General features: G+C 34.9%; 1 long non-coding RNA gene and 1 pseudogene across 1 annotated transcript; both read left to right on the forward strand.

Moving 5' to 3' along the window:
* The first annotated feature begins 12,338 nt into the window (after window positions 1–12,338).
* LOC101088605 lies at window positions 12,339–13,714 on the forward strand (annotated as a pseudogene).
* Window positions 13,715–34,231: 20,517 nt separating this feature from the next.
* LOC123379895 lies at window positions 34,232–116,607 on the forward strand. The gene is made up of 5 exons (XR_006584913.1): window positions 34,232–36,023; window positions 51,444–51,496; window positions 94,534–94,682; window positions 108,657–108,720; window positions 116,319–116,607. It is a non-coding gene; the product is annotated as an uncharacterized LOC123379895 (long non-coding RNA).
* Window positions 116,608–144,179: the final 27,572 nt, after the last annotated feature.

Raw genomic sequence — 144,179 nt, forward strand, 5'->3', positions numbered from 1 at the left:
AACATAGGCAAAAAGAATAATTGTACTTTGTCCTTGCTCAGTATACGAGTTAGGTCTTCCTAATAAAAATTTAAATAAAAAATGATTTGAGGGGCGCCTGGGTGGCTCAGTTGGTTAAACGTCCGACTCCTGGTTTCAGCTCAGGTCCTGATCTCACGGTTCATGAATTTGAGCCCCACGTCGGGCTCTGTGTAAGATCTCCATGCTTACAGCATGGAGCCTGCTTGGGGATTCTCAATCTCTCCCTCCTTCTCTGCCCCTCCCCCCACTTGTGCACGCTCTCTCTCTCTCTCTCTTTCAAAATAAATAAACTTAAAAAATAATTCAAATAAAAATATATGATTTAATGAGTAAGCAGGATATAAGAGGAGGAGATAGTAAGGGACCTTTAGAAAACTGTGTATTACTGTTCAAGGCTACATTGCCATCTGCCTGTGAAGATCCTTCCTTCATCAGGAAGAGTGACGGACATAATGACTCACCCTTGTGTAGTATCATATACATCTAATTTCTCAAGAAATTATTTAAGTATGTTACATCAATGGGCAGGAAAAATTCATGAGGTTTTTTTTTTTTAGTTTTCATATCTAATTCTATATTATGAGAAGTTTTGCATGCTTGCTATTTATAAAGGTTTTGATTGCAGAAATAAAAGAGACTGATTATCAGAGCTCTGAAAAAGAAAATAAGTAATGCTATGGATGAAATCCTAGTGTCAGTCATGTCAGGTATGGAGAAGTACAGCTGTTCAGTGGGCCTGAGGCTAGACAGTAATAGGCAATGTCTTCTGTACTTGACTGTGAATGAACCTCTCTGGGGGTGTGTCTTTAAAGACTAGGAGGTGGTAGAATTACTGAGCGAGGAAGAGCTCCTTCACTGCTAATATTTCTGGGAAAAAAAAAGAATCCAAGGAAAGTTATTTAAAGAGCAGAAGGCTAAGAAATTATGGTGGCTAATATCACATAGCTATCTTAAATATAAAATAAAAAGACCCTGTTTCCTATTACTTAACTCTTTGGAGTAGCATCTCTCTTAGCAACTGAAATTATCATTCACTGATCCATGAGAGGAGACAATTTTCATTAGTGCATGACAAGGAAAAGGGTGTTTCCTTAGACTTATGGCAAAAAAACAAAACCATCTGAAGAAGAGAATTTCTAGGGGGAGAATTTCTAGGTGAGACTGACTCTAGGGTACTTAGAAAAGAAAATTTGGGGCAGTGATGACTCCACCAAAACTGAGACCAGAGTTTGACAGATAAATAAGTAAGCAAGTTTTCTCTTCTTCTTTTTTGCCCTCCCGCAAAGAAGTCTGTTTCTTCTCTCCCCCTCTCCATTTCTCTTTCGCTCTCTCTCTCTCAGAAAGACTCTGGAAATAGATAGATAGATAGATAGATAGATAGATAGATAGATAGATAGATAGATAATAGAGAGACAGATAGAGATAGATATAGAAAGAAATAGAAATATCTAGTCATTGTAAAAGGAAATGGAAGAAAGAAAGATATGAATTATGAAAAAGTAATGAGGAAAACATTTATAAAACCTTTAAAACTAAGTGCCAAAGGAGATATAATGTCCTTTGAATGTTGCTAGAATTTCTTTCATTTTTCCCTTCTCTACCTCCCAAGCTACCCAAGGGAGTTTCTCTCATCCCAGTAAAATTCTAGCAACATAAAATGTAAGCAGTATACATACTTCAGAGGAAAAGTCATCCGCCATTCTCCAAGCAGTTCAGGGATTTCAGCAGCATGAAGTGTGCTCAGATTCGTGTGGTTTCCACAAGGATGTTGGAGGATTCTCCAGAAGAACACATACGGTATACGCATGTGAAGAATACTGTGAGGATGTAACTCAATACCCTACCAACAAAATCATTTCTTTTTGGTACATGGTCCATTCTTGTTGGAGAAAATGGTCCATTCTTGTTGGAGACAATGGATAGAGAAATAAGGCTCAAATGAAGCAGTTGTTCCCAACCTTCCACAACCTTCTCACATGGTTTAATGTAAATGGCTACCTAAGATCTAGTTCCCACACACAAAAAAATAAAAATAAAAAAATAAATGAGTTTTATTATTTTAATAAATGTACAGTAAATAAGAAACATGTAACAGCACTCACTCCATTAACCAATTTTCCCACCTTTTTTCATGAAGGAAGCATCACTTACAACCTATGCATTTTTCCTGTGATGCTGACTGATGACTGGATAGAAGCAGTTGCCAGGGGGCTGGAAGTGGGGGACACAGGGAAAGGTTGGAAAAGGGTACCAGCTTTCAGTTGTAAGATAAATAAGGTCTGAGGCTCTAGTGTAGAACAAGGCTATTCTAGCTAATAAGGCTGTATTGTATAATTGAAATTTGCTAAAAGAGTAGAGCTTGAATGTTCTTAATCAAAAAAAAAAAAAGAGGGGGTAAATATATGAGGTCATGGATGCATTAATTATCCAGATGAGAGGAATCCTTTCAGAATGTATGCATTTATCATATCACCACCTCGTGCACTTTTAAGTTTCTTAATCATATTTCTCAGCTTCAATAAAGCTGAAAACAAGAATAGCAGGCTGGCAATTGGCAAGTCTTACTGACTTCTCTCAGAACATGATTTGGATGTTCATTGGCTTCCATTTTCAGGTATTCATTCTTTAATAAAGTCTTAAAGCATCTTTAGAACCCAGGGACTGCATACCAAAGCAGGGCAGCGTGTGAAGAAACAGATTCCCCTTTCAGCGATTCCACTTCTGTTCTTATAATCTGATTTGGGAGGCCAGGCAACCTGTTCATCACCCACAGCGTTATTACCTCAGAAGCACAGACCACATGAGATTTACCTGTGAACCTTTCTCAGTTGAAATTAGGGCTTCATTCGTTTTGCCTCAACTGCTTTAGTTTTCTGAACAAGAAAGTGTTTAGTAACACCAGCGGCTGAGGAAAATCTTGAGGGAATTACTTGCTAACCAGTTGAAGCATGTTACTTTCACTCTCTCATGACAGTGCCCTTAAATTCACAAACTGGATACTCATTTTCCATTTGTAATCACCAAAGATAGAACTTTCACAGACATACAATTTTTTCAGAAATCTTCACTGAGGGTGACATGTGAGAATTGATTAGACTCCGACTATACCCACGTAAGATTGGAATGAAAGTGGAAAAGTATAATCTTTATTATTTTAAAAACTCACACTTAATTTAGTCAATTAATGCTAGTCAATTTACTCAATTAATATTAATGACAATTTATAAATTTCTTTGACAGGTTTGGATTTCTTATTTATTAAAAAGCACTGCCACCTAATTCCTGACTGACTTTAATAAATTTACATATCCAGGGAGAGTATAATGTGGGCAAAAGTGACTGCTTTCATTTTTTCAGAAATTGTCTTTCATCTTTGAAAATGTTCTTTAAGTTTATTCTTGAGAGAGGAGAAAGAGAATACTTGAGTGAGGGAGAGGCAGACAGAGAGAGAGAGAGAGAGAGGGAGAGGGAGAGGGAGAGAGAATCCCAAGCAGGCTTCACGCTGTCAGAATCAGAGCCCAACACAGAGCTTGAACCCGTGAACCATGAGATCATGACCTGAGCAGAAATCCAGAGTCAGCCACTTATCTGACTGAGCCACCCAGGCACCCCTGAGGCTATTTTAATAAATGAAACCACAGAATAAAAAATAAACTTGATTTTCAAAATGAATTTCATTCTAATTAAAATTTTCACTTTATTTTTTTAATTAGAGAATACTGACTGGGAGCTCTTTGAGATTCTTTTAATGATGAGGGGGAAGAATGTCCAGTGCACCAAATAGCTGAGGCCAAACAAATGGTTTTTTCTAACTTTTAATGTTTTTTAACATTTTTTTCTTGAATAGACCTCAATTACACAGGAGAGAATTAAGTATAATCTTTACTTTATGACATCCCGTCATTCCTGGCTCCAAACATAGCCCTCTGTTACTTACCTGTTGGTTAGTTCATTTATTGTTACTTATGTAATGACCCACATATGAACGCACTATTCAATAAAAACACTGACAACTTAAGTAGGACAGACATTATGGTTTTGCCAAGATACTCAACTATAACTCAACCAACAAGTGGCCATGCAGTGCTGGATTTAGTATTTTGAGGATGGAAACATTAAAAGAAAGCAGGGATAATTTTAGTTGGAGACAGATGACTCACAGGTAATTTGCAAGAATTCCATGCACTCCTGGTTTGTCCCCACAGATAATCTGCATTTTGGGTGGGAATGCAAAAGTTCCAGAAGAATCTTGCCTCAGAACAATGGACTATGATAACAGCCTGTGACTTCCACATGCTTTCCAGAACAACAATAATACAAAAAAGCAAAACAGTGACTTGAGGGGTGTTCTGTGGATTTCAAGACTGTGGGAGGAGTGTGATGAGCATCCCTGACAGTTTTTCCTTTCTCAGGTAATAGGTTGAGTCCATGTCCCTTCCTTATCTTCTCTGCAAAAGATTGCTTATAATTTGAATAATTACTGCTGCCAGAGGGTAATACACAAACACACACACACACACACACACACACACACACACACAATCAGCAAAATATACTTCTATATATTAATAATATATATTAATAACATATAATATATTAATAATAAAATACATTGATATATATACAGTTCCAAACTTATATAACATTTACTTGACCACTACCATAGCCCTATCTTTTTGTAAGTGCTGCTGTTACTTTATAATGATAATGTCTTACTATTTCCACACTTTCTATTGGGAGTCCCCAAAAATGGTGAAGTTTTTGTTCCAGTTCTTGGCACTAGCCTTAAGAGGAAAAAAAAGGAATGAAAGCTTAATTTTAATTATATTTAAACACAATATAGAACAATACAGAAAGTTTAGGAGGCTCTGAAAAGAAAAAAAAAATCATCCAATATAGCAGCTGGCGTGAGACTTAGACATATGTCATATCATTTCACTTTTCTTCTCAAGCACTTCGATGTTTTCTCATTTCTCAGACAACCAACTCTCAGTTCTAACAATGGCTTAAGAGGCCCACGATGATCTGTCCTTGCTTCTCTTATATCTCTGACCCCAGCCCTGTGACTCCCCAGTTCACTCATTCTCCACCAGCCACACTGGGCTCTTGCTGTTCTGGCATGCACCAGGTGGGATCTCAGAGCAGAGCCTCTGTTGCCACCGCTCCCTCCCCAGGCATGTTCTGCTCTCAGGACATTTGCCAAGTGCTGCTGCCTTGGCCTGTTCCACTGTATTTCCAGAAACCTGGCCACTTTGCTTGCTCTGTGTTACCTTATCAAGGAGGCCACGCCTACAGCTCTGTTGAAAATTCCAATCCTATCCCTAAGCCCCACAAATGCAAATCATCTGGCTATTTTCTTTGTCTACTTCAATTGTCTTCTGAAATGCACTCTCTTCTGACAAAGCATAACTGACTTAGTTGTTTTGTTGATGGTCTGTGATCTTCCACCTGAGTGTGAGAAGCCAGGACTTGGATGCATCTCCAATGTTAGAGGGAGCCCTGCCATGTAGTTTCTACTCAATAAACATGCAACTCACACTGTTTTTTATTTTATTTTAATTTGCTTTATTTTATTTTATTTTATTTTATTTTATTTTATTTTATTTTATTTTATCTTATCATCTTATCTTATTACTATTATCTTCTGTGTTTTTTTTCCTGCCACGTGCATGGTTATTTCTTATCTTCCAGTGAGTTGTGTGTCTTCCAGCTCTCCATTAAGCTGTCCCCAGCCCTCCTCTCTGTACCAGATAGGAGCACAAGTCAGATTTGGCACGGTTTTAATAGCCTTTATCTATTTAGTAAGGAGGCATTTGGAAGTCTGATGTCTCTCTATGCCTGTGGGCTCATTGTCTGACAACTTTTCTCAGCATTTGGCAGCATTAAGAGCAACAGTTTCATAACTGACACCACTCTTAATCACTCACTCATCATAACTAACGTTGTGAGGTCTTTCTGCCTGTCTGCTCCTTGGGCTTTGGCATTACACAGAGTTGTCTCTCCTGATTTTCTGGCCTGTAAGGGAAATCAATCCAGTGTCTGCCTGCTTGGTTGAGCCACACATCCCATGCAGACTTTCTTTTGGTGCTTCCCCTGAAGCCTGATGATGGTGCACACATTCACCTGGTTCTAGCCTAACTACACATCTGAAACTATTACAACATTTACTGCTCCAGTCCTAAAGATCATCTCTTTCAACTTACGTTTTTATCTAAAATCAGTGCTGTGAATGTTTTGAAATACACTATGTTGTTAACATGATTTTTTTAAATGAAAGCAAAAGAAAAATATATGTGATTTTGGTAGAATTTAAGTTTGCATCAATTATGGATAAAGTCTTGCCAAGACTTTTTGCCTCTTATTTGGAAAGATATGAGTTTCTGGGGCCAACTCAGGGCTGTGAAATGGACTGTGAATATGTCCGCAAAGCAAGACTATACAGGTAGCATCAAAAAGACAACAGTGTTTTCCCCAGACGGAACCATAAACTGCCAAAAGGGAAATTGTCACAGCTGCATTAATCTTGTTTTTCTTTGTTTTTTTCTCTCACTTGTGTCTCCGGAATTGTGGTAGTACAGAGCTGTACTGACATTGTATCCAATGAGTGGGGAGAGGAATCTCCCTCCATTACGTCCTAAATGATGAAGACATTTTTGTGATAAGAGCCTGTAATAGTCTAGAGTGTCTGATATTAGAAGGTAAATTACCTCTTTGGTGGAAAAGCTTTCAATCATTTAGGGTAAGCTCTCCCTCCATGGCCGTGACTTTGCCCATAAAAATAGAAGAGAATATAAAACTCTTCACATCATACAAAAGCATTCCCTTTACCTTTTAAAGGTAATCTTTAACAAAGGTAACAAAGGTAAATCTTTGTTTGAAGATTATGTGGATTAGATACCTAAAGATTTCTGATTTTTTTACCCATGACTTTTGAAGGAGATACATAGGCAAAAGTAAGATAAACGAATAATAATTTCAAAAGTTGTTTTAAATCTATTCTTGCTTCAAGATATAAAAGTATCAAAGTATGGAATAGTCTCATGGGCATATAATGTTAAATGGACCAAATTACTTAATGATCCTCTCAACACATGCTTTTGTAATTCAGATTTGCTCCTATAGCTCTGCATAGTTTATACAGTGTGCAGAATCTTAATCTCTTCATCACATCATCAGCATTCAAGATAATGAGGTTTTGACATATTTAAAAGGAGGTAAATCTAATGAAGAAATCATATACACAAGTCAAATTGCATTTAAGATGTTTCCCTACTTATCACTAGAATTAAAGGTGTAATTTAATATGGATTTTTGATTAAAAACAGATGGTTCACATCTGTTCCCCAAATGAAAAAAAAAAGCCATTTTAACTGAAAAGTGTAAGTCACTGAAGTAATATCTTATGAGGAAGACATGTTGAATATAGTTTGATTCTGTCACCACAGATAGGTTCTGATATCTGTCCACTGTAAAGTAACGAAAATAAAAATAAATACATTTGTAGAACAATATCCTCACAGGAATTATCCCATGTTACAAGATGTTCCAGAGGTTAGCTGTGTGAACTTTCAGGCAATGCAATCTTCTCACAATGAACCCAGCCAACAACCTAAGAGGTTGACAAACTTGAGGAGAAGGTGATATGGCCAAATAGTAGATTTTCAGCTAGCTTTTTGAGAATGAGGTTCTTTGTGAGACACAGGTTGTAAGGTAAACTCTATGATTCTTACCTCCTGATATTCACATCTTTATGCTATGACTTCCCCTTGAGTGTGGCAGACCTGTGACTTGCTTTAATCTGATAGAATATGGCAAAGTTGATAGGGTATATGTGATCACATATACATGATTATGTTGATAAAACTGCAACACCCATATTGGGAAGAAACTCTTCCTTGCTGGCCTGGGAGAAGCAAGCTTCTATGTTCAGATCGAAAGTCAAAGAGCTGAGGGTAGCCAGAAATCAGCAACAAAAATCAGATCTCAGTCCAGTAGCCTGAAAAGAAGTGAATTCTGTTAACAACCACGTGTGTTTGGAAGTAGGTTTCTCCCCAGTCAGACCTCGTAAGAGGCTGCAAACTGCAGCCTTAACCATCACCTTGATTGCCCGTTTAAGACCCTAAAGCAGAGTATCCAGCTAACCAGAGACAAGACTCTTGACTTGCAGAAAGAGTGAGACAATAAATAGGTGTTATTTTAAGCTTCCAAATTTACCCCAATATTATTATGCTGCAATACATAGCTAATACAACCACTTTTGGACTCTGCATTTCATAAGATGTTCTTTCTCACTAAAGAAAGGCAAAGCATTCGAAATTAGCAGTGATGTTACAGGACCTATTGGAATGGTTAAAGGCGACTCAGAGAGCTCTGGCCCTTTAGAAATGGTGAGAAATGATTTGCATAAAGGTAATGCTGCTAAAACTTCTGTAAGAACCAATGAGAATATAAGTTATCAAACTGAATAAGGTGGTATCTTGAAGGAAATAATCATTTTTCAATAATCATTGGTTCAGTTTGATAGCACATCAAGGATGATGAAGGTGCTTAGAAAGCATTCCTGTGCGCCGTAGTGATTATGAATGCAACATCTTTGTAGGATGCTAAGATATTTTATGAACATAAGGAGCACTATTCCTGAAACTAAGAGGCCACATTACTTTTAGAAGACACCACCTTGAAACACAGATAGGCATATGACCAAGAATATGTTCTAAAAGTATAGTTAAGGTCATGATCTTAGATTGAAGGCAAGAGCCAGTTTGCAAATTTTAACAGTGAAATCCTTATTTTTAAATTATTAAAATATACAGTATAATAATTAAGCTGTGGATATATAAGAAAATTGAACATTATCATATATTTACCCATTATAAATTTTTAAAATTTTTGCTATAATTTATCAGTTCCATATAAATTATAGTATCTGCAAGTTATTTTCTAGATTGTAGAATCAATTACAAATATGCTTTCTCAAATATATGCTAATATATATTTTTTTTAAGTCAGGTTAAGGATTCAGTAAGTAATTGTATGAAAATAAGAATGTTCTATATTGCCTTTTCACTTACTAAGTTCTTATGACTTTAACCCATTTCTTTATGGAAATCTCATGTCGGAAAGGTGCAAATACCATTTTGTTCCTGTTAATTTATTTTCACTTTCTCACTTATAGAGAATACCTACAGATAATGGATTGATGTAGACATTATCATCAGTATAATTTCATAACTCTCAGCAGATAAGCATTAAAGAGTTTTCTTCCACAATGGCAGATGGCCGCATGTTAGATAATTGTAAATTATTATATATAAGAATTATACTGTGATGGAAGCTAGAAAGAAAAAGTGACTGATAATTTTTTGAGAAGACAAGAAAAATGAAAATTGAATTTTAAAAATCGGGAGTTGTATATCACTACAGTATTGACCAAACTGTATTTTTTTGAACTATCATTCACCACAAGTGGTCCAACGACACAACAGGAGAGGAAAAAAGTCAAGTCCTACAGAGATTGCAGATGACAGCCCAGTGCTCAAATTCCTAATCAAATCACCACCATCTGCGTAACTTGTGATCAAATCTGCTTTTGCATTTGGCTTTTATCTCCTCAAGGGTATTAGTCTTAATGCACAGATACCTTAAATAGAGAAGAATAATGGATTTGAAGATGAAAAAGAATAGCATGACCCACAGAGAATAAGAGTCAAGAGCTATGTTTATTATTATTACAAACTCTTTGTCCATGTGTTTGTAACTGTTTCCCAAGACTTAACCGATTGTGTACAGGGAAGACATGATGTTCTGCATTTGACCCCTCTGTATTACCTGTCAGCTCGTAATTGATAAATGTTAATTAACTGACTCACTGGCTAAATACTGCCTGGAAAACACAAAGAGTAATCCTGAGATCAGGGAATTCGTTATTTCTGGGGTACACACAGGGTACTCCCTTGTTACTTTCTTCCTGCTTTCCAGAACACATCTAATCTATGTATTTAAAAGTGTATTGTGTTTCTTTCCTTGTTTTAAAATTCTTGTACCTGGATTGGTGAACCAGGATGAAATGCATACCGGTGCATTTCTGCAGAGATTAATGACACTGTAGTTCATTTTGACATGAACAGAGCCAGAAATACAGATACTCTTAAACCTTATATGTTATTCAGTGCTTTTCAAATATATAACAGAACTAACTTAAATATGCCTCATAGAAGCCCAAAGCAGAAATGCATGGAAATTTAGGAAGAAACTGAAATCAAGCATTGTAAAGCTCTTGGCCTTTCTCTTTTCTCCCTGTTTCCCTATTTATCTATTTATTTCCCCTTCTAGAAATGCCTTTGCTTCTCTAGACCCCATGACAAATCTGTCTATCTGTATTGATATTGAGGTTATGTGTTATAATTCCAGCCTTGTGAACTGGCTAATTGGTCCCAGTTGCAAATTCAGGGAAACATACGACAATGAGCCAACTTGGAAAGGTGTCCATTGCTAATCTATCCAGAGAGGGCCAAGAGAATGAGCCATAGTGGAATATAATGGCTCATAGCAAATTTCCCAAAAAAGCAGCAGCCTGTCTATAGTGTAATCTTAGAGTGAATTGTACAATGAATCTTAGAATGTAATCTTAAATGAATCAAGAAATATCATTCCACTGCAAGGTTTTAAAACTTCGAGCACTTTTATCACTGTGTCTTTTGTATTGAACTCAGCAATGTGTACACATCTCCAAGAAAGGCACCTGACTTTTGTCCTCTTCATTTCCACAAATAAAACAGGTGAGAGGCAACTGTCAAGAAAAGTTTAATCCAAGCTGAAATTGCTAGATAAATTAACAGTGCAATCCCTTGCTTTCATTATCTTTTCATTTCATACAGTTTCACATTTTTAAAAAGGAATTCATGAATATATTTACATGAAAATAACATAAATGAAATAGACACTATAGAGGAAGAGCCAAGAAATTTTCTAGGTCTGTTAGGCACAGCTTTTTTTTTTCTTTCTAGACACTGCTTTTTCTTTTGTCAATTTAAAGGAAGGTAGTAAATGTTTAAATCAACTTTCATTTTGTTCAAAATGCTCAATCACTAAAACCAAGTGATAACCTGTTCATTTCAGATACTTAATGAAAACTAGCAAAAGGTATGAAAAACATCTACTACCAGTGGTATGCTAGATCCAGCATGTGCTGGATAATGAAAGCTGTTTTTACAAGTTGGTTATTAAATACAGCTGTCCTTGAAAGTGAAGCTATATAAACTTACTTGAATTATTTTTAAAAGGTAATAAAGGCTGAAAACTGCATCCTAATTATTTTACTGTATTTTACTATCATGTATGGTCTTGAGGTTATTTTGTGTATTTAATCTATACGGGGGAAATACATAATAGTGTACTACAACACATTTCTTCTAACTTTACATTCAATAACATAATATCACATTGGTAGTTCAAAAGTCGTCATAGCAGGGATGCATAATCAGACCATAGAAATGGGCAAATGTTACAATCAGGGTTTTTTCTTGTTGTTGTTTACCGAGCTTATTGTTAAACATTTATCAATCTACTGTATGTTAGTCTCTAGAAGTATGAATTATATATTTTGGGGCATTACACTGCAGTTATCTAGAGATAGATAAACTAAAAATCCCAAAGAACATGCTAGAAGAAAAGCATTAGCTGGGGAAAATGACCTGTTTTGCTTCATTTCTTCTGCTTGAAAGTGTTGATACCTTGTAGTTTGCAGAGTGCTCAGTGCAGTATTATGGGAAGTGTGGGACAGTTACTTGAACCAGGTTAATTAAAAACTCCAGAGATGATTGATGAATAGCCAATGAAAAGATGTGGCAGGAGATTCAGAAGGAGGGGTCAGGAAGAAAGATAAAAATGTTTAAAATATTTTATTTTTAGAAGACAAATGTGCTAGGTAGGGTGTAAGTCAATGTTCTCCTCCCTCATTAAGATGTATGTTATCCAGGAGGCTTTTGGATTTGGACATAATATTGAAGTTTGGGAGTCATCCTAAGATGGAAAAATAAGCCCAACCAAGATACTACAGTTCCCTTAAATCCAGTCACCACTTTCAATCTATTAGATTGTCAAAAGTTATCTTAATGTATTCATTACTCAACCTGTTTCTTTTTTATAAAACAATGAAAATAATCTTTCATAAAAGTAGCTACGACTCTTTCACCGCCATTTTAGACGAGTTGGGGCGCGCTCAGGGTGGTATGTCCGTAGTTTCACCGCCATTTTAAACCCAGCTCCATACAAGGCTCCGCTGCTGCTGTTGCAGCCTGACTTGGACCACGTGGCCGGCACCCGCAGTGGACAACTCAGCCACCACGGAGGACATGAATGAATACATCAGGATAGAGGAATTTGCAGAGGGATGCAAGATCAACACCAGCAGAATGACAGTAAAATGTTTACTGCGACACAGGCAAGAAAGACCTGACTATTTGTCTCAATTTGGGGAAGTTGTAGACTGCACAGTTAAAACAGACCCAGTGACTGGAAGATCAAGAGGATTTGGATTTGTGCTTTTCAAAGACGCTACTAGTGTTGATAAAGTTTTGGCACTGAAAGAACACAAACTGGATGGCAAATTGATAGATCCCAAAAGGTCTAAAACCTTTTGGAAAATGTTTATTTATTTGTTTTGAGAAAGAGAAAGAGAAAGAGAGCATGTGCACAAGAGTAGGGGAGAACAGAAAGAGAGGGAGAGAGAGAATCCCAAGCAGGCTCCGCACTATCAGCACAGAGCGCAATGTGGGGCCAGATCCCATGAACAATGAGATCATGACCTGAGCTGAAATCAAGGGTCAGTCGTTTCATCGACTGAATCATCTAGGTGCCCCAAGGCTAAAGATTTAAAAGAAAAAGAACCCCCCCCAAAAAAAGGTTTCTGTGGGTGGATTGAGGTCAGATACTTCTGAAGAACAAATTTAAAAATGTTTCAGAGACTTTAGAGAGATTGAAAATATTGATGTTCCCACAGCTATAAAAACAAATGAAAGAAGAGGATTTTGTTTTATCACATGTACTGACCAAGAGCCAGTGAAGAAATTGTTAGAAAGCAGATATCATCGATTTGGTTCTGGGAAGTGTGAAATCAATTGCACAACCCAAAGAGGTATATAGCAGCAACAGCAACAAGAAGAAGGAGGAAGAGGGGCTGCAGCTAGTGGTCAAAGTGGTGCTAGAAGCCTTCTCATGGATGAAGTCAGCACCAACACTGGAACCAAGGATTTAATAACTATTATGATCAAAGACATGGAAATTATAGTAGTGCCTATGGTGGTAATCAAAACTATTGTGGCTAGGGCCACTATGATTATATTGGGTATAACTATGGGAACTATGGATATGGACAGGGATATGCAGACTACAGTGGCCAACAGACACTTAGGGCAAGGCGTCTGGAGGGGGTGGCGATCACCAAAACAATTACCAGCCATACTAAAGGAGGATGTTGGAGAAAACAAGAGGAGCTTGCTCAAGTAACCCATCTTGCAGGATGACAGTGAAGACTGGCCTTCTGTTTGATCTAAAATGATGATTTTGTAAAAGACTTCTCGTGTACAAGACACAACTTACACAACTGTGTCCAACTGCTGATAGCCGCCAATTAGTTTTCTATGTATTTACTTTGTCTTTTGTGTGTCATGACTCGATGTGGATTTCTGTTTATACAAATTTTATTTGTGTGATTTCATGTTAAACCTCCAACAAAGGGGCGCCTGGGTGGCTCAGTCAGTTAAGCAGCCGACTTCGGCTCAGGTCATGATCTCACGGTCCGTGAGTTCAAGCCCTGCGTCGGGCTCTGTGCTGACAGCTCAGAGCCTGGAGCCTGTTTCGGTTTCTGTGTCTCCCTCTCTCTGACGCTCCCCTGTTCATGCTCTGTCTCTCCCTGTCTCAAAAATAAATAAAATGTTAAAAAAATTTTTTTTTAATTTTTTTTAAAAATTTAAAAAAAATTTAAAAAAATAATATAAAAAAATAAATTAAATAAATAAATAAATAAATAAATAAATAAATAAATAAAAAACCTCCAGCAAATACTTCCCTATGTGATTGTTTCTCTGTGTCAGGTACTAAATAGCTCTGTAAAAGTATCATTTTAAATAAGCAATAATTAAGGCACATTTTATTTTGTAAGGAGTTTGGGTCCATACAGAGAAACCGTGGTCCTTTAGGAATAGCCAATGTCACCCTGTTCCCCATTTTTGTTAGATGTATTCTGTGCTCCAAGGCTTTGTTTCCCTGTTAACTGAGGTTTCCACCACATCTTGAATGTTCCTTCTCTGTATATCTGGAGACCCTGTCATAGTGTTGTCATTAGTGGAAGCCTTCTAACAGACCCTGAATTTTCTGGATTATATTTTGACATTTTAGCATATGGTGTTAGCTCTTTCATGAACAAAAATCATTGTGTTTTGTTCCTGTCTCTGGAAAGCCATTTGTTATGATATGCTAAATCAGACTTCATCAGTGCTCTGCTAGAAAGACCTTTGGCTAATCATAATACCATGACTTTAATTATTCTGTTGATAAAAATGTCCAGATATACCCATGGAAAAAGCACTGTTAAACTGTGTATTGGAGCTACATTTTAACAAGGATTTTGGCATACAGCTATGAGATTGTTAAAATTTGAGCAAAAGTTATAAGTCAGGGAAAGACAGATATCATATGATTTCACTCATATGTGGAATTTGAGAAACTTAACAGATGAACATAGGGGAAGGGAAGAGGAAGAAAAAATAAGATAAAAACAGAGAGGGAGGCAAACCATAAAAGACTCTTAAATACAGAAAACAAACTGAGGGTTGCTGGAAGGGAGGTGGGTGGGGGGATGGGTTAAGTGGGTGATGGGTATTAAGGAGAGCAATTGTCAGGATGAACACTAGGTGTCATATGTAAGAGATTCTTCGGGGTTCTACTCCTGAGGCCAAGACAACACTGTATGTTAACTAACTGGAATTTAAATAAATAAATTTTTAAAAAGTCTAAAATCTTGTAAATAAAAACATTCTATGTAAAAAACAAAATTGAACAAAAGTTAGATTCAGATATTTGAAGTAGTGGCTGAGGAAATTATATTCTGTTAGTATTATGTCACAGCAAACACCAAACTGAACAAAATGTTTTCTCTTGGGGCATTCTTAGGAAGCTATATTAAGCGTTAACCGTTAACATGGTGTGAGTTCTCAGAAAAAGTCACGGTAGTAGATTTCATCATTTTTAATGGATTAGTGCATGAGCTGAGTAGTTAAGCATAACCACATTCAGACATAGTAGGAGAAGTGGAGAAAAGTATACTTTAAATTTTATGTATGTTAACACAAATCTAAGTGACCAAGTCATTACAAAAGATCTTCCTGGTGCATCAAAAAGCAGTTTTAGCTCTAGATTTTGGAGAATTTCCTGGGCAAATTCAAGCTTTGAATTTTACATTCCATGTAGTTGTTAGACTTAAGGTTTTTAATTTTTGTTTCTGTGGTTCCACATTAGCTTCTAAGATTGGCATACATATTCACAGGCAGAGTGTTGACCTCACCTTCAACCGAATGTAAATCTTTTTATGCTGATGAGGGCCTTCGTTTTATTTGGTGCCTGCAACTTTCTTTGTTCAATGATGTTTGTACTTGCTGACTATTAAGTTACAATGCACTTGGCCCTGTTTTGGTCCTGTTTAGCTATTTGACTTTAAACTTAGACCGGGTACCAATGTTGGCTATTGCAGGGGACTGTTTATTCTTTCAACATGCAACCTTAAGGAAGACAAGGGAGATTTTCATTTTAAGTTATGTTGTCAAAGTCTGTAGGTACAGTGTTTTTAGGGCAGTGAATCTTATAAACTTCAAACAAACAAAAAGTAACTGCAGATACCTTAGAGATTAATTCTGTTTACATTTTGTTTTCACTGCCTTCCTATAATTTTTTTTTAGTATCATAATCATACAAAAATAAGATAAGATTTAAAAGCTATTACTAATCGATACCAAAATCTATAAAGAAAATATATTTTTAAATAATTTTTCTGGGATGAGTAAAGGTACAAATATATCCTGAAATTATCTAAATTATCTTATATGCATAGAGAAATAAAGCTAAATATTCACAGTGTCCTAGAAGTGATTAGTTTATTGAATATCAATTAGTATGTTTTACATGTTGTCAATATAGAATATAGAATGTATCAGATACAAGGGCCTCGTTGAAAAAAAGTCTGCTTTTTCAATTCCTTTATATTCTGATTTTGTGCTCATTGATTAATTCACTGAATGGGTTGAATTTTGAACCAAAACATATTTTAAAAATCTGAAAAGAAAATGGAGTCATTACCATTTTAAATGTCACTGAAATGAAAATACTGAAGTCCTGGGTAAGTGATTTCTTTTCATAAGGTTAAATATCTGCCAAGAATATTAGCTGAGTTTTCCCAAAATTGCCCTTCAAGTGCTATTGCTGCCAAAAACCAACACAAGGAAGTGAAACCAGTATTATCTAAAAATCACGGTGCCATGACATTGAATTGCTGTGATCTTATTGCAGCTGGGATGTCATCGGCAGTGTTTATTTTAACCAATTTTATAAAGCAATCTCTATTGCTACTGCTTAGTAATATGCTTACAAACTTGATTACTGCCCTGGAGACTGATAATCTAGTGGGTGAGACATACTATAAACAAATCATTGCCACATAATGTGTTAAGTGCTATAATAGAAGTGTTAGTGATGTATTTTGTTTTGGAACACAATGAGGAAGAAGGCTACCTTTCAAAGACTATGAGAAAGCTTCAGAAAAAGAAAAAAAAAACAATAACTGGGATACATGTTTAAGGAGAAGGAGGAGAGAGAAATAGGCAAAGGCAGAAATGTCCTAATAACTTCAAATGATTAGCTCATAGAAAAATGTTCAGTGTAGGTAATAATCAGATAATTTACATTAAGGGAAAGATTATCCAGTTATAGCCTAGCATCTTTGTATTGGAAGAGCTAGTCCAAGATTGGTGGAGTAGCTCATAATTTGCTACAGAAACAGAAAAACTAAATTAGAATCTTTGGAAAGAAGGTCACAAGTATATTTATTTTGAAATAATTATCCAGGAGATTCTGATGCTCATTGCTGACACAAAGTATTACTAAGTCAAAACATTATTTTCTAGCACAGCGATGTAAAATTTTTATTGTGAAATTTCATGTTACAACATTGCTTTTCCCGTGTGCCAAGCCCTATCCCTTTGGGGCTGTGAACGTACAAAGATATCAGTTTGATATTTAAACATTCAAACACAAACTACAACTGTTCCCAGAAGTCTTTGTGAGAAGAGACCCTTCCAAATTCTATATTTCTGAGGCTCTGATTTCCTTTTTTTTCAGCTTTGTTGAGGTGTAGTTGACAAAATTATAATATGTTTAGAGTGTACAATGTGATAAGATGATGTACGTATATATTGTGAAAGGATTAATTCTCCATCAAGCTAAAGCATCCATCACTTCATAGATTTACTTTTTCTGTGTGAGAACATTTAATTTCTACTCTCTTAGCAAATTCCAGTTGTACAATTCAGCGTTATCATCTGTAGTAACCATGTTATACATTAGTTCCTCAGACCTTATTTTCTTTTATAACTGAATGTCTGTAGCCTTTTACAAACTTTTCTCTATTTTTCCCACTCCCCAGCCCGTGGCAACCAGCATTCTACTTTGTTTCTATGAGTTTGGTTTGTTGAGATTTCACATATAAGTGAGATCATATTGTATTTGTCTTCCTCTGCCTGGCTTAGCAGAATGCCTTTCAAGCATTTCCATGTTGTCACAAATGACAAAATTTCTTTTTTTTTTGTCTGAAATAATATTCCAGTTTGTGTGTATACATACATATATACATACATACATATATGTGTGTGTGTATATATATATGTGTATATATATATACATATATATATAAATACATATACGTATGTATACCACATTTTCTTTATGTATTCATCCATTGATTGAGACTTAGGTTGTTTCCACACCTTGGCTATTGTGAATAATGCTGCAATGAACATGATAGTACAAGTACCTCTTTTAGATAGTGATTTCATTTCTTTCAGATATATACCCATAAGTAGAATTGTTGGTCATTTCATAGTTATTTTTTTTACATTTATTTATTTTTGAGGCACAGAGTGAGACAGAGCCTGAGTGGGGGAGAAGAGAGAGAAGGAGACACAGAATCTGAAGCAGGTTCCAGTATGTCTTCTTTGGAAAAATGTCTATTGAAATCTTCACATAATTTTTTAATGATTTCTTTTTTTCTCTTGAGTTGTATGAGTTTCTTGTATATTTTCATATTAACCCCTTATCATATATATGGTTTGAAAATACTTTCTCCAGTTCTGTAGGCTGCCATTTCATTTTGTTGATAGTTTCCTTTGTTGAGTAAAAGCTTGTTCATTTGGGACAGTCTGGGGTTCTGATTTCTTAATGTTTTTGCAAGCTAAAAATGGGAGTTTAATTTTGATAAATGGATTGGTTTCATATTGAATTCTAAATCAATATGTTACAAAAAAACAAACAAACAAAAACATGTTAAAAAATATCAATTGTGATGGTTCACTGCTTTTTCTGTTTGGCTTGACTAACATTCGTAAAAACAAAATACCAATATCCTTTCTTTGTAGTCATAGTCTTGGACACCGATTTAAAAGGTGTCAAGGATGTTTTCAGATATAGTTAAGATTAGTAAGATTAGTGTAAAGAGAACTTACAGTCCATTGATTTTAACTCATTTTCCAAGTGCAAAAAGAGTTCAAGAAGAAAACCTGTTGCTCAAGGTGACCTGACAAGTTCGAGAAACTTTATCTTTGACCTATGAAATGTTTAGCCAAAAATTTTTCCCTCTGGTTATGTTTTCTCAAATAACATAACATTCATGATTTTGCTGTAGCAGAAATTTTGTGATAGACTATTCCACGTTTCAAAGAACCAATTGCCAGGAAACAAACAAATAAACAAAAAATCATAAGGCTTCATGAACAAAACCTGTTCTTTTTTAAATTTTTTTAATGTTTATTTATTATTGAGAGACAGAGCGTGAGTATGGGAGGGGCAGAGAGAGGTGGAGACACAGAATCTGAAGCAGGCTCCAGGCTCTGAGCTGTCAGCACAGAGGCTGACGTGGGGCTCGAACTCACAAACCACGAGACCATGACCTGAGCCGAAGTTGGACGCCCAACCAACTGAGCCACCCAGGTGTCCCAAAACCTGTTCTTTATTGGTGGAGTATGTTATGTATAGATCCTGAGATTTCTTACTCTCAATCTCTGATAGACATTTTAATGAAAGGGACTTACATTTAAGAAATATTGGTTAAATTGACCAATGTCTTTGTAAGTGTGTTAGCAGTTATGGTTAAAGCAAACATAAAGTTAAAATTCTTTTTTTACTCATTTATGTTGGTTATATTATTAAGAAGGGGAAAAGGTAACAAGTGTTTAGAAAAGATAGTACTGTCGATTGCCTTGGCCAATTTGTATTTGATATAGTCAGGCCAAAGGAGTTCTGATCAGATATCTGACAGATGTCAATTCCTGTTGCATAATAGAGTCACAGAGTATATCTTCAGTGAATAGAAATGCAGATAGTCCTAAAATAGCCCATCTGATCTTGACAGCCAGAAAATGCCCACATCAAGGTACTTTCCAGTGGCATAATGACATCTCTGCTCTGTACATGTCCTAAATGTGGTTGTTGAAATGTCTTTGCTGCAAATGCTATTGTCAAACTGCTTTCAATTTTATCTTTAAAATACCAAAGAAACTGTATCTGTCAAGTTGCCCTCTAATGGCATATAATGATTTCTGCAATGGCAGTGTCTACTCTAGCAGTTGATTTGTAGTTCTCTAACATTTTGTAAGATTATCTGTTCTCCCCACACCCTGATTAAATGTTACCTAACATTCATCGCTTTGGGGATTTAGAAAATTTTTAGCTTATTTTTTAAATCAACATTGGACAACCAGCAAATGTGATTCTCTTTCTCTATATTTATTAGCTTTATATGTCTATAAACATATTTTACTTGAATAAAGAAAAAAACACAATTTCACAGAGGTAAACACTTCTTAAAATTGTAGGGAAAGGGATGGAACTCAGAGTAAAATGAGATATCCATGTCAGATCCTGGCAAATGGGAATGAAAAGTAAATGCATGGAAATGTAGGCAGAGATTCTCAAATTATAAGATAGTATCTAAAATGGAATTACAATGACATAAATGTAATCATCTTTTTAAAAATGCAAGCATGTTACAAAACATGACTGCAATTATGAATCATTGAATAATCATATAACCGGTTCAAACTAATGGGTGGAAAAGAGCATAAGGTACTAATGTGCTATTACAGTTAATGCTCAATGACTACTACAGTGTTAACAAACAACTGTTGACTTCATCAAATGGTTATTTTTAAAGTACAATTTGTAAAAATGGGTTCAGAGTCCAGAATATGATGAACTATTAAAATGTTAAAAAAAAAATACACAGATTAAATGTTAAAAAAAAAAAAAAAGACACAGATTGTCTACATAGCAAATCCTGAGATTGAAAGTAGCATGCAGTGGTGCCTGGGTGGCTCAGTCAGTTAAGCCTCCAACTCTTGATTTGAGCTCAGGTCATGATCTCAGGGTCATGGGAGTTAGCCCCCGGGGTCCATCTTGTGCTGCACAGGGAGCCTGTTTGGGATTTTCTCTCGTCCTCTCTCTCTGCCCCTGCCTCACTCACACATGCACCCTCTCTCTCTCTCTCTTTTGCTCAAATTAATTAATTAATTAATTAATTAAGAGTCAAGTGTGTTTTCAAAAGAAAGAAAGAAGGTAGTCAGTGCTCATAAGTGTAGTAAGTGCTTTGGAAGTATTTGAGAATCAACATTTTGGAAGAGAAGATAAACAAGATTGGGCAAAGACAGCCGTTGAACTGTGATGCAGTCTTAGAAATGGGCTCAATTGTCCCTTTGGAGAATTAGGAGGCTGGAATTGCCCTTCAGTAGTGTATCAAGTCAGCAAGGGATCTAACATTAGACCACATCTCACCCCTAATTATCACCAACTCATTGTAATTATTGCGCCTGGTCCTTTCTGGAAAGGAAGCATGACACTGGGTGAGATGGCTGTGTCAAGCTGAGGCAATTTCTGAAGAAGCCTGACAGCTGAGGACTAAGGCAGTAATTTAGCTGCTCAAAAATGAAGAAGAAAATGCTTTGTTTTTGCAACGAGACTCACACTACACAACAGTTTTTCTCCTCAGATCCATTTCTTCAGTGATTCTTGGAATCACTCTTTATAGATTCTACTGGATGGATCTCTCTTCCTGAGGGAAATATAAAACAGGAAGATTTATGGGACAAAGTACAACCCACATCGATGCAGCTGGTCTTAGGTCCTCAACAGATGCCAACAATAAAATGTCCCAATGTGATATAATAAAGTAATTTCCAAATTATACTTAATATTTTTAATCCCTTTGGAAAATATTTATCTCTATTTTCTTAACTATAACAATAACACAGTTATAAAAATAGAGATAAATATATAAACTATTCAATCTGGTGAAATGTGTTTTAATAGTAAAATCAGAGAAAGGGCACCTGCGTGGCTCAGTCGATTAAGTGTCTGACTTCAGCCCAGGTCATGATCTTACGATTGGTGAGTTCAAGCCCCACGTTGGATTCTGTGCTGACAGGTCAAAGCCTGGCGCCTGCTTCAGATTCTGCGTCTCCCTCTCTCTCTCCCCCTCCCCCACTCACGCTCTGTCTCTCTGTATCTCTCTCTCTCTCAGAAATGAATAAACATTAAAAACATTTATTTTCAATAGTATAACCAGAGAAAAACATGAATAAGTTTCTTGCATAAACATTAAAATCTATGGTAAATCAAAATGCAACCCAAACAGAAACATAAGTTACAAATTCTAATCATTTTCTAAAACTGTGACAAAGTATCTTAAAATAAGTACCAAAAGTCACCTTCTGATTGAAACATTTTAATGTAAATGAATGTACAATTCTAAATATAAAAACATTAAAGACATTGTACTGTTTATGCATCTATTTCTTCCCAACTCCAAATTCATCCTCTGTGCCTGCTCTGTGAATATGGGCCATTTTAAATATTTTTCTTTCTCCCTCCTCCATGAAAGCTTTGCCAGTAGTGAGTGCTGGAGTGACATTACAGGAACAAACATTTGCTTCCTGGTTCTGGTATGATTGCTTCTCAGGCTCCACTAGGGCACAAGGAATCGCCAGCACTCGGACCCCCAGCACTTGCAAGATTTCTAGTACCTAATTCCTCCAGTCCACAGTGACCAGGAACACTCATCAGCCAACAGCCTTTTTCAGAATTCTTTAGGGCAGCTTTGTAGCCCTACATCTGCCACAAAACACCTCCTGGTGGCACCCTAAGGATAGATTGCCAGCAAGTTCCATTTTAATGCACCATAGTGATTTTTTTTTTTTTTTTTTTTTTGGCCCTGATCAGCCTCTCTCTAAGAAAGTCAGGATTTCAGCCCTGTGTTGGGAGTGAAATGAGGTGGGAGAAGAGTCTTCCTTAGTTGTTCTATCTCTGCCCAAGGGGAAATGGTTTTTCTTATATCTGCTATGCCCATATTTAGAATTTTTACTTTGTACAAGTTAAATCATTATTCTAATCCCTTGTTATAGTTAGTAACTCTTTATTAAATTTTTCCTGATCATATTACTGCATGGTTTCTCTTTCCCACTTGGACCTAGATTGATACAGACATATATAAAGAAAAACATGTTATCGCCACTGGTTCTCAGTAAATCTATATTAAAACATTAGTGATAATGAGATATCATGCCTTGAATAGAATTAGTATAGTTTTAAAAAAATGAAATACTTTGTATAGCTGGATACGGTAAGATGTGGATTATAATACACTAAAGGTAAAAGTATAAGTTGCTATAGGAATTTAAGAAAGCAATCAAAGTTTTTAATCAAATTCTTAATTTTCAAGCACTTTAATAATTATTATAATTTATTCTAAGGGATGATGAGACATGTGCAATAATTTATGAGCAAGATGGCATTTAAATCTTTTTGAAAATAAATTTTTAAATGGGGAAGTGAGAACAGCCTACATTTCTATCACTGATGATTTCTCAAAAGAAAAATTCATGGCTAATCACATAATGAGATGGACTTTTAGTGACAGGGATAAATCTTGAGCAAAGAAAACTATGTCAACTTATTTTTTAGCAGTCTTATTGAGCCAAAAATTCATATACCATACATTTCACACACTTAAAATTTACAATTAATGTTTTAAGGAACGTTTGCAGATATGTGCAACCATCACCAAAGTAAAGTTTACAACATTTTATCTTCTCATAAACCTCATGCCTTTGTTTGGATGTTTACATTAATATTAGTTTATTCAATAAACATATTAAAACAAACCAAAACTAATCATCTTTGGTTTTAACAGTTTCAAGGATCAACTCAAGAAGAACACCCTGAATTATAAAAGAGCATAATTAATATGTTTCTGTAAGTATTTTAAATTATATTTTAAATGTAATGAATTTAATAATCTTGAAGCTGTCACTGCCAGGAACTGACAAACGCATTCTTCTCAAGCATTTAAACAACTAATTTCAATGTAATCAACCAAACTTACTCATTTTGTAAATGTATATTCAATTCTCTTAAACATGATAATATAGTAATTTTACAAGCTGTCAAGTATTTCAATTTAAAATTGCAAATCTAAAACAATTACTCAATTTAATTTAAAATGCAATCAAACCTAATCTTCAGTTTTGATAAGCCTTACAACACTTTAAAAACAAATATTCACAATTTCTAAATTCATACAAATCTGTGAGACCATGGGTATGATTTATAATCCCCTTACATCTAGATTTAATTTGAAACTTTACTAGATTTTTAGTCTATACAGAAGGAACAATGTTATTTTATCAAGTTTCTAGATTACCAAAGCATATACAGTTGAAATATCAGCTCTGCCAAAGACACGTATGGGCCAGAGTCCAGACTCAAAGGCAGTAATTAAGTTATTTTAAGTAATGTGTGTGTGTGTGTGTGTGTGTGTGTGTGTGTGTGTGTTTCCATGTTTATGTGAGAATTTTTGAAAATTATACTTTATATACACTCTGCTCTGTCCTTAGGTCTTATGACTATAGGGCATTTTTATTAACATGACTGCCCCCTTCCTTAATTGTTCCTTTTCTGCCCCCTAATAAGTTCCTAGGCAGCTGATCACATGTGGATAGCTTTCTTCATTTGATAACAATATTTTCTGTGAAACTATCTAGGGCTTTCACTGTTTTCCACTCATGGGCTCTATTCCTCGCAGTGGTTAGTGCCTGGTTATCAGCAATAGCAGAAATCTCCACCTCCTAAAAAATACCTATCTGGAAATTGCAGAGCATGAATGAACAAAGCACATCTTTTCATTGCCAGAAGCAAAAGGGAAAGAATTAACAATTTCTTACCAAAAAGTAAAATGATTAAAAAAAAATGAAGGATTATTGTTAATGAACTGTATTTTATTGTTTAAAATTTAATTTTATTGTAATAAAAAGGAACATATATTCTAGCATATTTATTTTATGGTATTTTTAAATTTAATACTGAAAAGTTTCCACACAGGAGGCGAAACAAAAGCAAAACACAAGCACAGAATACACATTCTTCCTCTAAATAGTAACATGTTTTCCATTTATTAATTATGAGATAAGGGCTCAGTCCATTAAGCATCTGACTTTGGCTCAGGTCATGATCTCGCAGTTCAGGGGTTAGAGCCCAGCATCAGGCTCTGTGCTGACAGCTCAGAGCCTGGAGTCTGCTTCAAATTCTGTTTCCTTCTCTCTCTTCCCCTCCCCCACTCGCACTCTGTCTCTCTCTCTCTCCTTCAAAAGTAAATAAACATTTAAAAAATTTTATGAATTATAAAAATCATAAAAATAATTCATAAAAATAACTTATAAATGAAATATTTTGATGGAAAAATTAAAATAAATTATGGAAATAAACTTTAAGGTGAACATAAGACAGAATTTTCTGATCTTATGGATGGCTAAACAAAAATTAAGTGGATATGTTTTTGGTTTTGTGATTTCTTCAGTATTATCCGAATTATGCTCTAGGATCTATGTATTATGTATGATCTCATTTCTAATCTGCTATCCCAGTAGGGAATCTCTAAACGTAAGGAGAAAAGCATTCAAGTCAAGTGTTTGTACTATTGTTGGGTTTTCTTCCAAAGATGTATTCTTGAGGGGAAAAAAGAAGGGTGAAAAAGCAAGCGTCAATTATAGTTATTAGGGCGATGGTGAATGTTTTCAAACATTAGAGTAAATGGAGACACATTTAACAACTTTGCCATATATATTAAATTCACTCTCTTTTGGCTCCCACACCATAAAGTCTGAAAAATAAAATGTGATTATGAATTTTCATGAGGTTTCTTGAACAGCTCTTGATAGACACTAGTGCTTTTTGTTCATAAAAGATAAAATTCTCTTTGCTTTGGTATGTACATATATGACTAATTCTTTAAGACTGGCTACTATATGCATACTACTTGGAATGTGTTCTGTTTTTAAACAATTCGTGATCACCTGGACAGTCCTATTCTCCAGCCAATCAATCAATAATGACTTAACTTTCTTGCATTCACACTGAGCTATCTCAGTCTCTACAGTTCAAAAATACTTTTGGGCCATAGTACAAATGGGCCATTGCACCTTAAAGATTCTAATTAGAGATCTAAATCTCACTTTCTGTCTAATCTTTAAAAAGATTGTTTCATATACCTCAGGTATATTTATATATTTTTATATAAAATCTTTGGAAAGAGAACAATATTTTTTTTTATCTTTATTACAGAATGATCAGTAGCTGACTCATAAAATAAATCAAATGTAACAGAATAACAAAGAAGACATACCATTCAGTATATATCTTTGTTGTTACTACCCATATTTACTCTTAAAAATCCTACAGATGCCCTGAATTTTCTAATACACCTAACTGAAAAATAACCAGATCAAAGAAGTTATGAGTATTCTCTAGAATCATTCTGATTCTTATATTCATTCATATAGTACTGGTAATTTAGTTGTTTGCTGAATATTTATTTAGTGCTTGCTAAATAAATGTCATTGTGCTAGATTAACAACAAATAATGAACTTTTATATTCTCCATATTAATTATTTGCTTTCAAACCTCATATAGCATTTTTGGAATTTCTTAATATGTACTTTAACTAAGAGGGGAGTAACACATTTTATACGTTTTTTAAAAAAATGTTTATTTTATTTTTGAGAGAGAGAAAGGTGGGGGAGGGGAGGGGCAAAGAGAGGGAGACAGCAGATCCGAAGTGGGCTCAGCGGTGACAGCAGAAATTTCAATGTGAGACTTGAAATCCTGAAACATGAGATCATGACCTGAGTCGAAGTCAACACTTATCTGACTGAGCCACCCTAAGGATCAAATGACTAAAGCATGTATGTGTACCTTGTGCAGGACATTGTCTTCTGTGAGGTTTAGTAAATTAGTCTTTATAGAAATAATTGCTCAAATGTATTTGGTATTCAAAAAAGATACTATAGATGAAAGCACTTACAAAATGTCAAATAGAACAGAAATGATGACCAATTTTGAGTTCTGTGATAGATACTGCAGTCTGCTGATATTCCGAAATTCATTTTCTACTTTTTCACTATAACAGAACTTTAAGTTTATTGTGACAATGTCCCCTGCCAAAAGATTATGATTCTTTCTAACACTCATTCATGATAAAAACTCTCACTAAACTAGGAATAGAAGATTTGATCAATTTGTACATCTGTATAAATTAGTATACCTGTATAAAGCCTGTAGCTAACATCACACTTAATAGTGAGAAAACTGAAGCTTTCCCATTAAGACCAGGAACAGATGTCCCCTCTCACAACTCCTTTTTAACTATGTACTAGAAGTTCTAATACAATAAGACAAGAAAAGAACCTTTAAAAATATACAGGTTAAGAAAGACAAAATAAACCTCCTTGTGCACAAATCACATAATCATATATGTACAACATCTGAAGTAATCACACAAATTATCCTGGAACTAGTAAGTGATTACAGCAAAACTGCAAGACACATGGTTAATGCACAAAAGTCAATCACTTTCCTATATATCAGGAATGAACAAGTGGCATTTGAAATTAAAACACAGTGTCATAAACATCGGCATCCCTTAAAATGGAAACACTTAGGTATAAACCTAATAACAAAAATATATACAAGATCTCTATGAAAAAAACTATAAAACTTCAGTAAATGAAATGAAAAATTAAATAAACGAAGAGACAGTCCATGTTCATGGATAGGAAGACTCAATATTTTCAAGATTTCATTTCTTCCTAAACTGATCTATAGATTTAATGCAGTCCCAATCAAAATCCCAGCAAGTTGTTTTGTAGATATTAAGAATTTATTCTGAAGGTTATGTAGAAGAAACAAAAGACCCAGAATAGCCAACATATACTGAAGGAGAAGAAAGTTGGAGGACTGTCAACTTCAAGATTTTGTATACAGATACATTAATTAAGGCTATGTGGTATGGTGAAAGAATAGATCAGTGGAACAGAACCGAGAGCCCACAAATAGATCTATGTGAGTATAGTCAACTAATCTCTGCCAAAGGAATAAATGCTATACAATGGAGAAAGTACAGTTTCTTCAACAAACAGTGCTGGAACAATTGAGCATGCAAGAAAATACATCTAGACACAGATCTTACAGTCACCACAGAAATTAACTCAAAATGAATCAAAGACATTAATATAATTTTTTTTTAATTTTAGAAGATAACATACTTTTATCTTTTAGATAAACTTTTAGATGATAACATAGGAGAAAACTTAGATGATCTTGGGTATGGTGATGACATTTTAGATGCAACACCAAAGACATGATCCATGAAACATATACTTGGTAAGGTAAAGTTTATTAAAATTAAAAACTTTTGGGGTGCCTGGATGGCTCAGTCAGTTAAGCCCCTGAATCTCGATTTTGGCTCAGGTGATGATCTCACGGTTCTTGGGTTTGAGCTCCATGTCAGGGTCCCTGCTGACAGCACAGAACCTGCTTGGGATTGTCTCTCCCTCTCTCTCTCTCTTTCTCTCTCTCTCTCTCTCTCTCTCTCTCTCTCTCTCTCTCTGTCCTTTCCCTGCTCATGCATGCTCTCTCTGTCTCCTCTCTCAAAATAAAAACAAAACTTTAAAATATATTAAAAACTTTTGTCTGCAAAGACAATGTCAAGATGAGAAAACAAGTCACAGAATAGAAAATATTTGCAAAACCTACCTGGTAAAGAATTCCTTTCCAAAAGAACAAATAAAACTCTTAAAATACAGCAATAAGTAAATAAACAACCAGATTAAAATATAGGCCAAAGACCTTGACAGACACCTTACCAAATTATATACACAGATGGCAAATAAACATTAGAAAAAATGCTTCGTATTATGTTTTATTGGGGAAATGCAAATTTAAGAAAATAAGATATCACCACACACTTATTAGAATATCCAAAATCCAAATCACTGGCAATACCAAATACTGGTGAAGGTGTGAAGCAATGGGAACACACATTCATTGCTGGTGGGAATGAAAAATGCAGCTACTGTGGAGACTGTTTGGCAGTTTCCTACAAAACCAAAAATGCTCTTGCCATATAATACAGGATTCACGTTCCTTGTTATTTACTCAGAAATGAAACCTTATATCTACACAAAAACCTGCATAGAGATGTTTGTAGAAGGCTCATTCATAATTTCCAAAACTTGGAAGTAATCAACATATCCTTTAGTAGGTAATGGATGAATAAACGAGGGTACATGTAGACAATGGATTATTATTCACAGCTAAAAAGAAATGAGTTATCAAGCCATATATAGACATGGGGGAAACGTAAATGCATATTACTAAGTAAAAGAAGCAAGAAAGTATTATTACAATTTCCAGAATAGAAAGGAAGTAGAGCAACCTCTATTTGCAGATGACATGTTCTTATAGATATCAAATTATAAAGGATCCACTAAAAATCTATTAGAATTAATAAATAAGCTCAGGGGCACCTGGGTGGCTCTGTTGGTTGAGCTTCGGACTTAGTCTCAGGTCGTGATCTCATGGTTTGTGGGTTCGAGCCCTGCGTCGGGCTCTGTGCTGACAGCTCAGAGCCTGTAGCTTACTTTGGATCTGTGTCTCCCTCTCTCTCTGCCCCTCCACTGCTCGCACTCTGTCTCTATCTCTCTCAAAAATAAATAAATATTAAAAAAAATTTTAATAAATAAGTTCACTAAAACTGCAGAACGCATTATTAATTTACAAAAGTCAATCGTATTTCTATACATTAGCAATGAAAAAATCAAAAGTAAAATTAACTAAACAATTACATTCTCAGTATCATCAATAAGAGTAAAATGCCTATGAATAAATTTAGCCAAAGAAGGACAAGACTTATACTCTGAAAACTACAAAACATTATTGAAAGAAATTAAACATGACCCAATTAAATGGAAGAATATCCCGTGTTAATTTCTGAGAAGGCTTAATGCCTTTAAGAGGCAATACTCTCCAGTTTGATGTACAGACTCAACATAATCCCTGTCAAAATATCATCTGACTTCTTTGTAGAAATCGACAAGTTGATTATAATATTCATTTGAATATCCAAGGGACCCAGAATGACTAAAACAACTTCAAAAAAGACCAAAGTTGAAAGACTCATACTTACTGATTTCAAATTTTAATACAGTGATACAAAAATAAGAATGTGTTAGCGGCATAAGGACAGACATATAGATCACTGCAGTAGAATTGAAAATACAGAAATCAACTCTCACATTTACAGTCAATTGATTTTGTTCAGGGTGCTAAGAAAATTCAATGCATGAATGAATACATGTTAATAATTAAAGAAAGAACATGTTTCCAGTAATTTCCTTTTTTTTTCATTTAATTAAATCACCAATTTACGTGAGGAGATATAGTCATGAAGCCAAATCTGCAAGTTTTTGACTACTAATTCTTCAAATATTTGTTCCTGCCCCAGTCACTTTCTTCTCTCCTGGTCCCCAGTGATACACTTATATTGGACTATTTGATTCTGTCCAGTAAGTCCTTGAGGTTCTGCTTTGTTTTTTTGTATCAATTTTTAAAATCTGTGCCCCAGTTTAGATAATGTTATTCATCGGTTTTCCAATTAACCCACTTTTTTCTTTTCCTCTAATTTTTTTCTGTTGAGACCATTTTTATTTTTTTTATTTCAACTATATTTTTTTCAGTTCCAAAATATCCAAGTATGTTTATCTTTATGTGGCAAAATATGACATTTGCTTTAAAGAATTTATCAGATCATTCCAATAACTGAGGCATCTTGTGTTTGGCCTATGTCGATTGCTGATTCTTTAAGCTTTGATCAAATTTTTCTGGTCCTTTGTATGTCTAATGTTTTGGGATTGAATTCTAGATATTTTGAATACTATTTTGTATACATTCTAGGTCTTGTTACAATAGCCTGAAGAATGTTTATTGCTGTTTTTTTTGTTGTTGTTGTTCTTTTTAGTCCATAAATCCAGTTAGATTTTGACCACAAGTTCTATCTTGCCTTCTATGGGTGATGGTTCCAACATCAGTTCTGTTTTCAGAGCCTTTGTTATGCTGCTTTGGATCTCTCACATGCATGTGTTATTCAGGGGTTAATTATGACTTTGGCCACTGTTTAAATCTTATTTAGTTCTCAGAGCCTTCACTACTTTGATTTGGGTTTGTCTTGGAGCACCTGGGTGGCTCAGTTGACTGGGCGTCTGACTTTGACTCAGGTCATGATTTCATGGTTCGTGGGTTCGAGCCCCACCTTGGGCTCTGTGCTGACAGCTCGGAGCCTTGGAGCCTGCTTCGGATTCTGTGTCTCCCTCTCTCTCTGTGCCTCCCCTGCTCACACTCTGTCTCTCTCTCTCTCAAAAATAAATAAACATTAAAAATTTTTTTTATTTGGGTTTGTCTTATATGTGTGTCACTCAGGGATGAATCTGAAACTTGGGTAGTGATCAAACAGTAGTTCAATTCTCAAAGTTTTCACCATGTTGTTTTGGGGTCTGTCTGTTGCACGTCTCAGGGGTGAACTTGAGACTTTTGTAAGCTTATATCCAGAATTAAGGAACTCCCTTCTCCAACTGGCCCCTCTCTAGGATCCCTACCTTTCACTCTTTAGCCAACAGGGAGCCCTTTTTCTTATCCAGAGATATAGGGTGTGTGTGTGTGTGTGTGTGTGTGTGTGTGTGTGTGTATACAGAAATGTAAGATATATATTAGTGGTTTAGCCCTCTATGCTGCTGCTCCCTTAAACAAGAATGTGACTGGAGCCCACTCTTACAACAAAGTTATGAAAGCTAAAATGGGAAATATATATACCGGAAATTCACCCCTTTTATAATCTTCCCATATTTGTTTACACTTTTCAGAGTCCTAGGTTAGTTGCCAGAGTTTTACTTGTAATCAACAGAAGACATTGGTTGCAATACAGTCGACTTTTCCAGCTATAGCAGGACCAGAACCTGGCCACTTTTCTTTAAACCCAGATTAGATTGCCACGTGTACCACCAAAAACTGTGCCTATTGAGAGAATTCCCTGCCCCCACTGCTCTTTTTCATGACCACTCCTGAATGGGGCTATAGAACAGCCTCATTTTATCTACTTCTCTAATGTGAATATTAAACTCACCCATTCTCATTAATGAACCAAGTCTGGGTTTTCTCTTCCTTCATTCATTGATAATAATGCCCTCCCCCTCCAACACCCTCTTCCAGCTCTGAAACTCCGTATTATTTTCCTGTCATTTTTCTAAAGTACACATGTCTTAACCCAAATCAGCAAATCATTTGACACTTTGACCAAATGGGTGTATTTGGTGCAATTATATTTAGAGGTCTGCCGCATCAGTAAACTTCTTAGAAATCTGTGTCATGCCTATATATTTTCTCTGAAGTAAAGAACAAATGATTACATTTTACACTTTCCAACATAAGGAAAGCTGTGGTAGGCAGAAAATGGGTTCCCAGAGACGTCCATGTGCTAATCTCTGGAACTGGTGAATATGTTGCTATCTGTTGCAAAGAGGATTTTGCAGATGTGATTAAGGCCCTCGAGATGGGAAGATTATCTTGGATTATCCTGGTGGGCCCAGTTTTAACACAGATAATAATTTGCTCTGAGAGGATGTAATAAGTGGATTCAAGGTTGGAAAGATGCAGCATGGCTGGCTTAGAAGATGGAAGAAATAGGCCATGAGCCAAGGAATGTGAGCAGTCTCAAGAAGCTGGACATGTACTCTTCCTTAATCATCTGGAAAGCATTGCAGCTCAGTCAACTCCTTGACTTTAGGTCTGTAAGATTTACTGGAAGATAATAAATTTTTGTTGCTTTAACTCTCTAAGTTTATGATAACTCGTTATAGCAGAAGTAGAAAACTAACACAAAGAAAGCACAGGAATATTAGCCCTCTTAAGTTTTGTGAGCAAAGAAGAAACTTGAATAGTAAGCAGGTATTTATATCACCATTATTTTTGGCTTCTCTGTTCTCCGGCTAAAAGGGAACAGGAGCTGGTGATCCAGCTCCCAGCTTCCAAATACCATCTTAGAGGCATTTTTCTTGAACCACTCAGAGAACCAACTTTTGCTGGTACAGTTTGCTAAGAAGCAGACCTTACATGAACATTAGCATGCAAGTAGTTTGTTAAAGATTAATTTGGGGATCAATGCTCATGGGGAAATGAAAGAAGCAGGATTGGGAGAGGAAGACACTGAGGTTTGATGTAGTCTTTACAAAGGCCTCAGGGCGACCCTTCAGGAAGCTCAGAAACTATGATAGCTCTTCAGAGTTGTTCTGAATGTGGGTGAGGATGCAGGTTGCCCTCATGGAAAGAACATGATCTTTGGTCCGATGACTCTCTTCAACCTTTGGGAATTTCCAAATAATTCCGGCATCTGAGAGCTCTTAGATAACAGCATTCTCCACAGCTAGGGAAATAATTGTTTAAATCCCAAAATACTATTTGGGTTCTGTATTAGATATTGTGATTTGTAGTTTTATGCGGAAAAAATTGCTTTGTGCTTTGTACAAACAATTCCAGAGTAGAGCAGCACTGTAACCACCTCATTAACTATCCTTAGTCCAGGAGCATGTCTGTAGCCTGAAGCTATTCAGTCTAAATATTTTTAATAGAAAATTAGAAGTGTAAGTAAAACTCTGTAAAATGAAGTGTCTGCTGTGTACTTCCTTCAGAAGTTTGTCTATATTATTGAGTACATTTAAAGAAAACATGTGCCCATCTAAAATATGTATTTACCCATGTGACTGAAGAGAAATGTTATTATAAAGCAACTGAATGCCAAACACCATTATATTTTATCCCCATATGTATTCTTTTTTTAAAATCCTAGGTGGATATCATTATCAGCATCTAAGACAGGATATGCAACAGGTAATGCAGATAATAATTAAGGCAAAGGGAAATTCAGTTGTAAATATTTTGTAGTTGAAGTATCTGTGGATATTCTCTTGGAGGTGCTAACAGTTTACTATATGTGTGCCTGGGCTTAGAAGGAGTCTGTCTTACAATAGATATTTGAAGTTCATTTGTGATTCTGTAATAGTTGCTCTCATTGGAGGGGGTGAGATTGGTCATGGAGTGTGTATAGAGTATTAAAAGTCATGGCAAAAACTAGAAAATATTGACAAATAAGTCTGGCTACTTAAAGATCAAATCAAAGTTTAAGAAAGAAAATGAGGCATAAAAGTTTAAGGGAAGAAAAGAAAAAATTGAAGAAGTTGACTGTAGTTTACAGTATCAAATTATTAGCGCTTTTAAAAAGCCAGATAAAATGGGGAGCCTGGGTGGCTCAGTCAGTTAAGCATCTGACTTCTGCTCAAGTCATGATCTCAAGGTTCCTGAGTTTGAGCCTTGTGTTGGGCTCTGTGCTGACAGCTCAGAGCCTGGAGCCTGCTTTGGATTCTGTGTTTCCCACTCTTTGCCCCTCCCCTGTTCGGTGATCTGTCTCTCTCTCTCTGTCTCCCAAAATAAAAGATAAATCAAGAACTAAAAATATATTACTGACTTTGTTAATCAAGAGATCATTAGTAATAACTGGTTTGAGTTACTTGCAGGAGAAGAAATCAATTTATTATATGTTGACATATAAAAATTGAGGTAATATAAGTAGGTAGAGAAGAAATTTGGAAAGAGAAGAGAAAAAAGGATACATACTAAGTGAATAGTTGATTCATGTTTTAAATTGAATACACAGTGTGTGTAATAAGATACAAACTGTTCCAAGTTACAGTAGTTATTAAATTTTGAATGAAGCACTATTGTGACATAAGCAAAGTCAATTTGATCAGTTACATTGGGTATATCTTCTGTTCTTTGTGATATACAAAAGTAGCTGCCAATCATTAAGCTAGTCTCTAATAAACTTACTACTAAGTTTTAAAGAAAGCAGCTTTTAGATCAAAATCTGGCAGATACTTACAAGCAGGCACAGGTAGTTCCTACGTGATGTTTGCTAAGCTTACAGAAGTCCCAAATCTCTGTCCACTCAAGGGATCTGACTTTCCTTACAACAGAGTTTCATTCAAGGCATCAAGGCAGTATGCTAGCAGTAGGATGTATGACTTAACATCTGCATAATTACACAAGAATCTTCTGAATCTTTGGTTAACCACTGACTCTTCAGGAATCCTCTTTCAGGCTCCTCTGCTGAGTATACAAGCACCAAGATTTAATACTTTTTTTTCAAGAAAGAGTGAGTAAACCATCTAGAATATTTCTGGCAATCAAATATCTTGAATAATTCCTATTTTCTCTATTAAGAACACATTTCTAACATTCATTATATGAATACTAAGCTTCAGCATTCATCAATGAAATCACATTTTTTGAAATTCATAATGTTAATTAAGAAATGTATTGTATTTCCTGAGATTTAGAAAGCAGATGTTTCTGCCTTAGCTAGCCCCTGCAGGGTGCCAGGCCTGGGGTGAATGGTCTTGATAGGGACAATCCATCATACCAAAGGTGTCATTTAAGACAACTATGTATTACATTTCATGTTCTCTAAGGTGAAACATTTTAAAGTAAATTATAAACAAGCCTTGTCCAGTAGATATTTCGAACATTATATTCTTAAAATTTTCCATGCTAAAGTATTTCAAAACCAATAACATTAGTAATAATTCTTTAGTGAGTTATAATATTTGGACTACATTTATATTTTTTCCTCTTCCACTGACTCCCCATATATCTTTTGCAGCTGATCAGTCCAAACCAGGTTATATTTTGCATCTGGTTTTTAAACCTTTTAATTACTTTGTTTTCAATCTTCAATAGGCTTTCTTCCTTTGGTTGCTTTGATCTTTTCTGTGGGATTTTTTACTTTCTAATTCGTCTGATTCCTCTTTAGAGTACTGCTTAGATAATTGCTTTATTCCTGTTATTCCTCTAGCCTGAAAGTCAAGTCTCTCATAGAGAAGATGTCTATATAACTAATCAGATTCACCTACACGATCCAAATATCTCTGTGTTTGAGGGAGACAAGTTGGTGGTAAAAGTGAGGCAGTTGTCAGATGTACCCAGTCCTGACTCAGCCATCTTCTTTTCTTTAAATTCTTTTTTTTTTATCTTTATTTTTAAGAGAGAGAGAGACAGTGTGAGTGGCAGAGGGGCTGGCAGAGCAGGAGACACAGAATCCGAAGCAGGCTCCAGGTTCTGAACTGTCAGCACAGAGCCCGATGCAGGGCTCAAACCCACAAACCGCGAGATCATGACCTGAGCTGAAGTCTGATGCTTAACCGACTGAGCCACCCAGGCGCCATATGACTCAGCCACCTTCTACCTTGCACTACATGTAAGTAAAGAAAGAGCCATTTCACTAAATTCTATACTTCAGAGTCCTAAAAACCCCTATGGTCTTCCCTGACCACACCCTCATCCAAAACTGGCTGTGACACAGAGGCGAACATGTCCTATTTATTGCCAGTGGCAAGTTTGCTAGCTGCAGTGGCACCTTGATCAAAAGCCTGTGACTGGGTGTGTGTCGAGTTACAGAGACCACCCGACAGGTTGAAAATGATGGGGTTCAGGACACATTACCCCAAAATATAGCACCTTGGCATACGGAATGTTTTAAGCTGAAGGAGTTTGAAAAACAGCAGAAAGTCCCTGCCTTTCATCCCTGAAAGAGGTCACAGAACTTTCAGGGAGAGATGCCAGGGAGAGATATCCTCCCTGATAAGGAAAGGAGCAACCTTATCTCTGAAGACGAAGGGGTGCCAGGAAGAATCTGAAGGCCTTGCTAAGTTTTCCCCACTTAACTTCACATTCCTTAGCTTCTCATATTTCTCCACAACTGTCCATCCTTCACCTAACCAACATAGAAACACTCAAATCTGTTTCCTCGGGCCTTCATTTCGTAATGAAGGCTCTGTGATATGTAAAGCCTTTATCAAATAAACTTGCATGCTTTTCTCCTGTTAAAATCAGTCTTTGTCAGTTTAATTTTCAGACCCAGTAAGGAATCCTAAAGGGGTTGAGGAGAAATTTTTCCCCTTAGAGGAACATGTAGTGAAGAAAGAGTTTGGAGTGGCAAAGAACAATGTATGTTGGCACATGAAAAGGCCCTTGCAGGAATCTCTGAAGTGTTTGAGGGAATAAAAGTCTGGCTTTAATTCCTAGGGGAACATGTGGGTTGAGGAGATGCTAATATTCCATACTAATGTTATTATCATTTTATTTTTGTTATATACAATGAAAGCATATGGGCATTCAGGTAATACACACATAAAGTGCATGTGTCCCAATATTAAAAAGCAACAAAGACAAAAAGCCCAAATAAGTGCCATTATAAAATGTTTGAGACAAATAATGTTGGGATAGAAAAAGGTAAAAATAATGTTAATGGCATCATTAATATATTATTATAGTTAATATTAGGGTAATAAATACAGTAAGATAGATGAAACTAGAACCATACTACTATATCTTTGTTTAGTTTGTTGTTTTTTTTCCCAGAATGGGAAACCAGTGTTGGTCTCCCTGCTCCAAACTTATCCTTCTACATGACGGTCTGTGCTACTAGGGAGAGGACTGCAAAATACATTTCCCTGATTCCTTTTCCAGCCTGTCTCATACTAAATGCTATCTGTAGGGCAGTAGGGAGGAACATGGAGATAAGACAAGGGGAGATGGATGGATTTATTTTCTGTGTTGTGACTCATTAGCAACACTTTACCCCATCTACTGTCCTGTCACCCCAGTGTGCCTACTGGTTCCAGCCTCCATCATTGTTTGGCGCTTGGAAAACTAGCCTCTCTACCCCTAAACAAGCTGTACAGGCAGGAGTCAGACTGCATCCCTTGTTAAGATGTTTGGTCTCTAGCTGCAGGGGGCTGCCTCTAATGTAGAAGCTCTTACATTTGAGAACCCTAAGTTCTTTTGTTTTTTCTGGGCTTAGAATTGAGAGTTACTGTCTATAGTTATTATTTATGGATTATCTCCATGTTTCCTTTGTAACCAATTTAAATATGAAGATTGTAACCAATTATGTATATTAAATATTCTCTATTGAAATTTCTAGTATTTTTCCCTTCACTGACCTTAGCTGTGTTATTAGGTAAAACTTGCATAAATCTGACCAAATTATGAGACTGATGTATCCAAAAGTTTGGCACCATATATATGTAATTTCTTTTAATGTTTGAATTTTCTTTGGATGTTTGTATTTGTGCAAACTAATTTTTAATAGCATGATCTGAGATGTCGTTATAATTCTATAAAACTAGAGGCAAAAGAATTACTGCTATATCTCTACCAGCAAAAATATAAATATGTTGATTTAATCACTTCTTCAAATAGGTAAAATAGAACCATGATAACTGTTTAATTTAAAACAATATTCCAATCAAATAGGGTAATTTTTCATACACTAATTGAATATAATTTGAGTACTTTAATATTTGAATTATACGCAAGGTACAAGGAGGCATGAATGGAAACAACCTATGTGCAACATGATCTTTTTAATAGCAATAGTGTTGATGAATATGTTAACAAATGGATTCAAACATGAAATGGTCCAACAGATCTTGCTTTCAATCAAGCATTAATTAGCTAGTCAAGAAGATTTTAGAGAAGAATACATAAAAAACCAAAACAGAACAATACAACACAACCCAGAAATTGTGAGTGGGAACAAAGAATGAGGAAATTATAAAACAATACGTATTTGTAGTGAGTAAGATTAAATTGAGTCAGGTGATCAGAGATCATATTGTGAAGAAAGTTTTAAAAATAACTTTTCAGCTTTTTCTTCAAAATGGCCTCAATAATAAAGTAAAGCGAATGATTATCTTAACAACCATGGAAGATTATAAAAATATGGCCAGCTGAAAGTGTGAAATAAGTAATATCTGGTGCTTGAATTAAAAACTGGAAATATATATATTCCATAAAATAACATATATGTACATATATATGTAATTTTCAAAACATATATACTTAATATATATGTGTGTGTGTATATTTAGTATCTAAATGACAAATCCTTCTAGGGTTCTGGGGTTCTATGCTTCTAGGAAGCAATCCATGTTTATCCTAAGACTTAGCATCTACCTTAAAAGAGTACCACGCATTTCCTGTCCTACAGCAACAGGGGTACTTTTTGCTGGAGAAGAGAATGGGGAGAGACGAAAGTATTCCAAAGAATGAGGATGTTTCCAAATATGTCTATGTTAAATTCTGCTTAAAACTGGCCTTGAATTTTACTTTATATGAGCGGACTACAAACAGCCTTCAAAGATAGTAACTGATTTTTCTAGACCTGAGGAAAATTCTCCAAAAAGTGTAATACCCATCCAGTTTAAGAAGATCAAATGTATGTAAGTTCAATAGGTGTTTACACATGCACACACACACATGCTACTAAGTATACAATAAGAAATATCCTATGTACTGATATATATTACAGCTATGGATTAATATATATAATTCCACATATGCATCTCCATAGCCCAAGTTAATTGGTTTGTCCATTTTACACATTGGGATAAAATTCATTGGGTAAGAGTATGTGTATAAGTGAGAGAAAATCAGAACTGAATTTTTCAGGTTCAAACACTTGTGTTTTTTGCCTACTTATTCCTACAAACCAACAACTATATTCCTCTCTTTTTTTTTTTTTTGTCTTCTTCTTCTTGACAGTCTTTGATAACATTTTTAAACCACTTCCAGTAAGGAAGTATAGGGACCAATTTCAGATTACACCAAGATGGACCACTTTGGCATGAAGATTTTTTCGAGTTAGCAAGCAGTCAAAACCCAGTAGATTCAAGAAAACTTTTCACCTCCTCTTAACTGACTAAAAAGAATTTATGCAGAGAACCTACTTTAGGAAGACCGCTATTACCATAGATAACTGCATTATGATATGAAGTAGGTATGGTAGATCAGGAGGAACCTAGCAAGGCTATTTTGATCAAAGTCCTCTCTGTCCCATTGTTTCTCAGTGGCCCAGCAAACATTTATTTACCGAAATTTTACTCTTTTCCATCTTCCTGTAAATTTCATTCCTTTCCTCTGAAATCACAGACCTCTATCCCCTTTTCCTTAGTGCAGGATGGCATGCTTATATCTCATTTTCCCTGTCTTTGGAATATCCACATCTGTGTGGATTCTCCATACACACAGTATTAGATTTGATTTTCTCCTATTAATCTCATTTCAATGTAATTCTTAGTCCTGCTTGAAGGATCTCGAATGAACAGGAATTCCTGCTCTGTGACAGGAGCAATCTTCTTCCCTGCATTTTTGGACAATGTTTATTACAAACAAGCTGCCTATAATTAGATTACTCAGCATGTCATACACAGTCTTAAAGAAAACAGAAGTTTACAAAGTGAGTTAAAAGCCCCATGGATATAGCCATTTGTATACATGGATTCAGCCATTGTACACATATGGTCTTTGGGGCTGTAAATTTTGAGAGGGGATACTCAACTGTTTAAGGTAATCATCTTAAAAAGATACAGTGCATTTACCTCTATATAAAGGGTGGCACGGCATAAAGGTCCTTTCAATAATAAGTCACTTTTAGCAGATGGTATTCCATCTGATTGTCACCAATATAGGATACCTTTGGTGGCACTGAAGATGGCAAACCTGTTTCATTATGATACTATATTTGGACATTTGCCAAAGAGAGTAAAAGAAACAAGTCAACAGCTTGTAAACATAATCATGGTAGTCTTCCCTGTTTCCTATTTCAAGCCTTAAAATAAAGTTTTTCCCATGAGGAACTGGGCAAAAAAGAAACTCACACAGATTTTCAGAATTTAAATTACTTGTTTGAACAACAAATACACACATCAAATTCCCTGTTCAAGAATTTACTTGCATTTTAATTGGAATAGGAATATTTTTCATGAATAAGAATTATAAAATCATACATCATTAAAAATGCAAGTGTACATCAGGGACCAAAAATTTAATTTATAATTAAATGAGTTAATAGTTTCAGTTTAAATTATTCTACTTTTCTACCTTAATTCTTTTTCTAATTCTTTACATGAAACACTGAGAATTTATAATTGCTCATAAAATATCGTTATGAAGTTTCTAAAATACAGTTTTATTTTTCTTATACGAGCTCACTTGTTTCAGTTCCAGATCTTATTAGGAAAAAAGAAGACATTTTTATTGTTAATCACTACAGTACTGTGGTTGCATAGAAATAAGTAACAACAGAACAAGGCAGGTAGGAAGGCAACTAACAGTAAAACACAGCATGTGATTTCCCTTTATATTTTTTCCTTTATATTTTTAATAACATAATGCGCTAGCTTACAAAAACTTTGTTCTAACTTATAATTAGAGCCATGGCTATGACAAGGTGGTAAAATACTAAATTCTTTTTAGTTTTAATTAACCAATAATCTAAACAATTTGAATGTTGTTTTTGAATAGTTTATCTAGCCCTCAACTTCTTAGTAGGCAAAGCAAAACTGCTTATTAAATTTTCCTCCACTTAAGAAGTGACTTAATAAAGTATCACTATTGCTAGATAGCTCCTGAAGGACACAGTTAAAGCTTGTTCCTGTGATTTGAAGGGTGTTGGAACGGGTTTTGCATGATCGGGGTCAGAGTAAAAATATTAGAATGGCTTTAGGAATATTAGGCTTTGTATGTAAAGAAATCAGGATGATTGTTAGAAATTCTTCATATCCAAGCATTAGGGGTTATATGTGACCTCAGAACAACCAGGACCTTGATATCTTGGGCAGATGATTCAACAAAGCTCAGTTGAGTATTTTGAGCAGTGGATATTCAAATTCATGGAACCGTATGTCAACACTTGTACCACAGGAATAGCTCAAAGACAAAGGAATTTTCTGCATGAGAATGACTGGGTTCAAATGTGAAAAAATATATATATCAATATACTTTTATCGCTCATCCTTATAAATATGTCTGTTTCTCTTTTGCCTCAGACATCCATATGCTTCAGGAATGATTAAAATTGGGAGAAAAAAAATGCAGAGAGAAAAAAAGAACCAATACTTCTCTTGTGATAGACTATTTGAGGCCAGAGCAAGATAATCTTGAATGTGAAGTCATTTTAAGAGAAGTTTCTCCAGATTTTTGCATGCTTTCATTAACATATCAAGAACAAGACTTGACATACTTCATAGAGGTTTTTACAATGAAGCTTAGAATAAAAGTGAAACAAGATATGTTAAAAAGGAATTCCCTTCTATCAGAATCAGGAAAGGTCCAGCCTTACAGGACCCAGTAAAAAACAGCAAAGAACTGATAGTTTGGATTAGTCAGAGACAAAGTGATCACCTCCAAACAGAGAGGGGGATGACGTAAGCACTTTATTTGTAAAGGTCCAATGGAAATGATTTCAGTGACTATTCCCTCAGTTCTCTCAAGGATAGCACCTACAATGTATGCCTTAGGACATGAGTGTTTAATTATCTCCCATAACCTGGTTGAGAAAGGCTGCATCTAGAAGAATTTATTCATTTTATAAGACATCAAGTGTAACTTGGCAGGAGAGAGATAGGTCAGAGTTAGCACAGGGAGGGGTTCAGAGGGAGAATCTAATTTCCTGTGTCACATTCATGGCAGACAAAACTCCTAAAGTTTCCTCAGTTTCAAGGAGGAGACACAGAAGCAATGGGAGACTGGACCAGAGAAGACCTATATAACATTTTTGATTAATGAATGCAACTTTATTTAAAAGAAAGGGAAGGGGCGCCTGGGTGGCTCAGTCGGTTAAGCATCCGACCTCGGCTCAGGTCATGATCTCAAGGTCTGTGAGTTCGAGCCCCGCGTTGGGCTCTGTGCTGACAGCTCAGAGCCTGGAGCCCGTTTCAGATTCTGTGTCTCCCTCTCTCTCTGCCCCTCCCCTGTTCACGCTCTGTTTCTCTCTGTCTCAAAAATAAATAAATATTTTAAAAAATTTTTAAAAGAAAGGGAAAATAAAACCTTGGTTTTCAGTTGGAATATGTAAAGATAGAGCACTTAGAATTGCTAAAGTTTCCCAAGATTATCGTTTATATTATATGTGTAGTTTATTATGGTCTGTCCTCAGTTCTATTTTAGACTGAGTTTTTAAATGATTAAGAAAACTCTACTGTTCCATGTTAGAATAAGACATACATTTCTGTTGATCCAGGAAGCAATGGCCCATGTTTCTCCAGTGATTCATCCTGAGGGAAATCCCATATTCAAACGTATAAGGAAATTATAAGTGTGAAAGAGAAAAAAAAAGGAAGAAACATGAGAAAGAGAACATATGTTAGTTGAAAACTTTTAAAAAACTTGATGGATATCTCTCTCACCATTTTTCTATTACTTTGTGATTATCTAAAGTGCATGATTTATTATCTCCTGAAAAGATTATGACTTGAGTATAGGTATATTATTCTCTTATTCCACCTGATCATAATTGAAATAACCATAGAACTATAAAAATGGAGGCAAACGCCCACTACTGTTATAAAATAGAACAATGCCATCCAGGTGCAAAAAAACATGGGGAGACCGTGAAGGTCAACTTAAAATTCCTGAGAATATAACATAAAGTTGTTGGAAATCAGTAAAACAGATCATGCTGGTAGATGTCAATTAACACCTCCACTTTGTAAAAGTGATGGCTGGAGGAGATTGCCTTCATGGTTGACAGGGCACGCACCACTTCTATTTGCTTTTATCCTGTTATCCACAAACTTTGAAAGCAGATTTGCTAGTTGGCCCCAGGATAAAGTAGCTAAGAGGGAATGGAGAGTCAGCCTTGACACAGGTCTTTTCTTTGATGCAGAGAGGTAGAGAGCTCAGAAGGCTCAATAAAAACATCATTAAAAAAAAAATCACAGAGATAAAATCTTGTGCTAATGCTAATTAGCAACATTTTCCCTTCTGCCTAGATGTTGCACTTTGTGAATGAGGAAACAGCCCTGGCTTTCAATTAAAGGGAAAAAAAAAAAAAAAAAGAAGGTGGGACATTGTTGCCAAAATTAAAAGAACAAAAGAATAGCACTGGACTCAAAGCTTCTTTTCTTTATATGATCCTTAACCCACTGGTTGTCTGCTATTTCTCCAGTTTTCCATCGGGAGAATGCCAGACAATATAGCAAATGATAGCAGTTTTACTCCTAACCTTTGCTTGTCCTGAATCTCATGTAATACCTGCTTTGTCATTCACTCTTCGCTTCCCAGGCTTTAGAAGAAAAATTGATTATATGCATGAATGTAACCAGTGAATAAGTAAGTGGCCGAGGGTTGTTTTTAGTGTCAGTCTTCCTGTTTGGCTAGAACTTTCTGAACGTAAATCAAAGAAAGAAAGAAAGAAACTGGTTCCTTGTTTTTTAATTTTTTAAATAGGTAAGCTATTGAAATTTGGTGGGGCTGTGACAAATTGTAGGATGCTCAGCCATTTCAAGACCCCAGATACTAAATAAATGCTGCTAGCACCCCCCTCCCCATCAGTGACAATCAAATTTGCCATGGCTTAAAATGATTATGTGAATGGTTCATCTCAAAGGCTCTTGGGTATTCATCACTCCCTTTCAGAATCTAGTTTAATTTTCTTGGCTACTATTTGCAGGAGTGATTCTGTAGCATAGACAGATAAGGTAGTTCCTGGGAAGGGCATGCTTTTCTACAGAACCAGCAGCCATAATTGGAACTTGCACCTCATTACTCATTTCATTAGATTATATTTAAAAACTTGTTTTTCCCAAACACAGACTTATTTTTTCAGATCGAAAACTTAAATCAACGTAATTGAAATTAAAGTAATAGTGAAATAATGATCATGATAATATCACATGTTGTCTGTACTACCCCACTTATCTGAAGTATATTGGTCGAGAGGTTTATAACCAGTTTTGTTTTATTTTGTTTTGTTTCATTTGAAGTAGGCTTCACACCCAGCACAGTGCCCAGTGTGGGGCTTGAACTCGTGACCCTGAGATCAAGACCTGAGCTGAGATCATGAGTCAGACTCTTAACTAACTGAGCCACCCAGATGCCCCTAATTAGTTTTATTTTATATTTTGTATTAGTTTTGTTTATATGACCCTTTGTTTATACGACCATGTTTAAATGATGGAATTTCCTTCAAAATCACTTCTGGAAGTTTGTATATATGTCTTACTGTCACATATTACATCAAGTATATGTAATTATTGTAAAAAGTGGTCTTTGTACTTGGTGATGAAAGAGGGGATTTTTGTTTCTGATCAAAATGGAGAAATAAGAACCCAATTTACTCACTTGTCTGGAATAACAACAAAGAAAAAATATATAAAACAGATGTCTTCATAACACCAGATATCAAGCAACAAAAGAAATGGACACAAACAAATAAGTAGATGGCATGACTGTCCCAGATTACAACCCTAGGAGAGTTTCCAGACTGTAACATGAGAAGGGTCAATGCAGGTGGAACCCCACAGACTCTGTGAGCTGAAAAGGTGGAGATCACATTTTGAGACTATTCAGAGGAGGGTAATGCAGAGAAAAGACGTTCCCAGAAAGAATGCTCTGTAGCTATGCAGTATGGCTGGAGAACAGAGAGGTGATATTAACTGGGAAGTGGTTCGGCTTTGAAATAAGAAAACAAGTGTACCAGAGTAATACAGTTCAGTTTATTTATTTGTTTTTATAATGGGATTCCTTTTGAAAGATTATCATGTATCTGTTTGATTTTGTAGATATCTAAAAATGGTCGGAGGTGAATTTGTATCCCTATTTTCAATTTTACCAGAAGTCAGAGGCTTGGTGCCTTAACACAGAAGCCAGCAAGGACTGTCTCTTGGCCCATTTCTGTTTTCTTATGTATATATTACCATCACTCCTAACAATACCATCACCTCAGGTTCTATCTAAGAAACAGTATAAGGACAGGTGTGTGGTCACAGAAAATAGAGTCCACTCTAGAGCTACCATGAGAATGACTTTATTGGTGCCTGTGAAGATTAGCTTCAGGTATCTTATTGATTCTAAGCTTTGAAACATCAACATTGGTTAATATGTCCTGAAAAGAGAAGAAGTTGACTTTTCTGCCTTCCAAGGGACTGGGCAAAGAAAGAACAAAAGCACGAACAACAACAGACAAGAAATAAAAAGGGCCTCTTTCTGATTTCCTACACACACACACACACACACACACACACACACACACACACACACAAGTATGTACACATATATACATATTAGAGAAAGAGATAGACAGATAGATATAAACTTCCAAAGAAGAGACTGGAGTCCAAATAAATAATGGTTATTGGAGTGATTGCTAGTCGTGGGTACTGGGCTATACTTGATTTGCCTAAGTAGTAAAATAAACAGTGTGAAATGTACAAAAGTTCATACCTATTACTCATTTGTGGAGAAATAGATTGTATTAGCCTACTAAGACTGCCATAACAAGATCTACTAAGACTAGGTAGCTTAAACAACAGATTTATTTTCTCACAATTCTAGAAGCTAGAAGTCTGAGATCAAGGTGTCAGCAAGGTCATTCTGAGGTCTCTTTCCTTGGCTTGTAGATGGCCATCTTTTCCTTTTGTCTTCGCACGGTTTTTCCTCTGTGTGCATTTGTATCTCAGTCTCCAACTCTTACAAGGATAACAGTCATCTTGGAGTTGGGCCCCTCCTAGATGACTTCACTCTACTTGGATTACCTCTCTGGCCTTATCTCCAAATACAGTCACATTTTAAGGTACTGAGGATTAGGGCTTCAAACACATGAATTTGCAGGGGGACACAATTCAGTCAATACCATAGATTTTCTAGAGATACTCAGCCAATACGTAAACGTAAACAACACTCATTACTGAATAGACTTTGAAATCACTGTTAGTTAGAAAGCGTTTTATTTTCAGTAAGAAAAGATTCGAGAAGCTGTTTCAGTCAGGATGCAGCACAAAAAACTAAAATAATACTATAATATTAAAGAATTTATTACATTAAAGGAATTCAGTACTTATACTAAAAGTGGGCATCAGAATCAAAGTTATCTATTGATATGTAGCAACTACCTCAAAACCTAGTGGCTGTTTTAATTTGAGCAGCTGGAACAAAGCACCACAGACTAGCTGGGTTATAAACAACAGAAATTGGTAATCACAGATATGGAGGGTGAAAGTTTCAGATCCGGTTGCCAGTATGGTTAGGTTCTGGTGAGAGTTCTCTTCCAGATTGCAGACTGCTGTCTTCTGATTATATTCTTACATGGCAGCAAGGCAGCAAGACAGCTCTTGGGGTTCCCTCTTATAAGGGTACTAATCCCATTCATGAGGGCTCCACCCTTGTCATCTAATCATCTCCCAAAGACCCCACCTCCTAACACTGTCACCATGAGAGTTAGGATTTCAACAAATGAATTTTTTCCATTGCAGTAGGAAAAACAGATTATTATATCTCAGAATGCTATGGGTTGAGAGTTCAGAATGAGATGGCTTGCTTCTACTTCATGATGTCTCATGATGGAGACAGGTAGGATGACTCAAACAATCAAAGGCTGAAACTCTGGAGACTGACTGGATCTCTTTCTCTCTTGATTTCTCCCTCTCTTAATGTTTTATGTAGGCTTAAGCTTCCTCTTACTATGAAGTCTTCCAGTTAATCACACATCTTTTCTGGCAGCTTAAAGCACCAAAAAGTGGGAAACTGTTCTCTTGAAATCTTTGTTTGGAAGAGGCAGAGCATTACTTCATCAAAAACTATTGGTCAAGTTATCATAGAACAGCTTAGATTCAAAGGGATGGTGCACAAACCCCAGCTTCTGAGAGAAGGACCATTAAGTAAACAGCAGCAATCACCTATCCACCAGAATTTACCCTCTGGCCACAAATTCTTTACATTATCCTCATATGCAAAATCTCATCTCATTATAGCATTTGGCACAGTCTCAAGTTCTAGCATGTCATTATCGAAACCAAGCGCAGATAAGGCTCCATGGGTGCATTTCCATGGTTACACATTTTCAATTACAGTTCTTCTCAATCTGAAGACCACCACCTAGAAAATTTTTCTGCCCCACTCTCACACATACCTCCAATGTACTATAGTGAGACAGCCCAGGACAACTCCAATGGACAATTCCATTCAACAGTGCAGAAAAGAGGATACACATGACAATCACCATGGAAGTTCTGAAGTCCATCAAGGCACTTGGTCACCATTGATTAGTTGAATAATGCCAAACCTGCTCCCTGGGAATGATCATCTGTTCCTAGCTCTGCCATCTGTCTTCTTTTGGTTCCCTTCTGGGTCATCCTACCTCTTTCATAAGAAATGGACTATGTTAACAATTGAGTATCTTTCTCAGTTGCTTCCTGCCCATTAGATTTTGCAGATCCAAAGTCTTCTTTTCATTGTACTGTTTCATTGCTTATTCTAAATTGGGGAAGATTGGGGCGCCTGGGTGGCGCAGTCGGTTAAGCGTCCGACTTCAGCCAGGTCACGATCTCGCGGTCTGTGAGTTTGAGCCCCGCGTCGGGCTCTGGGCTGATGGCTCAGAGCCTGGAGCCTGTTTCCGATTCTGTGTCTCCCTCTCTCTCTGCCCCTCCCCCGTTCATGCTCTGTCTCTCTCTGTCCCCAAAATAAATAAACGTTGAAAAAAAAATAAATAAAAATAAATTGGGGAAGACTACACCTGTATAATTATCTTAAAATCCTTGGAGGTTTCTAATGAAACTTACTAGTTACACTGCAGCTGAATGTGCTATACTCAAAATCTCTGAGACAAATACTTTCCTACATCGTGCCCTCTGTGAGGCTGCTGGGGACAACATTCCTCTCTTCTCAGCAGCCCTTTTGTTTTAAAAGTATGCCTGTGAAACACATTCAAAAACTATTTAAAAGATATCTTGTCTGTTTCACATTGTCTATGAGTTCCTAATTAATTTGCAGTCACACCCTTAGCTTTATCTTTAGCCTGAGACTTTTTTTTCTTTTGACAGCTTTTCCTGTTTCACCTTTTTCTTGAAGATCTCTCAAATTTTGAGCATGTTCTGCTAAAAAAAGACTTGGGATGAAAACTCATTTTATTTTTGTACCCAGAAAGTCTTGGTCCATGAAGAATGCTCATAAAACCCTTAGGATACCTTTTGTGTAGCTGAAAACTCCAATGAAGCACTGTCTTAAATCTTTCTAAGTTATCAACAGAGTGTCTTACTGTTATACCCTTGGGAGTTTTCACTGACATCTTGAAGTACTATACAATTTATATTTGTCCTAAGGACCCCCATCCATTTTTCCTTTGAGTCTTTTTTTTTTTTTAATGTAGAGAAAATAAAGAATAGGACAGTTTTAGTTTTGATACCAATAAGTTGAGTCAGAAATATTTCCTCCAGATTTTTCTTAAAAAGTGAACAGGTTTTTTGGTTTTGGTTTTGGTTTTCTTGTGTTTTTTGTTTGTTTGTTTTGTTTTGTTCATATCTATCATCTTGTGTTCTATCATCAGAAGCATGAAGTAGCCAATTGGCTTTTCTACATTCTACTTAGAAATATACCCAGGCCAAAAAAAGGGGGGGGGGGGCGGGGGGAAGGAAGGAAAGAAAGAAAGAAGAAAGGAAAAGACAAAAGAAATATATCCATGCGGATCCTTGAGTTCATGAGGTTTGCTGTCAAATTTCCACATTACTACCAGCAATGGTTTCTCCAAACCTTTTGCCACGAGAAAAGCCTTTTCATCAAGCCTCCACTAACATTTTCATCAGTATTCTTCAAGCTCTCATGATGTGTTCTCAAAGTGTTTCCACACTTTTAGTAACAATTTCCTTAAGATCTTTCTGGGTGGGCCAGCTCTACTCAGTCCCAAAACTAATGATATACAACTTAGGTTGTTACAGTGTCACATCATTTCCAGCACCAAATTTTTGTTCTGGTAAACTGTGTAAAAACCACCTGAGTCTTTGTGGCTTACAGCAATAATTTATATTATTATAGTTCATGATCCCATGAGACAGAAATGTTGAAAAGGCAACAACAAATATGACTCATCTCTGCTCCATAGTATCTGTGGCCTCTGCTGGTATGACCAAAGCAACAATTGGACACTGTCCCCATACCTGTTCCTGTGTCTCCACATAGCCTGTGCTTCCTCTCAGTATGGCAAGGGACTGGACTTTCTATTGTGACTTGGTGCTCTAAGAAGAATAGAGCAAAAACTCCCAGTCTGCTTAAGTGCTAGGTTCACAACAGTTTTGAGGTGACTTTTGCCATATTGATTGAAGAAGGCACAGGCCATCCCAGATTCAAGTGAAGGAAACACAAACCCCACCTCTTGATATGAGAACTGTTTAAGAATTTAATCTACTCATTCGTGGTTTTTCAGATGCCTGGATGAAAAGTTGTTTTTTCAACCACTGTATTTACCACCACTGCCACTGGACACCCATGAATATGGAATTCTAAGTCTCACTACTGCAAATTCTTACAAATTCTCACATTCCACAAATTGCTTGATAGCAGTAAAGAATACTAGAAAGGCTGCTTTTATTTCACTTCCGTGGATGTCTTAAAAAAATAAAAATAGAAAAAAAATAGAAAAACCAAAAAATCTCTAATTTTGGTACAAAAGATTAAGAGGAAGGGAACTTGGGAAAGGTAATTTTTATCTTTCTAAAATCCCAGACTGGAAGAAAAGTGGAATGGAAGTTAAGAGAACCAAATTCTTTATAATCTTGCCATTTGCAACAACATGGATGGAGCCAGAGTACATTCTGCTAAGCAAAATAAGTCAGAGAAAGACAAGTACCATAAGATTTCACTCATATGTAAAATATAAGAAACAAAACAGGTGAACATAGGGAAAAGGAAAAAAAAAAAGAGAGGGAAGCAAACTACTAGAGACTCTTAATTGCAGAGAACAAACTGAAGGTTGCTGGAGGGGAGGTGGGTGGGGGATGGGCTGGATGGGTGATGGGCATTAAGGAGGGCACTTGTTGTGATGAGCCCTGGGTGTTGTATGTAAGTGATGCATCGCTAAGTTCTACTGGTAGTAAAAGAAAATTAAACTTTGAGACTTATCGTAGAGTGCGGCACGAAAATGATGCACATGGAAACAGAAGTGATTATCTTTGTATGTTTTATTTTTACTACATGTAAAAAAAAAAAAGAGAAAAAAATAAATTAAAATACTAATGGTGAGTAACCAGCCTATGATTTCTCATTCTCATGAGAAATAAGTATTACAATTTTCCTACCAAAGAGGAACTTGTGGTATCAAACACTTCTGCAGTGTTTTCCAAACCTCTTCAAAATAATAAAAATCACCTAAAGACTTGTTAAAAATAAAAATTCATGAGGAGCGTGTGGCTGACTTTGTTGGTAGAACATAGGATTCTTGACCTTGGGGTTGTGAGTTTGAGTCCCATGCTGTGCATGGAGCCTACTTTAAAAAAATTTTTAAAAATTAAAATTCCCCAGAAATGTTTTCAAGCTGACTCTAATGGTGAGGAAATTATATTATCAAGTACTCTAGATGATTCTTATGATCATTGAAGTTTGGGGAAAGTTGTAGGGTATATTTTCTCAGGCTTTAGTTGTTGGTAGCTCAGGACCGTATGATTAGTACTAAATATATATTTGGTGAATGAAATTTTGGAATAAGGTGATGTGTTATGTAACTGGCAGCAAATTCTCTGCTGAAATGTATTGAGTGTATTTTAACATACCATAATTTAGATAGTAGAATGTAGTTTGCTTTACTCTGTGTGTAAGAAGTGACTCTAACTGGGTGTTTCTACTTTAGGTCTATGTCCGCAACATTCAAGTCAAAATGACTGTATACCAGTGGTGGCTACTGTAAGTCTTTAAGTTTCCTTTATTGTTAATACCAGTGACATTGCTAAATATTTAAATGAAATTTATTAATCAGTTTCCATGCCTGAAAATAGAGACTTGCTGACATAATGGATATAAGAGATAGGCTTTTGTTTGTTGACACTAGTGTTAAACAAAATAGATGATTTGAATAAATTATTTTAGGGATGGTTTCCTCTTCTGCATGAGAAACAAGGAATCTAGTAAGCCTAAATGCTCTAGTTCAGTGAGACTTTATTGGGCATAATCCCTGAATCTTCCAGTGTCTAGGCATAGATTTGGATTAGCTGGTTATCTGATAGTAATAAAAGTAGCTAAATTCTGTCTCAAAAATATTGGGGTTTTTGTTGTTGTTGTTTTTAAATGAAGTTTTCCTGTAAAATGTGGTTAAAATAATAAATTGAAGGACCAGTGTACCCACATTAAGCTTACAGAACAAGGTAAGTGATTCTTTTTTGTCTGTTTGATAATAAATGTTGTAAGGTATGATAGAATTTGGACTGTGACCTCTTTTCATTTAAGTCTGGAAGTTGGGGGGATCATCTAACCTTCATTTATCTCTAACTTTAATTCAATTTAATTTAAACTTTTAATTTAATTTATCATTTTATTTTATTAATTTTTATTTATTTATTTTGAGAGAGAGAGCACAGCAGGGAAGGGGCAAAGAGAGAAGGAGAGAGAGGATCCCAAGCAGGCTCCACACTGTCATTGTAGAGCCCAGTGTGGGACTTGATCTTCCATACTGTGAGATCATGACCTGAGCTGAAATCAAGAGTTGGACACACAGCCAACTGAGCCACCCAGGAAGCCCTATCTCTAACTTTTTAAAAAAGAACTTCATTCGTGTGTCTGGGTGGCTCAGTCAGTTGAGCTTCTGACTTCAACTCAGGTCATAATCTCATGGTTCATGGATTTAAGCCCCTCACTGGGCTTGCCACTGTCAGCACAAAGCCCACTTAGGATCTTCTGTCCTCCTCTCTCTCTGCCCCTTCCCCCTGGTGCTCTCTATCTTAAAAATAAATAAATGTTAAAAAAAAAAACAATAAAATAAAATAAAAAGAAACAACTTTACTGGGATATAATTGATATATAATATGCCGCACATATTTAAAGTGTACAGTTTTATAAGTTTTGACATATGTATACAGCTATGAAATCATCAGCACAACAAAGATAGTACACATATCAATCACCGTCAAAAGTTTCCTTCTGTCCTTTGGTAGTCCTTCCTTCCTGTCAGTCCGCCATTCTTAGACAGCCACTCTTCTGCTTTCTGACATTATAAATTAGTTTAACTTTTCTAGATATTTATAGAAATGTAATGATAAGGTAGGTATGAACTATTTCTGTCTAGCTTCTTTCATTCAACACAATTATTTTGATATGCATTTGTGTGATCTGGGTATCAACAGTTAATACATTTTAATTGCTGCAGAGTACTGTATTATATAGACATACCTCATTCTGTTTATCCATGCACCAGTTACCTATTCAAAGGCACTGGATTGTATATTATAAACAAAGATACTGTGACCATTTCTAGAGCAGTATTTGAGAGATGTATACATTTCTCTTTTTTTTTTAATTTTTTTTTTCAACATTTATTTATTTTTGGGACAAAGAGAGACAGAGCATGAACGGGGGAGGGGCAGAGAGAGAGGGAGACACAGAATCGGAAACAAGCTCCAGGCTCTGAGCCATCAGCCCAGAGCCTGACGCGGGGCTCTAACTCACCGACCGCGAGATCGTGACCTGGCTGAAGTCCGACGCTTAACCGACTGCACCACCCAGGCGCCCCAAGAGATGTATACATTTCTCTTTAATAAACACCTGGAAGTTGAATGGCTGTATCATATGTATAATTAATGTTTTTAAAATTTGCCCAAGTCTTTTCCAATACCCTTTTAAATTTCCATCAGTAGTTATGAGTTGTAATCATCATCAACACTTGGCATGGTCAGTCTTTTGAATTTCAGTTATTCTAATAAATGTGCAGTAGTATCTCACTGTGGTTTTAAATTTTATTTCATAAATGATGATGTTGAGCATTGTTCATGTTCTTATCTGTTATCTGTACATCTTCTTTGGTGAAGTGACTGTTCAAATATTTGCCTATTTTTTTTTAATCTTTATTTTTGAGAGAGAGAGAGAGAGAGAGAGACAGAGAGTGAGCAGGGGAGGAACAGAGAGAGAAGGAGACACAGAATCCGAAGCAGGCTCCAGTCTCTGAGCTGTCAGCACAGAGCCCAACGCGGGGCTCGAACCCATGAACTGCGAGATCATGACCTGAGCTGAAGTCAGATGCTTAACCGACTGAGCCTCCCAGGCACCCCTGCCTATGTTTTTAAATAAGCTATTTGTTTTCTTAATGAATTTTGACAGTTTTGTATATATTCTGATAAAAATATTTTGTCAGGTACATAATCTGCAAATATTATCTTTGTCTTGTGTATTCAATCTCTTAACCGTATCTTTCAAAAGGGGAAGATTTTAATTTTAATATAAATTGTTTATCAATTCTTATGGATATCATTTTTGGTATTATATCTGATTAATTTTTGCTTAACTCAAGAACACAGAGATTTTCTGTTTTACTTCTACAAGTTTCATAGTACAAGATTTTAAATTTAGGTATATGATTTTTTTGAATTGATTTTTTAAATAAGGTTTAAGGTTTGAAGTTCGATTTTCCCCCTGTGGCTAATTGTTCTAATACTATTTGTTGAACAGACTATTATTTATTCACTGAATTGTCTTTGCACCGTTGTTGGAAATGTCACTTGTTCTCATATATGTGGGTTCATTTGAGGAATCTTTATTCTGTTCCATTAATCTAGTTTTCTACCTTCATGAGGATACCACACTATCTTAATTACTTGAAATCTTATAGTGTTTGTATCTTAAATATGTTTTATTTCAAAGTTTTGGCTTGTCGTAAGCCAAAGATATATATATCTTTATATATAAGATATATCTTATATATCTTTTGCAAATATATCTTAAGATCAGTTTGCTAATTTTTACAAAAACATCTTGTCATTCGTATATTTGTTTCTCTCTACAGAATATTTATTTTTCCTTAGTTTTTAAAAATATTTTCAGGGGCACCTTGGTGGCTCAGTTGGCTAAGTGTTTGACATCAGCTGAGGTCATGATCTTGCAGATCTCGAGCCCTACATCAGACTCTGCACTGACAATGTGGAGTCTGCTTGGGATTCTCTCTCTCTTCTCTGACTCTCCCCCCACTTGTGCTCTCTTTCTCCCTCTCTCTCAAATAAATAAACCTTAAAAAATAAATAAATAAAAAGATTTTCACATTGTTACTGGTTTTGTACAAACTGATGATAATGTGCCTTGCCGTCATGTTATTTATATTTGAAATATTTCTTGGGCTTGAGTTTTATTGAGCATCATCAATATGTGTTTGTATAATCTTTTATAATATTTTTAGCCATTCTTTTCAAAATTTTCCTTTTCTCCCTCCATCCTTCCATTTTTCTTTGGAAATTAAAATGACAGGTGCATGAGGGAGCTTGAGGCTGCTCCAAGGTTTACTAGTGTGATTTTCCCACTCTTCTTTTTCTGTTTAATTTTGTGTATTTCCTACTGCTTTATCTTCAAGTTCACTAAACTTTTGTGTTGCAGTATTTAATCTGCTGTTAAACTCTTTCCATGTATTTCTCATTTGACACATTTTATCTCTAGAAGTTTGAGATCTTTTTAATATATATTCCATTATCTATAAAACTTTTTGAAAATATAGAATATAACTATAATTGCTGTTTTATTTATTTTTATTCTATATCTGCAGACAGACTGACCTAGAATGAAGCAAAACATTACTAAGCTTACTCTTGTATGGAAAAGCAAAGGACTGTCCCTACAGTCTGCTTGGAAGTGACAAAAAAAAAAAAAATACACCAATGCCAGTTGTGGGCACCTTCCAACGTTCTGAAAAATCACTCATTTCTGCCCAACACCATGGCCTGAGACTGAGCATCCCAGCATGGGAGACGATCACCCACAATCCCGCAGACAGAGGGAGAGGGAGAGAGACAGAGAGGAATTGTTGGCTCAGTTTTGATCATGTGACATTTGGCATCACGAACTACTCATACTACAAGACATCGCTCATTTATCAAGTTAAAATTTATTAGAAATGTTTGCTTGTCTTGCAGAACACTTGCAGAACAAGTTACTCACAATCCAAGGCTTTACTGTATTTCTACTGGTTAATGTAAATATTAGAAGTATCACTATATGCTTAAATGTGGATATTTTGTGTGATCATAGTGTATGTAGTGTTTTACAAATGCATGTATATTACACGTAAATAAGAGATGGCATTACTTTGCCTAGCTGCAAGAGAGAAGCAGAATTATTCACTTACTATTTGAAGTGGTTCAGCAAAGAAAAATAAGCCATTAGGCTTTTTCCCAAGACATTCACCATTGGTGGTACATTAAGATGTCCTTATGGGAAATGTTTACTTTTATATGCAGATGCTCAAGCAATAATATTTATGCTAGAATGCAAAATCAAATATAGTTCTTCAAATCTTTTACATATTTCAAATGAGGAAAAAATATTGGCTTATTCTCTTCCGACTGGAGATAAATTGGTTATGAAAAAATATTTTTCAAAAAGAACAAAGAATTTAATCAAAACAATTATGGCTCATTGGAATAGAAATAATATTTAATTGTGTAGTGACAAATATATCAGTGCTATATTTTATTTTAAAATCAAGAGAGACTAAAAGTTCCATTCATTTTATGACCTTCCCTGATTTTGAAAAATAAAAACAAAGGGAAAAACTCTGTTTCTGCTGAAACTGTAATTCTAGTCTTGTCAGCCCAAATTCAGATATCATTATTTTTAAAACTATATTACATACACATACTATCTTAGTGAGTCCAGGCTGTTATAATCAAATACCATGGACTGGGTGGTTTCAACAACAAACGTTCATCTCTCACCATTCTGGAGGGCGGGAGGTCCAAGCTCAAGGTGCAAGCAGACACAGTGTCTAGTGAGATGGCTCCCCCTATTTTGCAGACACCAATTTAGTTCAACTACAAGACTGATCCAACAGTTTTCGGCTAGTAGGTTTCTATAGTGGGCATTCTTTTGTACCTTTTTTTTCACCATATGAATCTACACTGTGTTTATATCATTTAGTGTATTCAAGAAGTGAAGGGAATGGAATAAAATGTTAGGGATTGAACTCTATCTGTTTTTGTTTTCTTGTTAAACTAAATAATATATATCTAAAGTAAATAGAGCAAAAAAAATCATTAAATGTGTTAAGTTTGGTTGGTGGATCTATGAGAGGTTGTCATAGTGTTCTTTACACTTTTCTATACATTTGGAATAATCCTCAATATGTCAGCAATGGGCAACATGCTTTATGATACTTTACTTAAACTTAGAGTTGATTTGAAGGAAAAGTAAGGAGGTGCCTACACCACAGGTAGCCACTTTAGCTATTTTGTCATTATAAAGTAAACAGGGATGGGGATTCTCCCCATTAGAGAAATGGTAGCTGGTTGTTAACTGGCAGAATACTTTAGATTCTCTCTCTGAATTTGAGACCCAGATAAAGACACATAGATGGCAGAGTAAGGCAAAGCTGAGATCTATATTAAAAGAAGATAGAAAGTTCAACACCAAAACCATGTCTGCTACCTAAAAAGTATTCAGGAAATACTGCAGGTAAAAGAAAGACATTTTTAGAAAGGAGCGAGGGAGGTTTGGTGATGTGGGCTGAGAGACCAGCGTAATTTGAAGGAGCTGCTGAAAGCACAGTGAAGTGAGTCCATCCAAAGGACATCATTGGGTTCAGACAATGAAGAGACTGACAGTGTGTTTTCTCTGCTAAAAGAGGATTCATTATTCTAAAAGGGTTGCCTTATTTTGCAACCCTTAGGATTATTTTAAGCTTTTCATTAATTTCCTTGGGATCCCCACAAAACCATCCTTCTTCAATTCTTTTTATATTTTTTTTGAGAGAGAGAGAGAGAGGTAGAGTGTGTATGTGTGCATGCACACGAGTGAGTGGGGGAGGGTCAGAGGGAGAAGGAGAGAGAGAATCCAAAGCAGGCTCTGTGCCCAGCTCAGAGCTCGATGTGGGACTTGATCTCATGACCATGAGATCATGACCAGAGCCAAAATAAAGAGTTGGTTGCTCAACCAACTGAGCCACCCAGGCGTCCCTTTAGTTCTTTTTTTTTTTTAATGTTTATTTATTTTAGAGAGAGAGTGAGATACAGCATGAGTGGGGGAGGGACAGAGAGAGAGGGAGACACAGAATTGAAGCAGGCTCCAGGCTCTGAGTAGTCACCACAGAGCCTGATGCGGGGCTCGAACTCACCAACCGCGAGATCATCACCTGAGCTGAAGTTGGATGCTTAACCAACTGAGTCACCCAGGCACCCCTCTCTCTCCCTTTAATTCTTGATATGAATTGTATCATTCTTACTTTCTCGCTTCTTACAAGAGTGTCAGTACCCCAATACGGTAAGATAGGCGTACCTGCAATGCTGACATGAGTATGAATTGTACAATCTTTCTAAAAAAGTTGATTACCCGGTTAAAAATTGATAATAGAAAAATGATATCAAGTGTTGACAAAAAACTGTATATATATACAGACATATGGGTTTGAAATAACATATATAATAGTGAAACATAAATTACCTGAAAATTAACTTGGGGGAATTATTTGCATAATTGCAAGATACAATAGAATAAGTCATTAAATATGTCAAACTCATCTACGCTATTTTACAATGTTGGATTTAGAGTAGCTATATTAAAGTATTGGATTATAGATTATTTTATTTCTTCATGTGCTTTATATATTTTGTAATTATGCTATAGTGAATAATATTTTACCTATATTTTTAAAACTGCATATTATTATGGACTGAATTGTGTCCCCCCTCCCCCCAAATTTGTATATTGAAGGTCTAACCATGGATATATGTGTATTTAAAGATAAGACCCTTAAAGAATCATTTAGTTAAAACAGGGCCATTAGGGTGAGTCCTAACCCAATCTGAATAATGTCCTTAGAAGACATTAGGATATAGAGAGACAGCAGGTGTTGTAGACTCTGAGTCTGGAGTTCTCTCTTGTCCAGCAAGAAAGCAGATGCAGAATTGAAATGCGAGAGAGGCTAACGTCCAGGAGGAGAAAAGAGCCCCGAGTAAGGGTCCTTGCTCTGTTTTTATGAGGATCAAACAGTTTACAGACATGATGGATATGCACAAAGAAACAATGAAATAGTGAACATTACCTCATGTGTGTGAGACAAAGGGGGTTTCTAAGTCATGCGGTGTTAGGGGTTTGGGTCAATACAAAACAAAATCCCAGCTCTGAGCAGATGGCTGTTTACAGCAGGCACCAGGCACCTTTATGTTTATGTTAACTTGCCCTGGGGATCAGACAGATACAGCAAGCTACCTCAGGGTCAACAAGGCACCTTTCTTTTGCTAATTAGATCTGCTCTGGGCAGTTTCACTCTGCTGTGGCTATAGCCCTGTTTACTTGTTTACCTATTCTGGACCTTCCCTCCTGTGAAAGCCGCTTTCTGCTTTTGTACTATGTTGGGGCGCTTGGCCCTGTTTACCTAATCTTGGATGCTTTCATCCTAAACTTTGTTAACCCATTGGTGCAAGCTCAGGGAACTCCTAAACCTATTCCCCACAAGCAGGGATTAGTGTACACAGAGAAAAAGATACAGAGTGAAGGGGAGCATCTGCATGCCAAGGAATGAGGCCTCAGGAGAAACCAACCCTCCTGCCAGTACCTTGGTCTTGAACTTCTATCCTCTAGAACCCCTAGAATAAATTTTTGTTGTTTAAGCCATTTAGTCTATGGTGATTTGTTATGGCAGCCTTAGCAAACTAATACACATATGAAGCTTTATTAATATCAAAACACTCATATAATAAAATATATCAGCATAAAAATACATAGATTTATTACAAATAACAGACATATAGTTAGAGATATATACATATGTTATTAACGTAACATAGTAGGAAACAACCCAAAATTCTTCTGAAGTTTATTTGGGTCACTGAAAGAGATTAAAAAATTCACATGCAGATATTTGCCTAAATAATCAAGAAAAAGCAAATTCATATCCCACATATATTTAAACCTTAAAATTTGTCTTTTGAATAAGTTTACAGTAAATCTAATTACCATTCATCAGCATTTATGTTGCTTCTGGATTTTTAATATGCTTTATTTTTCTTTTAGACAATTAAGTTTGGATATTAATTTTAAATTATTTATGGGGAAAATCAGTTCTGTGAAACACTAAATCATTTAATTAAAAAAAATTACTCAACACATAGTTGAATTACAATTTCCTATAGGACACTGCAAAGGAATAATATCTCAGAATAATATAATTTAAAATATATTTTGTATATTTAATTACACAATCAAAATATAAATATTACCAACATACAAGTTTCAAAAAATAAAAATATAAGACAGTTTCCTTCTGACCACCATCTTTGTTGCCAATCTCCACGTTAGCTATAGCGACCCTTGTTGTTTGGGTACGTCTTTATCCTTCAGGTACATTTTCTAAGAATTTGCTTATGTAAATCATGTATATCTAGGTGATATATAAGAACGTACTCATGGGGCGCCTGGTTGGCTCAGTCAGTTGAGCGTCCAACTTCAGCTTAGGTCATGATCTCACCGTTCGTGAGTCGAGCCCCGCATCGGGCTCTGTGCTGATGGCTGGGAGCCTGGAGCCTGCTTCGGATTCTGTGTCTCCCTCTCTCTGTCCCTCTCCCACTCGCACTCTGTCTCTCTCTGTCTCAAAAATAAAATAAACATTGAAAAAAAAAAAGAACATGCTCATATTTGGTCACACAGCATAATTGTATTACAAACTAAGGCCATTCAAATTAATATAAGTACTATTCAACTGTAAGCCTTGATATCACTTTCTTGTCCAAGAAAATAAACTTACAAATACCTATTATTTGGTTCAAGAACTTCCTGAAACCCTCTTTATCTGAACTTTAGATTACCCCTTAGCTCTCACGTGGGTTAAACCCCTCTTCTTCAACTGAGGAAGGGCCCATCTAACCTTATAAAAATGACTGTTCATTCTTCATCCTACTACAAAATGCTCATCTTATTCTGGCTGCCCATTTTAACCTATTATATTTTTATTTGCTCAATCCCAATCAGACCTCTACTTTGGAAGACTCACTTTAAAGTAGATCCTGAAAACTTTATGAGTATCCCAATTTTGAACTCCCTTTTCCAAGACCCTACTTAGAATCTGTGAAGGTCGAGATTTCATACACTATATTGATAATACTATTACTAACTACAATAAGTAATACTGACTAACAGGTTTCTTTTCTTTCTTTTTTTTTTTTTTTTAATTTTCTGTGGGGATGGGGATAAGCAATCCTTTTTAGGATGTCAACAGTTAATAGTCTGAATACCCAGTGATATCTAATGAAAACCTCTTTGCCTAAAATGTTCACTTCAGAAACACCATTCTTCTCTGAAGTTTTTTCACCTACCACTCAGGAATCTCCCCAGTCACAGCAAAGAAGTGCATCTTGCATTGGCTCTGGTCTCTGATTTGTCTTTATTGAACCCTTCTAATGTAAAGTTCACTTTTACTTTTAGGAAAAAAAGATACTTTTTAAGAAATTATTTGGTTATCTTAACCAATTTGATTTTTTTTTTAATTCTTGGTGGAAACCTGCTTCGTTGCTCCCAACCCTACTTTTATGTTTGTCTTTCCTCACCATCTTTTGTGAATCTATCAGAACAAGTTCATAGGAAGCAGGGTGGGTGGAGGCAATAAGAAATCTATCTTTGACACAGCTCCAAAGGCCAGTGTGTTCAGATCTCCTCAGATCAGCATCACTATAGCATTTTGCTTTGAATCCCATATCAGAATTAGGAGAATATTCCTCAAAGTTTTCTTGTTTAATTGGTGGGAGTCTGGTTCTGTGGGAGATGTCTTCTGCAGAATTCCTACCTCTTGAAATTCACAGACTGTTGCATTTGGGATTTAAGACAACTAGCTCTTAGTTTGGGAGCCCAAGACATGAGGTCATAAATAAAACTTTGAGCCAACTATTGCCAAATTCTCAGAGATTTGATTCAGTCTAAGTGTGCACACCTTATGGCTAGACTTGTGCCATATATATATATATGCATTTACATCATATATTTACATTATACATTTACATCATACATTTATATTATAGTCTACATTTGTATGTGCTTAATTCTATATATCATTATTTCTCCAAGGGTAATTTATGTTCCTAGTGCCTACTTTATTTTTTTTTTTAATTTTTTTTTCAACGTTTTTTATTTATTTTTGGGACAGAGAGAGACAGAGCATGAACGGGGGAGGGGCAGAGAGAGAGGGAGACACAGAATCGGAAACAGGCTCCAGGCTCTGAGCCATCAGCCCAGAGCCCGACGCGGGGCTCGAACTCCCGGACCGCGAGATCGTGACCTGGCTGAAGTCGGACGCTTAACCGACTGCGCCACCCAGGCACCCCCCTAGTGCCTACTTTAAAGAATTTTTGATATTAACATTTTTCCCATTTGAAGGTCACTTTAGACCAAAAAGGTGGTCAAATATCTAATTGTCATTGTATTTGCCTTGGTATGAAGAAGACTTTTAAAAAATGCAGATTCCAAAATTGATTTCTTAAGAGATTCATTGCCCCAAACAAATAAAAATGTTAAAAACCTATAGCTTTTATCTTACTATTTCTATTCCCCCCAACTTATGCTCCTTTATTTCTCTTTGCTCCTAATTTTCATTTTAACCTGCCTCTGTTCCCTCCTGGATGACCAGATAACCCCAAGTGTCCATTATCTATTGAAGCAAGAGCCCACCAGAACAGGGAAAGTCCCCCAGAAAGTATTATAAGCCCTTGTCTCAACTAATAGCCCTTGTGAAAGACTTTCCAAAACGATATAAGATAGAAATTTAGAATAGTTCTAGGAATATAATACTAGGTATTCCAGTTATAGATCTATTAGTTTCTATGTCAATGGCGGCTTCAGATCCAAATAATCAAATAGGAAAGGCAAGAATAGGAATAACTTGATCATTTGTCAAAAGACCTCACATTGCATTGTGTAGAAAACCAGAAGAGTTTAGAAAAAATGTAGGTGTTAGACAAGGTTTTTGGAAGCCTATCCTTAAAGTCTTTACTGTGAAACTAGATTAGTCTATAATTCAGCTCCATAACTGAGAAGTCAAGTAAACTTTTTCTGTAAGGGGTCAGATAGTAAATAATTCAGGCTTTGTGGATCATATGTCTCTGTTAGATCTACTAAACTCTGTTGTAGAGAGAAAGCAGACACAAACAAAACGAATGGGCGTGTCTGTATCTCAATAAAAAATTTCTGCCCAAAGAAAGTCAGCAAGTATAGTTGGAAGACTCCTATTCAAGCAAACAAAGGATGGACCCATTGGAGACTTAAGGGATAGACCAAGTAGACAGCAGCCAAAAGTATATCCATAAGAAGGTATTACCCACTCTCCCCTTACCTTTTATAAATGGTCTTTATACTACAACAGGGGATTTAATAGGCATGCAAACACCAGAATGGAAAATATTCCATTGCTAGATTTCTAACCCCTGGCTGAACATTTTGAAAACCTCAGAACAAAAGGAAAGCAAGACACAAAATAAATTGAGGGCCTTATAGGCAAAGTAATTGGATGTTTCTACTCTAGCCTTTGAACACCAGAGTGGGGAATCTCTTGTGAAAGACACTTGGATACTATAAACTAAAAGAATATTGAAAAAGCAGCTACCTTGCATTATCCAAAACGCTGAAGAAAAAAAATGTATGAAAAATGAAGATCCTCCAAGTGGAGCACCCATTTTCCCATTTTATCTTAAATTGACAAGGAGCATTTTTCCCCTAAATATTAAAGGACAATCTTGTGAATTCTGACTGGTGTAGGCACATTCAACATGAATCCCTTTCCATGGTCACACCTTCTTCCTTGGTGTCAACAAATTATTTCCCGTCATGAAAATATCCCTTATCTTTCTGTTCATCATTTAAATCCTTACCCAAAGAATATTCTTTCTCCTTTGTGACAATACAAAGGCTAATTTAATGGGAAAGGAGCTACTATGTAACGGTGTAACGAAAATTACTATATTAAATATCCACTGATGAACCTCTTGCTTAAAATTCCTCAGGAGTCCCTATTCAAAATGGGATCCATGCTAATTGGGATATTGACTTACTGGTATCCTTGTTTCTAAATCATGCAGAAAAGAAAAATTTCAAGTAATTCCTTGGTTCTTATTCATAAAAGCTCTACTGATATTGGTAGAATTATTGGAGTTAAACTCATAAAGATTCTGATTATTCCAAACATGCACAATGTACTTTTAAGCCGTGTAGCTTAATAGATAACAGACTCATCACACCTTGGATTGTTCTTATGATACTCCAATTCTTTTAGTCAAGAAACCAGTGAGTGTGGGTATAGATTTGTTTAGGACCTCAGGCCCATGGATAGAACAGTCATTTTCTCTTTCCCTTTAGTACCGAACCCAATTCTCTTGCCCTTTAGTACCAAAACCAAATGCTCTTTTCTTTTCAGTGCTTTATGAGGCTACATATTCTACAGTGTGTACATTCTGGCTTCATGAGTGTCTCTTAAATCAGTTATTCAGTATTGATTGCTTTTTTTTTCCTGGAAAAAAATTAAAAATATGTATCAGACAGTTCTGTTCCAGAGGGCTGCTGAAGAACCCTCCTAACTTATACAGTCTCTATTACATATTACGGGCCAAGACAATTTAATGTAGGTCAAAACATTAGGACATTTTGCTTTTATTTTAAATTAGATATATTGTCAAAACTACTTCCTTTGAGAGTTAGAGAAAAAGGTTTGTTTGCTGTTTGTTTGTTTGTTTATTGTCAATTATTCCCGATCGAGGATGTAGACTAGCTGAGCATTATATTTCTTGGAAAGGATTTGTATAGTTGTAGAAGAGCTTGCTCACAGTAAGCTGGGAATCCATACAGGTCAGAAGGGAATGCAACCCTGGGCTTTTCTCCATATGACATGAGAAGAAACATCACGATGGAACATGGGGAAAGTGTGGGATTAAATTGCAGGTTTTCAGCAAATGTTGTGTGAGTATGAATAAACCAACTTGTGGAAGATGCCCTGCAGTCTAGGGAATGATTATGTCTGAGACACAGATCAGACGCATTCGAAGCGGCAGGGGTAGGGGGAGAGAGGATTCTGATTTTACCTGAGAAAAATGCATGTTCCCCCCCTCAGTGATTCAGACTTCAGATGGAGGAAGCAGCAGGACTTTGACTGAGGGAGGAAGGGATTTTCTCCTGTACTTGACAACAAAAGGCTGGTGACCTGGACCACATTGCTTTGTGGGGAACAATGGGTCCTTGACAATGTGGAGTTTAGCAATTGGTTCTGATATCAGTTATATCAGCTATATATGGTCGACAGCTCCAACAATAACTGCTTTTTTATTCACTTAAGATGACATTTTATAATTTATTCCTAATTTTCTTGGCTGTTTGCTGGCTCATCTGTTTTTAAATTATAATTAATCTATTGCTGGCTGAGTTTTCAGGAATTAAGAGATGGGAGAAGTAGTTTATATCCAGTCTTGGAGAAAAGCATCATGGAGCTAAATGGTGCAGACTTGACAATGTAAAACAGAGCAAGAAGTAATCAGCGGAATATGGGAATAGCTTTGGTGTAGAGTTCACTGCTGCTTAGTTAATGTGAATCAATAGGGATATGTTAAATAGATAAGCACCTTTTTTGGAATCCAAGCAATCACTGGAGATGGTAATTGGAAAAGATTGTACTTCTTGTGAAAGTGGATGGATGTTTGTCATTTGGTTGTTCCTTCTGTGTGCAAATTTAATATAGATAATTTATTATCTATGGAAGAAATGTAAACTGGTAATTCAGAAATATTTATGATATACCACTGAGAATTAGCTTTGATGTGAAAATTAAGAAACCGGTTTTTATTTGAACAGAACATATTCCTCCTCTGTCTTATCAGTGTAGTTGGCAAGATGGATGTTGAATGGCCCTGAATAGCATAATTATAGGTTTAATTTTGTAATTTTCACATAGTTTTGAATTAAATGAAGTGTTTAATGGCACATGGAATAATATACTCAGGCTTCTTCTTTGGGTATGTCTGATGTATTTTGCAAAAGATGTTGTAGCATAATTACATATTTTATAATGTATTTCCACTTTGTTTATGTATGCAATATATGCAGGTCTACATGTTGAAGCATTTACAACCTGAGTATATAAGCACACCTTTTTTAAATGCACAAAACAGAATTCAAACAATGATTAGGGCTTTAGGAAGAAACTTATTTAAATAGAAATTCGCTCTGAAATACTATGTAAGTGAATTTCTGTCATAATGAACCACAATGATATACGTTTCTCAGTTTATTAGAATGTGTTGCAGTTGTTACTATACTTCAGAAATTTTTTATATGAAAAATTTCATCCTAATTATATTTTTAGTATTTATATTTCTTAGGTGATTTATTTGGTCTGTATTTCACTATATAATTTTTAGAATAAATTTTGGGCTTCTAAATGGCACTTAAATATTTTGACTGAGGAAAAGTAACCTGTGCTGTAATCAAAATGCTTTTACCTGATTTTCCAATTTCTATCATGTAAGTTTTCTTTTACTTTTCTTTCATGTGTATTAGTATTCCATTAAAAAAATCCTATAATTTTATAATGTTGAGCCACTCTATATGTGATCTACTCTTACTCCTAGGATATAGTTTTGTGGTATTCAGACTAAAAGCCTAGGATATATACCAAGGTCTTTCTTTGTAGGCAGTACCTTAAATTGAAGATCTTTTCTCCAAATCTTTCAGTCTGCTAAAATCTCTGCTAGTTTTAATTTTCTCAGCTGCCATTTCGAGTGAAAAAAGACTTGAGGATTAAAAATGGTGCCAAATATTGAACTCAACTATCTGGAAACTTGGTCCTATAATTCTTTGATGCCTTAAAAGTTCTCCAATGTCTTCAAAAGAATTTTGTTTTAATATTTTGACTAGAATTTCTAATAGTTCTAAATGGAATGGTTAATCAGAAACAAACTGATGGTGGGAGGCTGCTCTTAAAACATCTCCCAGTAATTCACAACTTATGTTATTCTCAGCCTTGATTAAAATACCCTCTCTTTATGGGTGGGTTAGACCTAGTAACTTCCTCCAAACAAATAGAACATATCAAAAGTGATAGGATGTAACTACTGAGATTAGGTCACAGAAGACTCTGACTTCTCTCATGCCTATACCCTTGCTCTCTTGCTGACAGTCAATTTTATAGTCCGTATGCTTGGCCACTCTGATTAAACAAGCCACCATGTTAGAGACGCCCATGTGATAAGAAATTGAAGATGGACTTCAGCCAACAATCAGTGAGGAACTAAGGACTTTGGTCCAATGATCCATGAGGGTCAAAATTTCTTGTCAAAACCATGTGAATAAGCTTGAAAATGGATCTATCCCCAGTCAGAGATTGAAATGGCAGCAACTCTCGCCAATACCTGGATTTCATCCCATAAGAAGCACTAAAACAGAGGACCCAGATAAACCATACCAAATTTCTTACACACTAAAACTATAAGAACATACATATGTGATATTTTTAAACTGTTAAACCTGGGAAAATTTGCTATGCAGCAATGGATAACTAACTGGTGTACTAACTAATGGATAACTACCGATGTACAAATTTTAGAATAAAAACTTAGAGAATTTAACATTTTAGTATCTCTGTTAATTGGTTAAATTATGTTCAGTAGTCCCCTCCTCCATGTTTGAGTTATTCTGCACTTGAGGCTGTTTGATTGTAATGTAATTATTTAAGCATTGGTTGAATCTAATAGTCTTGGTTTACGCTCATCTCGTCCCCCAGATTGTTGTGGGCGTTGTTCTGCTGTCTGGCACTTTGAAAGCTGCTAAGAAGAAATCTGAGGCCATACTTATTTTTGTCTCTACCAGCCATAAAGTCATATAAAATCTTTTCTTTATCTGCATTATTAAAAACTTCTTACTTGAACTCTACAGGAAAAACCTTGCCATTGAAAATTCTATATCAATGTATTTGTTCATTTCTGCATTACGTTATTTATCCATGTATGTGTTTATGTATTTATACAAATGTTGAATGTTATTTTGAGCTGCATTTGCAGATCTCTTGTCATCCCAAGAAATTTCATATATGAGACCTTAGGATACTTTTCTTTTTGTAGAGTTCTTCCCACACTTATTTTTTTCCTTAAACTTTTAAGCCTTTCAATCTCATTTATTTAATTTCCTATAATGATAGCGTTTTAGCTGTCAATTTGTTTTCTAACACCACCAATATCTCTTTCATGCCAATCAGTTGTTTATTATCTAATCTTTAACTCTTATTTAATTGAATTTGTTTAATTTAAAATATTTTCAGGTTTAAAGCATTTCCAAGAACTCTATTATCTTCCCTTTTTCCTCTAAACTACATTCCACACATTCTTTTTATATGTCAGGCAACTTTAAAATTCTGTATCTGTCGTGCTTTATTTAAAAAATCTTTATTATGCTTAGCATCGTCAAATTTCACCAAACTATTATTGGTGAACTAATTTTCCTTTTTTTTGATTCTATCATATTTAATTCAATTTGATTCTCCGTTATGTTTGAGATTTCTGTTCATTTTTCTGTAGCCTGAGGATGGTGAATAACTCAACTAAATTTCTGTCAATCTTTCTCGGAATGTTTTCTTTCTGTTCTTTCTGTGTCGATTTGTCAAATTCCCTGCACAAAGCACTTTTTTCCCATGTAACAGAGAACAGTTTGAATCCCTTTCTTCTAGCTTCAAATTGTTTTCAGTTTATATGAAGTTCTGATATTTTTGCTGTTTCGTAGAGAGTCCATGCCAGATTTTCACTTGCTCTGCTGTTGCTTTCCAGCAATTGTTGCTTCTACCTTGTTAACAAGAGCAAGAAAAGACATAAGAAAATGATCCCAGATGTCAGCAACAGATTTAGGGATAGTAGGGAATACTTGGAATCTTTTCAACTCTGCATGAGATCCCATTTTAGTGTCATGCATGTTAGCAGCCTTTTGTAATAGCCATTCAGGATTTCTTCCTTTTATCCTCTTACCATAGCTTTTTTTTTTTAATCTACATCAACTTTATTGATTTTTTGTTGGCTATTTTTTCCTTTACTTTTGTGTATCTTTGTTCATGCAACTTCACCTGGAAACGCATGCATCACTTTCAATATTAAGAAAAGAATAAAACAAAAAACATAACTAACCACAATACCTCTGTTAAGTACTAAATAAGAATAAATTGACTATTTTTAGTGAAAATGCAAAAAAGGAAGAATTGTAGTTCTTGTTATTGAGTTTACCTACCTATCCTAAGGATAGAATTTTCACAGAAGAACTAAAATATGCATTATTTTAAAATTATTGGGCATCCCATATAGTAGACTCTGTATTTAAATTTCAGTCGTAATTCATAGGAGCTCTGGAACCTAAATACAATACACATTAATTAAAAGTTTTCAGGGTGCCTGGGTGGCTCAGTCGGTTAAGCATTTGGCTTTGGGGCAAGTCATGATCTCACCATTCGTGGGTTTGCTCCCCACGTTGGGCTCTGTGCTGACAGCTTAGAGCCTGGAGCCTGCTTCTGATTCTGTGCCTCCCTCTCTCTCTCTGCACCTCCCCCACCCATGCTCTGTCTCTCTCTCTCTCAAAAATAAATAAACATTAAAAAATTAAAAAAAATAAATTAAGTAAAATAAGATTTTCCAATTGCTGTTATTATTAATATATGAATACATGATGCATATATAAATAATTAATTTGACATATAAATTTTCATTCCAGAGCATAACTGTACAATTTATCCTATTAAACTTTGGTGATTGATTACTATAATTAGATCGGAGTTCAACAGAAGCTACTTGAACAAATTGTAGAAGAAAAGAAAATCATAAATCAGAATTAACTTGAAAGAAAATTAAAATAAAATAAAACCTTTTAATTCAAATTTTTTAATTGATTGAGTTGTCTCATTTGGCATCATTGGATTCTTTCTCATTAATTAGGAAAGCTCAAACATCCAATAAAAAGGGCCAATGAAACTTCAAACAGTTAATAACAGGACTTATTCAAATAGCAAGTTGCAAGAGTTATTTTTAGATCAAAACACATTGACCAATGTCCCATGCTCATTTTCATAACAAAATGAAAAATAGAAGTCGATAATGATAACTCAGTATCTTCTAAGTACTCCTAGATAGATTAAATAATGTTTGTTTGTACATGCAACATATTTACATTTTAATTGTTTAAAATTGAAATTAGAAGTGTGCTACAGATATTCTTTCAGTTAGAATATTCAATAATATAATATGTAATTGGTCAAGTATTGCAGATAAACTGAACTGGGAGCATTTGGAAGATTATTATTTTTTTTGTAGTTTCAAGTTTTTATTTAAATTCCAGGTAGTTAACATATAGTGTAATATTAGTTTCAAGTGTAGAATTTAGTGATTCATTACTTACATACAACACCCAGTGGGAGCATTTGGAATTTGAGCACCATGACCTATTGACTTTATAGCTTTGGTAAGAAGCTGATTCTCTGGCAAATGTAGTAGATATTTAATAAATGTTTCACAATGAATACTAGTTAATGACTTATTTCTAAGTAACAGAGGAATAAAAGTGAGAAATTTAGTAATAATAGATGTCAGAGCTATGCATTGAGCATTTATTATGTTCTGAATTCTTGGCTAAAGGCTATAAATATAAATATCCTTATTTATTCTATCATTTATGATTTACATTCTTTCTTCAACCCTGAAAGAGGTTTTTTTTTTATTTATTTTTTATTAAAAAAATTTTTTTTTTAAGTTTATTTATTTTTGGGACAGAGAGAGACAGAGCATGAACAGGGGAGGGTCAGAGAGAGAGGGAGACACAGAATCGGAAGCAGGCTCCAGGCTCTGAGCCATCAGCCCAGAGCCCAACGAGGGGCTCGAACTCAGGGACCGCGAGATCGTGACCTGAGCCGAAGTCGGACGCTCAACCGACTGAGCCACCCAGGCGCCCCGAAAAAGGTTTTTAAATATATTTATATTTCTAATGAGGAAACTGAGACTCCAGGAGGTTAAGGAGCTCACACATAATCACATGTTTGTATATATCAGAATCAGGACTCTAACTCAGATCTATTTGGCTCAAAAATTTATATTCTTTTTGTGTGCCATGTTGGATTGATTTTCAATTGCTATTTTCTGTTTTCTGGAATAATTAGTTGAACTCATTTATTCTTAGTGTTATACTTATTAGTCAATGTTGTTATTTTAATTTTTTTAAAGTTTTTATTTATTTATTTTGAGAGAGTGAAAGAGAGCGTGAGTTAGGGAGGGCCAGAGATAGAGGAGAGAGAGAATCCCAGGCAGGTTCCATGCTGTCAGTGCAGAGCCCTACATGGGGCTCGATCCTATGAATCATGAGATTATGACCTGAACCAAAATCAAGTATTGATGCCTAACTCACTGAGCCACCCAGGTGCCCCTGTTATTTTTAATTTTTAAGATGTATATTATCTGAAAATCATGATAACATGTAATCAAATTTCTGGTAGAGTTAAAATATAAACCCACGCACATACCTGTATATATAGAGAGAGGGAGAGAGAGAGAGAGAGTCCATATATATATATGGATATATATATATATATATGGATATATATATATATATATATGGATATATATATATATATGGATATATATATATATATGGATATATATATATATCTATCGATATATATATATATATATATATATATATATATATATACTGTCTTATGTATGTACATACTGTTGGGTACTTTGAGCAAATCTTCAATTTCGTTCTAGACACTGAGTTACATGATTATCACTCTAGTTAGATTGGAATTTAGATATAAAGTGAAATTCAACTCTGTGGTTCAATCTCAAAGCCATAATAGTACTACAACATACCATATTAAAAATGCTGCTGTCTGAATTTTAGGCAATTCATCTTGCATGAATTTGCTTATTGAACAAATGCCTAGATAAATAAAACAAAAAACAAAAAACTGAAAGTTTTCACATTAACAAAAATCTTCATGCTGGCCTTTAAACTCAAATTCTTGATAGATTTTTCAATACCTTAACAGGAAAGAGGTCCATACATTGATTTATACGTATACATTTTAACATATTATATATGTATTTGTGTGTGTGTGTATGTGTGTATGTACACACATACACACACACATATTTCATTTGTTTTTAAAGTCTGTTTTTTTTTTTTTATTTTCTATTAAAAGGTAAGGTCTATTGAATAGTCATGAACATAATAACTTGTATGGAGATCCATCCTACCTCATTTCATCTTCAGGAAAGCATGTCTGAAAACAAATTAAACCTGAGAGCTACATGCTTGTATCATACCCAGAAACAGAACATTATTTTTATGTGAAATATATATTTAATTCCAAAATATGTATTTTGAAAAATAATAAAATAAAATATCAAAAGTTGATATTTCATTTATCATATATTTATTGAACACATAAAATACAACATTCACATAGTGCTAAGTGCTGTATATTTACTAATAACAAACTGTCTTGCATGCCTATATTCCAGTGGGAAATGATAGTCTTTTTGCAAGCTGGATTAAAGAAAATTTATGAGCAGTAGAATTGATAATATTTGTTCAAACCAGAAAGGAGACTCATTTACAAACATTCTTTGTATCTTCTTGGTCATGATGAAATTGACCTGTAGTTTAAAAAAAACATATCCACCATTCTAAATATTTGCTATTTCCATATAATGCCAGTGGAAAACCCTTCAACTGTAACTGTTACTGAAATAAGTCATTCACCTTTTGTACAATAGGAAGAGTAGAGGATGGCCATAAAAACAAGTGTCTTCCCATGTTAACAAATTGGAAAGACTGATGACATATTTTTGTACAGGAAAATACAATACCTATAAAGCAATTGTATGTATATATAAAACTAATAACAAAATCACATTTACAGTTTTAATGAAAGATCAGTGAGGAATGGGGTAAGTTTTGGGTAAATACGTAGGCCAGAACTCCCTGCCTCTTTCTCATAAGGTTTTAGTGGCATGTTTGTGCTGAGATATAATATTTCTATATCCACAACACTGTTAAGTACTGCCTGAAATCCTTCCGTTTTCATCAGGATTGATTTTCCTGATATTCACTTCCCTTTGGTTTGCCATCCATCTGTAGATACATTCAAACTAGTGCAGAGTTACCTTCTTCCTTTTACATAAAAACAATTACATTGTTTCTTATCTGTAGCTATTCCAGGAATATTCATGAAAGTTTGAGACAATAAAACACCCATAATGTTAGAAAACTTTTCTAAGAATGGAATGTAAAAGATGTTTGTTTATCTGTTTTAATGTTATGAGTACTTCTGAATAATCAAATTGAATAATAATAATAGATATAACTTACAGCTTTATTTTTTTTCTGTAGGTAATGATGTAATATTAGATTATAATTTTTGAGGCATTTTGAAACAAAGGTATAAATACATTTTAAATATAGATTGCTGGATCATTAAAAATTTCTAGTGATCTATATTTCAAATGATAAAATAATACATGATAAAATTGTAATATGTAATGAATTGTATTCCACTGACAGCCTTGTGTTAATGTCCTTTCTGAATACTACTTGCCTGGTGTTGTCAAAGTCCAGGCCAGTGGTTACTTTTTGAACAACTTCATATAAATGTAGACTTGACATTTCTTACTCTTGTCATGCAGTTCTGTTTTGTTAAGATATTTTATCATATTATGGTGAAGGTCATATTTTAATTGTTGGAGTACAGGGCGGATAATATATCATGTAGCCTAAAATAGAGAGACTCATCAAACTGCTTTCTAAACAAAGAGCAGTGATCAGATCTGATAACACCTTGTTGTTGTTGTTTTTTAATGTCTTAATTAATTAAAATTTTTGACAAAAACCTTTGAAGTCCAAGGAAAATTGGGGCTCCTGGGTGACTCCGTCAGTTAAGCATCCTACTTCGGCTCAGGTCATGATCTCAACGGTTCATGGGTTTGAGCCCCACATCAGGTTCGGTGCTGACAGCTTGGAGCCTGGAGCCTACTTCGGATTCTATGTCTCCCTCTCTCTCTTCCCCTCCCTCACTCATGCTCTATCTCTCAAAAATAAATAAACATTAAAAAAAAAATTGAAGTCCAAGGAAAATGAATGCATATAAAACAAATTTTGTTAGTACCCTATTGCATAATGAGCACATTCTTTTCACAGACAAATTTGTTAGAAATTATTAAATAATAGAATATCAGAGTTAAAAAATCATATTTTTGTTTCTTCTTTATCTGAATTTCCATCTAAGATAATGACAGAAGTAGGAATCAAGTTCACGCACCTTGACACTAATTGTATATTTGCTGTGTTATCACACATTATAAAAATTATCATAAAATAATCACAAAAATAATTTAATTCCTTGATGATTGTATATAATTTCTTAGAAAAATATATTTTGAATAAAATAAATAATATTGATTTAAATTTTTTTTTTGTGTGTTGTGCAGGTGAAATGATCAAAGCAAAGGAAATACCTTTTTCCCATTTCCTATAAACTTCCTTTTTAGAATAAGTAAATGATCTGCTTTGACACTGTCTTAAGAGGTGGGCTGAATCTCACAGAAAATAGAATAAAGAAGGCGACATAATCAACTGGACAGAAAAGTGTGCATAGCATTCCAAAACTGTTCATTTTTTTTAAACTGAAAGACTGTAAAGGCTTCCACAAAAGCACCAAAATGTTTGTTCCTCATATTCCACTCCACATCAAACCCCGATTTCATTCATCATTCTCTTTGTCCACTATTCCTCAGCCAGCTGCTGTTTCACTCAGAAGCAGATTTCTAGGTCTGTAACTTTCAGATATCCAGCCAGCTCTGTAATGTAATATTTTCATCAGCACAAGGATGTCAACTCTTGACTTTGTTTGTTCTTTTCCCTTTTATCATCAGTAGAGCTCAGATGCTGACTTTACTAGCATAAATGCATATACCATGTGTTTAGTACTGATAATGACTATCAATGTTTAATTGTATTTTAAATTCATATGGAAATAAATAATTAATGAATTCTGATCAACATGCTGTGTGGAATCTGTAACAACTTGGTGCTGACAATGTTGTTGAATTTCATGACAAAGTTACCAGATTGAAAATCAGTCATGCATGCCCAGAAAATCTATACAGCCCCTCCCACAGCACAAAAGAGGTTAGTCATTTTTTCCCCCTGATTTAACAATTATTTTTTATGTTTCAATAGTTTTTTCAGTTTTATTGAAAAATAATTGATATATATTATGTTGTATGTTTAAAGCATACAGTATGATGGTTTCATCTACATGTATTGTGAAATGATTACCACAGTAGGGTCAGCTAACATCTATTTTCTCATATAGACATAATAAAAAGAAGAGAAAAAGGGAAGAAAAAAGGAAAAAATTCTCCATGTGATGAGAATTTTTAGAATTTACTCTCTTAACTTTTCTATATATCCTACAGCAGTGATAGCAATTTTCATCGTGTTGCTCATTATATCTCTAGTACTTACTTACAACTGGAAGTTTGTACTTTTTGACCAACCTACTCCAATTTGCCTTCCCCACCCTCCACCTTTGACAACCACAAGTCTGATCTCTCTATGAGTTTCAGGATGGTTGTTGTCAGATTCCACATATAAATGAGATCATATGTTATTTTTCTTTCTCTGACTTTTTCACTTAACATAATGTCCTCAATTCCTTAGTGTAATGTCCATCCATGTTGTCATATATGGTAAGATTTTCTCATTTTTTTATGGCTGAGTAATAGTCCATTGTATATATACAACTTCATTCATTGTAAATAATGCTGCTATAAACATGGGGGTGCATAGATTTTTTTTTTATTTCAAGCTTTTATTCAAATTCTAGTTAGTTGACATATATAGTAAAATTGGTTTCAGGTATAGAATTTTGTGATTCATCACTTACATATAACTTACCTATAACAAACACCCAGTGCCCTTCACAACTGCCCTCCTTAATATGCGTCACCCATGTAGCCCATCCCCCACCCACCTCTCCAGCAACCCTGTTTGTTCTCTATAGTTACGAGTCTTTTATGGCTGACTTCCCTTTCTCTTTTCTTGTTTTTCTTCTTCCCCTATGTTCATCTGTTTTGTTTCTTAAATTCCATATATATATGAGTGAAACTATATATTTGTCTTTTTCTGACTGACTTATTTTGCTTAGCATAAGGCACTCATGGATTAGAAGAACAAATATGGTTAAAATGCCTATACTACTCAAAGCAGTTGACACATTTAAATGCAATCCTTATCAAAATAACACCAGGAATTTTCACAGAGCTAGAATAATCAATCCTAAAATTTGTATGGAAGCACAAAAGAACTGTAAATAGCCAAAGCAATCTTGAAAAAGAAAAGCAAACCTGGAGGCATCATGATTCCAGACTTTGAGCTATATTACAAAGCTATAGTCATCAAGACAGTATGGTACTGGCATATCTTTTTGAGTTAGATTTTTTTTTTCATTTGGATATATTCCCAAAAGTGGAATTGATGTCTCATATGGTAGTTCTCTTTTGATATTTAAGGATCCTCCATAGTGTTTCCTATAGTGACTGCATCAGTTTACATTCCCACCAAAAGTGCACAAGCGTTCCCATTTCTCCACATCCATGTCAGCATTTGTTATCTCTTGTCTTTTTGATGACTGATATTTTAACAGGAATGAGGTGATACCTCCTTTGGTTTTAATTTTCGGTTCCATAATGTCTAGTGAGGTTGAGCATCTTTTCATGTGTCAGTTGGCGTTTCATATATCTTCTTTGGAGAAATGTCTATTTGGGCCCCTTGCCCATTTTTTAAATAGGTTATTATTTTTTTTCTATTGAGTTTTATGAGCTCTTTATATTTTGGATATTAATCCTTTATCAGATATGTGGTTTGCAAATATTTTTTTCACATTCTGTGGGTTGTCATTTGAGTTTGTTCATGGTTTCTTTTGCTGTGCAGAAGCTTTTTTGTTTGAGGTAGTCCCACTTATTTTATTTTATATTTAATTTAATTTATTTATTTTGTTGCTTGTGTCATATCCAAAAATAATTACCAAGACCCAACTGAGGAGGTTTACTCCTATGTTTTCTTCTAGGTTTTTCATGGTTTCATATCTCACATTTAAGTTTTTAATTCATTTTGGGTTAATTTTTGTGGTGTAAGATATGGGTCCAGTTTTATTATTTTACATATGACTATCCAATTATCCCAGCAACATTTATTGAAGATACTGTCTTTTCTCCATTGAGTATACTTAGCTACCTTGTCAAATATTAGTTGATTATACATGCATGGATTTGTTTCTAGGCTTTCAATTCTCTTCTATTGGTCAATTTGTCTGTTTTTATGCCAGTTCTATACTGTTTTTATAACTATAGCTTTATAGTATGACTTGGAATCAGGACATATAATGCCTCCTGCTTTGTTTTTTTTAAGGATTTCTTTGGCTATTCAGGATCTCTTGTGGTTCCATATAAATTTTAGGAGTATTTTTCTATTTCTATAAATATAGATTCCAAGAATTTCACCAAATCTATATATGGCTTTTGGTAGTATTGACTTGCTAACAATATCAATCTTCCAATTCATGAACCTAAGATACTGTTCCATTTATTTGTATCTTAATTGGTTTCTTTCATTAGTGACTTTTAGTTTTAAGAGTAGAGATCTTTCATCTCCTTCATTAAATTTGCTCTTAAGTATTTTATTGTTTTTGATGCTATTATAAATGGATCATTTTCTCTATTTCTCCTCCAGAAAATGTGCTGATAGTGAGTAAGAAGAACATTGTTTTGTGGCATTTTTATATGTTAATTTTGTATCCTGAAACTTTCCTGAATTCATTGATTAGATCTAGCAGTTTGTTGGTTGAGTCTTTAGGATTTTCTATACAGAAAGTCATGTCATCTGCGAGTAGAAACATTTTTATGTATTTCTTTCCAATTCTGACACCTTTTGCATGCTCCCCATCAGGGAATCGAACCCTGGTCTCCCAGGGTGACAGGCGGGGATACTCACGACCATACTAACAAGGACCAGTTCTGGCACCTTTTGTTTCTTTATCTTGCCTGATTGCTCTAGGTAGAATCTTCAGTACTATATTTAAATAGGAGTGGTGAGAGTAAGCTCCCTTGTCTTGTTCTCCATTGTAGAGGAAAAGCTTTCCAACTTTTCACTATTGAGTATGTTAGCTGAGGTCTTGTCATATGTGGTCTTTATGATGTTGAGATATCTTTATTCTATGCCTAATTTATTAAGAGTTTTTATCATGAATGGATGTTGAGAATGCTTTTTCCACACCTATTGAGATAATCATGTGATTTTTGTTCATTCTACTAATGTGAGGTATTATGATTGATTTTAATTAGAACCATCCTTACATCCCAGGGGAAAATTTCACTTGATCATGGTGAATGATCCTTTTCGTGTGCCGCTGCATTGGTTTGCTATTTTATTAAGATTTTTGCATCTATATTTGTCAATAGTATCTTTTTCTTGTTTTGGTGTCATAATAATTCTGGTCTCATAATGAGTTTGGGAGTTGCCCTTCCTCTTCAATTTCTATGGAGAGTTTGAGAAGGACTGTTTTTTGTTTGTTTGGTTGGTTTTGTTTTGTTTTGTTTTTGGTAAACTTCACCAGCGAAACCATCTGGTCCTGTGCATTGGAAATTTTTAATTTCTTATTCAATCTCTTTGTTAGTAATTCTCTATTTGGATCTTCTATTTCTTCCTGATTAAATATTGGTAAATTGTATGTTTCTAAGAAAACTTCCATTTTTTTCTGGGCTGTCCAGTTTATAGCCATTTAGTTGTTATTGGAAACATACTATGATCCTTTGAAATTCTTTGTTAACAGTTGTAAGGTCTCCTTTTTTATTTATAATTTCATTAATTTGGATCCTTTCTCTTTTTACCTCGGTTAGTCTGGATAAGTTTGTTAACATTGTTTATCTTTTCAAAGAACCAACTCTTAGACTGCTAATCTTTTCTATTGTTTTTCTTTTCTCTATTTCATTTATTTTTCTCTAATCTTTATTATTTTCTTTCTTCTGCTATCTTTGGACTCAGTTTGCTCTTCCTTTTCTAGTTCCTTAAGGTGTAGAGTTAGGTTGTTTATTTTGGATCTTTCTTCCTTCTTAATATCAGTATTTACATCTATTAACTTTCATTTAGGAATTGCTTTTGCCCATAAGTTCTGGTATGTTACATTCCCATTTTCATTTGTCTCAAGAATCTTTTTTTACTTCCTTTTTAATTTCTTCTTTGATCCATTAGTTTTGTAGGAGAATGTTGTCTCATTTTCATGTGTTTGTGAATTTTCCAGTTTCCCTTTTGTTGATTTCCAGTTTCATGCCGTTGTGATCAGCAAAGATACTTGGTATGGTTTTGGTCTTCTTGAATTTGCTACAACTACTTTTGTGGCCTAACACATGGTCTATCCTATAAAAATGTTCTATGTGCTCTTGTTGGATAGAATATTCTGTATATGTCACTTAGGTCCATTTGGTGTTTGATGTTCTTCAAATCTGCTGATTTCGTATTGATTCTTTGTCTAGTTGATCTATCCATTGTTGAGAATGGGGCATTAAAGTCTCACCAACTATTATTGTATTACTGTTTATTTTTCCTCAGCGCTGTTAATTTTTGTTTTATAGATTTAGGTACTCTGATGATAGGTTCATAAATATGTCTTCCTGATGTGTTGAACCCCTTTATAGTTATATAATTACATCTTTTGTCTCTTTTTATCATTTTTATTTTAAAGCCTGTTTTGTCTATTTATTATAAGCTATCCCTGCTTTTTTTGGTCACCAGTTGCTTTAAATGTCTTTTTTCCATCCCTTCAGGCTATGTGTGTCTTTAAGGCTAAAAGTCGGTCTGTTGTAGGCAGCATATTGTTGGAACCTGTTTTTTATCCTTTCAGTGATTCTTAGTCTTTTAATTGGAGAATTAAATTTGCTTATATTGACAAGTAAGATCTTTCTGTTTCCATATTGTTCATTGTTTTCTGTTTGTTTGTTTGTTTTTTGTAGATCCATTGTTCCTTGTTTCTCCTCCTGTTGCTTTTTTGTGTTTTGATATCTTTTGGTATCAGCATGCTGTGACTTCTTTATTGTGTTATTTTCCAGTGGTTACCATGAGGCTTACATAAAATATCTTAAACTTGTAACACACTATTTTAAATGGATAACAACTTCCATAGAACTCACAAACTTTACATTTTCATTTCTTCCTACCCCCTCACATTTTAGGTTATTATTGTTACAATTTAAATTTATACGTATGTTGTGAAACCAGTAATGGATTATTGTAGTTGTGTTTATCTTTGCTATGTTCTTTTAGCTCTTACTAAGTGAATGGTGCACCACTATTATCATAATGCATAATCTAACTATGACTATGTATTTACCATTACCAGTGAGATTTATACTACCTTTTATGTTTTTATGATGATAATTAGCATTCTTTTACTTCCGCTCAAAGAACTCTCTTTAAGAGCACCTGGGTGAGTTGTTGGTTGAGCATTCAACTCTTGATTTTGGCTCAGGTCATGATTGGGGATCAAGAAGTGACATTCCACCAAGAAGTCTGGAGGCAGAAAAAAAAGGTCTGCTGGTCCTGAAGCCTATAGCTCAGAAAAGATGAGCAGAGGCAGATTTTTTTTTTCCTACCAACAGGTGGAAATGGGTAGTCCATGTCGGGCCAGAGAAGATAGGGAAATTCCCCAAAACAAAAGGAGTATCAGCAGCTGCTCGGGAATATTCCTTAAGGCCCCCATCCTGAGGTAGACTAACCAGAGACAGTTGGTTCTAATTATCATCTGCATCTTGTGGGAGCCTGCCAAATGTCTTGTCTCCCATCTCCACCATGAGCATCAGGAGGAGGAGGGTGAGCCCAGAAGGCATTGAAGTAAGTTCTGTTCTCTGTTCTGCAAGAGATGTTTGAAAATAAAATGTCCAAAAAATGGGGACCTGAGAAGTGATGCCAGAGTGTCAGAAATGGAAGCAGGTAGAGGGCCGCCCTCCAGTGTAGTTGGGAAACCTATGAGGAGGACCCTTTGGTAGTCATCCAGATCTCTCCTAGGAGGATATCTGAGGTATCAGTACTGGGCTTTTCCACTCATTTCCCAAAGGGAGAGACTGGCCAAGACAAAAAGAGGAGAATTCCACCGGATACCCAAACTGGTGGTTAGGGATCAGGTTCTGCTGACAGCCTTCAAGCATCTACCAAAGAGTAGCCTTGGTCAGGACCCATCAATTGCTGTTTGGCCTCCCCTGAGTCCCGCGCATCCAGGGGTTTTTCTCGAAAGGAAACTGGGACTCCACCACACCAACATCCCTAACTACTTTTGGGGGATCAGCTGAAAAGACTAAGGGAGCCTGTCACCTGAGACTTGAGAATGGCAGCTGCGCTATTAACTCTTAACTGGCTGACCGGTGCCCATTGTTTCCTTTGAGAGTTTTATTTAGGATAGAAAGAAGAGAGAGGGTACCAACTACTCTTTACTTACGATTAGAAGATGATTATCCCAGAGGAGCTTCCAAAGAAATGTTGCAGGATATTTTACCACAATGCCCAGGATTCGTTGTCTCGCCACTTTGAAGAATTAAGAGGTGGACACGGAATAAGCAGGTAAAAGTTTATTAGAATATAAGATTAGAAAGGAAAATAGTAGGAAGGTTCTCTTTACAGAGAGGGGACATTTGAAAGTGAACGCCTGAGGACTATAGGCAAGGTCCTTGTTTTATAAGGTTCTGGTCATCCCTCCCCCTTCCCTTCCTCCTTGTTCCTTCTTAGGTTCTACCCTTATTGGCTTGATAGCTCTAGGTGCTGGGTTGCCCATTCCTGAATGGCTCATTTCCATCATATCAGGGATGGTCTATGGCCATATTTAGGTCTTTTGTTAAATTCCTGAGGGGAAACCTGAAGGGGATTAGGTCTGTTACATTCTTCAGAGGAACTTTATGCCTGAGGGGGTTTGCTGTGGTCGACACACCCAAGCATTGTTCCAAAACAGGTGTTTTTCCCAAACCAGGGACCTCAAGCCCTAATCTTTCTCTCTCTGCCTATTTAATCCTATCTTCTACTATCATAATATTAGAGTAGGAAGTCCCACAAAGTGACCCTAATGGTGGGATGCTGATTGTTCCCCCTTAGTTCCCTTTTGCTACTGAAGGATATAGAGGCTCAGGGGAGATCTCTTCATGTGGTGCTGTGCTGGCTTGGGGGAAGGGCAATGAAGTCCATGTGTAGGTGCTGGCCTCTCTTCCTCTCTACTACAGGCTGTTTGGGTCTTTAATATAGAGTGGGGCATGTCGGCCTCACTCCCAAGTTCTAAGATTCTCTCAGTAGTGTCTTCTTTGTGAATAGCTGCTAGTCTTCTTGTAAGGATCAGCAAAATCAGGAACAATCTATTTTACCCTGTTGATGCTGTCACTCCCACCACTTTTAACATTTGCATATGATTGTTCAGTGCTGATTTAGCTTCCTGGCTTTGGGCAAATCACTTATCTTTTCTGGAAACTTGGTTTTCTCTTTTCAAAAAATTACATAAAAGGATTAGACTATGCTTTCTCTAAAGTTTCTTCCAAACTTATACTATTTCTATGACAGGATAAAGAAATCTTTCAGAAAGATACTATAAGATAGACAAAAATAGACATACTTTACACATGTCAATATTTGTCAGGAATGTGTACTTATCTTAAGTGTTTACAAGCCAATTTGTATAAGTGATACTTTTGAGGATTACAAATAACAATCATGGAGAGGTTTATGCACAGCACAATGTGCTATGATAAAATATTTATTTTTATTATTGACAGGTATATTTTCACTAAAGTACAGTGAGAAAATTTGTTCTGTCTTTAAAAATTGCTGTTTCTTCAAAATTTCATTTTAATTGAAAAATAATTGACTTCAAAAAATTCTGTTATCTTATTGCTGCTAATTAAGTTTTAAGATTTGATTTATCTCTGATATTAAAGGGTAGAAAATTTAATAATCTACAGGAACTGTACTTTAATTTTTCATGTCTGTAATGCAATTAATAAAATTAAATGTTGCCATTCCATGATGATTCCTTTTAAAAAAAACACATTTTTGAGTTTATGTATTTGTGTTTTTCAAATACTTTATACATTTATTCAAAACTGATCAAATATATAAACTATCTTCTTAAATTAACAATATCACAATTATTTTAATAATGGTTGACCCTAATAAAATCATACATTCTAAATTTTTAAGATAAACATTGATAAAACATTTTTAATCAGTGAATGCTCACTTATCTATATGACCTCTTACTAAGAAAAAAAAATACTTTCTTACTTAACAAAGTATTCAAAAGTAATATACAATGATTTTATTTTCAGATTTGGATGATAAAATTCTAGTCAAATTTTTATTTAAATATAACATTTATTAATTTATGAATTTATCTTTTTTAAAATGTGAGTATAGTTGACACACAATGTTATGTTAGTTTCACATGTACAACATATTGATTCAACAGGTTTATACAGGTATATTTACCACAGGTATAGCTACCATTTGTTGAATTTGTGTATCTTTATTCATGATTTACATACCTACCCTTAATAGATTCCTGTTTTTCTTTATTTGTTTTAAATATGCATGTCATATCAAACTGAGAAGCTGAGTAAATCCCATCATATCCTTTCTGTTATCATGGACTGTCAACATCAGATAAACAATGCTAATCACTTTTGATGTAAGTTCATGGAAACTTTCAGCCCTCATTGTTAGAGATCATTTAAATCAACTGTTGTTAATACATTAATACACATTCACACCAATTTTTCTAAGTATTTTCTAATCTCGAACATTTTATCCCATCCAGTTTGCTAATTTATATCAATCACTGTATGTAGTACTTGACTGATGTCAAAATCTTCTGATATAATTTCTTTTTTTTAAGTTAATTAATTACTTAATTTTTTTTAACTTTTTAAAAGTCTATTTATTTATTTTGAGAGAGAGAGAGACAGAGACAGAGGGTCAGCAGAGGAGGGGCAGAGAGAGAAGGAGAGAGAGAATCCCAAACAGGCTCTATGCCATCAGTGAAGAGACCTACATGGGGCTCAAACTCATGAACCGTGAGATCATGACCTGAGCCAAAGTCAAAAGTCTGACACTTAACCAACTGAGCCACCCAGCTGCCCCCTGATACAATTTCTTAATGTGATTCCAAGAAATCAACCTAATTATTCCAATAGATTTGAAAGATAGATCTTTACCTGGAGAATATTTGAAAACTTCATGACCTTTAGATTTTCATAGCACAGCCTTATCCTTATTCTTTCCGCAGTCTTCTATTATTCCATATTTCCTAAAATGTCGTCCCACTTAAGAAGGATCTGTATTCTTTTGCTAGACACAGTCTTCCATTTATGTTTATTAAGTCAAGTTGGTTGATAGTATTGTTTAAATACTTCATACCTTTATTTATTTTGTATTTACTTTATGAATTCATTGCAGAGAGAATTAAAATCTATCAATTTTGTTTTATATACTCAAAAGCTTTGTTATTGGGTGTATACACATATAGTATTTTGTATTTTTTCGATCAGTTTATCTTTTACATCATGTTTTTTTTCTTTTTAATTCCCAGTAATTTATTTTGTCTTGAGATCTATTTTCTCTAATATCAGCATGGCAATGCCAGTATTTGTCCTGATAATTTTTATATGTAAATCTTTTTCTGTTTTTAATCTTAACCTGTTGTGGTGGTTAGGAGTCAATTGTGGTTTTTTTTGTTTTGTTTTGTTTTTTTTCTTTCTTTTTTTCCTTTCTCTCTCTCTCTCTTTTGTAAATAATACTTAACAGACTAAAATCTGCCCTTGGGGTTTTTTTTGTTTGTTTGTTTACTTACACTCAATGTAGTCATTGATATGTTTTGATTTAAGTCCACTTGTTATTTGATTCCTTTTTTTTAATGTTTATTTATTTCATTTATTTTTTTTTAATTTTTATTTATTTTGAGACAGAGAGAGAGAGAGAGAGAAAGAGAGAGAGCATGAGTCAGGGTAGGGGCAGAGAGAGAGAGAGAGAGAGAGAGAGAATCCCAAGCAGTTTCCAGGCTGTCAGTGTAGAGCCCGATGCAGGGCTGAATCCCACAAGAAGATCCAGAGATCATGAGATCATGACCTGAGCAGAAATCAAGACGCTTAACCAACTGAGTCACCCAGGTGCCCCGTTGTTATTTGATTTCTATGTTTCCCATTTGCTCTTAGTTTCTTCGTTACTTCTTTCCTGTTTTTTTTTTTTAAGTTGAATCAAATATTGTTTATTTTTATATCTTTTCTAATGACTATCTTTTCTAAGGACTATCTTTTCTAAGGACTATCTTTTCTAATGACTTAAAAAAAAAAGTTTACTTGTTTATTTTGAGAGAGGGAGAGGAGCAGAAAGAGAGGGAGGGGGATAATCCTAAGCAGGCTCCATGCTGTCAGGGCAGCGCCTGAATGTGGGGCTGGATCTCAGGAACCATGAGATCATCGTCCAAGCCGAAATCGAGTTGGACACTCAACTGACTGAGCCACCCAGATGCCCCTCAAATGCCTTTTCAATTTAAGCCTCTTTGTATTATTTTTATGATAGTTCCTTTAGGGATTTCAACATATTCTATAATTATTAGATCTATGTTCAAAAGAATTCTATTGCTTCATGGTTGTTTTAAGAATTTTACGATGACAATCTATCACTGACTACTGCCTTTCGACACTTTATATTCTTATTTTTGTATTTTTTAGTTCTACAAATGCTATAAAATGCACATTTAGTTGCTTTCAACAACTAATAGTATTTAAGGAGTTTTAATTATATATAGAGAGATCAGGGTTTCTGAACTCCAGCACCATTGACACTATGGCCTGGAAGACTTTTGGTTGAGGAAAGGGCTATCCTGTAAATTGTAGTATGGTTAACATCATCCCTGTTCTCTACTTGCAATATGCCAGCAGCACCTGCCTACCCTGACTCAGCTATGAAAATTAAAAAAATAAATAAATGTTTCTAGACATCCAAAAGTTCTCTAGGGGCAGGGAGACAAAATTATACTCATCCTTGGTTGACAACTACTAATAACACAAATTACTGAAATTTATTAACTTATTTACTTTTTCTGGGGTTTATTCCTTGCTTTCTGTTTGATTTGTTTCTAACGTTTGTAGAACTTTGTGAAAGCAGTTCTTATGCCAGTGTGCTAGAGATGTTTTCTTTCAGTTTTGTCTCTCTGAAAATGTCTTTACTAATAGGTTGTATATTGTAGGTTGACAGTTCTTTTTTGCCACTAACAAAAAAAGAAAATGGGCATAAAATGTCACATAGGGGGATATCACATTCCTATAACCAATGGAGCAGTGGTTTGTTAAAAATTGCAATATGTGAAGGGCACCTGGGTGGCTCAGTTGGTTAAGCGTGCAACTTTGGCTCAGGTCAGGATCCCAAAGTTCGTGAATTCGATCCCCACCCTGAAACCTGCATCACATTGGGCTGTCAATTCAGAGCCTGCTTTGCATCCTCTACCCCCTTCTCTCTCTGCCTTACCTCACTCGTAGTCTCTCTCTCAAAACTGAATAAACATTAAAAAAATTAAAAAAAATTGCAATATGCAAATAAAACAGCTGTTACTTAAACCAGAAAAGGAAAGGGATGTAAAAGGATGCCTGAAAGAATCAGTAGGTCTCAGGTTGCATATGAGGGTTACTCTAGGAGAGACTTGACTGGAGCTGTTACTAGAGTTGGAAGGAATGATGAGGTGGGAGCTAATAAAACACATATCTATTTCTTTCTTACCTCACAGGTGGATTTTTTTTTCCTTTCATTGTTGTCTATCTGGTTGTTATAAGGCAAGAACTTTACTTTCTTGTGCTAGTAGTGGAGACATCATTTTATAAGGCATGGTAAATACACCACTACATTTGACTGCATGTATTACAAATAAAATCTTAGGGTGGATCTAACTTTACCCTATATTGCTAAACTAAGGCTGATTGTGAAGTGGCCCCATTGGCAAGTGGCAGGAGCATTCTTCTAATTTTTTTTCCTCAAAGGAAACAGTCTTGGTGTGAGCAATGCAACTAACTGCCTGCTGAATGTGTCTGCACCAGGTACCCCACTGGGGGAAGAAAGATATAGATTAAAATAATTAGAACGAGAATATACAAGGAATATGATGGAAAATGGATTATGATGCCAGGGAAAGTAGTAGTCACTCTACCCACAAGAGTATCTAGAAACAAACAAACAAACAAACAAACAAACAAAACTCAGTATTTGTCTCAGATGTATTACCCCAAAAAAATGTTTGATGCTGGAGAGGTCACTTAATTTATTTTGTCTGGAGAAGGGAAATTAGATACTTGATTTTAGGCTCTGCCTAAAGATTACATCTAGATAATCTGGAGAATAGCTGTGAAACACTACTCCTTTGTGATTTAACTAGTAGCAAGTTAAAGTTATCATTTTGTTCATGATTAATAATCTATGTTTAATGCATTTGAATATCACCATGTGGATGTTGATGAACATATGGGGGTGTAGCTGTGAATAAGGTGTTCCATGCTAATACCTGGGTATGACAGGAAGCAGATTGGTCTTGCCTACTCAGTAACTTAGAGATTGCTTTGCTCTTTTAACTATGACAGATGGGGTGTGGATATACTACCTCTAAGTGTCAGGGAACTTAAGTAGGTTCAAGGGGTTTGGTCAGGGTAGTGCTGAGGGGTCACATATTCTTTGAGGTTTGGAAGGTGCTACTTTTTTGAGGCTTTTTAGCACTCTAAGACTGAGCTGTATTTAGGGGTAGAATATTGACAATTTCATTGGACAACCAATATTTTGAGTAACAATGTACCCAAATTGTACCCAAGTTATGAACGTAAGTGGTATCCTACCCTGTCGTCAATGTATGTGTTGGCTTAATCAGCAGTAACTCCACTAGGTTATACATAACTTGGGTAGCTTGGTGAATTTATCAAATTAAACTCTTTATAATAAATCTCATTATCCAGGCCAGTTTGGATTTTCCTAATTATGCAAATGGAAGCATTAATAGATGAGTTTTTTGATGGATTTGATCTCCCTCTCCAAGAGGACAGTTTTGGCACTTTTTCCCACTGGTTTCAATACAGATAGGACGTGTTAATATTATTGTCTTATTTTTGAAAGACAGTTTTTTCTAAAGCAATTTTCATAGTTGAAACCAACAAGCCACAATAAAGAGAAATTAAGTCATGTTTAAAACACATTTAAAACACTCAACTTACAGGAAAGTAGCCATAAGAAACAATCTACATTCTTTTTTTTTTTTTTTTTTTTTTTTTTTTGTCTTTAAGTACTAGATTAGAATGAAAAGGAATGGTAGTTAGGTCATGGAGTTCATCGTTAAATAAAAAAAATAAAAAAAATTACTAGAAAGAGCAAACGATGGCTTTTATGAACTGTCAGCTTTATTCTACTGGTGGAATGGGAACGGTGACTTGGTGCTTTCAGAATACTGAAGTTAAGTCACTAGGTATTCATAGGCACTGAATGGAGGAAACTGCCCTGGGCTAATTGCCATGTGCTGTGTTAAAACTAATAGAGTTTTATACTAAGTGCCTGATGAAGCTTGTTTAAGTAATGGATATTCCTTTAGGCCAGGAGAAATCCTGAGATAGTTTTACCTTAGTAGGAGAAAGGGTGATGAAGGAATAGGGAAAGAGAGAGAATAGGATTGTAAAATTTATGAGTAAGAAAAGAAGTAAAAGCTTGAATAAATGGAGATTTAAATGTTCCGTGGTTTCTCCTATCAATAACCTAGAATGGCTTTATCTATGTTATCAAAGGCTAATTGCATGTCATTTTTTCATTTTAATACCGCATGACACTATTTATTTTATAATTATGCTCCAGGGTTGCCTGGGTGGCTCAGTCAGTTAAGTGTCTGACTTCGGCTCAGGTTATGATCCGGAGGTTTGTGCCTTTGAGCCCCGCATCAGGCTCTGAGCTAACAGCTCATATTCTGAGCCTGCCTCAGATTCTGTGTCTCCCTCTCTCTCGGCCCCTCCCCATTCACACTCTGTCTTTGTTTCTCTCAAAAATGAATAAACATTTAAAAAAATTATCATTATGCTCCACTCAAAACCGTATTTTTTTATTTTATGAAGTTACCTAATAATTTTCATTGAGAATGTAGAACTTTTTTTCTAAATGATTTAACTACTTTCACTCTGCATTTTAAAGCAATCATTTAACCATAATATTAGGCACATTTAAAAATATTCTAAATGATTGTTTATAAAATATACTATAATTAGACAGCTGTATTAATTTCTTGTACATATAAATTTAAATGTGCCTATCTAGATTAACAAATATTTTCTTTAAGATATCTAATTAGGGCATAATTCCTAGTAATTATGGTCTAAGTGATCTCATGTTTCATTTAGAGCTTCTTGTTACATAAATAAAAAAAGTCATGCATGTTTATTAAGAAGACAAAGAGGCGACCCAGAATGGTACATGATTTGTGTAATATATATATTCAACAAATGACTCATATCTCAAATATATATAAAAACTACCACTCTGTAAAAAAATCAAGATACCTCACCCCCCAAAAGGTACTTTAGAAAATAGGATATCAGAATGGTCAATGAAATATGAAAACAAATACAATGTAATCATTATGAAAATAGAAATTAAAGCTACAAGGATATATTACCATTACATATCTACAACAATGACTGACAGTAAGAAGACATAATGGCAAGGATATGGAGCAATTGAAACCCTGATTTGAATTTGGCACTGTTTTTGGAAATTATTTGGCAGTATCTACTAAATGTATGTACATGCATATCATATGATCCTGCATTTCCTCTCCCAGGTATTAACTTGACAGAAATGCATGTACATGCTCGCTAAAAAAAAAAAAAAAAAAAAAAGTTAATAGAGTCCTTATTCAAAATAGACCCAAACTGAGGCTTACCCAAATGCCCACCAACAGTGGAAAGAACAAATCATCTGTGAGGTAGTCCTACAAAGCAATTCTCTACAATAATGAGAAAGAACTCTCAGCAACTAAAGGCAATAATATATATGAATGTAACAAACGTGCAATGAGAAAAAACAGAACAAAACAAAAAAACACTACACTAAATGCAAAAGTTTATACAGCATGATTCCATTTATATAAAATCCAGAATAGGCCATATTAATTTATGGAATTTGAAGTTAGGACAGTGATTACCTTTGGCTGGAGTAGAGAATAAAAGGGTGCCCAAGGAATGCTTTGAGGAAAATGGTTCTGGTGGTTTTGTAAAATGTCAGTTGAGCTAAGCTGAACTACATTTCCCAGAATTCCCTTCTCTGTGTTTCTGGTTATGGTGGACCACAAGAGAGATTTTGAGTCAGAAGCGAAGCAGTCGTCCTTTAGTTTTTTACTCTCAGAAATTCAGGCAGGCACTTTTGCATCTCACAAATATTATTGCTTATGGCTCACCTGATTGCTGTGGGGCAGCAGCTGGGCCTGCATGTACTCTGCCCTCCCCTGTATTCATCGTTAGCTTCCCCATCTCCTGTACTAGCTTCTGGGGGTGGGGGGAAAGTATCAACTTCCCCTGCAAGACATCCACAACATGAAAAATGGAGAAGCAGAATTGATGCAGGTCCTCGAGCACCTACATGGGTTCCAATCTGCCATAGCTCTCTCACCTACTCTATAATCTTCCCTTCCTGAATACCTGCACTGTGGACCTGAAGCCCCAGCATCAGACAGGAAGAGGAGAGCTTACAGACACTGTTTAACCAGCCCCCACGATCAGGAAAGGCCAGTTCCCTATACTGATTCACAAACATCTGATCGATCACTATCAAATGCACTGGTCACATTTGTTTCTTGATCAGTGTGTTTGTTATGCAGATGTGTTCAGTTTTTAAAAATACACTTAGTTGAACATTTATGATTTGTATACTTTTTTCTATGTATATTATAATTTAATAAGTTATTTGAAAATTCTGAACACTTAGGATCAAGTGCCATTCTGCATAATTATTATTCACTTATGTGAGACTAAGAAAAGTGGAAAAGTGTACCTGAAAAATTGCCATCATCAAATCAAACATGCTTTAATGAGTCATGAACATTAAGGATCTTTCTAGGAAAAATATTATATTTTTAAATATTATTATTATGTTATTTATTATTAATATTTTTAAATATGTATATCATTGGGTTAAATTACTGAAATTATGGTAAATTGCCTATATCTGTTTTAACGTAATATTTATCTTCAGAATTAACATTTACAATATATCAAATGGAGTTGGCTTGCAAAGTTTAAATACACAACTAAAAAACTTCTTAGATAAACAAGCTCTCAAGATGACCTTCAGATTAGCAGTAGAGAATGTAAATACCCTGAGGTCATTATTATTATTTCAGCAGGCTGGTCCTAGAGGCTACATCAACAAGAATAAAGAGAGAAAAGAAGCTGGGGAAAAGGAGGGATCCAGCTAGGAGAGGAAACTGACCAAGTGGGTAGAGCTTGTCTATAAGGTGAGCTGTAAATTTCTAAAATGTTCTGACACATTGAGAGGATTCCTTCAGGAAATCATAATCTTGAAGATCCAATCTTTGTGTTTATGTTTGTAGAAGGTTCCAGGGGTTAGTGAAGACTTGGAATCATATAAATAAGTTGGAAGGGGAGTGAAATGGAAAATAAGGAGGAGAGAGGAAGAGCTCCTAAGAACATCAGAGAGCATTTCATTACTTCAGAGAATGATCAGGCAGGGGATAGGAACATGAGGCTTGGAAGATGACCTAACCTACTGAAGAAAAACTCCAGCAGGAAACTAATATTTTATGGAGTCCCTACTATGTGCCAGGTAGTTTTTATAGGTTAACTCTTTAATGCTTCCAATTTTCTCGTAAATAATGTTCTTCCTACCCCCACCCACAATACATATGCGCTTTATAGCTACGGAAACATAGGCTCAGATATATTGAAAAAAATAATAATAACAGTCCCAATGCCTCTGGGTCAAGAAATGGAACAAGTCTTTAAATGTACTCTAAGTAAACTTCAACGGTCATATTCTTTCCACTATAGCTCACAGCTTTTGTGACTCCAGATAAGTTTCAAAGCTAATACCCACAGGGAATATTGAAAAGAAAATCCTGGCCAAATCTGCTCAGATGCTCTGGATCAACTGCTTCATTGTTAGAAAAAAATTTTGCCATGTTCTGGTTCATAAGCAGAGAATCTCAACACCTAAGGCTTCTACTGTACTTTTTGATCTGGTTATGATATTGCTGCAAAGGACGTCCCATATTGCACTGGAGCAGGGGAGAACCTTAGAGATTGATAGCCAGTGGTAGTGATTATTTCTGTTATTTTAAAAGCTCTACATGTGTAACCATAGTATGTGACAGAAAGTATATGTATTTTGTCTGTAATAAAAAGGTATCATTTGCATTAAAACATGCTTCATATTTTATTGTGTTTTTTAATTTCTTTTTTTTTATTAATGTTTATTTTTGAGAGAGAGAGCACGAGCAGGAGAGGGGCAGAGAGAGAGGGAGACAGAGATTCTGAAGCAGGCTCCAGGCTCCAGGCTCCCAGCTGTCAGCACAGAACCCAAAGCAGGGCTTGAACCCACTAACCACAAGATCCTGACCTGAGCCGAAGTTGGATGCTTAACTGACTGAGCCACCCAGGTGCCCCGAAACATGCTTCGTATTTTAAAAACTGATTTTAGGGGTGCCTGGGTGGCTCAGTCAGTTGAGTCGGAGTCCGGTTTCGGCTCAGGTCATGATCTCACAGTTTGTGGGTTTGAGACCTGCATCGCGTTCTATGCTGACAGCTTAGAGCCTGGAGCCTGCTTCGAATTCTGTGTCTCCTTCTCTCTCTGCTCCTTCCCCGCTCATGCTCTGTTTCTCTCTCTCCTTCAAAAATGAATTAAAAACATTAAAAAAAACCTGATTTTACATCCAGGTTGGGGCAAAGAAAGTTATTTAATTTCTAGTGCTTCAAACAATTCCCTTAAGTACATTATTGTATCTTTACACATTTCTTCAGAACTAAATTTTCAGTGCAAAGTTTTTTCTTTTTTCTTTCTTTTTTTTTTTTTAAGATTAACAGATTTGGGGGCACTGGGGTGACTCGGTTGAGTATTTAGCTCTTGATTTTGGTTCAAGTCATGATGCCAGGGTCGTGGGACTGAGCGCTGTGTCAGGCTCCACATTCAGTGTGGAGCTTGGATAAGATTCTGTCTTTCCTTTGCCCCTCCCCCCATCTCTGGCACTCTCTCTTTCTCTCAAAAAAAAAAAAGAAAAAGATTAAGAGTTTTTGTTTGTTTGCTTGTTTTTGTAGACTATCATTGAGATAATGTACTTCATTGTGTAACCATTTTCTTCTACTATTTTAGAAGTGTTTGATTTAAAAGTTTTGTGGGTTTTTTTTAATGATTATTATTTTGAGAGAGAGAGACATAGAGAGTGAGCAGGGAAGGAGCAGAGAGAGACACACACACAGAATCCCAAGGAGGATCCAGGCTCTGAGCTGTCAGCACAGAGCCAGACTCGGGGCTTGAACTCCCCAACTGCAAGATCATGACCTGAGCGGAAGTCAGAGGCTTAACCAAATGAGCCACCGAGGTACCCCCAGAAGTGTCTGATTTAAAACTCTTGAAAAATAATGAATAAAGTCCTAATTAAGTACTTGAGATCAGAATTCAGAATGAATTGAAATCGTAGCTTTACTAATCACTAACTGTGGGACTTTGAATATAACTCATGAGTGTAGAAATAAAAATGAGGTTTTTATCACTGTGTTTTATGGGAATTAAGTGAGGAAACACATATGATTCGTGTTTGATACATTTCAAGTATTAACAATTATTTTAGTTTGGTTGCTTACTCTGTTTTGTTGTTGTTGTTGTTATTTGCTTTATGATGCTTTAAGATTTTAGGAGCCCACCTGGCCTGGGAGAGACTGCTACTCCCAGGGGAAGCTAATTCTTAAGATAATGAACAACTTCCTGGGAACATGTCTTTCATATGCAAACCAACTAACCCCTTGTCCTTGTTAACAAACACATCCTTTATCTAACTCTCAGATACCAAGCCAGTATTTCCCTACCCTAAATCAACTCAGGCCAAGTAAGAGACAACTAAGAAACCACAGAATAGCTGAAAGCCAGCCGGCAGCATTCAAATGAGCAATCCTACACCATTTCCCCACCCTGCTGTGTCTGTCCCATGAAATACACAATAAAGGTTCTGAGCCATGTTTCCCAGCTCTTGATCCAAACTGGGACTTGCCACATGGCCTTGCATGGTGTGACATGCCCCTTTCACAATGGCAGTGACAGCTCTGTGTTGTCACTCAAGCATCTCTATAAATTAAAATGCTGCAGATACAAGAGACACTCACCCATAACTACCTCCTTTTCCTTTCTTTCAGAGCTCAGCTTTATTCATCAGTAATGTGGATGGCCCTAGGGTATGAATTATGATTGGTTTAAGCTCCTTATGAGAAACTGATTCTCTTTAATTAGTTTAAAGGTTGATATGTGATCTAGTACTGGCAAGGGAATGTAAGAGAAAGGGCAGTGGGAGGAATTATGGGGAAACGATATTTTCCCTGGTATAGGAGAGACTTAAAGGGAGAGTAAGGCCATTTCATTCCCTTCACTTTCTTTCTTGTTTGGCTACTGTTCAGTGTGGACCCAATAATCATGAGCATCAAGTCTAAGGATGGCAGAGAAGTAGGATGAAAGACCTGAGTCCTTGAGGGCCACTAGAACAACACCAGGAGAGCTGATCCCTGGACATCTTGTTAGAGGAATTACACATGTCCTATGGTTTAAGGTAAACATTTTCATTTTCATTATTTGTTGAACGTTTGTATTATTTGCACAAAGTGCAGCCTAATGGATACAACTTTCACATTTCTATTTATAAATATACTTTAAAAGCCTAGAATGTTTTTTAAAAATCTATGTATTTCCTCAGTTAGCGGACTACAAACATGAGGAAATAACAACAGCAAAATCAGTGAGATCAAGTAATGTGTCCATAGCTCCAAAAAGATTCTATAATGTCATAATAGGGAGTGTATTCTTTAATCTGATGGGTCTTCAACATCAAAACCACTCATTTCTTATGACAAAGAGTGAGTTCACTGACCTATTTATTATATGTTGTATAAGTTATTTTAAAACAAAATTGTTCCTACTTTGGCTTGGCATATCAATACCATTTAAAAATATATTAATTATTTTGGATATAGTGTGTCATTTGAATCACAGAACACTAGGAAGTATATACTTTTGCTATTTCCATTTTTATAGATGAGGAAACTGAAGTTTAAAGACATAGGAAACTTATCCAAGTTCACCACACCACTCAGCAGTAAATTAGGAAACACAATTTTCTGAACTGACCACAAAGTGTGTCCTCCCAATCAACATAGTTTGCTGTGATATTGGTAGGCCAATTCAATTTCCTCTTTTATGCCATGAAGTACATTTAAAAATCAGAAAGTAAAAGGGCTGAACTAGGATAAAAACACAAAAACAAACAAAAAAGCCTCACAGTGAATGAGCAGGCATTCAAAAAGAAGAAATGCAAATAACCAGTTTGTGTGTTGAGATGTTCACTGTCGCTGGTAATCGAAAAAAGGAATTAATTGCAATTAATAACAATACCATATCTTATTTTCCATACCACACATTTCAGCAATAATTCTAGTGAACAGTTGCAATAAAACAAGAACTCTAACACATCGCTAGAATGATTCTAAATTGGCATGAATTTTCTGGAGGAGAATTTTATAGTACCCCAAGAGTCTTTAAAAATTTTACAAGTAAAGTTCTTCTAGAAATGCTTCCTCAGAGAGTAATAAGAGATTTGCTCAGAGTTTATAGAACAAGATGCCCATTAACAGAAGTACAAATAAGTACAACATGAAACATCTATAGTATATCTTAATACAGTACTTGTATGTACTTTTTATATCATTAATAATCTTGGTAAATGTTTACTGAATAAAGTCTTAAAAATGACATGTCTGTTTATATTTTGCGATGTGTTGTTTATTCTCGTGTATTCTAACTTTGTATATGCTTACAGAGTGTGGAGAGACAATGAGAAAATGACTTTTGCAAAGTCAGCTGGGCAAAACTGTAATTTAACTTTTCTTCAATTCAGCTTCATTTCTATCTCTAAATTCTGTGTTCTACAGGAAGACCTTAATGTTGACCTCATTCCCCCTATGGATCCACTTAGTGTTATGCTACACATATTTGGCAAGTTAAGCAGTCCATAGGCAGAGTATGGATGGAGGGCATGAGGTAGAGTTGATGTGTGGTTGGGGGAGGACCTACTGTGATAAGGTTCTAAATGTCCTACTTACATTGGTATGGACTCTGACTCGAGTCTCTAATTTAAGAGACGAGCCCACAACTCCATCTCTATAACTTTCTCCAACTTTAGAGGTTGGAAGGGATCAAGAGGCTAGATTGTCCTTTATCAGGTTACATTAAAATTTTTTTTTAATGTTTATTTATTTTTGAGAGAGACAGAGAGAGATGGAGTACAAGCATGGGAGAGGCAGAGAGAGAGAGAGAGAGGGAGACGCTGAATATCAACTAGTCTCCAGTTTCTGAGCTGTCAACACAGAGTCTGACCTGGGGTGGGATGGGAGGTGGGGTGGGGGCCTCAAACTCACAAACTGTGAGATCATGACCTGAGCTGAAGTCGGATGGTTAACTAATTGAGCCACCCAGGCAGAACCTCAGGTTATGTTTTTTTTAAATGTAGGAAGAGACTTGTGTGGTGTGTAAATGGGTGTCTCTTGATTGGATGATTGCCCCAAATATGGGGTGATGATCAGGTAGAAGCCAGTAGCCTGAGAGGTAAAAAAAAAAAAAAAAAAAAAAAAAAAAAAAAAAAAAAAATTACCAGAGGCAGAACAAAGGAGACAGAAGCTTATTGAGCACACTGCAAAGGACCCAAGGGCAGGACAGCAGAGGAGAGGTTATCTGCAACAAGGCTGTGGGAGGGGGCTACTTTTAAGGAGGGAAGGTGAGGAGGTGTGGCAACATGCGGAATTTTCCCTTTTTTGGTAACTGTGCCTGGTTGTAAGTAGTGGGTTGCCTGATGGGCCTGTGTATTCAGCCAGGTGGTCAGTGTGGTCCCCTTTCTACATTCCATTGCTCAAGCCTGTTTGCCTAAAAGTGGCCTCCACAACTTTTCTTTTTTTTTAATTTTTTTTTTTTTTATGTTTATTTTTGAGAGAGAGGGAGAGACAGAGCATGAGCAGGTGAAGGGCACAGAGAGAGAGACAAAGAATCCGAAGCAGGATCCAGGCACTGAGCTGTCAGCACAGAGCCTGACCGGGGCTTGAACTCATGAACCGTGAGATCATGACCTGAGCCGAAGTCAGACACTCAGCCGACTGAGCCACCCAGGCGCCCCAACACAGCTTGTTTACTTTGTGATTTTTTTTTTTTTTTTTTTTTTTTTAGAAATTTAGAATTTAAAATGGAGTCCTTAGAGATAATTGCACATATACTTTTTTTTCTAGGGATTCTGGGAAGTTGGGAAAATAAATTTCATTAAAAAGAAATTCCTCCCCAAACAAAAACTTCACTGACCTTTTCTTTATTGCCTTTGTCATACCCCTGGGTTGATGTTTCATTTGGTTTTAACAGTGTTCTGTAGTACTTTGACTTTCTGCCTCACCAATGTCTTCTGATGTTGTTGAGCAGTGATTCCCGATAGTTCGTTTCATGTCTCCATATCAATTATGCAACAAAATTATGAGCACCATAAATATGTATGGGCATGAACTGTCACCTGTATCATCAGTACTTGATGTGGGTTTGTTTTGTGCAATCCCAGATACGACCCTTGTTTATAGCAAGTAGGAAATTAAAACAGGGAAGTAAAAGTAGTAACTAATTTCTCACTCAAAGACTTCTATTACCAGACTAGCAAAAACTTCAGGTCTTCTTGGATTCCCACCAAATTATGCCATAGTTCTGGGGTTAGATCATTTACTTTGTTTCCTTTCTGGAGCCATTCTGTTGGTCTGTTCTACTCACAGGCTGAAAGCTCAGCCTGCCTCCACCACTATCCAAGAATGCCCCCACCCCACCTTGAACTCACTGGTAAAGACAGACCAACAAGCAGGGCCTGAGATGGCTCTACTTGTACCCAATGGCTGCTCAAAAATGCTGGAAAACACAGCCTGGAGCTGTGTGATTGTGGGGCCAACAGGGTTACACCCCATAAATACGATGACCTAAAAGACAGAAGAGACATGGCAGATTAATTGCTCAATCATCCTTCACTTTCTTTCGCCAGCAATGGACTCTTCTAAAATCTCGTAGTTCCCAAGCAGCCTCCTGGGAGATGTCCTCAAATGTTACAGCAATGGGTTGTATTTTGATGCTAAACTGGCACCAGCTTGGTGATGCATTGCTTTGTATGTGCTCTCTCTCCCCTATCCCATTCCCTTTACCCCTCATTTTTATTTCCCTGGCAGTACACTCTGCTAAATAACTGTGAGCAAATAGGTTCTCTGCCTCAGGCTCTGTTTTTGTGAAAGCCACATAGTGTTGTTTACTCTTCATGAATTTGGCTGCCGGCTCCATATAGATGCCTACAAGTAAGGTGTGGATGTCTCTGCTGTTACAATGCATAAATCTTCCTCTCTTCGCCCTTTTCCCCAGACATTTCTTCTGTATCTCTGTTCTCACTCCTTCCTCTGGGGTCTGGGCCTTTTGTTCAAAAGACATAATTTGTTTGTCAATTGGTTCAATGAACAACCTGCTGTAATAAAGAAAAGGGAAAGGACAGGAAAAGAAGAAGAATTTATAATATATTTTTTCTGCTACAAATATATGCAAACAAAAACATGGGGAATATGAAATAGGATTAAGAGACAAAGAAAACATAGTAGTTTGAAAGTAGTTTTCTTTAGCTAGTTAGATAGAAGTTACATTTTTCCTTTCTTCTCCCCCCTTTTTACAATTAGCACTTGTATTATTTGAGTAATAGTAATAAAATATCTATCATAATTAGTTATATTATTTTGCTGTGATATGAGAGAGAAGCTGGTGGGGAAAGAAAATAAATCAAAGAATCTTAAGGATGAGGAAAATTACAAAGAGATGGGAGAGGCACACAGACTTAATACACAAAAGAACAAAAGTGAATAAAGAGGATTGAGGAGAAAAAAGGAAAGTGCTGGAGTGTGCAGTGTTGACTTTTAAATGTATGCTCACTCCCAATAGTTCACAGTAAGCCAGTTACCTCTTTGTAACAGAGTATCTATTGCAGTGTAGATTATGTTCATTGTCCAAAGTTATTTACTTACAATAAACTAGTCTCTGACGTTACTCAAACACCAATGTGGAGCAGAGTGTGTGCTCTGTGAGGAAAAACTTGAATGATCCTTCTTTTTTATGCATATATTTGGCCAGGAAGCATCTCAGTGCCCTCAGGAAAAAGGGAAAGGGTATACTAAAAATTTCCTGAGGTTACAAAGACAAACCCCGGAACATATCAGTGGGTTTTTAGAAATCCTCTCTAAAGAGGTAGTGCCTGAGTACCTGAGGGTACAATGCCTCCAAAGAAGTAGTCATCAAGAGAGATGGAACAGTTTGGCTTTTTTGGGGATCAGAATAAGAGTCTGAGTTCTTTAGGGATAGAGGCTGTTTTGGGCATGACTTACATCTGCCCTGGGAAGCTGATCCTGACCCATGCACCTGGAGTAAAGCCAAAATAAGCATATCAACTAAAAGCATGTTATTGATGGGGCTCACACATGGAACATCATCAGGTAACTCAGCCTCACAAGTTCACATGTCAAGAGGGTCACCGCAGCAGCACCAACCAGCCCTTGAACAATCCAGAACCACAGTCAACAGCAGCCGTGAAATGGGTAGACTCCTGTTCACCTGAATGTTGCAATAGGACTTGGATAGTGTCTCTACCTCTACCCACATGGAATTGGGAGTAGACATTAAGAGGGAAATTCTGCAATCCCCCTAATAGGAAATTTTGATCATGATAGAGGTGGGAAATTGTCATCAGTGCTTACCAAGAATAAAAAGGTGGCCATTAGAGATTTAGTGAAATGAATCATATTGGATTTATTTACAATGATTATGCTTTATCAGTCTGTGTTCTGCTCTTATTTTCTCCACACAGTATCTGCCAGGTACATTTTTTATAATGATTCAATAATTATTGGAGTAAACACTAGAAATAATATTTAATATGCATTTAAAAAAGACATAGATCCCAGTTAAGAAATAGATCCCCCCAAACCCTAGAGAATATTGAAAATATGGTGATGATAGCAAAATCATCTGTTATCTCACCACCAAATAATAACTCTTGTTAATAGTTCCTATATTTCTGGTGCCATTTTGTTCATTCTACTTTTACTTAGGAGCTCTACTTAAGATAGGAGAACTGGTATCTACATTAGTCAGTGTTCTCCAAAGAAACAGAAAGAACATTAGATCTAGATCTAGATTTGGATAGATAGATACATATAAGAGGAAACCTATTATAGAAATAGTTTGTCGTGATTATGGAGGCTGAGGAGTCCTAAATTTGGCCATCTGATACTGGAGACCCAAGGAAGCTGGTGGTATAATCTGGTTTGAGCTCAAAAGCCTGTAAATAGAGGTCTAAATGGTGTAAGTCCCTGTCTTAGTCCGAAGACTTGAGAACCAGAAGATGGGATGTCTGAGGGAAGAAGAAGTTGAGCATCCCAGGTTAAATAAAGAGCAAATTCATCTTTCCTATGCCTTTTAGTTTCATTGGGACCCTCAATGGATTGGCTGATGCCTGCCCACATTGGTGAGCGGGATCTTCTTTATCTGTAGATTCAAATGTTAATCTCCTGGACATATCTTCACAGACATACTCCAGAAAAAAATACTTTGCCAGCAATCTGGACATCCCTTAGCATTGTCAAGCAGATTGATAAAATTAGCCATCACACTATCTAGTTATGTTTACTTGTAAGATGTACAATTAATCCATTTTATCTTTATAGAAAATAATCTATTAACAATCTGCAGATTATCTGTATTTCTTTATAAATTCCTTATAAGTGTCCATAAATTTTGCTTATGAGCAGGTTATGAGCATCTAGTTTACAAGCTTATGAGTTCCCAGTCTAGTCTGGGTATATTAATTTGCCAATCTGGGTTTGTTGTAAGAAAGTACCACAGATTGAGTGACTCAAACAGTAGAAATTTATTTTCTCGCAATTCCAGAGACTAGAAGTCCAGGATCAGAATGTTGATAGTGTGTTTATTCTGAAGCCCCTCTCTTCGGCTTGTAGATGGCAGTCTTCTGCCTCTGTCTCTACCAGGTTTTACCTCTGTCTGTGTCTGTGTCCTAATTTTGTCTTCTGATAAATAATCTAGTCATTAGATAAGGAAGGGCCCACTCGAATGCCTTCATTTTAACTTAATTACCACTTTAAAAACTGCCTATAAATACAATCATATTCTGAGGTACTCGAGGTTAGGACTTCAACACATAAATTTGGGGGGACACAATTCAGCTTGTAACACTGGGATAAACTTCTGGCTTCATAATTAGTAAGCCACACGACTCTAGGCGAATTACTTTATCTCCATCCTCAGTTTCATTATGCACATATTTGAAGTAAGTAGAATGTGATAGCATGTTGTAAGAAGGAGATGATAAAATATAAACCGCTTTGTAAACTACTTGAAATATGTAGACTAGTCATAGGTGTTAGAGAGATGCACCCTTTGTAGATGGATACACCTTTTAGGAAAATGGTAGCTTTAACCAGAATAATATCAAGGAGGGTTCAGATGTCACACAATAGGGATACTTTAACAAGAGAACTCAAGTATCATTGTGCTCATTTGTTTTCTCTTTACTGTTCCTTTTTTTGAATCAGGATCTCCACATTCCTGAGAAATTATGATTCTGGATTGATATATATTCACAAGTCTGTGATCATCATGGAATCAGAGTTTCTCTGTCTTTTCTATCTGTATAATTGGAACACTGATATGGTGTGTGCCACATAGGTAATCAAGAGGTAATAACTGAGTAAATTAGTAAGTTACCTTGTTTCATACCCTTAATGGACTAAAACAGAGACATGTAAATATTCCTTTTTTTAAAGCTTATTTATTTTGAGGGAGATAGAAAGAGAGAAAGTGAGTCCGGCAGGGGGGCGGAGGGGCAGAGAGAGAGAGGGAGAGAGAGAATCTCAAACAGGTTCTGCACTGTCAGTGCAGAGCCTGATGCAGGGCTCCAGCCCAGGAACCATGAGATCACTACCTGAGCCACCCAGGTGCCCCTATTCCTTACAGAGATTATTCAATTTAAAATGTTTGCCATTTTGGGGTGCCTGGGTGGCTCAGTTGGTTAAGCATCTGACTTTGGCTCAGGTCATGATCTTGTGGTCCGTGAGTTGGAGACCTGCATCGGGCTCTGTGCTGACAGCTCAGAGCCTGGAGCCTGTTTCAGATTCTGTGTCTCCCTCTCTCTCTGACCCTCCCCCGTTCATTCTGTGTCTCTCTCTGTCGCAAAAATAAATAAACGTTAAAAAAAATGCTAAAAAATTTTTTTAATGCTTGTCATTTTAAATGCTTAATGTTACTTGTTCTATTTGATGTTCATATGAACTGAAAAACAAAATTTCCTTCTAGAGTTTGCACAGTGTTAGAGAAATAAAGAATGTAAGAATATGTAGACAAGTTTGTTGATGTTTATGAGAGCATTCCCCTATAGGGGATAGAAACTTGGTAATATGAATATTTGAGTCTTCAAAATTATCCCTAATGTAGAGACTGCTGGAGACATTGAAACCTTTGGGTACCTCAGTGTGTCATTGAGACTGACTTCTTATTTTCAATGAATTAATTGGATGAGAATGATTCTTTTTATATTTCTGTTTTACCTTTAGAGAGACCATGTCCCATTTATATGAATCTTAAATAATTATTAATCCCTATCGTGATTATTCTTGCTGTAAATTAATATATTGACAGTCTAACATAATAATGGATTTTTTTTTACAATTTATTGCAAGCTTGGTTAATATGAGTCTTCCCCTTAAAAAAGAATTCATTCTCTATGTTGACAAATCATGTATTTAAATCCCTAAGGCTGAAGATGAAACATAAGGAATTGGTGGTCATTTAAGAAAAAAGCTCTTACCTAAGATTTCGTGTGAGATTTCTTTGTTAGTCTTTCCTTTAAAATTACTACATGTGTTATTAAATAGAACTAGTTTTGTCTTCATTTTTTAAAAATAAATAATTTTTTGCAGTTGTTCATATATTTTTGTCAATGCACAAGTACTTTATGTAGGTTAACCTTATTTTATCCAGTTAGATTAATTTTAGAAATGACACGATACACAGTATGATTATACAAATAAAATAAATAGCTGATCTTGGAGGGATTCGATAGAGATCATTCAGGGAACAGATAAAACTTGGATACTCTAATCCATATTTTTAATATCTTCTTTGTCACTGCAAGTGTTTTCAACATTACTGAGCACCTATTACGTAAACTATCAACAATATATATATACATTTCTTCTCATCCTTTAAAAGTCCTTCAAAGTAAATAGTTTATTCTCTTTTAAATGAAGAAACAGAAATTCAAAGACTTAAGCAACTGGTTTAAATTCACACAGCTATCCATGGGAAATTCTTATGTTTTTAAAACTCTGTAGTTTATTCAACTTTGTTCTTTTCATAGCAATGTATGCTCTCACCCACTGGGTATATGTGATTGATATGAGGCTTTTCACAGCAATGTATGTTATTACCCACTAGGTACATGTGATTTATTTGAGAGCTTTAAGTTTTTGAGAACTTGGAAGACTCATATCTACTTCAAGTAAATTATGTAATCTCTTGAACCAAATAAATGACTTGGCATTTAATTCCATTCTCCCCCAAAGGTTTAACAAACTTTATATTTTGACTAGTTGAACAATATAAATATTTTTGACAAGAATTCCCATTGGATAAATTATTTTTTTTCCCTAGGAGGATTTTATGCCACTGTTTCAAAGACAATTTGGAGCATTTGTTTCCAGTGCCATTGACGGTATTCACATTATAATACTGAAAAATACTTTTTGTTTCAAGGCTATTATTGAAAATATCCATAGATTTAAAATAGTCTCTTTAGTTTGACGTGGAAAACTGAAGACTTTCGTTTACTTCTTTCCTTCTCTAAAATCTAAAGTACACAAAAATAATCAAAAGCAGTTCTTAGACTTTTGTGAGAAGTGGGAAACAGGGGACCAGGGACTTTGACTCATTTCTGAAAGGTCTGAGGCAGTTTCTTTCATACTGAGTGATACACCAATAGCATAATTAGCCACAACAGAAATCAGGAATTGGAGAAGTCAGTGGAGGTGGAATTGTTTCTTCCCTGTTGAAACCTGAAAACACTACAATCTTGGGAGTCTGCAATCTAATTAGTGGGAATAAGCTGGTTACATTTCTGAGTGGTAACAGAAAGAGTGACAGCAATGCTCCTGGCTTACAGTTAAAGCAGGTAATGCACTTGGGCACAACTGAACACCTAGTGTGCGTATGGGCACTTCAGAATTAAGTTATGTTTATTTGGGGGAACACAGTGAAAAATGCAGGGAACGTGAAGCTGTGTTCCCAGCCCATACATCCCAAAGGGAAACCAGTCAATTAGCATGTCTCACAGAGGAGCCAAGCCGTACGGTACATTCAGGGCAGAGGCTAAATGTGTAAGAGAATTTCACAGTTGAAGAGCAATCCAACCAAGCGCTTAGAAGAAGCAAGCCATTAAGTTTAAGCCAGTACGTAAGTTTTCATTTTTAAATATGGAAAAAAAATTAGGAATTTCATGCATATAAAATACAAAAGATAAATAATTTCAGAGAAACCTAAAGTAATCCAGGAAACAGATAAAAGTTAGATAATTTTAATTAATATTTTAGACAGATTCATTAAATGTAACATCTAAAGAGCACTCCACTCGGGAAAGAGGATAATAAGAGACTGTGGCAGAAATTTTGGAAGTTAAGGTAGGATCGTGACAGCAAAATATCCAGCTGAAAATCTAGCAGAAGAAGCCTAAGAAATTTTTCATCATGTAAAGTACAGGGAAGGAAAACAAAAAAGCAAAACAATTGACAGAATTTGAAAAAAAATTAGAAATGAAGTTTACCTGGAGGAATACTTACGAAGTTCACAAAGTTTCTGATAGATGATCCAAGAAGAGAGAACAATGAAAAATGGAAGAAATAAAAGCAACAATAAAAAAAAAAATCTGAGTGAACAAAGGTTCAAATATTCAGATTGAAAGAGACTCAGTGAGTCCTAAATAGCATGAACCATAAACACATTTTTCTGAAAATGTATAGCATCAAAAATAAAATGTTATTTTTTAAAATAATAGTTTATCTGTAAAAGAGAAAATTCAAGTATTAGTGTTCAGCAAGACTAGGTTTTAGAAGGCATAGAATAAAATCTTTAAACTTTCTGAAGAAAGATGTGTTCAGATATAAGCAATTAAAAATTGGTATATGCTATGTGTGAATGTTTGTGTCCCCTCATATTCATATGTTGAAATGGTAACTCCCACAAATGATGGTATAAAGAGGTGGGGCTTTAGGGAGGTAATTAGATCAAAAGTGCGGAGCTCTCGTGAGGAGTTTAGTGTTTTTATAAAAGAGACCCCACAGAGATCCCTGTTCCTTCCACCATGTGAGAACAGGGCAAGAAGATACAATGTATAAACCAGGAAGAGGGTTCTCACCAAAATGCTGCCATGCTGGCGGCTCGATCTTGGCCCTCCCAGCTTCTAAGACTGTGAGAAATAAATTTCTGTTGTTTATAAGTTCCCCTGTCTGAAGTATTTTTGTTAGAGCAAATCGAATGGACTAAGACAATGTGTTGTTTGTTCTTTCTGACACAAAGTAGAGGTTGGGAGAGAGAAAAGAATATATTCTACCAAATGGAAAACAAATCCAAGAAAGAAGACTACACAAAGTGATATAATACAGGAGTATAAGGAAAGGAAGGCCTTTGGAGGAATGACTCTACATCAGAGCATAAAGTCCCAATTCTGGAGAAAACTATCAAGAAAAGAATAGGTGTGTTGTTATTTTTAATTAATGGCACATATCACAGATCTTGCTATTGTCCCTTCTAATGTCTTCTCTTTTTCTCTTGTAATTATGAAAGTTTTACCTCAGCACGTGATTGTGAAGGAAAAAAAGTTGTATTAGCTTCCTTCCAACAAACTCAGATCATATAATTAATTTCTGGTCAATAAATAACAAAAGAAGTAGCAATAGTATTGAATAAATTTACTCTGCTTACTATTTTACCGTGTCAGGTACTATTCCAAGTGCTTTATAAATGGTAACTCATTTAATAATCACTGCATCCATGGGAGGTACTATTATTATTTAAATTTTGCAGCTGAGAAGAGCTTTAGATTCCTGCACAAATTAACACTGAATTACTGAAGTACATTGTACGGGAAACTTCTTAGTGCTATACTTGAAAGGGAAGACTCATACCATCCTCTTCCTCACTTCTCCCCTCCCACTGGCTGGCATGTAGATATTATACTAGTAGCTGGTACAGATCTTTTAGACTGCAAGATGCAAACCTAATATTGAGGTTGGAACAGGATCAAGATAAAAATAGCCTGAGTCCCTAAAACATGGAAATGGCATGCTAACCTTTTTTTTTTCCTTAAGAGTAGATAATTAGAAATAAGTTTGTCATCTAAAAAATAAGTGTTGTTTTCATCATTGTCACAGCAACTAATCTTGCATCATAACTAGTATAGTATTGTTAAGAAATTGGATATTAGTAATATGGTGATGACATGTGATTCTTCTGTCCACAAAAAAGAAAAACACTTTGAAATTTCAGGGAAAAATGTTCAAGAATCATGGTGCAATGATAACGCAAAATAAAATATGGATTGATTTTTAATAATATATGGAATGTAACGATGGAAGAGCAGGATCTGTCAAAATTATTCCTATTTGCATCAAAAAGCACAGGGGGTTGCATTATGTCTACTTCTCTATAGGTCCAGTCACAGTAGTTATTTTAGTAATACAGAAGGTATTCATAATTTTACGGCCTCCTTGTTTTTAACATCTAGACTTAACCTATAAACACAGCATGGGGCCAGTGTGTTATATTTTTATACAAAAGACACCTTGCCAAACTAAATTAAAAAAAAAAAAACTCTAGAAGGATTTGGAAAGTAAAAAATCTAGAATTTGAAAAGTAAAAAAAGATACTAGATATTGAGAAAAGTGTAAGAGTGCAAATTTGTTCATCTTACTGAAAAAGAAGCTAAAATATACTGTTTGCAGTTAATTTAACAAGACAAAGAGGTATAAATATTTTATGTAAAAGATTAAAGTAATTAATAGAAGAAATTAAGAATAAACCTACAGAGATGTTTAAGAAGGGGAAGTAGGGTTTAATTATTATTCTCTTTTTTTTAAAGTAAGGAGTTAATTGAAACTAAATAGACAAATCAAGAAATGGAGTTTATTTATATAATATAATGCGATACAGGGAATCAACAGATGAAGTAATAAATTGAGAATGTTAAAATTTGTTGCTTCGGGGCAGTGTCACCGGGATGAAGGTGACACAGACTTTTGTAATATTTCTTGTTTGTTGTATGCAACTTTTTATGTTGCAATAAAATAGTTTGTGTGGCAGTCATCTCGTGTTTTTAGTTGTTCTACTTAGTAAGAGATCTCTGCCAAAATCAAGTGCTATATTTACCTGGGATCCGTTCCTGATTTTGAAAAGTTATCGTAACTCCCTTTCAATCGTTCAGCAAAAGGAACTAAACCACTCAGAGCTTCTCTTTAGACTTTAGATCTTTACATGGCAGGTACAGAATTTCTTAAATTTAAATGTTGAGAAAAATAGCTCAACTCTGTAAAATAAGCAGCAATGCCCTTGATATGCTTTCAATTTTGTGAGTGATATTAATTAAATAATAATTGACACCTGTACAGTCATCAATGGTAAAGGACAAGATATGTCTCTGTAACCCATATATAGCATTTGTAAAATGGTTAAACTTGGACAACTATATAACACTTAAGGTAAACAGTGTCCATTCTTTCTATTTTCTAGGGGATATTTTTTTAGTGAGGCCTGAACTACTGTTATGATACATTTTTAAAACTTTTATTGGGGCGCACGCGTGGCTCGGTAGGTGAAGTGACCGACTCTTGACTTAGGTTCTAGTTATGATCTCACACATTGTGAACTCAAGCCCAGGGTGGGTCTCCACACCGGGCCTGCTTGGGATTCTCTCTCTACCCCTTCCCAGCTCATGCGCGAGCGAGCTCTCATCCTCTCAAAATAAATAAACAAACTTAAAAAAATAAAAATAAAACTTTTTATAGAATATAATGTGTCTGAGGAAAAGCACATGTATATTACATGTATTTCAGTCACTCTTTCAAAGGGGTGTAATAAGACATTTGTTGAATCTGCCAATAGCTAAAGAGTTCCATATGGAAAGAGTAATTAGAATAAGATTGAGATCCCTAAAGTCACAAGTAATTTCAATATATTATGGAAAGGGTTAAAGAAGAGTGTGTTATATACAAATACCCTGAAAAATGCCACGGCAAATTATCGTGTACTGTAAACACTGAGGACTACAGAGTTTTATATTAAAAAGCAGGGGTTCATTTTTCTGGTGGGGGTGGGAAGGTGGAGACTGTGGATGAATTTTAATCTCTTCTATTTGTTAACCTTTTAGTATAATGATGTTTCGTGGAGCAAAAAATGAGAAGACTTTTAAGAACTTTCAAAACTTCTGCAAAGTAGGTATTTTTCATAGCTCTAAGACCAAAAGTTAGAAAGAAAAGAAAAAAAGATAATGTGCATGTGATACCAAGGATGGGAAGCAGGTGGTAACCAGTGTGAGCAAAGATACAGAAAAAGAAAAACAACACTTATCACCTGTAACCCTGGAAATTTTTAGTAGGATTTTCATTTATTTGCTCTGATTTCATAAAAAGTTTATTTCCAATAAGCAGGTATGTTGAAGACACATAAAACATATAATTTCTAAATGGTTTCTTGGTGGATTAGAAAAAGCAAAAAGCAAATCAACATTTGCATTTCAAGCTTATAGAGAGGTGGAGAAAAATGTAAGATATAAAAGCATAGGTAAAATTTTTAAGAATGTTTTGCTTTTGACACTAAAAAATAGGAAAATATTAAAGAAAAATTTCTGTCTCTTTAACAGGAAATAATTTTCTCTCTTGTTTTGAGATATATTATGAAAATGTACTTTCTTTATGCTAAGCAAGCCCTAAAGCAGCTGTAAATCTTGATTCCAAAAGACCTTTCACCCTTAGCAAACTTATCTTCAAGTTCCATATCCAAAGGATGGCAACATGTATCAAAGCTTTCAGCAACTTAAATTCTCCTTTGGCTGAATCTAATTTTTTTTTAAGTTTATTTACTTATTTTGAAGAGAGAGAGGAGAGAGACAGAGAGAGACAGCATGAGTGAGCACTAGTAGGGGAGGGGCAGAGATATTGGGAGAAAGAGAGAATCCCAAGCAGGCTCTACCCTGTTATCACAGAGCCCGACATGGGGCTCAATCTCATGAACTGGGAGATCATGGCCTGAGCTGACTGAGCCACCCAGGTCCCCCAGAATCTAATTTTTTAATGCCCTTTTTACCTATCGTACATTTTCTAATTTTCCTTTAAATTATAACTGCTAGTCATCAGTACACTTTCTATGTCAAATGATATCTTTTATAAAAGAAAATGTTTGTATTTATGTCGGTTTTATTATGTTTAAGTTGAAAGAATTCACTAAAAAAAGAGCAATTTTCATAATGATAATATTAGATATATTTTAAAAGAAATGGTAACACTAATTTATTAACTGGAACATATAGTTCTTATTATATAAGATGTAGGGAATGACTTAACCGATCGCCAGGAAAGGGGAACATCTCATTAACAGCAAAAATGTATGCATGTTAAGATATGCATAGTAATTTGTTACAGGGGTGGACAAAGGACAGTTCATGGACTAATCATGCCTACTGTCTGTTTTTATAAATTTTTATTGAAACATAACCGCACCTATTTGTTTATGGATTGTCCACAGCTGATTTTCTGCTAAAATGACAGTTAAGTAGTTGCCATAGAGATGCATGCGTAGCAAAGCCTAAAATATTCCATACTTGGCCTTTTACAAAAAAAGTTTACCAAATCCTGTTTTAATAATAAGTATTTTTCCACTTACATAAATTACAGTTTAAAAGTTATAAGACCTATAGCTATTCCTAATTCAGTATAACAAACATTTATGAAAAGTGTATCTCTATAATTGTTATAATATGTGCCTCTCCATATGAAGGCATTGAACTAAAAATAAAGAGGGAAATATGGATAAACTATTTTTTCTTTTTCTAAATGTAGCCATATGTGCAATCTTATTTATCATATTATTTAAAGCAACTTTGATATCATATTTTGTTAGTTATAAAAACTGTATCGTAAAATTTTGTGTTCAATTTAAGAATTCAAACGTGCCTTTATTTGCTTTTTATGAAAGCCATTATTTATCTTTCTTGAGGTGCTGAGAATTCTTAAATTTTTACAAAAGGAAGTATTTTGTTCTCTAATTAAATTTTATACTCTTCCTTCGTATAAATAACTACACTGTAAGGTACTATCAGGTGATTTTACAATTTCATTTTTCATGCAAAACATTACTTTTTGTCAAGAGATCCATTAAAAAATGCCACAAATCTGCATGCTTTTTGTGTGTAGGAACCAATACATAGAACAATAGATGATATATAGTAGATATTCATTTTTGCATATTAAATATCTAGCATAAAACCTTAAAACATTGATAATACATAAATTTTATTAAAATAACTTAGTTAAAAATAAAAGTGATTTCTTCTGGAAAGTCATTTTCTTTTTATAATATTTTGAGGAAAACAACAGAAAAAAATCTAAAAATCAGAAAGATAGCCATAGGATCTAAGCTTATAAAATTTCTGTTGAAAAGTCTATAATACCATTTTACAAATATCTGTTTATAAATCATGACTTCTTTCAATCAATGAATGTTGTAAGATCTGATATAACATTAAAATCAAACATTGCTTATGAAGTGGAGGCATACTTCACTAGCCACAGTTACAAATAGCAAAGAAATTAGAATCTTGGTTTGGATGTGATTATCTATCTCTCAGTAGATTAGCTCTCACTAATACTCAAATGGTGGATAACTGTGTTAACCAAGTAGTTAAGAATAAAACAGCCCAAACCTGTGAGAACTGTGTGCCTATTAGGAGACTTTTATTTTTAGAAAATTCCTTATTTTGTACAATGGTTCTCAAATCTGTATAATTTTTTTTTTTTTCCTTCTGGGGACATTTTTGACGGTCACAACTTAGGTCTGGGGGCAAGTGATCCTAGGATATAAAAGGTAGAGGCAGGGATATTGCTAAGCATCCTACAATGCACAGATGATCCCACAGTAAATATTATCCATCCTTCCAAATGAGAAACACTGTTTTAGAAAATTTAATAATGGATTTTCTTATACTGAGCAAGTTTCTTTCAAAGCTCTGTTTATTAAAGACCTCAATACATTTTAGAGCATAGAGTAGTAGCTGACAAGTCTTCTATTGGTACTTTGGTTGTAAAATAGCATTGTAACATTTAATCAATCCAGAATTTGAGTACCAAATGGTGTCAAACTGGTGCCTAATTAGCTTTCAGCAATTAGCATCTTTCCTTGACCCACTATGTTTATTATTAAGAATGAAAACAATTCATATGTAAAACATAGTTAAACATAAATTCAAGCCAATTTTAGAGCTGTTAATATATATTAAAAATGTGACAAATATTTCAGCTTCAAATCCATTAAATGTATAAAGATATAGAATCTAAAACTCTCTTCTCACAAAATTCAATTCATCTCAACGAATCTGTTTAATCTTTAAAGTGAAAAAATGTTTTGCTGCGATATCATGGAGGATATGTTATGTACATAAAATGTAATTAATGACATTTTGTTGAATTAAAGGAAAGGACCAAGGATTTATGTAAACACATTGAATGAACACTTTAAAAGTTGAGGAATAATTATTTGACTTTTGTTGAAATGTTTAAAATTTTACTGTCATGTATATTTTCAGTAAAATTTAATTGTGTTGGTTTATTTTTCTAAATGAACTTTGTGTTTGAAAAGAAACTCTCATCTCTTCCTTTTTAAATACATATGGTGTATTTAAATACCATAAAAGCAGAAATTTTCACAGAGGAAAATTTTAACATGCTTGAGTTTCACAGTTTCTTGATTTTGCAGATAGATGCTCTTACTGGTTTTGGACATTATAGTCAGCTCTTCAAATATTTCTTCTTTCTCATTCTCTCTGTTTTCTCCTTCTGGAAATCTATTTTACCCATTGTAAAATTTTCAAGATTTTGTATGCTTTTTATACTCTATTATTTTATTTTAAAAATATATTCTTCTCCTTTTTTTCCAATTTGAAAATTTTCCAGTGACCTGTCCTCCATTTTGGTAATCCTTTTCTACAAGACCCAATCTGTTTTTTTCAACCACTCATTTTAACATTTTTGATTCTCATATAGATTCTAATTATCTCCTGAAATCTATCATTTTTCCTCTTATTTGTTCACTTCTTCTGACTTCATTTGCAAATTAATCATATTTATTTCAATAACATTATCTGTTAACTTCCATATCTATATCATGTCTAGAGATGCTTCTTGTGTCTATATTTTTGTCTTACTCATTAGTAATATTTTCTTGCCTCATGTCTATAATATTCTGGACATAGTATATAAAACAACTGTTTAAGATCTAAATGTTCTATCTTGCACAAGAGATGGTTCTCTTTTCACTCTGTGAAGCAGATGGAATGAATGACTGATCAACTTAATCCAATTGGGTGTTGGTCACGGGGACCTTTCAGTTCCAGTAGTCTGAGCCTACTTTTAATTTTTCCCATTCCTTGTACTTGACCCTCTCTGGCTTTTGGTTGGTGGATATGATTTCCTGAAAGAGAAGGGCAGGTTGACTTCTGCCTTTTATATGTTCTTGGTAACACTTAAGACTCCAAAATCATAGAGCTTCAAAACCTGGCAAATGATTTAAGCATAGAATTGTGGTATTTCTTAGATAAACACAAACTACAGAGATCTTAGAATTACAGTAAAAAGAGCTGTGTTTCCTTAAACATTTGTGAAAGTAAGTTGCAGATCTGATGCCTCAAATAGATTACTATAAACTTTGTGTTTTAAAGAACATGTGCTTATATAATGTAATCACCTGTTATGATATGATCATCAAAGACAAAAAATTAACATGAACACGTTATTGCTATATAATCCACAAGTTTCTATCTAGTTTGACAACTGTAACAATAATGTCTTGTTAACAAAGTCAGTCTGTCATAAACTTCTTAAGCTTATCTTGATTTTCATGAATTTGACACAGTTTATGCCCCACCCCCTCTCTCTTTTTGTAGATTATCCCCTAAGTAGTGCTTCTTAGTGGGTAGTTTCAGGTCATGCATCTTTGCATGAATATCCTAGAAGTGATGTTGAAATCTTTTGAATGCATTCTATTGGATGGAACACAATTTCAAATTGTTTCATTAGTTCACTTAGATCACTAGATTACAGTAATGTCTGCTAGGATTTTTAATTATACAGTAACTATTTTTTTCTTTTTAAAACTAATTATTTTTATATAGAAATATTTTGAAACTGCATAAATATAAGTTTTTGCTTACAAAAGTTTCCACACATTTATTTTTATTCATTTGTATCTTCGTGGACACATTGCTTTCTATTTTTTTCAATGAATTGTAATTTCTTGCCTCAATTATTTATCTTGAAACTCAGATTGTTCTTAATTTGACTAGTGTTAGCTTCTGTGTCCGTTCAATGTATTCTGCTATTTCTGTTTTTCTTTCTTTCTTTCTTTCTTTCTTTCTTTCTTTCTTTCTTTCTTTCTTTCTTTAGTATATCCTTGCTGTCTGGTACAAAATGATGTTTCCAGTATCATCTTGTACTTTTCTGGTACAAGGCTTAGAATCAGTCATTCCTCCAAGGAGCCTTGCTGTTTGCCTTATAGAAGCCAAGATGTAGGCAGTAGCTAGACTCAAAACTGCTGGCCTCTTGCTGCTTTTAGGCGTTCTCAAGAGACAAAGCCAGGGCCATATATATCTGTGCATATGTATATGAACACATAAACTTAAATCAGTGTGTGTGCCTGATTTGCAAATCCACACTAAAACCTCAATTCTACTATTATTGTATATCATATGTAGTTACTCTAAAATTTCATGTATTCATCAAATTCTGCAATAAGTTATCAAAGATGTCGATTACTTTTATTTAGATAGAAAAATAAAAATTATAATAAACACTGATTCAAAGCATACAAATTCATTGTGGAGGTACCTAACTATTCATATCTATAACCATTTCTTTAAACACTCTTAAATACATGTTTATAAATTTGAATATTGTTCATTTTATTGCAGATTTAATTTGTATATTCTTGCTGACAAAAATCAGTAAAGGATATGATGCTTGACTTATTCTGTAATGGGTTAGTGTAACAAGCCTCAAAAATTAAATACATACAATGATAAAATTGCAGTATCCATTGTTTTTTAATGTCTTCATCATTGGAGGCTTCCTGCACTTTGCTTGCTTAAGAGAACATACACGATTTTATATAACGTTTGCTTCATTTTACAAAGATCTGATGTACAATGAAGGAACTAAGTATTATTTTCTCCTACTACTTTCCTGTGATTCTTTAACAACAAACCCAATGTTTCCAAACTACAATTCTATTCTAATTTGATTTAAATAAAGCAATCTGAATGCTGTTTTCATTTCTTCCCTTAGGGACCAAAAAAAAAAAAAATGCAAAAGAAGTGTTCAGTGATGGTATCTTTCCCAGTGCTATTGTGTTCAGTGCCCAGGTTTAACATTCTTTGTCTCATTACAATTTTATACTCCATGGTATTTTCAAACACCAGAGAAAGTATTGATAATTATCTTAATATTTTAAGAGTCTACTCAAAATGGTCCTTTTAAGAAAGAAAGTACTAAGCCATAATAGCCAAATACTAAAATAAACTTGAAATTGTTTAACCACTCTTGAAATCTTAAAAGCTTACAAATAACAATGGTACATCTCATGATTTTTCTGAAGTTGTAGTATTGTTGATTCATATATACCTAATTTCCAAGTATAGGTTAAATTTGCACTTTCGTTCCCACACATTTAGGCATTTTTCAGAATTATTAAAAGATCTTTCTGCTATCAGAATAAACATGCCAAAGTATTTTACTTTAAACATTTATTTGTCTCTACATTTATTTCTTAATTCACCTCTTCATTATTTCATTCCATGCTATTTACTGGCTATTTATTTTGCCTCAGGCATTATACTTTTGCTGGGAATATGAAGGCGAATAGAAGTTATTTATTCCTGAAAGTACCTCAGTTCAGTGAAGAAAGCTATAAATAATTAACTAATTTTATGCAAAGTCCCCTTTCTGATCATCATTATTCACTGAGCAGGTACATATTTCATGTTAGTTTCATATTATACCTTTCACATTAATTTCCAATATTTCTACACAATAAGACTCCAGTATTGTTGGGAAAAGATCCTACTGTTCCCTCTTTATAGCATGCTCATCCTTGCTCTTTGGATTTTGCTCATTTGTTTCTTGACCCATTTTTTCATCTCCACCTGCAAAAATCTTACCATTTCTTCAACAAAGCCCTCCTCAAATTTCATTTACTTTGGGATCAATGGTGATCTCTCTCATTTCATCTCACTCTCAATAACTCATAATTTAGCAATCAGTTATTCTCTAATCAGATGGACAACTAACATGTAATAACTTTGCGATTTTGCATTATTCCTGGCTTTTCTACTTCATCATTCATTTTCTTTTTTTTTTTAATTTTTTTTAACGTTTATTTATTTTTGAGACAGAGAGAGACAGAGCATGAACGGGGAAGGGTCAGAGAGAGAGGGAGACACAGAACCTGAACAGGCTCCAGGCTCTGAGCAGTCAGCACAGAGCCCGACGCAGGGCTTGAACTCACCGACGGCGAGATCATGACCTGGGCCGAAGTCGGATGCTTAAACGACTGAGCCACCCAGGCGCCCCTTTATCATTCATTTTCTACTCTGAGTTCCATGACTTGGATTTTCAGAGAATTTATTCTACTCTGTGACCTTGCCTGATAGTTAAGAAAAAGAATGTAGGCTTTAATGGAGGTTTTATGAGGATTTAAACAGAAGCTGGAATAAAGTTCAATGAGGTCTATGTAAATGTAATTATTCTTTTGTCTCCTCTATCTATAGACAGCAACTTCTGCAAAGAAACTGGGACTATTTGAAAATATTTACACCAACCTTAAACCGACAGCGTGAAAAGGTAGAACATTTTCAGAACATTTCAGGTAGAAATGTGTCAGAACATTTATTATTTAAATAATCATATAACACACTGCACTCTAATGATAAGAATTCTGAAATTTATGGCTTGAGACTCTGGTAAATAGAAACTACTCAAAAAACCAACTGGGGTATGGGGCACTTGGGTGGTTCGGTTGGTTGAACATCTGACTTTGATTTTGGGTCAGGTTTTCATCTTACAATTAATGGGTTTGAGTCCCGTGTTGGGCTCTGTGCTGAAGGTGCGGAGTCTGCTTGGGATTCTCTCTCTGCCCCTCCCCTGCTCTCTCTCTCTCTCTTTCAAAATAAATAAACTTAAAGAAAACAATTTGGGTAAATGGAGGATGCAATAAGGAATTGCATGCAAAAGAAATTTACTTTTTTACTCCATTTTTGATGTTTGAAAGAACTAGAGAATACTAAGTCACATGAATGGAAACTGAACTCAGTGTGCATATGGATGCTCTTAAATAGGACAGGGAGTTATCAAACTATTAATTCATTAAGAATATATTGAAAATATTCCAGAAAGAGATATATTGTATTCAATAAACATATTGCAAGCTGAAGTAGCAAAAATTGACAGTACAATGTAAATTATGTTTTTTTATTTTCCATGTTCTATCATAGATTCTGGGATGTGTGTGTGTGTGTGTGTGTGTGTGTGTGTGTGTGTGTGTGTGACAGATTGAGAGAGAGAAAGAGAAAGAGAGAGATGGTGTTTGTGTCATTTATGTCCCAAATGATATTTGATATCTCTGAGCCAAATTTTAGGATAAATTTAACTTCTGTTATTTGTATAGCAATTGAAATAGAATTATCATGATCACCTAAAAATGTGAGCATTCATTTATTTCTCATTTTCTCCTCATCCACTTGGAACTGCAGTGCAAACTAGATGTCATTTTAAAATGCATAATGTAAAGTTAAATTGCCAACGAATTCAGTATGATATTTGAGTACATATAGGGAAAAATGTAATTAAGAAATAAGAAATTTTAAAATACGTTTCCTATACTTCCAGTATCTATGCCTAATTTTATACTTTTAACATAATATCTTATTGATGTGGTGTACAACTGGTATAAATTTTTAGCATGCATCCACCAATTTTCTTAGTTAAAAATAATCAAATATACAAGTGAATATTTTTGTTTTCACTACTTAGTTTGCATTACTATGGATAAAGAAGTTAAAATAATACAGTGCTTAATATCATTAGTTAAATGTGCCATTTCAACTCAAACTTAGTTAATAATCTTTGATTATGTAACCTTTAAGTATTTTCTAATTTAATCCTGGAGTTTAATATTTCATTTAAATATGCTCATAGTGTTTATAAGTTTCTCAAGCCTGGATGGACCCAAATTACTTGTGTTTCTTGGTTATAATTTGTAAATAATTAAAAACTGACAAATATTCTCTTTTTTTATACATGTGTTTTAAAGTTTATTTATTTATTTTGAGAGAGAGAAGGAGTGAGAGCATGAGTGGGGAGGGGCAGAGAGAGGGGAAGAGAGAGAACCTGAAGCAGACTCCGCGCTGTCAGCATGGTGCCCAACATGGGGCTTGATCTCAGGAACTATTAGATCATGACCCAAGCTGGAACCAAGAGTTGGTTGCTTAACCAACTAAGCCAACCAGGCGCCCCTAAAACTGACAAATATTTTCAAGGTTCATATGACTAGAAGAAATAAAATATAAAGTAAAACAAGAAAAAAAACAAAAGACAAGTATATTACTATTAAGTATTTGTTAAGAACACATTATTCCTAGAAGTATATGTTAAACCTTGCTTTCCAAACAAATAAAAGGAGGTATAATTACTTGTTACAGATTAATTGTACCTTTTACTATTCTCTACTATATCATTAGTGAATCTACCATTAAAATACAAATTACATAAATAATATATAAGTACATACTTCACAAGTACTAATAAAGTATATAAAGTATATTTTTCTATATCTCAGTTCTCACAAAAACTGGAGTGTTCCAATTTTCATATGTAAATACACTCTATGGAAGTTATAATTTCAAATGTTTAAAATGGCAGAGAGTTTAAAGAATAGTACAACTCTAACTTGAAACCATAAAAGTCCTACAAGAGGACAGAGGCAGTAACTTCTTTGACATTGGCCATAGCAATTTTTTTTCTAGCTATGTCTCCAGAGGCAAGGGAAACAAAAGCAAAAATGAACTCTTCGGACTTCATTAAAATAAAACGCTCTGCATAGTGAAGGAAACAAATAACAAAACTAAAAGGCAACCTACGAATGGGAGAAGATATTTGCAAATGACATATCTGATAAAAGGTCAGTATCCAAAATATATAAAGAACTTATAAAATTTGGTGCTTTTGGGTGGCTCAGTCAGTTATGTGTCTGACTCTTGACTTTGGCTCCAGTCATGATCTCATGGCTTGTGGGTTCAAGCCCCACATCGGGCTCTGTGCTGACAGCACGGAGCCTTCTTGGTATTCCCTCTTTTTTTCCCTCTCTCTCTGCCTCTACCCTGCTGGCTTTCTCTCTGTGTCTCTCAAAATAAATAAACTTAAAAAAAAAGAACTTATAAAACTCAACACTGCAAAAACAAATAATACAATTAAAAAATGGGCAGAAGATACGAATAGACATTTTTCCAGAGAAGACATATAGATGGCCAACAGACACATGAAAAGATACTCAACATCACTGGTATCAGGGAAATACAAATCAAAACCACACTGAGATGCCACCTCACATGGTGGAAGAATGGAAACTGGTGCAGCCACTCTGGAAAATAGTATGGAGGTTCCTGAAAAAGTTAAAAATAGAACTACCCTATGACCCAGTATTTACTCAAAGAATTAAAAAGTGCTAATTCAAAGTGATACATGCACTCCAACGTTTATAGCAACATTGTCTACCAAATTATGGAAACAGTTCAAGTGTCTATTGATGAGTAAAGATGTGGTGTATATACAATGGAGTATTACTCAGCTATTAAAAATAATGGAGTCATGGCATTTGCAACGATGTGGGTGGAGCTAGAGTGTATTATGCACAGTGAAATAAGTCAGTCAAAGAAAGACAAAAACTGTATGATTTTACTCATATGTGGAGTTTAAGAAACAAAGCAAATGACTGAAGGGGAACAAAAAGAAAGAGGGAGGCAAACCAAGAAACAGACTTAACCATAGAGAACAAACTGGTGGTTCCCTTAAGGGAGGTGGGTGGATGAAAGTGTGAAATAGGTGATGGGGATTAAGGAGCGCACTTGCTGCGATGAGCATCTGATGATGTATGGAAGTGTTGAGTCACTGTATGTTACACCTGAAATAATATTGTTCTGTATGTCAATTAACTGGAATTTAAAGAAAAAAAATTAAAAATAAGAATAGTATACCTCTAGTAATGCTTTTGCTTAGGTTAATTAATTGCTACTATTTTATCACATTTTCATCTCTCCATATCTGTGAACATATCTTTCCTTTTTTTTTCTTAAGCTATTTAAAGGAAATTAGTTATACCTAATCCTTCATAACTAAACACTTTGATATACACTTCCTCAGAAAAACATTTTTTTATATAACCACATTAATATTAAGATATTTAACACGAATACAATAAAATCATCAATTATATAAACCTTATTTCAAATTGCCACAAAATGTCTCATTTGTAAATTTTCTCTAAGGCTGCAAATAATATTCTTGCATGACAATAGTTTGTTTTGCTGTTTTCTCTCTAAATCTAGAACAGTTGCACATTTCTGTATTTTTCATGACCTTGAATTTTTGAAGAGTCCAAACCAGTTTTCCTGTTCAGTTTTGCATTTATCTGATTGTTTCCTCATGTCTATATTTAACACAGATTTCTTGGCAAGTGCATTGCACAGTTGCATTGTAGAAAATGGATTCTTGAATTAGGGGTTAAATGGAGGACTGTAGTGTTGCCTACATGTTAAAGTTCAAGAAGAAAACCTTGGATTACTGTATCCCATTAAAGGCCTCAATTGCTCCCATCTGCTGCTGGGAATAAGCCCTCTATTTTATACCCAGGCTTGGGCCTGTTAGCTCAAAGTAAGGGAGAATATGTCCAAAATCAACTATTTTACCCTTTGTATGTCTGCATGTACAGTTAGAAATTTAGAAAACCAAAAGAGATGGTGCTGATTCGTGGAAAAAAGAAGAATTGAATTTATATAAAAAATAATCATACTTAAAATATTTATGTATATATATATATAACAATATTTCAGATTGTATATTTCTAAAAGTGGTACTCTTTTAACTCAAGTATTACAAACCCTAAGGGGAAATGAAAATTGTGTAATTATTGTAAATATACCAACGAACATTTTGAAATAATGTTTTTATTTAGGTCACAATATCACAATTTCAATAAAAAATACATTGTTTTCATAGTGCTTACAAATAAAATAACTTTAGACTTTCCCATCTTATAGAGATATTTGCTTCTTTTTACCTTTAAGGAAATAGAACAGACTATTTAAGTCTATGATTTGTAAGTCAAAGAATTATGAATTAATTCAAAAATGACTGCCTGAAATACCTTTGAAATAATATTACTAAAATCAAATGGTATATGGTGTAGATGAGTTGAACAGATCAGATATAACACTGCTTTATACTTCTAATAATTCCAGTCTATATAGTTGCCAAGTTCATTGTGATAAAACTTTTAAAATCACCTACAGTAATAAATCTAATAGATTTTAGGCTTAACAGGATTATTTTTTAATATAATATAATTCCTAAAACTGGAATCTTTCCACTGAAATCTATTAGCCTGTCTTATCCTAATATAATGTTCATTTCAGTAACACTTTGAACTTCTGAATAGTATTTATTTCACTAGATGATTTAGCTTATTCTTTCTATAAACCATATTTCCTTGACAAGTCTTCGACCATACTAATGCACACTCAAGTGTATAAGTCAATGACCTAAGTATGTGTTTGTGAATGTATGTATGCACCAATTTTCACCAAATAAATGTTACAATAAATTTTATGTTTTCCCCTACACACACATAAACCTGGTATAAATATTTAGCTTTTGGTATATATTGTATTCATGCAAAGGAAACCCCCTCCCACTCCCTTCCCCAAATATGTTAGAACCCTCATCCACAGTACCTCAGAATGTGATCTTATTTACAGATCAGGCACTTACAGATGTGGTCAAGTTAAAGTGAGTTCACTAGGGTGAGTTCTAACCCACTATGACTGATGTCCTTATAAAAAGGGGAGACATGGATCCAGACAGACATGCATATTAGAGGGAAGATAATGTGAAGAAACACATGGGGAAGACCATCTAAAAGCCAAGAAGACAAGCTTGGAACAGATCCTCCCCCAGCCTTCAGAAAGAACCAATTCTGCCAAGACCTTGATTTTGGACTTCTAGCCATCCGAGTCATGAGACAGCAAGTTTCTGTTCTTTAAGCCACTCTTTTGTGGCTTAAAGACCTAGCAAACTAACACAGAAACTTAAAAGAAAAAAAAAAAAGCATTAATTTTTCCTTTTCTTTACAGTTGGATTCTTTTCTAGACTTTCCTTTAAAAAAAAAAAGATTTTATTTTTAAATAACCTCTACACTTAATATGGGGCTTGAACTCACAACCCCGAGATCAAGAGTCCCCTGCTCCACTGACTGAACCAGCCAAGTGCCCCTAGACTTCAACCTACAATGAACACACAATAGCTATTTTCTAATAATTATAGCATGTATACTAAATCAATTTATTTATACTGTTTTATTACTCAGCAAGAACTTAAAAATAAATTAGACATAAAACATATGCTTTATGTGTAAAAATGGCATGAATTGCTTTATTTGGGAGAGAAAATTATTCCCTGAGGACATTATTTGTACTTAGGGAAGAATAGAATTTCCTCAGTTCTTTCTTTTTTTTTTTTTCTAGAATGTGTACTTTTTCAAATATGTGCTGTTTAAGTCACTACAAAAACACAGTGAAGATCAACTTGCTAAGTAAAAATTAATGCAAGGTGAAAAATTAAGGACTTGGTTTTTTTTCTTCAATACTTTCAGACAGATTTTTCAGGAATAATTGCCATTATGATAAAAAATATTTATTTCATAAGTAAAAGGTGATTATTATTATTCTAGAATAAACAGTTTTTCTAAGATATGGCATATACCTACAATCTTGAGTATGTAATGAATCATATATTTATATATCTCTTACATCTTACTGAATGATAAATCCAGCATGGTATCTGAACAGAGGCAGAGTTCACAGGGTCTGCATACTTAGAATATTTTTATAGTTCTCCATTTTTATTTGAAACTATGTTATATATTATAATTTTAAAATATTTTAATATAAATATTAAAATATATAAATAAATTAATATGCTTCAAAAGTGAAATACCATAGTGCTTTTGACTGCTCATTCATTGCTGGCATACTAGCCTGCCATAGTTGGCTTAAACTAATAGGATATTAAAGAAAAAAAATTCTCTAAATATAATTGCACCAAAGTGAAATTATATCTTCTCAATTCTTAACTCTCAAAAAATTGTTGTCATAAATGACACTTTTACTATGTAATTATATATTTTTTAAGTTTATTTATTTATTTTTAGTAATCTCTACACCCAACCTGGGGCTCGAACTCACAACCCTGAGGTCAAAAACTCACAACCCTAAGACTGAGCCAGCCAGAGGCCCCTGTAATATTCTATTTTTGCTGGCTTCTTGATTTAATAGAATGTGCAAGCATTTTCATAGCATGCATTCAATAATTTTTTCATATTCTAGTAACATTCAAAATTAAAATGTGCACATATATTATGACATTAAAATTCCTCCAAAGTAGGAAAAAAAGAAGTTACTCATTAGCTTTCTATTGAGGAATTTCATTTCTGATGGCTATACCTGTTCTGGTCTTACTCATAACAGACAATTTCAGGCTTTTATTTCTTTTGTGTTAAAAAGCATAGGAGAGGGGCGCCTGGGTGGCGCAGTCGGTTAAGCGTCCGACTTCAGCCAGGTCACGATCTCGCGGTCCGTGAATTCGAGCCCCGCGTCAGGCTCTGGGCTGATGGCTCAGAGCCTGGAGCCTGTTTCCGATTCTGTGTCTCCCTCTCTCTCTGCCCCTCCCCCGTTCATGCTCTCTCTCTGTCCCAAAAATAAATAAACATTGAAAAAAATTTAAAAAAAAAAGCATAGGAGAACAAAATTTAATTTAATAACAAAATCTATTATTTAATATGCTATTAATTAATGTTATTTAATATTTAATTGGAACAGAAGACAACAGGCTAACACAAGAATTAGAAAATAAGGAGGTGTTTAATTTTATTGATAAAATCATAGTTATAGGTAATGGAGAAAACAAAAGATTGTAAAGACTATTGAGTGCAAATAAGAAAGATAAAAAGGGGAAGGGTTTAAGTAACAATTTGAAGCCACTCTCTTCTTATATATTCCCTTAGTGTATTGGCTGAAACGCATTTCCATTTGAATATACAGTAAATTTCCAGGTATCCAAAATGGAGAGGAATTAGTTTTCTCTTTTTAAATAAAAATTGCGATTATTTTAGGCTTTACCATCAGAAGAAGACATACCAAGAAGGAAAAGAAAATTAAGAATCAGAGTCTCATATGTCAAAGGTCTGTGTGAGTAGTAGGTTTTGCTGATAGTTGTAGAATATTCTAGGTAAGGAAGGAGAGCTGGTTGCAATCAGAAAGCATTTTAATGTAACCATTTTTGGTAGATTGTAGTCATTTATTGTTTTCATTTATGATTCTAAACAATATATGCTTTCATACCAAAATTTTATTTTTATAGTTTTGAATCCTTTTTCCTTAAAGAAGGTCTCTTCAAAATATATAAGATTCAAACTTTACTAATCTGGATCTGGCCCAGATTATTATATCTCTATATTTTAAAACATTTTGAATGAAAAATATTTTAATATACAAATTACTCAACTAGCAAACAAAATTTAATCCTCTATTATTACTCATTACGTATTTTAAACTTTCCATTACACTCAATTATCACTGTGAATATAAATGTCTATAGAAAAATACTGAAAATATAGTGTATGAACATGTTGGGATCTGTGATAAATTCACATAGTTAAGAACTTAAAAAATACTTACCCACAACAACAAAAAAATTAATTCAGCTTTTCACAGGTTAGCATAAAATAAAACTGGGAGATTATTAAATACTAAATTATAATTGAAGGAAATTTATATATAATGGGGAAGCAGTAATAAGGAAAATGACACTAATCATAGGAATCCTATTTAAACAAAATTTCAGTGTAGCTTGTCACTGAAAGTGACATAACTACATATTTTAATTGGTATTACTAGCCTAAAAGTAAAACAATAATGATCGGTGTACAGTGCTCGAAATCCATCACTTGGACCTACTGGAACACATGTAAAATAAGAGCATAATAAATTTATAATTTTCCCAATAGATCAGCGCGTCAGACTCCTTAATGAGCAAGGAATTTTTCCTCTACTTTTGCATTTTCTATATTTAGGGAAGTATAAATTGCATAGGTAAGCAGATGCTGTGGTATACCTAACATCCTATATTTAACTACAGGCACTTCAGTCAATTGTAATTTCTTTTTATTCATAGTGCATATGCCAAATATAAATGTGCAACTCAGAGATCTGGCCAGTTGTTGGATAATTAAATATTCATGAATCAGCGTGTATCTGTGCGTGTGTGTACACATGTATGTGTGTAAATATGTCCACATGTGCATTGTGTATCCTTTTTCATGTAGGCAGACAGACGCATAGTGCGTTATGGAATTTCTAGCTAACATTTAAAGGGAGAGCAGAATTGTGAGCACGTTACATTGTGTTTATTTTTAGTTTTCATTTGCAGAGGCAAATTGCTTTGATTATAGCAGCAATAAATTTCAGTATTGCTCAGTTTTATAATTCTTGTATTTTTTATTCCAAAAGTTTTGGCTCAGCAAGAAACTATGTGCAGCACTAGAATACAAAAGAAATATACGTGATTTACTCATTACTTAGAGATAAATTATCATCATATATTTTTTATATGACAGCCGTTCCTTCTATCTTACTGGTAGAGCTTGAATTTGTTCCAGCATCTGCATTACACACATGTGATTCATGAGTAAATCCTCGTAATTCAAGTCTATCTTGGTAGTCCTATTCCCTTGAAGGTAAGAGGTTGATGGTGCATTATCAATTTCTGTCCAATGATATGTAATGGAGGTCTTCTGGAGGGCAGTGTGTCTTCTAAAAGAGGTCTTCTAGCACCTAGAAACACACAAGGAGCATGCTGTCTTTTATTTTGCCCCCAATATTGCCAGGTCTTGATGTGACATTTGTCAATCACAAGGGGAAATAACTTGAAGATCAAGCCAATACATTGAACATGAGACTCTAGGAAGATGAAAAACATTTCTGATGATGGCATGATGTTGACAAGAAGCCTATATAATAAACTAAGAATGTAAATATCTTAGAACTTCTTGTTATATGTGATAGTGGGTGTTGTCATTGTTTACACCATTTTAATTTGTACTTTCTGTTACATGCTGATGAATGTCTCCTATTAAAATGTCTCTTAAATACTCCCAATTGTGTTTCTGTGCAGGTACGTATAGTTCACATACTATGCCACATATTTTATGTTTGTCTCTGGAGATTCATTCTCTACCCTTCTCCATTTGTTTTAATGACATACTGAATTATCCAGAAGAAACATTAGTCAAAATACAAAAATGAAAAATGTCTTCGTGAATCAGAATAAACTCATATATAGTTTGCTTTATGAATTTTCTGAAACTAAGAATGATTGAAGAATTATTGAAAAAACCGGTTAGTGGATCAAGATTTTTTGAGTGATCTATCTTGTACTTTCTCCTTAGCTCTAAAGCAAGATACCCCACAATCAAAATCCTATAATAAATGCATCTTTCAGAAGAATTTAATAAGAATTTCCAGAAGTTTGATTTCCTTTCCATTTTTCATGTTACTACTGGGTTAATATTCCCTTAATCACTCTAAATACATTATATTTATCTTTTTAACAAAATTTATATTCTTTCCTTCTTGGATATAATATCAAGAATGCAATTTTCAATCTATATTCCCAAAACTTCTACAATTTGACTTCACTTAACCTAGTAAATCTACTTACAAAACAGTAGACTTTTTAGAGAAAGAACCCTAGACGCTAACTAAAATAATGAAGGGATTGCTTCTATAGCACCCATTGTCTAAAAATCATTCACATTTGTTTAAATGTATTCAGTAATAGGATATTATTTTGTTATTATTATGCTGTTTCTAATGGTTGATTCTATGAGAACTATTTATTACTTTGCTAAACACCAGATTACTTGTAATTCTCATCCAGTGGTTTTGACCTTGTCTTTGGCATCATTCACAATATTCCAATCTTTCTCTTAAATGACAGCCCTTCACATATTAACAGACAAGTTTTATATTTCTTGTTAACCTCCCCTGGAAACCATCAATATCATAACTAAAAATTAATGTATGGAAACAACTGGCAAATATAATCTTAAAAATACTTTCCACAAACATCACCTCATTTCCTATCATTCCTCATATAACATAATTTCTAGGCCTATGTGACTACTCTGTGTACAAAATGTAGAGTTTACATTTTTGATTTAAGTTTTCAAATACAAAGTTGAAGGAAGTGTAATATAGTTGACAAATGGCACAGCCTAGCAATACCATGTCTCAGACTTGCTTTCGTATCAGTCAGGTGACTTTCATTTCTCTTCCTTCATTTCTTTATGCTCATGAAGTTTATATACTCTACTAAACTAAAATCACTTTTTTCCCCATTTCAATTAAGTTAATCCCATATATCTTTAAACCCTGAACTTAAGTCAAATTTCATCTGTTGATATTTTAAAAAATTTTATTTATTTATTTTTGAGAGAGGGAGAACACGAGTGGGGGAGAGGCAGAGAGACTCCCAAGCAGACTCCCAATGCAGAGCTCGACTGAAGGAACTATGAGATCATGATCTGAGCTGAGATCAAGTGTTGGATGCCTAACCAACTGAGCCATCTAGGCGCCCCTCATCTGTTAATTCCTCTTTATGAATAACCAGGAAAATCAGTCTTTTCTGAAGATTCATTGTTCTGAAGCCTTTATTACAGAATGTTAATTATCTGTGTTCAATGTTTCTTTCTCCTTTCTTCTCTCTCTGTCTCTGTTTCTCTCTCTTTATCTCTACTTCTGCATCTATCTCTTCCCCTTTGTTGGATGAATTTTGATAAAAGAGAACCTCTTTATGCTTCTTTTACCACCTTCATTTTGACTGGTATAGTCCTAAGCCTCCTGTGTATGCCCAACATCAGTAATTACAGCAATAACTAAAAACTATTTGCATTTGTAGATCAAAGACAGTGTGATTCAGAAACAAGAAACTTGGAAGAGAAAAATATTTTTTCAAGGTCTTAGTCTATTAGCACTAAAAATCTGACATTTAAGGAATTCATTTATTAAACAAAAAAGAATTACCTAATGCTTTGTAGCAAAGTAATTAAACTCCAGGGTCTCTACAAACTGTAAGGTAAGACCTTTCTTCCTGACCTAAATGTAGGGCAATCGATAAACATGATGGCTAGGGACAAAGATCACTAGACTTAAGTACCCTTTCCCATTTATGCCGTCATTTATGCAAAGAAACCTACTCTAATTTGCTAGATGGACCCGGTTAACTCTGTCTTTAAGTATAGTTGAAGAGCCAATTTCCCTAACCATGGGGGAAAATCAATTTATATTCATAGAACAGGATCAGCTAATAAAGTATTTTATGCGTGGTAGATGTCATGAGTTAAGTACTGTATTGCATGTACCTCATTAAGTGCCACCACCTCAAATGTCATTTAGGTAAGTAGCGATATTGGAGATCTTCCAAAATGTAAAATAGCTGCATGTGGCTTATAAACTGAGTCTAGTAACTGCTAGCATCTTTGCTGAATCTGCAAAAATGCTGATGCATTCGATCTAATTTTAAAGAAAAGATGTTCTATATCTATGTTTTAGGTGTATTTTGACTATACAGTGTGATGAGTTAAATGGGTGCTCTTGCTTTGATTTTTGAAATTTGCTCCATTGTTTGCAAAATGCATACGTATGCTATTTTCAGAATTTCAGTCTCTAAGTCACTGATGAAAGTTTCATCTTCCCAGCAAGAATGAGAAGTCTATAACAAAACTTCTCAATCACCCATATATTTTATATATCAAATAGAAGCTGCATGTTATGAATATGTTGTCTATATTTATATATACATAAAATCAAGATTATTGTGAAGACAGATAATAACTTGAAATATTAAACTGTCATCTTTTCCAGACCACATATCCTGAGGCCAAAAAATAGACAACTTAGCATAGTGGGACATATACTATGAGATCAAATAAATCAGCTCTGTTCACATAGCTGAACACAAATCATTCAAGTTAAAACTGAGAGAAATAATAATCACTATAATTTCGACGTGCAAAAGAAATTCTACAGAATCAAAATGAAAGAACTGAAGGAAATAAGCATTGAATTTATGTCATAGCAGCTTGAAATTAAAATATAAAATGAGCTAGACTTCCTGGTTCCAGGGAGATAAATGAAAGACTTCTTAGGTATTCGTAGGGAGGAGGGGATGGGGTTTGACCCTGGAGGTTAGAGCCAGAGACAAGAAGACTACATCTAAAATGCTATAAGCGCCTTGTATGGACAGTGCCCTAAAAAATAAGTAATGATCTACCATTAAACCCCTGTTAGCTGTGAAGTGTAAACCCTCCATCAATAGTTTCCAGTAATTTGATTTTAAAATTTCTACCATAATAATGTCTGTCAATGTCCCAGAACCTGGATGAAACTCATCTGAACTGTCATAAGTTCATATACATTTTAATAACCCAGTCACTCAAATACTCACACTTGCCAGATTAAATTCTTAAGTACTCAACACACAAAAGAGCGAAAGCAGCATAGAAGGTAAAGCTTTGGCATTAAAGTTGAGTAGAATTGCATGATGGGAAATCCCTCCCCCCTCAACAAAACATTCCCCTAATATACTGACATTTGAAACCTTCAACCTTAAAATGTTTATTTTCCAGTCATTTAAAAATATTATTTTTGATATTGAATAAAATGATAAAACATTGGAAAAAGGAAGTATTGTGGTCTTTTTATCAACATCATGTTGGAGAGTTCACAAGAAAATTAGCATATTACCAATAGATTTAGTTCAGAATAAATTTTGTGAGTTTATACTTTTAACCTCACCCCTGTTTCCAAACACACTGAAATGACAGAGAAAAAGAAAACATATCAGTCTGGAAATTAAAATTTAACTTCCTTTAAAAAACAACAACAAAGAAACAGGGCACCTGGGTGGCTCAGTTGGCTAAGTACCTTAGGTCATGATCTCCTGGTTGTGAGACCAAGCCCTGCATGGGGCTCTGCACTGGCAGTGCACTGAATCCCTGCTTGGGGTTCTCTCTCTCCTCTCTCTGACCTTCCTCTGCTCATGTGTGTGTGTGCTCTCTCTCTCTCTCTCTCAAAATAAAAAAAATAAACATTTAAAAAATAAAAAATAAATTAAAAACCCCAAAGATTGAGTGGAAGCTTAAAGTAAGTGGCCTACTGGATTTGTGGTTCAGAGATTGTTCTAATTTTATTTGCTAGTCAATAAGGACTTAAATTGGTCTGGAAGTGTTGTTTTAGAGAAAGCATGCATTCTTCAATTAAGATAATAAAAACTAAATTCAGATCTAGATGTGCTGTAGGAATACCAATGGACATTAATAATATGAAAACATTAAAACTTGGTAATGATAAAAGGCTTTTTAAAATGAACCCAACATAAAGCAGTAAGAAATGCACCATTCATAGCTCTCAGTAGAAGAATTACTAAAGGATGTATATTAGCAAGAAGGAAAATAAACCTAGAGGAAAGGATTACAAAGCAAGAAAATGATAAGTATAGAAATAGACAAATAAGTTGATGACCTTGCTAGCTTTTCTCTATGGATTGAAGAAATGTTTGTGAGAAGAGATTTTAAGCATCCTTGACCAAGGATACCTGACATGATTGGGTCAGAACAAATTTACCAGTATTAAAGCAGAAGTAGTTGAATAGTGTTGACTATCTGTACTCCAAAAAAGAAATTTAATTGTGCACAAGAATTTGTGGGGTTCCTGCATCCTCCTATATCCCCTCCCCAAATAGACCAAAAGCTACATGCCCAACCTGCCAATAATGGAGGTCATATTAGTCCATAATGGTGGATAGACATCCATTTCACTAGAGAAGAATAGATTGGACTATCATAAAACTGTAAACTTTCATGTTATTTGTAATTTGGTTTTGGAGATTCTACCAGAATTATGGTAGATTATTTGCTTACTTTCCTTGACTCCCATCCCCTAAATTTATCTGTTTTTCACATTTGTGTTATAGTCTTATCTTTCTTCAAAGAACTTGTGAAGAACAGACATTAAAACCCACAGTTACATTTGTTGAGGAAATGTGGTTGAGGCCATTGTACATTATGCCATTCATTATCACTGATGCGTAGGTCCACAAAAGAAAAAAAATATATCTGAAATTATTCCAGGAAAGCTTAGTTTCCTCAGATTAATGTTCTTAATCTATGAACAATGACAATAATGTTACTGCTTTTCTTAACATTATTCATTTAGACTTGCAGCGAGCTAAAATTCAAATATGCAGCCTCCACCTCTATCTCTTCAGGTGTGTAACTTTTCATCTGTGTCTGTTCTTCTCTTCATTCATTTATTTTTATCTTTTCCTATATACACTTTTCAAATAACTTGTGGCATAAAATTGGTGTACTGACTAGTTAATTGACTTTTTATTTCACTTAATCAAGAGAGGAGGAGCTGATTGAAATCCCCATCTTGGGATGGGAGTCTTGAGGAGAGAGGCTTAAGAAGTTAGGCATTAGTTAGGGCGCCTGGGTGGCTCAGTCAGTTAAGCGTCTGACTTCAGCTCTGGTCATGATCTCACAGTATGTGAGTTTGAGCTCTGTGCTCAAAGTCAGAGCCTGGAGCCTGCTTTGGATTCAGTGTCTCCCTCTCTCTGCCCCTCTCTGCTCATGCTCTGTCTCTCTCTGTCTCAAAAATAAATAAAAACATTAAAAAAATGAAAAAAAAAGAAGTTAGGCGACACTTTCAGGTGGTAGATTTTTCAGGTGTGTAAAGTAAGTTATTACTTTATTACTGCAGCCACTTTTGTATGAATCAAACCAAGGAGAACAGCGATATAGGCAAAAGTCTGAGGCATCTCTTTTTAAGTAGTGTCAGATACAATATCCAAACTGCAACTTACATAAATATTTTTTAATGAGGGTTCAATCCTAACTTACTTCTATTTACTTAAGTTTGGAAATTGTGTACCAAATTTTATTCCTGTTTCTTCCTTTCTATCTCCTTGTTCTTTACCTTGTCTCATGTTCTGTTCTGCTTCAATGCTTTATCAGGTCTGCAAGTACAAACATTGTGCTTCCCCACCAGGTTATTGTAATAACCCCCTAACATGTCTTCTGCTGGTGATCTCTTCCAGGTAAACTTCACACTGTTTGTTGTTTCCATAATCATCTTAAAAGACAGCTCCAAATCATTAATATGTGACTCAATGAGTTTATAAAACTCATCAGAATTCTTCCCTCTTTTAGTCAAGGCTCTTCATCATAAGGTTGCAAATGTCTTTATGAGAGCATCTCCTTTCTCTCTTCTCCCCAACACATGATCTTACTCTTCCTGGTGTATGATCCTTCTTTCTGTTTCCCAAATAAATTAAACCTATTCCTGACCTGTCTTAAAACCTTTCATATTCTCTTTCTTCCCCTGGAAGGCCTTTCATTCAAAGACCAGCATGGTTCAGTCTTTCACATGGCTTCAGATATGCCTTTAAGTGGTTTTTTCTTTGAAAGGTCTTCCTTAATCAACTTATACAAACCAGTGCACTGCTCTGATACTCTCAAGTTTTACTGCCAGGCTTTGTTTTTATATAAAATACTCGTCATTAACTGATGACTTATATATTCTTGCATTTGTTTATATTTGTGTCCATCCACTGGAATTTTATTTTGGTTCCCCATTGTGTTATCTGCCCATTGAAGAGTGTGTGATCTTCATAGATGCCCAATAAATAGATGTTATTAATATGATCATTTCTAGTCTTATCTCTTTCTGTCTTGATTTATGCTATTTATTTTCAGAAAAAAGTCACAGATCCTGACTGTTGTCCTTCAATGCACTTTCTTACTTCTATATCTTTGTCATATATTTTATTTAGGGGTGTCTCCTCTGGGCATCATGTTATTTAAATTATTTTAATTCATCAAGATACAGTTCTTGATGAGATTTTTCCAAATTCTTCCCACCATTGTGACCACATGTTCTCATAATACTCAAAAGGTATAAATCCCTACATGACATATTGTATCACATATTGTTTTATAATTATTTCTGATCTTTCTTTATGCCTTTTACTAGATTATACATTTCTTAGGAACAATGCCAAGCACTAAATTTGTTTATAATTCTTGGAACTTGTAAGGCAATAATAACACTAAAATGGATCTAAAATATTTGGGCAGTAAGTTAGAAAGAATGTAGCTATTTAATTTTCAATGTTTTTTAAGCACTACTAGAATGTATTAAATTGATATCTCAATGTTAAACAAAAGATTTCTTAAGGTTGACTATTCAACAATTTATAAAGTGGATATTAATTTGCACTGGATCACAACCAGGCATTGTGGAAAAAATAAGGTACATGCACACACTCTTAAACCCATAAGCAGAGTGGAAGGCAGAAAAATGGCTGTCAAATGTGTCTAGAGACTAATTCCTGAAACTTCTGAATATGTTATACTGCATGGCAAAAGGGATTTTGCAGATGTAATTAAGGTTATGGGTCTTAGAACAGGGAGATTATCCTCTATTATTGGGGGATTGGCCCAATTTAATCCCATAAACTCTTAAAAGCAGAGCATTTTCTCTGGCTGGAAGTAGGAGATAGGAGGCAGAAGGAGAGGTCAGAAAGGATAGAAACATGATGAAAATTCAACCACCCACACTAGCAGTGAAGATGGAAGTGGCAATGAGTCTGAGCACGCAGGCGGCATCCACAAGAGGAGAATCACCTTCAGCCAACAACCAAGAAAAAGAACCTCATATGACAACCACATGACACACATCTGCCAACAACCTGAATATGTTTAGAAGCAGATTCATCCCCAGAGCCATCTCTTTGATTTGACAGGGACACCTGGGTGGCTCAGTCAATTGAGCTTTGGACTGGTCATGATCTCGCGGTTTGTGAGTTTGAACACTGCATCAGGCTCACTGCTGTCACACTGTAAGCGCAGAGCCTGCTTTGGATCCTCTGTCCTCCTCTGTCTGTCCCTTCCCCACTTGTGCTCTTCCAAAAATAAATAAATACTTTTTAAAAAAACATGAAACAAAAATACAGCCCTACCAATACCTTGATGTCAACCTGGTAAGACTGAGCTAGAACCCAGCTGAGCTGTGCTGTACTATGCCTTCCGGAGAAGGCATCTATCTATCAGTTGGGAAGAGAGCCAACTGGGTCCTCACATGGCCTCTTTTCTGTACCTGCACACACACACACATACATGCACAGTGACACAGAGAGAGAGAGAGAGAGAGAGAGAGAGAGAGAGAGAGAGAGCGCTCCACTCTTTTGCTATTCTCTGATGTCTCTTTCTCTTCTTATATAGACATCAATCCTATTAGGTTAGGATTCCATACTTATGAACTTATTTAACTTTATCTACCTCCCTAAAGGTCTTGTCCCCAAATACAGTCACATTGCGGGGTGGGAATCTACCATAGTGAAAGGAGTCAATGATAACTCTAATATTTTTGGCCTAACAAATTAGAACAATTGAAATTTGATTAATTGAGATGAGGAAAACCCTGAGAAGAGAAGTAATTGTTGTGAGAAAGTGAGTTGGCAACAATGTATTGAAATTAGGATATTGAGTAACCAGTGAGATTATGAGTGGCATACAATAGAGATAAATTTGGAAATTGTCATGTGTGGAAGGTAATTAAAGCCTCTAGACGTGGTAAAATTATCAATGGAGTGAAATAGATAGAAATGGGAGATTTTGGCGAACTTCCTTGGAGCACTTGGGTTTTATGAGGTTAAGGATGTGAAGAAGGGCCACGGAAAGAGACTGAGAAAGAATGGCCCAGTAATGAAGTCACAGTAAACAGAAAAATGTATGCAGTGTAAAGCCAATTGAAGGAAGTATTTCAAGAGAAGGAAAACATCAACTGTGCCACATATTTTTTTTTCTTTCGTGCCTATGCATCTTGAAAAATGTTTCTAGATTACTCTTCATATATTTACAACATACTAATTATTAATGTACTCATAATTACAAAAGAATCCAAATATTTATTTATTATCAAAAACAGATCTATTTTTATTGTTGCCATAAATATTTTTCTTGATTGAAATTTTTCTAATTGTTATAAGACTTCCCTAAATTTTATTGACTACTTTACAAGAAGATGATGTGTCTGAAGAAAAAAAATTAAAGCCAGATATCCATTAAATATGCACTAAATATCTTGTCAATACTAATACTAATGTGTTATGCAGGATATTCTTTATTTTTAATACTGGATTTAACTTATTATTTGATTTTCAAATCCTGAAATGCTATTATATAGTTTCTCTTCCATAAGTCAAGGCAGTCAGCACTTGATATCTGTGGTAATAATAGAATTGAGAAAAACTGGCTAATGACTAGTATAGAATGACACTCTTTGATTTAGTATGTACTAAAAATGTGTCAATTATATTCCTTATTAATAACTCTGAAAGCACAACACCCAAATGTACAAACAATTCAAGAACTCAGTATGATATGTGTATTAGATATCCTTTTAGGGGCGCCTGGGTGGCTCAGTCGGTTAAGCGTCCGACTTCAGCTCAGGTCACGATCTCGCGGTCCGTGAGTTCGAGCCCCGCGTCGGGCTCTGGGCTGATGGCTCAGAGCCTGGAGCCTGCTTCCGATTCTGTGTCTCCCTCTCTCTCTGCCCCTCCCCCGTTCATGCTCTGTCTCTCTCTGTCCCAAAAATAAATAAACGTTAAAAAAAATTAAAAAAAAAAAAGATATCCTTTTAAAGACTTTTCAGAAGAGATGAATATAAATTCATAATTGAATCATTTGGTATATCATAATAAAAGATCACGGTCTCAGAAATATTTACATGTTCCTATGAAAGATTTTTTTCTTTAAGTATTTTTTTCTATAAGTATCTATTTCTCCATTTATAAAGTTATTGTATGTTCAAAACAACTGATTATTCCCTATCGTATTTTCACTCTTTATGTAACTTTTTCTTCTCCATACAAAAATGCAAAAAGTTTAGAAAACAGTTATCCATCACACCCTTGTCATTGTTTGTCATTGTGTGAACATACACTTGCATATGGAAAAGAAAAAAAATATTTTTATAGCTTTTATTTTTAGTTAGTGAAGAAGCCTCTCCTTTACTTCCCCAAGTTGACTCCTTTTAGCTTGAATCAGGGAGCCACATGCCTTCTTCTCTGCTAATCACTAGAAAAAGAGTCACTTTTGTACACGTATCTCTGGAGGGTTGACCACACCTCACAAGTGAATATCTGCCCTGAGTTGTATAGGTCCCTATCAATGAGACTTGTTATTCTGAGGCCCTGGGTAGGCACTCTGATTAATTCTACATTAGGAGTTTTTACTTTCACAATGGCCACCCTCCTCCTCCTCCTCCTCCTCCTTCTACTTTCTTTTTTTTTTTAATTTAAGTAATCTCTGCACACAACCTGGGGTTCAAATATACAATCTGGAGATCAAGAGTCCCATGCTGTTCTGACTCAGCCAGCCAGGTGTCCCCAAAATTCTACTCTTTACATTAAGTTTAAAATACTGGAAGCACTATGTTTTTTTGTTTTCTTTCATTTTTTTGAAAGCCAAGTAAAGTATCCAAATGCAAATATTAATTTGTTAATTTTATTTTCAGATGTGCTGAGACTTACATAAAGCACATTTTAATCCTTTCATTTTTTTTAAATTGAATTTAAGAAGTTTTAGATTCATGGGGCACCTGGGTGGCTCAGTTGGTTAAGCCTCCAAATCTTGGTTTTGGCTCAGGTGTTGGTCTCCTGTTTTATGAGTTCAAGCCTTACCTGGGGGTCCATGCAGATAGTGTGGAGCCTGCTTGGGATTCTCTTTCTCCCTCTCTCTCTACCTGTCTCTTGCTCGTTCTCTCTCTCTTTTTCTCCCAAAATAAATAAATAAACTTAAAAAAAAGTTTTATATTCATTTTATAAACCTCTATAGAATAATTTTCTCACATCTTAATGCCATTATCCAGAAGGAAACTTCAATATACAACCACTCAAGTTGTATGTTTGAGTTGTATAACTCAAACATTTAATAACACAGGCAGACCATCTCTTAATGATATCTGGATGAGTATGGCATTATCAATAGCCTCTCCAGTTTTATCATAGAAAAAGAAGATTAGATAATTATGCTATTTTTATCATCTCAGTACAAATACATGTCCATATGTATACTTGATCTAAGAAGAGACAAGAACAGAAGGTAGAAATTTTCTCCTCATAAAGAATGACATTTATTCTTGCTATATGCTAATTCTAAAAAGGTATTTGGCCAATCAGAGTGATTATTCTATTACTATTGATTCCAAATTAGTTTTTATTTTTGTCTTCAAAGTGATATTTCATTTTGTAGGAAACACTTTAAATAGGACAAATATAGTATTTGGGAATAGATGAAATATTAAGTTTCCAAAGAAAAAATCATGTGCCCTAAATTTTTGAAAGTGATTTTCTTTTTGTACACACACATATACACACATGCACAAACAAGCATACATGCTGTGTCATAATCACAAGGAGAACTTAGAGTATTTAACTTTTGGGGTCAATGTCATGCCTTGATATTTCAGTTTTGAAAAGTGAAGTCACTTTTCTTTCATTAATTACAGAGGTTAGGGTACTTTAAAAATAGTGTTTCTCTTTTTTTTCAACGTTTATTTATTTATTTTTGGGACAGAGAGAGACAGAGCATGAACGGGGGAGGGGCAGAGAGAGAGGGAGACACAGAATCGGAAACAGGCTCCAGGCTCTGAGCCATCAGCCCAGAGCCCGACGCGGGGCTCGAACTCACGGACCGCGAGATCGTGACCTGGCTGAAGTCGGACGCTTAACTGACTGCGCCACCCAGGCGCCCCTAAAAATAGTGTTTCTCTTTTTGTTCAGGCATCCAAATTTTCTAGAGCAACATATAATCAAACATTTCAAAAATCCTATGAGACACAGATTTGGCAATTTAATGACAATGAAAACACAGAAATCCTATTCTATGTTATTCCCTTTTAAGAATATATCTAAGAAAAACTCACTGCATGTGCATAGATAAAATAATCATTGCCATTTTTAGACATTTAAAAAATGGAAAGAAACTAATTAACTATCAATAATGGAATTGTTAGGGGCACCTGGGTGGCTCAGTCGGTTAAGTGTTTGACTTCAGCTCAAGTCATGAAATCACCATCTGTGAGTTTGAGCCCCACGTCAGGCTCTGTGCTAACAGCTCAGAGCCTGGAGCTTGCTTTGGATCTTATGTCTCCCTCTCTCTCTGCCCCTCCCCTGCTCACTCTCTCTTTCTCTCTCTCTGTCTCAAAAATAAACATTTAAAAAATTTAAAAAAATAATGGAATTGTTAGATATTAAGGTACACACACATGTGGATCTATTTATAAAAATCAATGAAAGCAGGCACGTGGGTGGCTCAGCTGGTTGAGTGCCCTGCTCTTGGTTTGGGCTCAGGTCATGATCCCAGGGTCCTGGGATCGAGCCCTGCATCGGACTCTGTGCTGAGCATGGAGCCTGCTTAAGAGTCTCTCTCTTTCTCTGCCCCTCTCTAACTTTGCTCCTCTCTCCGACTTGCATGCACACTCTCTGTATAAAATAAAATGAAAGTAAAGTAAAAACTCAATGAAAACATGTTCATAGCTGATATATAAAAATGGACTAGAATATTGCACAACAATGTGTGCTAAGAATAATGCTATAGAATAAAAATGAAAGTGAGAAAGAAAATTATGCTTTTATACTACTTGAAAATTTTCATCATTGACATTCACTTTGTTGATACACTTTGAGATCTGTTTTAGTGACACTTCAAAGACAAAACATGAAAAATGGTACTTTCCCCTCCTGTTTATATTAATTTTCCTTTTTAAAAAACTGATCTTCCATTGATTTGCCCCTCTTCCATTCTGTTTAGAATTTTGGAAGATTTTTTGTTTGTTTGTTTTTTATGCATTGATAATTTGTATTTTACCCAGCTGATAAGTGAATGACTGTGACAGAGAGGCCCTTTTCCCTCACTTGTCTCATGTTCTTTTTAGCTGCTTTGGTATGTATGACAATTTAATTAATAATTCTGAAGGCATTGTCTCTGAGCTCAGGCTCCAACCCTGTTCCTTTCTTACAGCTTTGATCTGGAGTATATCTCAGGTGATGACATATTCTGGTATTAAGTTTATTCTAAAGCTTAAATATAGTTGATCATGAAGAGATCACACTTCAGTATCATTGATGCTTGTGATTAAGTGAAGATACAAGTGTTTTTTTTTTTTTTTATAAAATTGGAAAATGGAATAGAAAAAAAGCACAACTTTTAAAACCCTTGCTATATAGAGTACAAAATAAATTAGATCTTTCTGGTTAAATAAAGTTGTACATTTTAACTGTTACCATCACCTTCTGAAGTAGCAATTTGGATTCTGACAGCTACAGGTCACAGCTAGAGTTCATTTTTAACTCCATGAACTTGGGCATATGGTGTACTTTGCTCATTATAATTAGTGTATTAGTAACTTATTAGGTTATTTTGAAAATTATCACATTATTTAACCTTTGTTTTTATGATACATAAAATGGAATCACTTAATTGAAAGTATTATTTTACCGCAACGAGAGTGGGTTTTTTAGTACAAGAGAAGTTGTGTCAAACTAATACTTGTGAAATCGTTCAAATGTTTTCTTTCAAAAAGTGATAATTTCACACAGTGGGGTTTCAGTAAGCCTTTTATAAATTCTTAACAAACTGCGAGAAATATAATGTGAAGCATGACATTAAAAAACAAATAAAAGCTCTTAAATTCCTTTTATATATATAAGTTGCAATTCAAACCATTAAGCTTGGCGCTGTGGAGTGGAGCTATGCACTGGTAAACTCAAACTATCAAGTTAGTTGAGGAAAATCTAACTTGTATAGAATATAAGCTCATTTTGTATAGAATATAAGCTCATTAATGAACCACAAGCAGTAGCAAGACATTTCAAACAGGTGAAAGTGATATACAGTAGACATATATACATTTTTTTGTGAGGAGCTGGAAGAATAAGAACATGGCAACAATAACATAGTTTACAACAAGTGTTTTTATTTTCCTTGCCCAGATAGAACATGTTGATTTTGTTTGCTGTTTCTTTTGGAATTCTATTATTTTTACTAAAAGAAGCCAAAGTTTACCTTTAATATAAATAGCTGTCACATTTTTAGGCATCCCTACTGTGCCTTATAACTGGCATATATAAATGCAGTGTCTTAGATGTATTCCTACTAATGTATTTTTGTTTTTGTTTACATTTTGTCACAGCAGAGAAACTTCCAAGTGGATTTGTTACAGGGAATATTTGTGCATTATCAGTTGTGGGTTAACTTTGTGATATTTCTGGCTCAATGATTATGAAATATACTAACTTTAATCCAGATTGATGACTGCTATTTATGTTAAGTAAGAAAATGTGTTTATATACAAAATGTTTCATTACTATTGGAATGTAACAGCACCAGGTGGTAGCTATACATTTCTTAAAAATTTCTTATACATTTCTTAAAAAAGGATCTAGACCACAAATGGTGCCAGAAAAACTGGATATCTGCATGCGAAGGAATGAAACTAAATAACCATTTACCTCATACCATACACAAAATTCATTCAAAATGTATCATAGACTTAAATGTGGGAGCTAAAACTATAAAATTCTTAGAAGAAAATATAAAAGTAGAGCTTTGGCCTAGGATAAGACAATGGTTTCTTAGAAATTACACCAAAAACACGAGGCAAAAGAAAAAGAGATCAATTAGACCTCATTAAAGTTAAAGCTTTTATTCTACAAAGGACACCATCAAGAAACTGAAAAGACAGCTCACAGAATGAGAGAAAATATTTGCAAATTACATATCTGGTAAAGGACTCGTATTCCAGAATATATAATGAGCAGCTCAAAACTAAAAAAAAAAAAAAAAAAAAGAGAGAGATAAAAAATTTGAAAAATGGGCACAATATTTGAATATACACATCAACAAAGAAGATATGCAAATTGAAAACAAGCACATGAAAAACATATTCAGCATAATTAGTCATATAGAAATTAAAATCTAAACCCTGAGAGACCACTTTGTATCCAGTAAGAGGGCAAAAATTAAAAAGATAGAAAACAACAAGTGTTGGTGTGCCTGGGTGGCTCAGTCTGTTAAATGTCGAACTCGTGATTTCGGCTCAGGCAATGGTCTTGTAGTTTATGACTCCAAGCCCCATATCAGGCTCTGTGCTGACAGTGTGGATCCTGCTTGGGATTCTCTCTCTCTCCCCCTCTCTCTCTGCCCCTCCCCAACTCTCTGTGTCTCTCAAAATAAATAAATAAACTTTTCAAAAAATTAAAAAAAGAAAAGGAAAGAGAAAAGAAAAGAATGTGAAAACAATGTGGAAAATTGGAAACCTGATACATTGTGGGGGAAATTGTAAAATAGTGCAGCCACTCCGGAAAACAGTTGGGCAGTTTCACAAAATGGTAAATATAGAGTTACCAGATGATTTGACAATTTCACTTATATATATAGATCCTCTCAAATTGAAAACATATGTCCACACAAAAAGTTTTACATGGATGTTTATAGCTGCACCATTCAAAATAGCCAAAAAGTGGGAACAACTCAACTGTCCATAAACTGATAAGTGGATAGACAAGATATCACATACCAATACAATTATTGTTTAATTATGAAAAGAAATGAATTACTGATATATTATACAACTTGAAAACATTTTGCTGATTGAAAGAAGCCAGTCACACAAGTGTGCATATGGTTATCATTCCATTTATATGAAATATCCAGAATAGGCCAACCCATAGAGTCAGAAAGTGGATTAGTGATTGTCTAGGGGATGGATAGAGGTAAGAATGCTGAGTTACTACTAATGAGTAGTAAATTTCTTTTGGAGGCTGTGAAAATGTTCTAAAATTAGCCAGTGAGATGATTGCACAATTTTGTGAATATACTGAATATCATCATGTATACTTTAAAAGAGTGAATTTATGGTATGTAAATTATATCTCAGCAAAGACATTATTTAAAAAATATTTTAAAAAATTATTAAAAATTTTTTCAAATGTTTACAAATATAATCTAGACCACAGGTCAGAAAACTTTTTGTAATGGGCCAGAGGATAAATATTTTAGGCTTTGTCAGCTACTTATAGTCTATGTCACATATTTTTCTTTTTTATGTATTTATTTTTTGCACAAAACCTTAACAATGGAAAACGATTCTTACCTAAAATAGTCTCTAGTACAGATTTGACCTATTGAGCTGTAGTTTTCCTACTCTTGGTCTAGACCATTAGTTCTCAAATTTGTTTTCAAATCACCAGAAACTTAAAAGTGTAAGTGCCTGAACTCTATCTAGATGTTCTGAAGCAAAATGTAAAGAAATAGACCTTGGGAACCTTTATATTTAACAGCATTCCTATAGGTTCTTAAGGACACATGTACATAAAAAGACTAGAAATATCTAACCTATTTATTATAACTATATTCCTGATGGCTGAAATTACCTATCAGTGCAGCTCATGTTTCTATCCCTGAAGAGTGACACAACTAATATTAGAATTAGTTGCTGCCCACATTGCATAACAGAAAATAATTACTCTTTACATCAAAAGATATCAGTATATTTGTCTTTAATATTTTTATTTATTATAGTGAAGACCACATTTTCCTGAAAAATTTCTTTGCAATTATATTAGCATTTCTCAAAGTGTGTATTAGAGCTAGTCCTATGAGGTGTTGCAAATAAGTTTAGAAAATGTTAAATATGACATCTTCAATGGAAAATGTGCCATATCCATTAACAAATTAGAATATTTTAGTTCTTTTGTAGAAAGAAATCTACTTCACTGTAACAGTGTTTCCTACACTTCCCCCCCTCACTCTTCAGCATCTCCCTCTTTTTTTTTTTTCAAATACTTGTGTCAGAATCTGATACTTTGAAAACTCTTATTAGTTACTTTATTAGGGATACTCCATCCTGAGCTATCATTAGCAGCTATAAATACTATTAAGACAAAATCTGTCAAATTAGTATTCATGCAGGTATCTGCTGAAAAACAAGAAAAGACTAATAGGGAAAAGGCACATTTATAAAAATAAAAAATATGAATATTAATCTTCTAAGATAGAGCCAGTTCATTTATATCTCTACAGGAATCTATGAATTTGAGAGAAAACTAAATATTTTCTGCATCATTGAACAGGGAAATTTTCTTCATCAAGAAAATAATATGAAACTGAAATCTTAGTATATCTCATCTTTTTAAAACAAAACTCAATCAGTAAAATTCTCTCAGGGATCATTCTCTATAAAGAGTGTTGCTGCTTGGATACTTCCAGTTTCAGATAAAAATAATAGAGAAATTATATTTAAATTTAGAAATATGCAAGCCATGAAACAATCTATGGACATTGCTATAAAACTGAAATAAATGTCTTAGAATATTCAGAGGCAATATTTAAATCTCCAGAACAGCTCTAAAGTAATAAGAAACATATTTCAACACTTATTTTAAGACATGAAAAACAGAGAAAAGTCTCTGTCATTTTTATGTAGTGCAATTATTTCACTGAATAGTTTCACATTGGGAAAATAATGGCAAAAGTTTTTTGTTTTTGAGATTTATTAATTGAAATAACAAATATTTCAAATCAGATGCTCTGTCAAACATAATTCACTAGAGTTAAATTACTATTTAATAATGTAATTAATGTAAACTTACCCGGAAAGTTAACATGAAATAAACATAGACGACCATATAGAAATAGAAACTCTACTGACATCTGTTTTATTTTTTTTTAAATATTTTAAAATTTATTTATTTATTCTGAGAGAGAGACAGAGACAGCATGAGCAGGGTAGGGGCAGAGAGAGAAGAAGAGAGAGAATCCCAAGAAGGCTCGCGCTGTCACTACAGAGCTGGATGTGGGGATTGAACTCACAAGCCATGAGATCATGACCCGAATCAAAGCCAAGAGTCAGATGCTCAACTGACTTAGCCACCAGGCACCCCAATGACATATATTTTAGAATTACTAGTCATTTATAAAATTAATACAGGAATAGTAGTGAAATAGATATTATATATTCTTAGAACATTTAGATTGTAATTATCCCTTTTGCAAATTTATTGAAAACCTGAATCTTCATAACTGATTTGCATTACGCATTTATTTTTTTTATTTTTTTCTTAATGTTTTTATTTATTTTTGAGACAGAGAGAGACAGAGCATGAGCAGGGGAGGGGCA

The sequence above is a fragment of the Felis catus genome, chromosome C2 (assembly GCF_018350175.1).
Source record: "Felis catus isolate Fca126 chromosome C2, F.catus_Fca126_mat1.0, whole genome shotgun sequence".
NCBI classification, from domain to species: Eukaryota; Metazoa; Chordata; class Mammalia; order Carnivora; family Felidae; genus Felis; species Felis catus.